At 34.2% G+C, this 138547-nt stretch overlaps 6 protein-coding genes across 13 annotated transcripts; 5 read left to right on the top strand and 1 right to left on the bottom strand.

Annotated features, from left to right (window-relative positions):
• The first annotated feature begins 15454 nt into the window (after positions 1–15454).
• Positions 15455–24671, top strand: LOC138324919 (tripartite motif-containing protein 2-like). The gene is made up of 2 exons (XM_069270167.1): positions 15455–15574; positions 18760–24671. Exon 2 carries the CDS (start codon positions 18770–18772, stop codon positions 20789–20791), a length of 2022 nt encoding a protein of 673 aa, XP_069126268.1. The 5' UTR covers positions 15455–15574; positions 18760–18769; the 3' UTR covers positions 20792–24671.
• Positions 24672–33375: 8704 nt separating this feature from the next.
• Positions 33376–71262, top strand: LOC138324917 (3'-5' exoribonuclease HELZ2-like). 7 transcript variants are annotated; one of them, XM_069270159.1, is made up of 24 exons: positions 33376–33506; positions 36087–36172; positions 44335–44383; positions 44778–45106; positions 45345–45410; positions 45526–45609; positions 46032–46364; positions 46761–47117; positions 47413–47478; positions 47594–47677; positions 48106–48438; positions 48850–49060; positions 51087–51223; positions 51514–51579; positions 54776–54824; positions 56776–60397; positions 60836–60921; positions 61299–61436; positions 62326–62463; positions 63615–64255; positions 64702–64956; positions 65906–66065; positions 66259–66426; positions 66970–71262. In XM_069270159.1, exons 1-24 carry the CDS (start codon positions 33461–33463, stop codon positions 67143–67145), a joined length of 7680 nt encoding a protein of 2559 aa, XP_069126260.1. In that variant the 5' UTR covers positions 33376–33460; the 3' UTR covers positions 67146–71262. The 7 variants fall into 7 exon arrangements, with proteins under 7 accessions (XP_069126260.1, XP_069126259.1, XP_069126261.1 ...); XM_069270158.1 differs by having other exon boundaries at positions 44335–44416; XM_069270160.1 differs by lacking the exon at positions 45345–45410 and having other exon boundaries at positions 44335–44416.
• Positions 71263–72761: 1499 nt separating this feature from the next.
• LOC138324918 (uncharacterized) lies at positions 72762–84335 on the bottom strand. The gene is made up of 4 exons (XM_069270165.1): positions 84177–84335; positions 82822–83280; positions 82257–82292; positions 72762–77498 (listed from the first exon to the last, which is right to left on the bottom strand). The coding sequence occupies exons 1-4, from the start codon at positions 84316–84318 to the stop codon at positions 77074–77076; spliced, it is 1062 nt and encodes a 353-aa protein (XP_069126266.1). The 5' UTR covers positions 84319–84335; the 3' UTR covers positions 72762–77073.
• A 3840-nt stretch (positions 84336–88175) lies between these two features.
• Positions 88176–92045, top strand: LOC138326194 (salivary glue protein Sgs-3-like). The gene is made up of 6 exons (XM_069272321.1): positions 88176–88264; positions 88556–88733; positions 89324–89358; positions 89869–90522; positions 90791–90901; positions 91442–92045. Exons 1-6 carry the CDS (start codon positions 88210–88212, stop codon positions 91597–91599), a joined length of 1191 nt encoding a protein of 396 aa, XP_069128422.1. The 5' UTR covers positions 88176–88209; the 3' UTR covers positions 91600–92045.
• Positions 92046–117127: 25082 nt separating this feature from the next.
• Positions 117128–122143, top strand: LOC138326261 (uncharacterized). Of its 2 annotated transcripts, none has more exons than XM_069272381.1 (4): positions 117128–117176; positions 119492–119563; positions 120726–120833; positions 121363–122143. In XM_069272381.1, the coding sequence occupies exons 1-4, from the start codon at positions 117152–117154 to the stop codon at positions 121530–121532; spliced, it is 375 nt and encodes a 124-aa protein (XP_069128482.1). In that variant the 5' UTR covers positions 117128–117151; the 3' UTR covers positions 121533–122143. The 2 variants fall into 2 exon arrangements, with proteins under 2 accessions (XP_069128482.1, XP_069128481.1); XM_069272380.1 differs by lacking the exon at positions 117128–117176 and adding an exon at positions 117643–118293.
• Positions 122144–127439: 5296 nt separating this feature from the next.
• On the top strand, positions 127440–136730 carry LOC138324916 (cytochrome P450 10-like). The gene is made up of 11 exons (XM_069270156.1): positions 127440–127568; positions 128394–128597; positions 128889–129085; positions 129898–130088; positions 130865–131085; positions 131527–131667; positions 132307–132473; positions 133046–133124; positions 134701–134863; positions 135149–135192; positions 135655–136730. The coding sequence occupies exons 1-11, from the start codon at positions 127440–127442 to the stop codon at positions 135775–135777; spliced, it is 1659 nt and encodes a 552-aa protein (XP_069126257.1). The 3' UTR covers positions 135778–136730.
• The last annotated feature ends 1817 nt before the right edge of the window (positions 136731–138547 follow it).

Below are 138547 nucleotides of genomic sequence, written 5' to 3'. Positions count from 1 at the left end.
AATTTATACCGAGAGTATCCACAAAATAGAATATGACGTCTTGTGAGCGTACCGGTAGATAATTTAAATGTAGCTTATGTTTGTTTTAGGATAACAACCATAGTGTTAATGCTTTATACGCATAAAATAAATCGGAAACCTACAAACAAAGTATAGAAAATTGTGCCAGAGTGATTTTCGGAGGGCGCTGCACCACGACGAACACATAGGGACCAATTCGTACCCGGCCGAGAAAGGTATTAGTAGGCCCGGTTACGTATAATCGTTCTAATGGACAATATATAGCATTACCAATTACTAAAATATGGAAAATTAATTTGAAAATGAACAATACTTTATACCGAACTACTATCATAGCTTTTATTTACATCTACAAAAATACCAACATTTTTTTCTAATGGAAAAAAGAACATCGTTCGTTCAATAATTGTATATTACTAATACCTATAAAGCCAACCCAAACTTTAGGAAAACTTGGTATTACCAAAAAACACACTGTGGGATAAATTTAATACTAAAATTATATATTATTTCTTCGAGTTTACAAATACCCACAAGATATTGAAAATCATCCCCGAAATTTTCATTGCCATAAAAGGCATAATCGTTTCATCGTTTTCTGTAACAGTTACCGCCATCTTCAAGTCTCAATGGAATATTTTAAATTAGCTGTCCGGAATTTAGTGAAGTATACTCTAATCAAATTCCTAAAATTTTATAAGATAAATTTTCAAATCCAAATTCTGTATTATATATATCAGATATAGTCAGTCCTCTTGAGTGAATTATCCACACCAGGAGAAACCATGTTTTGTATAAACTGAGATCTTGAAGGCGCTGTTTCATAAAACTTTATAAAAACTGTTTAATTATATTTTATTTCATTGAGGAAGATAATTTGACTGCGACCAGATTCCGTCAAAAATATTTTTACATAAAGATAACCCTTAACATGTGTATATTCCTTGGCGAAAATTAACTACTATATTAGTTTATAATAATGCTAAATAATTATGATTCCCAATATCTATAAAGCCCACCCATCTTATTTGATACTGGGATTCTATAAAAATACTGTGGGATATATTTAATACGTATATTTTTTTTTTTCTTTTCTTCGTGTTTTACATACAAAAAGATAGTGAAATTCATCCCCGATATTTTCATTGCATAAATGGCATATTCTTTCACGTTTCTCAACATTACGCCATCTTCCAGTCTCAATTGGATTTTTTAATTTGATGTACGGGAATTTAGTTATGTATAACTCTAATTCATACAATCCGATAATATTTTAATCTAATTTTCAAATCCAAATCGTTTTTTTGTATATATTAATAAGTCAAGGACTCTTGAGGAAACCACACCTGTAAACCATTTTTGTATAAACTGATTTGAAGGCGGCGCTGTTTATAAAACTTTTTAAAAAACGTTATCATTTGTATTTCTTGAGGAAGATATTACATTGACTGACCAGATTCGATAAAAAATATTTTTAATGAAAGATATCCATTAAAAGTGTATATTCCTTCGAAATGGCTAAAAACTTTATAATCAGAAACATTTTTTTTATTTTGAAATATTACTGCACGCCTTAGGTCTTTATTTTCATTTTAAATTATCAAACTTCGGGAATATTCAATTTTCACTATGTAATGAAAAGTTTAAATTCTCAATGTTTGATATTTACTTCCATTTGAATATGTTTCCTGTATAAATAAAAAGTTCACTGCTATGAATTTCAAGAACCAACATAACAAAAAAGAAAATGTGTTGAATGTATTTATAGTTCAATACACGTAGCCATCATAGACATTAAATTGGGGAGTAAAAACAATAAAACACAAAACTTGAGAGTTTGATGATTAAATTCATTTATAGCTATAACGTGTGTTCTCTTCTCTTTTATCTATGTCGACATGTGTTTATTTAAACAATCGTTCAACAGTAACATTTATTGATCATATTCCAGATTATTATTTTTGGTATCATAATAATTGATCGATATTGAACCAAAATTCAAAAGAATTGACATCCTGAAATCTATAACTATCAGATGTAATCAAAATTCTGACCTGTGGCATTGTATTTGCATGTAGATCTTTCTCTAACAATAACATGATGGCCTATCGCTAACTCACCTGTGAACTGATATTTTGACACGTGACGTGTGCTAATCAACTAAGCGTGGCAGGTCACTAACACCTTTCTTACGTAATCCCCTCATTAGCCAGGGTTGATCACGCGCTTTAGTTACTGCAGTATAGAGATTAACGCGGCACGACATTGAAAGTATTCTGATTTTGAAACTTGATATCTGATATTTGGAAAAGACATAGACATCTTCAGTTCGTATAACCCGTGCATGATTTATTGTTCTAGTAAAGACACTAATGAATGAATTTGAGCGAAATATCAACAAGTCGTCGGATGTACCGTATTACGTGTATATGAAAGATGAATGTATTTCGTCAAAAAAAAAAAAAAAAACAATTAGATCGGAATATGTGTTACGGTTCTCAAAACTTAGTATATAGAATGAAATCCACCAACTCACAGTAGAATTAAATGACGAACTTATTTACTGGTAATTAGACAATGGTATTAAATGTGTATTAAGTCACACGATCGATTTCAGACAAAACACAATTAGTAGATGCATTTGCACATATGCAAAAAAAATCTGTTTAGAATCATACCTTAAGTCGTATGGGCAGGTTTTTATGAAAAAGTCGGAATTTTGTAAAGTGGGTTCAAGGATTTATTTGACCAGTTGACATTAGACGACCCGAGTTGGGTTTTGGGTACCATAATCAAGAACATATACATTCTTGATATAATATTCATGTATATGTGGTCCCAAACACCGCGGATATACAACGTACATGGATTATTATGTACATTTTATTGTGTATAATTATGCAGTAATCGCGCAGAGATGTTCATTTATCTACGACAGGTACATCAATATATGTATGGTATAAATCCCTATTTCCATGCATATTCCAAACTCATATCTGTGATTGAGGATAATATTAAATAGGTATCGGACATGTACACAGGTATTTGTGTCTTCAAAATCGATTTTAACAAACGGATTTTTCACATTAGATGGCAGACACCGAATATCGCCACTCTAACTTATGCGAGTAGAGTCGATCCCGTTGTCCTCGTGACGTCACAGGTCAGGGGTCCTGAATCGGGGTCAGTGGCTTGGGGCTTCAGGTGTGTTCCAGAGAAACGGCGCATTATCTCTAATACCGTAATCGCTCTGAAACTCGTACTTTCGGTATTCTAAATTTTATCCAATGACGCTTTTATCAAGCCTTATATACCAAACCATTCCGTGTACACTTTATTTTATCTAATTCTTATCGGAACACATCGTCGTACCTAAATGAATAGTCAAGGACTCCAAAACCCAAAACTGTAACTAGATAGAAAGTTTCTTTTTAATCTGTTAAAATCGTTCGTATATCTGGGTTTAGTGTAGTAAACAAAGACGTGCGTGTCCTGAAAAGTTGTATATTAGAACGTGAAACTTTTTTTTATTTTGAAATATTACCATATAGTCTTTATATAAAATATCTCATAATACGTTGACTTGTATTTTGAAATGAAAAGTTGTTAAATTCTGTTGGTAACTCGATTTGGTCCGCAGTCACTGAAATAAAACACACCATATTACAGTTTACGCGTGGTTGAACACGTGATGACCAGGTACTGATAAAATTGACAGGAACAGAAAGGTCGTCATGGTTCACGCTGGGTGGATAGTTATTTCATGACGGGGAGGGGTGTGCGGTCTGTATACATGGGGCGGTGGCGTTTGTGTGACATGAGTGAGTCGAGGATGCAGACATTTCTTCGATATTTTTAGAAATTGATACTGATTAATACGTTCATAAAAATCACCAGAACTCGACTGTATGTAGTAAACAAATCTTTGTATTATTACTCAATGATATGTCGAGCATTTAATTACGCCCCTAACTGTTTTCTAAAAGGTATTGTTCATAGACGGCACTGATTAAGATATAGTACACTTAATTCATTAATATTAAAATATGATACTTATACATAATAGTTGTATATATGTTATCTGTAATTTGATGGATAAGCAGTAATAAAATGCAAAGTTTGCAGAGGTATCACTATTTTAATTACTGATCAAATTAGGAAACATAGTCTAAACCAGACTGACAGATGTTATAATGGATTTGATGATCAGATATGGGTCTGATGAAATCCATTGTTAATCGTTGGAAGTTTCGAGTGGGATTGGCATTCGGGTGTCGACAGATCGGTGAGGGGTTGAAAGTTACCTGTGACCACATCAATGGAACTCTGTGATTGGTGTTACAAAACGCCATTTATAGGTAATATATATCAAAGTTTTTCAGGGATGTAAAAAAAATCTACACGATCAATTTTATTGTCCTCTTCAGCTTTTCAACAGTTAACACAAGTGATGACGTCAGTTTGGTATTTCCTTCGATCTTCTCTTGTTCTACACTATGATATCTGAAACGAGAACCTCAGGTACATTTGTATACTATATTAATTGAATACCAATGATCTAGAACTACAGAAACGTCTTCAATCGCAGATCAAAGCCATGTATACAAGGTGTGTAGACAAGCTTTACAAATTGGAAATTGGTAAAAATTAACACGTGAACTTATGTCGTATAATTTCATTTATTTCAAGATTAATCCTCTTCACCTGATAAGTTTTGCATCATAACGTCAGCCTGGTATTTTCTTCGATCTTCTTCTCTGGTCTTACGATATCTGAAACGAGAACCTTGAACAGCATTTAGTATCAACACAATTCACATCAGTACAAACAGTAATTCATATTTTACCGCTCGTATCGGAACTCTCCCGAAAAAAGGTTGAAAATGCATGTTTCGCCAGGTAGCAAGAATGACGAGAGTAAAACAAGTAACTGTATATTTAGAAAAAAAAAATAAAGTAGTTTTAGTGCATGCATGACGTGAACATAAATATCACACGGGTAGTCTACAATCAGATAGCTTGGCCCGTTCCACAAACCTAACGTTTACCTGTGCAAGCCGTGTGTACTCGGCCGTCACGGCTCGGCGCGTCCGCTCGATAATTACCAACGTATGTCAGAAAATCTGTTAATCTTCGCGCAGAAAGCATTAATATAACCGACGACATATTTAATTCTATCGCCGAATGTGTTAATTTCACTGTCGCATCGGAAAAGTTTGACCCCGACTATGTAGCAATAGATAGCCGTGCATGTAAACAAAGGTGGGTACTTGTAACTGATAGCCTCTGATGGTTTGTTAGTCGGCCGTCACAGCGGCGACAGCGGACAGAAAAATACTTAATTTTACGGCAGAATACTTAATTTTTCTTATCGAATTGGAATTCTAAGGAAAAGTCCTAATATTAAGGGTTAACACTGAATAAAAATGCACATAAGCTAATCCTGCCGAAACTTGTTGAAAATTTAAGTATTCTGCCGTTATTCTAACAAATTCTGAATATTAGTGCTGGAAAACAAATCTTTCTTTGACAAATAATCGGATAAAAATGTCAATTTATCATAAACCAATACATTTGTTCATGTTTCTGTTGTTATACATACATAAATAAAGCATCGACTTGTTTTCATGTATATATGATAATATCACAGGGAACCGAAAATATGGACCCACCAGAGACCATTTATAGACGTTTAAGAGGTTTAGATCAAAAATCAGAAACCTCTAAAATTGGTCTTAGGGCCCTCTGTTGGATCCGTATAAAACTGTATTTATCAACAAAAGGATCGAATGTCTTACGTCCTACAAAGTATGTACTTTATCTTCAAATTCCGCCGTCAGCTGTCAACATAAAACTTGTTCGATGTCATACTTATAAATGATGGCAATTAGTACTTAAGGTTCCACTTGAAGTTTGGATCGATTCAAAGCTCACGAGGAAAGATCATCACAATGTCTCCCGGGAAATATCGCGGCCTGTTTATTTATTAGTTTAAACAATACTTTTTACTCAAGTAAACTTCTTATAAGCATACACATACAAATGGATTCAACGATTACAGAAATTTCCCAAGATGTTCTCAATGGGATGCAGAACCTGGAATGGAAATATTAATATCTGATCAAAATCGTGATTTTTATTCATTCCTATAATTCATGTACATAGTTGTGTTTCTTAAACCGTTCTGGAATTCAAAATAAATAAAAAGAAGTAATTATTGTGTTTGTAATGCACTAAAACAGATTTACAATTAAAATGTTTCTGACAACATGAATTTTGACACGTGTAGTTCCACAAAATTTAAATGTTATAATTATCTGCAGTTTTTTGCGTGATTTCAATGTAGATCTAATGTCGATACGCATAAACCCCCACCCCCATATACAACATATGAATCAAAATTTATGATAGAATATTACATGTCTACTAAATTACAGTAAATCTATTAAGTCTCTGGTTTAAATACTTGTAGATGACTTCTGTGCACATTCTGAAGATTACTATACATAACGTAACCATCCGCCCAGCTAATCCCGTACTTCGCTAAGATTTCAACCAATTTGCAACTCATAAAGAGAAATTTTTACGTCTACTAGCAACTTTCAATGTTAATGTTCCCTTTCAATATCTTTGTCTATAAAAATGTATACAATTATTGTCGGCCATTTTCTCGCTTCGTGCTCCTACTAGTGCCGCCTTAATATTTAAAGCGCCCCGTAAGTCGAGCCTCGTTAGTCAGGGCGCATCACGATTCCGTTAACCTTCTCCACCGTGTATAGGTCTAGTGTGAATTCCTGTCTAAACAGGATAATCACACTAGCAGACATGGCGAGAACCTATAAGTGCTATGACATGTCACTCAAAGAGGGAGGCAGAGAAAGAAAGAAAGAGAGAGGGAGAATTAAATATGTAGAAAAATGTTAATCGCTAAGATGAATACAAGTATGTGTTACTTTTTACTACAGTCTTTAGAAAGAATGCATAAATCATTGAAAAAAAAGTAAGAAATCTGCACGAAAGTTTTACCCTCATTAAATATACATAATTATCCACCAGCCTTCGCATCCAGGTGAAATTGTACAGGGTTACGTTGTTCATCGCGGTTCTCACAATTACGCTTTCGTCCCGCATTGCGTAACATTTTATGAGAAAACGAAAGTTCATGACAATGCTATTTAATAATAAAAAAAAAATCAGAGAAACGTAGCAACAATCCCCAATCGCTGAAAAGACGTTTTTGAAAATCACAGGTAGGTGTGTCGAGCGCCGTATGCAAGCATTGATAGTGATGAGCTGCACTGTCTCGCAAAGGGTCGATTACGTCACGCACCCCTAATATGTCACGAATTTTTAATAAGTTTATACAGTGAATGCAAACTTTGGAGAAAAAGAACTGTAAATATAGTAACTGAAAACTATATATATTCCATGCTCAGTTGCACAGCACTTGCGATACGGTAGCGATACAGTGACAGCGATACCGCCAGTCGACTATATAATTGGGAGCCGTGCTCTCGTTATGGGTGAGTGGTCAACACACACTAGCGAAGCTCGCCCGCCGGTGTAACGTTGAAAATGGACCTCCGTTGAAAATTGACCTCGGGTCAGTTTTCAACGTTGAAAACGGACCCCGGATGCCGTTGAAAATTTAACATGCCGTTGAAAATTGACGGTGTCTAGGGTCAATTCTCAACGGCAGGTCTGTTGAAAAATGACCGTTGAAAAATGACCTTGGCAAACTATCAACGGATGTCTGTTGAAATATGACCCTAGTACATTCACATATATAACTGTTGCACAAACCAGAAACATATATACATAGAGATTGGCAACTTCGCCAATTTTACGATAGGCAGATGTACCTCTCTATGTCCCTAGGGGCTTTTAGATAAACTCTTAAATAGTTAAATACAGCAGAATAACTTTGATTTATTATAAAAGTTAAGTAATTTTCAGATGGTTTGAGTACGATTTTGGAAATAAAAAATAATATTTTAACTTATATATTAATAAAACAAAATGCACTTCCGGTTTTAAATGCCTGATTTTCGAATAACCAGGTAAAATTGCTCATTTTCATACTTTCAAAAATCATATTAAATAACATCAATTGGGAAAACTGATCACATCAAACCATGATATAATGTTTAAACTTTGTGTTGATGCAAAAGTATCATGTTTAAAAGAATACACTTAAATGTAGTTAGCCAAGGGAAAATGCCTATAAACTGGAGGTCCCTCTGCCTGTCAACATAGACAAAGAAGGAGTTTCCAATCTCCATGTATATATGTTTCTGCCCAAACATAATTCTCGAATTCTGTTATCGCCATTCCTAATATAAGCGACCCTTCTGTGCTGGTATTTAAATTACATAATCGCATCGATTTGAATTGAAATTTGGTATTGTTATCATCGTACCAAATACCTCATTTAAATATTTTGTATGTTTATTATGGAGAATACAAAACTTTCATTTTTTCTATGGTTATTTTGTTCGCCCGTGTAGATAATGTTAATTTAATTGTTCTCAGATTGAGGAATTGCTATATGACACTGAGGTAACGTAGTAAATAAAAAGGAATTGTTATGTGGTGTTCACTTCCGAGTACCAGTGGATAGTGTTACAAAACTATAATTATGGGATATATTATTAATTTGTTTCTTAATGATTTTTTATGATTATGTTTTCGACGATTTTACGTTTGTCAGATATTCCCTGCAATACAAGAATGCATGTTTTATATATCTGCGTATGGATCACTTATATTGTGTTCTGCGTATGGTTGTGTTTTGTTGTTTTGTGGTTGTGTGTTTTTGTGTTGTGTGTTGTTTGTTTGTGGTGTTGTTGTGTGTTGTTTTGTTGTTGTGTGATGTTGTGTTGTTATGTTATGTGGTGTTGTGTTGTTGTGTGTTGTGTTGTGTTGTTATGTGTGGTTGTGTCATGTTATTGTGTTGTGTGTCATTGGTGTGTTGCTGTGTGATGTGTGGCTGTGTTTTGTGTTGTGTTGTTGTGCGTTGTGTTGTTGTTCCGTGTTTGTGTAAAGTTGTGTTGTCAGGTGTTGTTGTATTGTTGTTGTATGTTGTATTGTGGTTGTATTGTGTGTTGTGTTGTTGTATGATGTTTTGTTGTGTGATTTTGTGTTGTGTTATGTTGTGTGATGTTGTGTTGTGTGATGTTGTGTGTTATTGTGTTGTTTATGGGTGGTGTTGTATTGTTGTTGCGTGGTTGTGTGTTGTGGTTGTGTTGTGTGTTGTGTTATGTGTTGTTGTGTGATGTTTTGTTGTTATGTTGTGATGTGTTGTGAGGTGTGTTGTGTTTTTGTGGTGTTGTGTGTTGTTGTTGGGTATTGTTGTGTTGCTGTTGCGTGTTTGCGTGATGTGTATTTGTGTTATGTTGTGTGATGTGCTGTTGTGTGATGTTGTGTTGTGTGATGTTGTGTTGTGTGATGCTGTGTTGTGTGATGTTGTGTTGTGTAGTGTTGTTGTTGGATGTTGTTGTATTGTTGTTGCATGGTTGTGTGTTGTGGTGTTGTTGTGTTGTGTGTTCTGTGATGTTTTGTTGTGATGTTGTGTCGTATTGTTGTGTAATGCTGTCTTGTGTTGTGTTGTGTGTTTTGTTTGTGATGTTGTGTTTAGTGTGATGCGTTGTTGTGTTGTGTGATGTTATGTTGTTTGATGTTTTGTTGTGTGATGTTGTGTTATTTTGTTGTGTTTTGATGTGTGATGTGATGTGTTGTTGTGTGGTGTTGTGTTGTGTAGTGTTGTTGTGTTTTGTAGTGTTGATGTGTTGTTGGTGTGTTGCTGTGCTGTGTGATGCTGTGTGGTTTCGTGGTGTTGTGGTGTCGTGTTGTGTTGTGTAAAAACGAGTTCTTATGGGGTCACTTTTCAACGGGGTCTATTTTCAACGGGTCGGTGTAAAAAGTGCGCTGAAAGTTCAGTTTTCAACGGTTTTCGGGGTCATTTTTCAACGTTGAAAAATGACCCGAGGTCAGTTTTCAACGGGGGTCCATTTTCAACGTTACACCGGCTCACTGCGCTGTCGCCGTAGGGGGTCAATGAGAACAATAGGCAGTGGTATTTCCACGAAAAAAAAATAACGCTTTCAAAAAAAAATAACGTTTCCAACGATACTCGTAACGTGGTCACGTAAATAATCACAAGTTCTGTTGATGCTAACAGAGTTTCACATAAAAATCACGTAACATTCTGGCAATAACATGGGAAACAAAATCATTAACAATCATTGCTGACACTAACACGTGAAATGAAATGAATAACAATGCAAAATAAATAATAACATCAGCCACTAAATCTAACATCATTTAAAAAAGACAAACGCATGCAAAGATAGAGATAACACAGCAGCAAAAATATAACGTGTGCTAGAACATAATAACATGCTTTTAGTTAAAGATAACTAAAATTTTGATAATAACAGTAAAACAGATATAACCAACATAAATATTTAAAAACTCACGAATATGGTTAAAATAACAGTTTAAGAACGAAAATTAACAGAACAGGGCTACCAGTGATTGTATTTACTGTTTAACAGGTAGTTGCTTATTCAAAGTATCATACAACAGAATTTTGGCTCTCAATTTAGGCACTATATTTTATGGCGAAAAGATATCACTACACAATGTAGGTGGTAAGTTTCCCTAAATGAAGACTAGAAAATGGTCACCACTGTATAAATATAGAGCTAAGTTTATGGGATAAATAAGTTCCCCAACGCGTGATTGTTGCTTATCATGTTCATCTAAACTCTCGTTAGTTAATTTTCAAATTTTTAAAAGACACTCGCTAAAGCTCGTGTCTTTTAAAAGATTGAAAATTAACTAACTCGAGTTTGATAAACATGATCAACAACAGTCACTTGTTGTGGAACCTCTATTTATCAACTCGAGAGGGTTAATAACACACCGTATCCACCTGTAAACATGCCAATTATTATATAGTATGTCATCAGCATTGAGCAGCATTTGTGAAGGTGTAGAGACAGCATCTTGCTGGTTATGGCACCGTCGGGGCGACTTGGAATGGAAGTCAGGACCGATCGTATAGTAGATTGGCCACCACTGCTGACCCATCAACTGGAGGATGTCGTGGTTTAGGGTTGAAACATCTGAGGATAATTGGCACCGAGGGGCAGTAAACCATGCATTTGAACTACAGGGACGCCAGGAGGAAGTTGATACATTATTACATGTATATATATCAGCTGTGAGTGTAATATAATATTGTATCAATCAGGTGATAAAAAAATACACAGCCATATAATAATCCTTAATACCATGATAAGAAAAACTAAATAAACAAACGTTTAATCGTTCCTTTACTAGCATAACGAACTGATACAATACATAATACATCAAAGATATTATCCATATTGTTTCTCGATGATATGTCATTGTTCTTTCTTGGAATATCCTTTGTCAAATAGTTTTGTTTAAAACAACTTCTCTGACAGGTTACAATATATCAATATGAATGATACCTGGGAGATTTTTTTTTCAATTAAGAAACAAAACTTGCCGTGCTATGCCAATGAATCTTTCCCTGATAAAAGCACGGTGATCTAATGACCAGTTTATATTTGGACCCATCAGAGTGTCCATATACCATCATCAAATAAAGTAGATTGTGTAATAACACAGTTCAAATGCATTTTTATTTCGGAAAGAGGGCAAATAGTCTTCCTCTTTTGCTCTGACAATACATTTGCCATAATATTATTTTCTTACCAAATCTAAAATCAACTCCCAATTTTTTTGTATGTAATGCACCGTTTTCTTCCTAAATACATGTTGTTTTTACTTGTTTTTCTGTATTGTTCCATTTACAGTTATGCTCCAAATTTTATAGTTACATCCTAATTGAACACACAATCGAATATTCCCATCAAAAAAACTATTGAAGCGTTCTTACTTCAATAACTTTTAACTCTGTTATTCGGACAATCCAGTATTTGTTACTGGTAAGTCTTTCCGTGTGGCCATTAACATAAAGTTTAAACATCAAATTATAGTCGGATATGACTGAGTTTTTTTCCAGATTAAGTACTTTGTCCAACAATCCAGTATTTGTCCTGGTAAGTCTTCCCATGTGGCCATTAACATAAAGTTTAAAACATCAAACTATAGTTTGATATGTGAAACTGTTTTTTTTTTTCAGATTAAGTTACTTAAATATGAATTTAATAAAAAAAAATAATATAATTTAAAAACATTTTTTCTCAAACCATTATAACATATACAATCAAAGTTATCCTCCTTTAGGACATACATGGTACATCTGCATATGCAATCGTAATAATGCAAATAAAGGGAGGTAACTGTGATAAAACCTAATCTAGATTCGTATCACAACAGATATTTTGAGACACTAATTCCATACGTAAAATTTTAATCGTATTAAAGCCTTTCGCTTGATGAACTCAGAGATACATGTATATATATATCGTTTGGTAATTTAATAAATGTTTCTCGGTCTCTTTGTGGCCGTTTGTTTCAGGCGACAAAAGTTCAGTTTTTCAATATTTCTAAATCTTTGCCAATACATGTACTTAAAATTTGAGATTTGTGTGAATGTCTGATAGTTCAGAAAGCGCCAGAGTAGTAAGTCCATGTCTTACGTGTACATAAACATAATGATAATAAAAACTTTATTTCACGAGGGTTACATATTTAGTACAGTATTAATCTTACATATGGCCCTCACATCAATACGACGAAAACAAGAACAAACATGCAATACATTCATATTGACAGGAATAAACATTATTATATTGTAAACTTTCAGTCAATTTTTTTCCCGCTCAAATTTACATTTATTCAAACACAGATTTTGTTTTTAAACAAATAAACTCGTGTTGATTAATACCAAACATACCCAGTATTTCCATTGCATTGAAACATAAAAATGATTTATCAATCATTTACAAAAACACAAACACGATATTGTATCTACCAGCTATATATATAGGGAGACAGCAGCCTATGTGGTGTTAATATATACATGTATATAGATAAAAATTACATGTAACACGAGAGTGCAAAGACATTTCAGTTTGATAAATACATTGTTAAAAATAAGTTTTAACATTCTTTTTGAAGGCAAATAGTGATGGCACAGTTTTTAAACTCGCCGGTAAATTATTCCAAAGCTTAACTTCTTTGCAATGGAGGGATTTTTTTTTAACAATTCAGAGTGCGCTCTAGGTAGGATTAATTTATTTTGTGTCGTTGATCTTAATTAACCCGTATTGAAACATTTCATTGCAAGAAATAAAACAAGTTTTTAAAGATTCCGGTGCCAGATCATTTAATAACCTATAAACTAGTACACATGTATGATACATAATTCTATATTCGATAAGAAGAGAATCAGTATCTTTAAACAGCTCTTTGCTTGGAGTCAAAGTTGATTTGTTCAAAATAAATCTAAGTGCTCGTTTTTGAATTTTAGTAATTACAGTTTTGTGTTCCTGGGTCAAGCCATTTCCCCATACAACAGCAGCATAGTCCATTATTGGGAGAATATATGCATTTTAATAAATTTTTGGCATCGACATTCAAATATCTAGACATTCTACGCAGTAAAGCAACTGCCGTGGCTAGTTTTATAAAACTTGTTTTACTTGTTCTACCGACCCAAGTGAGGTTTTTATTGATGTGTTCATCCAAAGCTTTTGACATGATGTAGAATGTATTTCCTCATTTCTGCATACAATACCATGGGCATATGATCACCCGACTTTTGTTTACTGGAAATTAACATAGATTTGGTCTTCCATTGATTTAGTTTCATGTTATTATTTGTACACATTTTACAATTTGATTCAAGTTTTCTTGGAGTTGACATGTAACACTAGTATAATCAATACCCTTTACATGCATAGTACTGTCATCTGCATACATATTTATTTGACAATTTTTCACATATAGCGGCAGATCATTTACAAAAATTATAAACAATAAAGGATCCAGTATTGATCCTTGTGGAACTCCCGATTTTATGAATTCAGGTGATGAGGAGCTATTTCTATACTGAACTTTTTTTTAACTCTGTCACATAAGTATGAAGCTAACCAACTAATACCTGACGGTGAAATATTTAAACATTTTAACTTGTGAAGAAGTATATTATGATCTACTAAGTCAAAAGCCTTCCTAAAATCTACAAATATTGCTCCTACCATTTCGTTTTTATCTATGCAATCAATCCATCTATCGATGAAATAGGCTAGAGCTGTCTGACATGAATGTTTAGCCCTAAAACCTGACTGTACAGCATGTAAAAGTTTGTATTTTACAAGATGTTTATAAAGATAATTTATAACATGTTTTTTCAAATATTTTTGAAAAAGTTGGTAATATAGATATAGGTCTGTAATGATCAAGATTGTCTTTTTCGCCACCCTTTTGTAATGGTGTCATTCTTGCCTCTTTAAGAGACGATGGAAAACGAGACTTTGATAAACTTAAATTTATAATGTAAGTCAAATAGGGAGTAACAATAACGTTACATAATTTTATAACCCTTGGGCCTATTCCATCAATACCAGTTGATTTTGTTTCATCAAGCTTTTTAATGTATGGCTCAACTTCCTCTAATTTTAAGTAAGGAATGCAGAAATGCATACATGAATACATGTACATTGATATGCGAAATAAAACTGTAATCTATAAAATGTCTATATAAAAGAGGCATCTATATTGAAGCGAAATTAAAAAGCCTATTGATATGTTAGTTTTTTATCATAATATTACCGACATAAAAAGTACTATTTAAATCTCTGCTAAATATCTACATGTAACTGGTGGAATTTGCGCGAAAATGAAGGGGAAAGTGAAATAATATTCTTACATTGTATTATCACTTTTGGGTTCTAATTGATATACATTTACATTATGTACATGTATGTAATCAGTCAATCAGGTAAAAGCGTTTCTTTAATTTGACATTAATCCCATCAAAGCGTACACGTATAGATGTACATACATGTACGTATGTAGATCCACTGTGTACATGCACAAATTAATGTACTTTTACATTAATCCAGAAAAATATTTCCACTTTGCCGAAAATAATTCGCTTCGCCAATTATTGAAATGAAAATAATTTCATCATATATCTGTTTCCGTGGTTTTTTTTTTCACAATGAGCAATTAGTAGTTTTTCCAACATACAAATATATATACTGTACAAGGGTCTACATTGTTCATGTACATGTACATGAAAATACACGTGCAATGTACACCATGGCCGGATTTCCCCTCTCCCCTTCCTCATAGCATGCCTAGACCTCTTTAGAAATCCGCGTTTGAGTGATCGCTACTTTTAGTAATCAGTATAAGGTTTTTTTTCTAGCTTTTCCTTCAACCAGAAAACCGGAAAATTCTGGATATAGAAAAACTTTGGTTCCGAAAGTTAGTATACCACATCCGGTTAAATGTCAGTGAAATCGAAACGAGGAATGTTAGACAGCGAGTAAATGTTAAATGCATTTCTTCATTAATGAGAACTTCGCAGGACTGTGCACGTATAGGTACGTACATAAACGGAATACAAGAGAAAGAATATTCTCATTCATTCTAAAATGAATACAGAAATAGTCGCAAAATAATCTAATATAGGACTTCCGGTTTCGGTCAAAACATTTATTCAGAAACATGTTGGTTTATTAGACGGATTCGTATCTGTCTGTAGTATGTGTAAACATTAAACTGTAGCAATTTACATAATTTTCACCAGAAAGTCATAATGTATTTTGATGAAATTCCTCTTGATCGTCAACGTTTGCATGGGTTTCACTGTTTCAAAACGAACAGTACATTGAACATACAAATTAAAATGGGGATATGAAAACCAAATGTACATGTAAACTGTACCAGGGCTGCAACAAGGGAACTTTATCGAATTTTCGCTAGTAAATCTTGTAAGTTGCATTTGTCTTTAGTCTTTTATGAAATATAAGGACAAAATTATACAAAAATGCCAGATGACCCTTCCATGGACTCGTGTATTTTTAGCTGATCAATTAGAGGTAATTGCAGTAAAATTTGTCGAGAGAATTTTGATAATAACTTATCCGTAAGAAAATGTTTCTCAATATTTTTTTTAATTTTTTTTTGCTCGCATCTCATCGGCGTCAGCGTTGGAAATCCCAGGTTAAGGTTTTGGTGCAAGAGTAGAAAAATTGTTATCTGTAACAACTGACATAAATTTCTTAATCAATATCAGGGGCGTAGGAAGCGGGGGATAATTGCCCTCCTCCCCCTGTTCCCAAGGACGGGGGGGGGAGGGGCAAACATGTCTTTTTGTCCCCCCCTCCCCATTTTTGCCAAGTGAAATGTTCTAAAATGCACATTCTTCATTTTAGAAAATTTTCCGCTGCGCAGCGCGTTTCCTAAAACATCCATGGTATATAAGCACATTATGTTTAAACCTTCAATTATGAAAATTCAATACACACGAACTAGAATAAAAATGTCCATCAAGGGATTCTACTATTTCAAAAATTGTTTCTTAAAAGATTAATTTCTTTATATGTCTTAGCAAGACAATTGATTCATTATTATTCTGAGTTACACAACAATGTGCTGATGGTGTGAATTCAGTATGTTCAGATCAAGCAGGGTTGCATAATAGTGAAATATATATGACAGCATTCACAGATATCATTTCTAAAAGCAGATAACCTAAAATCGAAAAATTACCATGTTAAGAACGCTTTAAAATCATCAAAATACATTGTAAAACTCATCTCAGCCATTCTAAATCGTAATTTTTTTCCCGGTGGAGACCTCCGGACCCTGCTAAAATATTAATTAATTTCCTGATAGCAACGCCACTGTCTATAGATGTGTACAAGGATTATATGTAATGATATATGGAAAAAGAATATAAAGTGTATCATATGTGCAGGGCGCTCGTGGGGGGGGGGGTTTACAAAATATTGGGGACCTTTGCCCCCTCCATTACGTTTCATCTTCCTATGCCAGTTAATTTTGGATTATAATTATCTATTATGGCACCTTTTCATTTTCTTCAATATTTTAAACGCCCTGGGCGCTTATTGGGTCGAATAAGGTAAACAAAATTAAATGTCAGAAATAATAAAAATGTTTTTGGCATGGAAAATACCATTAAAATATTTTTTGTAAGGGATGATTTATAGGTGGAAAGGGGAAACAAACAATATTTTAATTTAAGCCCAATCTAGGTCTGTTACTCACATACTTACATACAATCTTTACATGTAATATACAGGTATAATGGATATCACAGTCAGATTTTCACAGAAAATAGTATTAAAAATTAAAATGGCACTCATAAAGCTCTTGGGACATAAATATATGTAAAAATTAAAAACACATCTTAATGAATAAGTGTCTAATATACATATATGCCAATATGATAAAAGAATAAAAAATGACAGATTATATGCTATTATAGCATGTATTTTAAAAATTGATTTTGTTTGATTTATAAACGATAGTTTACTAAAAAGATAAAAGAATAAAAAGTGCTGGGTTTACTAAAATAGATATATTAAGAAGCAAATGAAACAGTAATTATTGAGATACATGTAGATAATGTACCATATATAGTTAAAGATGCTCCACCGCCGACAGAGCATAAATGATATTCATCATTTGAACAATAATTGGTGTTTAATCGTGTATAAGTTTGTCTAATTAACACAAAAAATAATATAAAATAATGTGTTTTGCCTTTGGAGCATGCGCAATCAGTACTTCATTCTATATATGATATAGTGCCACGGATTTTTTTCGGGATGCAATTAATCATTTTTTCATATTTTTAACTTGAAGTAAAATTAAAAGCTCAAACTTTTCAATGGTGGTAATGGTGTAAAGTAAGTAACTTTTGTAATTGAAGAAAAATACTAAATCGTCTACTCCTATTTTTGATAAAGAAAAATTACCAATTGTCAGCGGTAAAGCATCTTTAAAATAAATGTTTGCTATAATATTTTCCTCCCTTGATGACTGTAGCTACAGCTACATTAAAAATTAATAATTCATATCAGATTATATACATTTATACCATTAATTGATTTTTCTTTGTTTTCATACTAATTCTTGCAGTGTTATATTGACCGATTCTTTTTAAAAAATTGAGAATGGCGCAAAATCCCGATGTTATCATGACATCACAATTGTAGAAACATTGACTTTGAATATTGATTTGGAAAAATAATCTCTTGAAAAATCAATGGAATCGTACGTGTAAATGCATTTTGTTTTATCAAGTAATCTGGAAAATTGATTATAAGCATTGATATAACTTTATTTTCTAATTTCATCAGGTTATGAAATAACATGGATTCACACAGTTTGCAAAAATTTCTTTCATACCCCAGTGAAATAAAAAATAGTGACATCAATGTTTGTAAACAAACATGTAAATGATTATCACTGTTACTTGAATAAATTGTCTTTAATATGTAAAAAAAATATCTGATAAATATTCTCTACATTTTGTATGAAATTCATAATTTTCATGAAAATGTTTTTAGAAGAAGCTTAAGTTAATTCTAAGTGAATGTAAAACTTAAAAATAAAATTGACATTATAATTTTGTTTTAAAACTAGACACTTATAATTAAATAAAATGATTTCTAACTGTTTGTCACTTACAAATACTGAACACGTAGTGCAAACCTCTTGAAATTTTTTTCTCACCTTTATCCATTTTTTATTGCAGAAAATGAAGAATGGCTACCTCAGACTTCCAAGAGAATTTCTTTCACTGTCCTATATGCACAGAGAAGTTTAGACATCCCAAGGTTCTTCCTTGTCAGCATACATTTTGTAAAAGCTGCATTCAGGCCTATATCAAACAAGAAGTTTCAAAAACACCCGGGAGACACGGATTTCCGTGTCCTATTTGCCGAACCTTCACTCAGATTAGAAATCCAAGTATTCCGTACGAAAAATGGTCTGATTCTCTGATAACTAACTTTAACCTTATCAACATGATGGAAGCAGTAGAGGGAGGAAAAGAGATGAAATGTTCAATTCATAGTAAAACAATGGAATACTTCTGTAAGGGACACGAGAAAAACATCTGTTCTGATTGTGCCGTCTTTGACCATAGAAGCTGTGAGGTAACAGCTCTCGCTGCAACAAAAAAGCATGAGAAACTTCTTGGAAGTGTTTCGGAATTCCTGCTAGAAGCTTCACAAATGGAAAAGAAAAACTTAGAATCGATCAGTGCTCTGACAGAAAGCAAGAACGCTATGGAGAGGAAAATTATAGAACATTTTGCACAGATGAAAGAGAGAATTGACACTGCAGAGAAGGATCAGATCAATATGCTGCAGTGCAAGTATGATTGTGAGTTAGGTGGCTTAAAGGAAAACCAAGAAAAATGCCAAAACTTGAGTGAAAACTTACAAGCAGCAATGGAAGAACTGCGACAACGAAAGGGAGATTCTTCAACAGATATTGAGAATTGTGAAGAAAACATTTTGGACTTGAAAAGACAATTAGAGAAAACTTTAAAATCAATCAGGGGCAAAGGAGCAATTCATATATCCCTCAGATCTGACATTGATTTGGAAAACCGAATGGAGAAGCTGTCTACTTTGGTGGGAGAGGTAATGGTGAATATTTCAACTGAAGACAATCAACCCATTGGGGCCTCCGGGGGTAAGGGCCCACAACAGCTGCTGGGATTTGGGAACAGATTTCTGGACCAGAATGGCACTATGGAAAATGGTGGTCTGCCACCATCCTATGCTATTGCTGTACAGCAGTTTGGTGGTCCTATGTTAAATATAAACCCTCCTCCTGGAGCACCGGGAGTCGTCCACATGGCTCATCCTGGTTCTGTACCTTCAGCTGCCACGCCACAAATCCTACCCCTGGGGCCATTTGGACCGACATCAAATGCTCCTAAATCACTTATCCAAGTGGCATCGTTCAATGCTAAGAGGCCCAGTGATAAAACCCATTGTTGGCTGACTGGTGCAGCTTTTCTGTCCAATGATAACATTGTTATGGCAGATCGAAATAACAAAAAGGTGAAGCTTTTCTCCAATACATTTTACTGTATTGCTGAGATGGCCATGCAAACCTATCCGTTTGACGTGGCTGAGACATGTACAGGAGAAATTGCAGTGTCTTTGCCGAAACAGAACCGAGTTGGATTCTTCCATCTGGAGACGCTGACACCATGTTCTCATTATATCGACACAGAGCAACCATGTTTGGGAATTACGTCTGGTCATGAGAGACTTTACGTCTGCTGCGACACAACCTGGTCCAAAGTTGGGTGTATACGTGTCTATGACAAGTTCAACCAACTGCTGATTAAAATTGAGAAGGATGACAGGGGCAAAGATATGGTGAGTGTAACGGATTATCTGACAGTGTGTCCGCTCTCCGGAAATCTCTTCTTCAAGCGCGGGGGACTAAGTAAGGAATGTATCCACTGCACTACCAACCAGGGAACCATTCTATGGAAGGCCAAGGTTCCTTCGTGGATGGATGTTCCTGCTGGACTGGCGGTCCTCAACGATGGACTGATAGTTTCTATAGGCAGTCTCAAGTGGATCTCTCCTGGAGGCCAGAAATGGGAGAAACTCATTGACTCGAGTGATGTCGGGGGGCCGTGTGCATTATCTGTCAGCCATGACAAAACAAGGCTTCTTGTTACACAAGCAGACGCAATCTCCAATTGTAAAGAAAATGATGAAGTTCGGATCTTCAACATCCTGTACCAGATTGGTTAACAGGGAAATAGATGATTTTTCACTGATAGGGTTGGATATCGTTACTTGATACCAATATAGTATTGATACTTGTTTTAAAAAATACTGGTACATACCCGTGTTAAAAAGGTACCAATATAGTCTTATCGGTATTTGCAAAAATTTAACACATCATTTATAATTCAAAGTCTGCACAACAACCTGTGCATTAGCAATGTTAAGTCAAATGCAATCTATATGTATATATATATATATACATGTAGTACAACGTTAGGCTACCATTATATTTCTTCAAAAATGTCAGTATATGTATCGTTAAAATACTGGTATCATTGATACTTGTATTGTGTCTTGAAATGCAGCTTCGTTCTATTAAATGGTATCCAACCCTACTCACTGAAGTGTTCTGTTGAAACAAAGATATATAGAACCTTATTCTCATATTTCTCGAGAAATTGATGTGTTTTAGTTGATATTAGAAGATTATGTGTGAAATGAAATTCAAATTTTGATATTATATACTGAATTGTGCAATTAATGAATAACATTTGTTTTGGACAATAGTTGATGAATCTGTTTATCTTTCTGCAATTTATTTCTGGTGACAATTTTGAATGAAATTGTAAAATGTTTAGTACATTTTCATGAAAATCCATCTGCATACATGTATGTAGTGTACATCTATAGTACCGTAAACAGTGCAAGCTATCAATAAAATGGCTTGTAGGGAAACAAACTGTTTTAGGTACTCCACAGTTAATGGCTGCATGGCTTTCGGTGGGATGCAGTGATTTTTTTACTTCTGGTCTATAATTAGGTATAGTAGTTTCTAGCGAGTGTGAAAATATTTAATCCTGACTAGTATTGCTGACATAATTGATATTTCTATTTTAGAAAAGCATGCAATTTAATGTAAATATATAACTATAACCACTAATGTAGTTATCATGGTGTAATTCTATAGTTTAGTAAAATATCATCATTTCCGCATTTGCATATATTAAAGAGTTATAATATTATCAGCCTTAGCTTGCGGGTAGGTATTGATTGTGATTTCATGTGTTTGCGAGGGTTAATGTCATGACGTGAGGTTCACCGACTTCACAATAAATGGATACCTACTCAAAGGGAGGTAACTTTAATTCGTAAAGACGGAATAAGTTTTGTCTACCATTTAAAGGAGTTGGAAAATCTAGACAAAGATTCTAAATTCTCAGGTAGAAATGTCAATATTAAAGCTGATATACATCTGAAAAATATCCTTGATACTCCAGAGCTCGACTGGATTTGCGCTCTTCTTAGAAGAGCTTCCAGAAGCAGAAAAGCTACAAATCGAGTGTCAGGAAGTTATATTCTAGAAGTAGAAGAGCTGGGCAAATCGAGTTAGGCTCTGGGATTACTATAACTAATTACAGACATTATATTCAACCCTGGACTAAATCATTGTAAAGCTGAAAGCAGTTCAAGAAAAAAAATCTGACAAATCTCAGGACTGCAAATTATAAAAGACTTCCTTTGAAGACTACTGAGAGAGCGACGCCCAACTTCAAAGCCACACAGTCAACCACAGTGTACTGTTATATGATTTTTTTGATGTACATCAAAGGACTAAATTGTGTTTTCTGTTCTCTTGCCTCCAGTTTTGCTATGAGATAGTCTATGGGAAGGTTATAACGTCAGTAATAGTAACTCCTGGAGTATTGAGGATGCTGTCAGGGTTGGTGAATTAATACCAAAATGTGTAAGAATATTATTTACTCAATAAGTTTTTAGTATTCAAACTATTATACACCCAATGGACATAGATTTTATAATTTAATATGATATATTCATTTAAATATATATTTTTTTTTCCATATTACAAATACATGTTTTACAACAATTTTCAACTTTATATATCATTTCAGTAGGATGGAAAGGCCTATAATCTTTTTATATTTAAGGATTTACAGGGTGTACAGATGAACATGTATGATAGCTAGATATACACAAATTAATTCTTTACTATACTGAGCATGATAATCTGAAGTTTGATATGCGTGTGGATGTGTGCGATTGCAATTTTGCGATAGAAGTGCTAGAAGTAAAAAAGTATAGTGTGTCACTAACTTTTGGTGTTGTAGTTATCGACTAAAAATGATAATCTATCATCAGTTGGTTATAATCAGGTGACTGATCTGATAACCAGTTTAGATAATCCAGCAATTTATGTAGGATTTTTAAGGCGAGTCCAGAAGACTAATTTTCAAATTTTCATGAGTCCCAGTACAAAGAAATATAGAGGGTTCATAATATTTTTTGGAGTCCCACTGGAAAATCTTAATTCCAGGACGTTTAAAGGTCAGAGTCCCGTAAATCAATTGTAATCATTGGATTTTTATGATCTACTCATTTTACCTGTTATGAAAATATATGAAAACATTACCAATGCAAGGTTTTCCTCCTACCATATTATATTGAGGGAAGGATTAAATTAGGATATGAGTTATTAAATCAGACTATATTTTACCTTTTTTGGGGAGATTTTTTTAATTCAAAATAAGTACCAGGTAATTAATAGAATCGACCGATTAATTGATAATGAAAGTTCTGAATCAATGATTGGATGATTAAGTTCATCTAGTGGTTAATGATTTATGCTGGTCATCAGTACAATATTTAAATATTGCGATATTTACACGTTTTTATTACTTTTTTATGTGCTTTATTAAGTCAAATTCTGATAGTTTTTTTTATTGTGCTCATTAAATAAAAGTAGCTTAATTAGTTTCAGCTCTTATCTCTGCAATATTATACAGATCTTGTTTGAAGTATTCTGTCTTAGCATATTACAGGGTGATCATGAGTAATCTACCCTTGCTGTAAGCCATCAATTTATATTGTGTCAGATTTCAGATTTCAGATTTTATTAATACACTCTGGGCACACCTTTGTGTGCCACAAGAGGTCAATTTATACAAAACATACATGACAAAGCGATAATTATGTCCTTTTCTCTGAAAATATGAAGTTACATTGGCAATTCAAGCATATGGTGTAACAATCAGTACTACATTTTAAGTCCAGATAACTCTGAAATACGCAAATGCAGAATTCTTTCTATTTTACCTAGCTGGCATCTGCTAGTGACTTAGGTTTGTTTCGAGAAATCAGGATAAGTCTCTGCTTGTGAACATTGATTTGTTTCATTCATTTGTTGTGATATTTGCATTTAACTTTTTTCCTTTGACAAGTTTGTACATGCATATGTATATATGTATTGAGGATACTTATCAATAGAATTTGTAAAAATAAGTTACAAACTACGTAATTGTTGTATATCATCCTATTTAACTTGTCTGTGTGATACTGTTTCTGTGATGAACCTGAGAAATCTGTTACCCTATTAAAAATTCCTGTCATTACAGGAGATGTAACAATTTATTTTGTACCAAGATCTAACAATACTTTTTAGATGCCATTTTGTGTTGATTTGAAGGATAACTTTTTAAGTTAATTTTTTGTCGTGTTTTTGATTTTTTTTTTTTTTTGTGGAAATGTTTGATTTTGTAAATATTGCTTGTTTTGTTTTGTTTTGTTTTAATTTTTTTTTAGTTCTTTATACAAAGGTTCTTTAAAATTAAGTTATCTGAAGTAGTGCTGAATTCAACTTGTTATACAGGTACATTTGTACATGTAATTAACTAAATAATTATATATATTCTGTCTTTATATATTATAGACTTACCTCCCTTGTGAGTAGAAAGGTATTCCATTGTGAAGTCATTATTTTGTGAGTGAAATTCATGTCGTTTTCTCTGAAAAGTATGAGGTTATGTTCACAAACACATGACGTCAAAATCAATACCTACACGCAAGTACAGATAACTCTGTAATATGCAAATACAGAATAGTATATAAATTGTATGGATATAGTTTAATATTGATGAGATTGTGTGCCAATTTAATGCTGTTTTCTGACCAAATATGGTGTTTATTTGTAGAATAGAATTGTTTATACTAAATTATATAGCCCTTGAACTATAGGTGGGGCCATATACATGATAAACCTTGTATAAATTCTGTCTTGATGACAGCCTTAGCTATAGATGAGGGCCATTTTATCCTATCTATAAACGTAAGTCATCAGGTGGGCCATTAAAATAAAACTAGCCTAGCTAATAGATCCTAGCCATATACACGAAGGTGATCTGTTATAACAAATAGTCATGTAGCTAGCTATAGATGGGGGCCATAAACATGATAAACTACCCTAGCTATAGGTGGGGCCATATACATGAATAAACTAGCCTAGCGATAGGTGGGACATATACATGAAATATATAGGTGGGCCATGCCATATACATGATAAACCTAGCCTAGCTATAGGTGGGGGGCCATATACATGATAAACTAGCCTAGCTATAGGTGGGGCCATATACATGATAAACTAGCCTAGCTATAGGTGGGGCCATATACATGATAAACTAGCCTAGCTAATAGGTGGGGCCATATACATGATAAACTAGCCTAGCTATAGGTGGGGCCATATACATGATAAACTAGCCTAGCTATAGGTGGGGCCATATACATGATATACTAGCCTAGCTATAGGTGGGGCCATATACATGATAAACTAGCCTAGCTATAGGTGGGGCCATATACATGATATACTAGCCTAGCTATAGGTGGGGCCATATACATGATATATTAGCCTAGCTATAGGTGGGGCCATATACATGATAAACTAGCCTAGCTATAGGTGGGGCCATATACATGATATAAAAGTCTAGCTATAGGTGGGGCCATATACATGATAAACTAGCCTAGCTATAGGTGGGGCCATATACATGATAAACTAGCCTAGCTATAGGTGGGGCCATATAATGTACATGATATAAAAGCCTAGCTATAGGTGGGGCCATATACATGATAAACTAGCCTAGCTATAGGTGGGGCCATATACATGATAAACTAGCCTAGCTAGGTGGGGCCATATACATGATAAACTAGCCTAGCTATAGGTGGGGCCATATACATGATAAACTAGCCTAGCTATAGGTGGGGCCATATACATGATATACTAGCCTAGCTATAGGTGGGGCCATATACATGATAAACTAGCCTAGCTATAGGTGGGGCCATATACATGATATAAAAGCCTAGCTATAGGTGGGGCCATATACATGATATACTAGCCTAGCTATAGGTGGGGCCATATACATGATAAACTAGCCTAGCTATAGGTGGGGCCATATACATGATATACTAGCCTGCTATAGGTGGGGCCATATACATGATAAACTAGCCTAGCTATAGGTGGGGCCATATACATGATAAACTAGCCTAGCTATAGGTGGGGCCATATACCTGATAAAAGTCCTAGCTATAGGTGGGGCCATATACATGATATACTAGCCTAGCTATAGGTGGGGCCATATACATGATATACTAGCCTAGCTATAGGTGGGGCCATATACATGATAAACTAGCCTAGCTATAGGTGGGGCCATATACATGATAAACTAGCCTACTCTATAGATAGGTGGGGCCATATAACATGATATAAAGCCTAGCTATAGGTGGGGCCATATACATGATAAACTAGCCTAGCTATAGGTGGGGCCATATACATGATAAACTAGCCTAGCTATAGGTGGGGCCATATACATGATAAACTAGCCTAGCTATAGGTGGGGCCATATACATGATAAACTAGCCTAGCTATAGGTGGGGCCATATACATGATATACTAGCCTAGCTATAGGTGGGGCCATATACATGATAAACTAGCCTAGCTATAGGTGGGGCCATATACATGATAAACTAGCCTAGCTATAGGTGGGGCCATATACATGATAAACTAGCCTAGCTATAGGTGGGGCCATATACATGATATACTAGCCTAGCTATAGGTGGGGCCATATACATGATAAACTAGCCTAGCTATAGGTGGGGCCATATACATGATATAAGCCTAGCTATAGGTGGGGCCATATACATGATAAACTAGCCTAGCTATAGGTGGGGCCATATAATACATGATATACTAGCCTAGCTATAGGTGGGGCCATATACATGATAAACTAGCCTAGCTATAGGTGGGGGCCATATACATGATATACTAGCCTAGCTATAGGTGGGGCCATATACATGATAAACTAGCCTAGCTATAGGTGGGGCCATATACATGATAAACTAGCCTAGCTATAGTGGGGCCATGCATATACATGATATACTAGCCTAGCAATATAGGTGGGGCCATATACATGATATAAAAGCCTAGCTATAGGTGGGGCCATATACATGATAAACTAGCCTAGCTATAGGTGGGGCCATAATACATGATAAACTAGCCTAGCTATAGGTGGGGCCATATAATACATGATATACAAGCCTAGCTATAGGTGGGGCCATATACCATGATAAATACATAGCCTAGCTATAGGTGGGGCCATATACTGATATAAAAGCCTAGCTATAGGTGGGGCCATATACTGATATACCAGCCTAGCAATAGGTTGTGTACTATACATGATTACAGCCTAGCTATAGGTGGGGCTATACATGATATATAGCCTAGCTAATAGGTTGTACATCATAGTGTCTACAGCCTAGCAATAGGTTGTGTACTTAGGTGGTCTACCAGCCTAGTAATAGGTTGTGTACTGTAGTGGTCTACCAGCCTCTAATAGGTTGTGTACTGTAGATGGTCTACCAGCCTAGTAATAGGTTGTGTACTGTAGAATGGTCTACCAGCCTAGCAATAGGTTGTGTACTGTAGATGGTCTACCAGCCTAGAAATAGGTTGTGTACTGTAGATGGTCTACCAGCCTAGCAATAGGTTGTGTACTGTAGATGGTCTACCAGCCTAGTAATAGGTTGTGTACTGTAGATGGTCTACCAGCCTAGAAATAGGTTGTGTACTGTAGATGGTCTACCACAGCTTAATAATAGGTTGTTGTACTGTAGATGGTCTACCAGCCTAGTAATAAGTTTTGTACTGTCGATGGTCTACCAGCCTAGAAATAGGTTTTTTACTGTAGATGGTCTACCAGCATAGTAATAGGTTGTACTGTAGATGGTCTACCAGCCTAGTAATAGGTTTTGTACTGTAGGTGGTCTACCAGCCTAGCAATAGGTTTTGTACTGTAGGTGGTCAACCAGCCTAGTAATAGGTTGTGTACTGTAGGTGGTCTACCAGCCTAGCAATAGGTTTTGTACTGTAGATGGTCTACCAGCCTCGTAATAGGTTTTGTACTGTAGGTGGTCTACCAGCCTAGCAATAGGTTTTGTACTGTAGGTGGTCAACCAGCCTTGTAGTAGGTTTTGTACTGTAGGTGGTCTACCAGCCTAGCAATAAGTTTTGTACTGTAGGTGGTCTACCAGTCTTAGCAATAGGTTTTGTACTGTAGGTGGTCTACCAGCATAGCAATAGGTTTTGTACTGTAGGTGGTCTACCAGCCTAGTAATAGGTTTTGTACTGTAGGTGGTCTACCAGCCTAGCAATAGGTTTTGTACTGTAGGTGGTCTACCAGCCTTGTAATAGGAGCTATACAGGGGAAAACAAGCCTAGCAATATGGATTCATGTAAGTGATAAACTAATTATGAAGTAACTGATGGCAGGTCTGCTACGCAACATGTTTTCAATGAAAATGTTTTAACAAAAGCATATCCATCTGGCATGGAATTATTTATTTGTACTAATTTTACAGATATTAACTTGTTATTGTTACTTATTATCAAAAAACCACAAAGAATGAACTACATATGTCAGCTTATAATTGACATTAGGAGACCCATAAATTAAAGTTACGGCCTGGGATAGTAGTGTAGAGTTTAGATACTGTTTATTAAAATTGTATCAATGCACATACATTACACCATATATAATAAACATGATTAACAAAATGGAAAATGATTTCATTGGTTATCATTTCGGTGACAGATCTTTTCAAGTCATAGCAGATGTGACCTTGACCTTCTCCGATAACCTTACAACTCGACCTTGTCCAAGATTTTACTATACATGTGCAAAGTTTGATGATACATGGAAGTGCTAGCAATCTTTTTTTTCTGATGAGAATCCATGAAAACTTGCATCCGTGAGTGCTGACATCGTTTATCTAAAAATTGTAACCGTGACACTTTAATTCAATATTTTTTAAAGGTATTCATATGTGACGTTTCTGTAATAATACATGAAGAAGTGAAAGTGCTGACCATATTTTCTAAAAATGGTCTTGACCTTGACCTGATAACCCTGGAAATCGAAACTGTCCTAATTATTTTGATTCTATTTACATGTACATTATACTTATGAAAGTTTTAGTAAGAATCCATGACGAAATGAAGTCATGAGAGCGCTGACAATCTTTTCCAAAAATAGTATCAGTGTCCTAGGATAGATTTTATACCGAATTTCAAAGATAGTATCAATGTCCTAGGATAGATTTTAACCGAACAAGGATGTTACAATGTACAATGTAATCAATCAATCAATCTTGTCCTAGATACTTTGATTCTCGAAGTTTGATGGAACTGACAAAGTAAAAAAAATATTATCAGTGACCTTGAACTTGACTTAATATTCCTAAAAATTCAAACCTGTCCAAGATATAGCTGTAACTATACATGTGCTTATGGGAATGGCCCGAAGGACCGGTGAGCTTATGTCATGGCGCGGCATCCGTCGTCTGTCCGTCAACATTTCCTTTAAATCGCTACTAGTCATAGAGTTCTGCATGGATTGTAACCAAAGAGTTCTGCATGGATTGTAAACAAAGATCCTTGGGGGAAAGGGAACAGAACTTGTATAAATTTTGGCTCCGACCCACCAGGGGCAGGAGGGGCGGGGCCCAATAGGTGAAATAAAGGTAAATCCTATAAATCGCTATTTGGCCTAGAGTTCTGCATGGATTGTAACCAAATTTGGCCAGAAACATCCTTGGGGGAAGAGGAACAGAACTTGTATAAATTTTGGCTCTGACCCCCCGGGGGTAGGAGGGACGTGGCCCAATAGGGAAATAGAGGTAAATCCTATAAATCGCTACTTGTCCTAGAGTTCTGCATGGATTGTAACCAAATTTGGCCACAAACATCCTTGGAGAAAGGGAAACATAACTTGTGTACATTTTGGTTCTGACCCCACGGGGCAGGAGGGGCGGGTCCAATAGGGGAATTAGAGGTAAATCCTATAAATCGCTACTTGTCCTAGAGTTTTGCATGGAATGTAACCAAATTTGGCCAGAAACATCCTTGGGGGAAGGGAAACATAACTTGTATAAATTTGGCTTTGACCCCCGGGGGCAGGAGGGGCGGGGCCCAATAGGGGAAATAGAGGTAAGTCCTATAAATCGCTACTTGTCCTAGAGTTCTGCATGGATTGAAACCAAATTTTACCACAAACATCCTTGGGGGAAGGGGAATAGAGTTTGTAGAAATTTTGGCTCTGACACCCGGGGGCAGAAGGGACAGGGCCCAATATTGGAAATAGCGGTAAATCCTATAAATCGCTACAAGTCATATAGTTCTGTTTGGATTTTAACCAAATTTAGCCCAGAAACATCCTTGGGGTTAACAGAATTCGTATAAATTTTGGCTTTGACCCCCTGGAGCAGATCGAAAGAGTGGGGCCCAATAGGGGAATTAGAGGTAAATATTCAAATTCCTTCAGAATAGAAACAATGAACCTGTATTCAGAACATTACTAGGCATTACAAACCAGGTGAGCGATACAGGTCCCCTGGGCCTCTTGTCTACTGTGAGGCAGAGGAGTGAGAGGAATTTCAATAATGTGATTTATAATTTGGAACACTAGTGAAAGTAGGAAAGATACAGCGCCGAAGGTGTTCTGTTCTCAGGTTTAATAGGGAGGATTAAGTTGATGAGAGGCGGCAAAGACCAGTATTTATCTCAATATGAAATAGGAAAAATGATATTTCCCGTCATATATCGTGCTATACCTAACGGATTGAAAATGAGATAAGTGATATATATACAATGCTGATTAACAAAATGAAAAGTAGAAATTTGAACTTTCATAGCGTGTAGGTGTAATATTTTATGCCATTTTATCGTTTTACTTCTTAAAGATGTTCCACCGCTGACAAATGGTATCTTTTCTCTATCAAAAACATGAGCAAAGGAATTTGTATTTTTCTTCAGTTACAAAAGTTACTTAATTTACACAATTACCACCATTGAAAAGTTTGAGCTTCTAATTTTACTTCAAAATTAATTAATTGCATCCCGAAAAAATTCCCTGGCGCTATGTCCTATATGGAATAAAGCACTAATTGTACTTTGACCCAAAGCAAAATAAATTGTCTTATATTATTTTTTGTGTTAATTAGACATATATATATACACGATTAAACACCAAGTATTGTTCGAATGATGAGTATCATTTATGCTCTGTCGATGGTGGAGCATCTTTAATGTATATCTAGAGAAATGTTGAAGAGAAATTGATATAAAAAATATCTTTTATAATTAAATGAGTGCTGTTAGTAACATTATTGAAATAATATATTTGTAGCATAGTTCCCTATAAGGGATCAACCAACTTAATAAAAAAAAGACCTTCGAAATGGCCCCTGTGTATACAAGATTGAGCCCAGGATAGAATTTTAACCCGGCCACTGATTGGCTGGCTAATTATGAATTTCAAACGTAAAAATGTTTTCTGACAGGTAATTATTCCTAGATAACCATGATATCAATTTGGAAATCCATATTCAGATTTAGGTTCAAAATATCAATTTTGATAATGAATAGGTAAAAACATTAGAATTTCATGATTTTTTAGTGCAAAATGCGCCTGATTTCAATAAAGCTACCCTGGTTGGAGTTTGAGCAGAAGGACCCAAACTTTTTTTCTATCTAGTGTTATATGAGAACCTAGACTTTAATTATAGAACACAATACTTAACTAATATTTCTTTGTTTTAATAATACAGTACAAAACTTTAACAAAGTTTAACACTGTGGTCTATGTAAAATTATTTAGTTGGTTGCTCTCTATAATTGAACATATTACAATCAGAGAAGAGAAAGTTTGTATCCTTACCACCAGAGTCTCCTGTAACGATTGAATACACATGAATGACTCGTTGGTTTTATTGTCTAAGACTCCAAGCTCTACGGTAAGTGCGATGTTGGTTGATAACATATGAAATGCAAACATGCATTGTAAAAAACATCCTATTTGACGTACTTTAATTTATAGTGGAACATTTAAAGGATAGTACTTACCGTAGGATGTTTGTAATACATTTGACATTGGGCTTTCAACATCTCATTGCAAAGTTTAAAAAATAACAACTTTTATAATGTCATAGAAACAGTATAATACTTATTTTGTTTCTGTTTAAAATCAACGATGTTTATACTTACATGCTGGATAGTCTTCAAAACACTGAATACTGCTATAAAACAATGTGCTGCTGTGCGGACATGAACCCAGGCAAATTAATTACAACGATTTTATCGGCTTTAAGGTATCCAATTAATTCCGGTGACCGTGAGAAAGCAAAACTGAAATAGGATACTCGTATACTCCTATAAATTCCATACCCCTTCATTGAGTAAAAAATGGCATGACACTTTTTGACTGAAAAGTGTCATTACAGATTTTTTTTTATTAAAAAAAAATTTGCCCGACACTTTCTGAAAAAATAATTCTTAATAAATTTTTATAAAAAATAATGGCAGGCCGCTCTAGGTCATCTTACTAAAGTGTATCTAAGTGCCTAAATATTCTCAGTAAATATGAAGCTGTTGAAGATATTGCGTTCTATTTGGTTTTAGACTGAAACTATTCACATGTTTGGCAAAAATGACAAAAAAAAAATAATTAACTTAATTTATGCATATTTCGGATAGTTACAATGGCAACAAAAGATCCAAAATTAGAAAACTTACATTACAATTAAATCAGGGATGTACTACTAATTATTTCAAATATATACAATTTACTTTCTTATCACTTGGTTAAAAAAATCGATGGATTAGGGGGCCAAAAAGCTCAAAACATCGTTGTTTCTACATTTACATGTAAAGGACAAAACTGTATCTCAAACAATACTGAAAAATGGTCTTATTATGATAACTCAACTCTAATTAACACCTTTAATCAAGATTTAAACAATTATACAAATGTTCATGCACATGCGCATATGGTATCTAAATGTTTCAAGCGTAATACAATACAGAAATCAATGATTCAAACAATGGAACTTCACCGATTTCGATTGCCAATAGATATATTAGACATTAGTTTAATTTACAAACTGAATGAAGATATTAACATTATTTTTGCTTAGTCAGACTATAACTATTAGCTTATCACTAACATTTTAACAAAAATATACGATAAAAGATAATACGGTTTTGTACTACGCTTTTATTCATTTTATTGTTTATTTTTCTGCATTTCATACAATCCATTTTGTCTTATGCTATTTACAATTGTAAATTAGTATAAATATTATCTATAATTACCGAATGACAACATGTGTACGGGTATTTTCTGAAATCCTAATTGACGTAATATTATATATTTAGAATTTCCAGGTATAAGAAGTATTTGTTAGATAATAATGTTTTCGATTAGTGGTTATATAGGTAGCCCTCATAAATTCAACAGAGGGTTGAACGCTGATGGCATACCGCTCTGAATCTCATGGTGCGCTTCGCAAATATCGACGATGTATAACTGTACCTGGAGTCGTCTGAAATACGGAACAATAGCACTAGGTGAGTTGGGTATTGTGTTTTAATCTAACTACTTGACAATGGCTAGTCAACTTCATCTGCTATATAGGTAATACATATGTACATTTGTAACTATCTGATACTTATTACATTATCTTCTGTATACAAATACAATTCTATCAACATTAGAGAGAGAATGGACCGCTATAATGAGTCAAGGACGTATATGAAAGGATAAGTCACACTGGGGTTTATGGGGTAGTACAAGGCAGGAAGGCTTTTTGTGTTTATGCAGTGACCGTGACGGTTGGTCGACGGCTGATTTTCCTTTGATTATCCGCCGGCGCAGCCTTGTCATGTAGCATGCGGGTGCGAGGGTTACCGGTCTTACTTTCTGAAGCGGGCTGTCATTTCATGAGCCGTCATATTTTTTTAACGAAAAATTTAGACATATCCTCTAAATCTTCTGTCCTTCAATCAAGTTATAAACGTTTGTGATATTTTAATAAACTTTACATTAGTGTTTCGTTTTGACTCGATAAGACAAGTATTTGTTGAGAAAAACGGTTTTTATTCTCGGTTCATTAGGCGTCTCGCGTGTGTTTAGTAATGAAAAGAGACAGTCACGAATCCTCCTCACTTATAAATCCTTGAATGAAGTGCAGATTTTGGAGAACAATAATTTACCACTTAGGTGGACGCAAAGAGAAAGTGAAAGTAGTAACGTTTAGATCTTCCAGGTAGCGGTAGTTGTTTATAATTACGGATGACGTACATACACTGTTAGTATATTGATAAAGTAGTCCGTAGACTGCTGGATCTCTATAACACATAGACACGCGAACAAAGGCGTGTGTTCCAATATACAAAATTCTTTTACAGGTAGGAGGATTTATTGATTGAAATCTATATGATAAAAGATTAAAAACATCATAATAATGATTTCCGTTACATGGCCCCTACAGTATTATTAAATAAATGTTTCTTGGAATTAGGTCAAAGTCTTGATGTCATGAGTTTGTTTCCAACAGATATCAAATTAAAATGAACGATTACTTTAAATAAATTCTTTGCAGATGTGCATTATATTTAACCAATATTCTTTCACAGTGTGACTATATTTTAGTATCAATTACAGTTCAAAATTATCTCAAGCCTTAAAATATAAAAAAAATGAATTAATATATAGTATACACATATGAATAAGTCAATTTCTATTTCTCAGAAAGTACTAAAGAGATTTATCTCAAATTTCACATGTTGGTTCCCCAAGGGCCGAGTTGTGCATATTGTATTTTGGAACCGATCGGTATACAAGATGGCCGACCAGCCACTATCTACCATTTTGATAGTTGAAGGTTACTATTTCTCAGAAAATACTGAAGGTCTTATTCTCAAATTTCATACGTATATGGTCCAAATAGGGGATCTGTCTCAAGTTTCATGTGCAGGTTTCCCTATACGTCTAGTTGTGCAAATTGTATTTTCAGACCGATCGGTGAAAAAAATTGCTGACAGGCAGCCATCTTGGATTTTGATAGTTGAAGTTTGTTACCGCTATTTTTCAGAAAGTACTGAAGCAATCCGTCTCAAATTATATGTGTAGGTTTCCCTAGGGCCGTAGTTGTGCATATTACAATTTAGGACTGATCGATGAACAAGATGGCCGATAGGCCTCAATCTTGGATTTTGATAATGGGAATAATTCACGTACCACGTGATATCCGATAACGTTTGTGCGGGACTATCTATTGGTGATGGAATGACGTTGTACGATGACGTCCTGAGCTAACGTTGTTTCAACGCGAAGATAACAAAGAGTTACGTTCCATCGCCATTGGAGATACTAGTACCGCACAAAAGTTATCGCGTATCAGGTGGTACGTGAATTATTCCCATTGAAGTTTGTTACCGCTATTTTTCAGAAAGTACTGACGGATCTGTCTCAAATTCAAATTTTCGGACCGTTAGGTGAACAAGATGGCGGATATTTTGAATTTTGATAACTGAAGTTTGTTTCTGCTATATCTCAGAAAGTACTGAAGCGATTTGTCTCAAATTTTGTATGTAGGATGTAGTAAAAGTTTGAAAAGCAGAGAAAAGATCCATTTTTCCATGGTCAGATGTAGATCATACTTTGGGCGGCGCCAAGATCCCTCTGGGATCTCTTGTTTAAAATGAATATTTTGGGGGTTTCAGAAAGGAAAATGTGAAATGTTTGTATCGAATTTTTAAAACAAAGGAACTTTATTGTTAACTTATTAAATTGTAACCAAATTCTAACAGGACCTGAACTTGTATATATTTTGTAAATAATTAGTGGCTGTTTGCTTAGTGCTTTAATGTTAAATGGCATTCTTTAAAAAACAACAAAAAAAACTCTGAGATAAATATCCGCATTACCTTAACTATTGACACGGTTCATAGCTGTTGGAGTGTTGTTTTATTTCAATAAGACTGATGGCCGTCAAAGATATTAGACAGTTCGTTATAATTGTAATATGCTTTCATCTATTACGGTACTAAGTGTACCTGGATTCCTTCGATTATTATATATTACTTGTATATTACTAGTACTAACTCTAACTGGATTTCTGCGACGTTGCTTTGTATTGTTATAGGAAATAACCCCAGATACTAGTATAGCTACCCACGTGATGGAAGAGCTTGGTGAAGGGGAACAGAAGGCTGAGGAGGACAAACAGGTAAATAATAATAAATAACAGGTAAACTTGATACACAATAGCAATGTAAGATTAACCTTAAAAATAACTTAAATGTACACATAACATCAAACACACATTTTAAACATAATCAATGTATCGAAAATTGTAGACGTAAAACCGAAATCACGTACATCACAAAACAATACAATTAAAATAACAAATCCTAAGTTACATACCAGAGGAAAGAAAATATTCAACATTTTAAAATAAGCACGAGATTTGAGAATTAATATCTATGAATTATAGATCTTAAAACAACATCACTATCAGTCCTAATCAAAACACCATGGAAATCTATGTCAGGAAAATAGCGTCATCATAACAGAACAATAATAAAACATCATATCATAAGAAAGTAAAATACCGTCATCATAACAGAAAAATACCATAACATCATATCATAAATAAGTAAAATACCATCATCATAACAGAACAATAACATAACATAATATCATAAGTAAGTAAAATAGCGTCATCACGACAGAACAATAACATAACATCGTAACCTATGTCAGTAAAATACCGTCATCATAACAGAACAATAACATAACTTTGTAACATAAGTAAGTAAAATACCGTCATCAAACAGAACAATAACATAACATCATATCGTAAGTAAGTAAAATACCGTCATCAAACAGAACAATAACATGCGTCATCATTCCCCCGGATACGAGATGCAACCCACGGCAAACAGGTTGGCTCAAATTGGAGCTACTGTGAAAGCCTTCAGCTACACTGATATCAAGCAGACGCACATCACACCCCCAAAAGTGGTGTGCATCCGCATGAGAGCAGTGCACCCAGTCTCGGGACGTGGACCCAGCTTTCATGGAGACCAAACATAAGTAAGTAAAATACCGTCATCATAACAGAACAATAACATAACATCATATCATAAGAAAGTAAAATACCGTCATCATAACAACATCATATCATAAGTAAGTAAAATATCGTCATCATAACAGAAAAATAACATAACATTATATCATAAGTAAGTAAAATAGCGTCATCATAACAGAACAATAACATAACATCGTATCATAAGAAAGTAAAATACCGTCATCATAACAACATCATATCATAAGTAAGTAAAATATCGTCATCATAACAAAAAAATAACATAACATTATATCATAAGTAAGTAAAATAGCGTCATCATAACAGAAAAATAACATAACATTATATCATAAGTAAGTAAAATAGCGTCATCATAACAGAACAATAACATAACATCGTATCATAAGAAAGTAAAATACCGTCATCATAACAACATCATATCATAAGTAAGTAAAATATCGTCATCATAACAAAAAAATAACATAACATTATATCATAAGTAAGTAAAATAGCGTCATCATAACAGAACAATAACATAACATGAAACATAAGTAAGTAAAATAGCGTCATCATAACAGAACAATAACATAACATTATGGTAATCCAAGCATCAGTAAAATAGCGTCATCATAACAGAACAATAACATAAAATCATAACATAAGTAAGTAAAATACAGCTATCATAACAGAAAAATAACATTACATCATATCATAAGTAAGTAAAATACCGTCATCATAACAGAACAATAACATAACATCATACCATCAGTAAGTAAAATAGCGTCATCATAACAGAAAAATAACATTACATCATAGCATAAGTAAGTAAAATACCGTCATCATAACAGAACAATAACATAACATCATATCATAAGTAAGTAAAATACCGTCATCAAACAGAACAATAACATAACATCGTAACCTATGTCAGTAAAATAGCGTCATCATAACAGAACAATAACATAACTTTGTAACATAAGTAAGTAAAATACCGTCATCAAACAGAACAATAACATAACATCATATCGTAAGTAAGTAAAATACCGTCATCAAACAGAACAATAACATGCGTCATCATTCCCCCGGATACGAGATGCAACCCACGGCAAACAGGTTGGCTCAAATTGGAGCTACTGTGAAAGCCTTCAGCTACACTGATATCAAGCAGACGCACATCACCCCCCCAAAAGTGGTGTGCATCCGCATGAGAGCAGTGCACCCAGTCTCGGGACGTGGACCCAGCTTTCATGGAGACCAAACATAAGTAAGTAAAATACCGTCATCATAACAGAACAATAACATAACATCGTATCATAAGAAAGTAAAATACCGTCATCATAACAACATCATATCATAAGTAAGTAAAATATCGTCATCATAACAGAAAAATAACATAACATTATATCATAAGTAAGTAAAATAGCGTCATCATAACAGAACAATAACATAACATCGTATCATAAGAAAGTAAAATACCGTCATCATAACAACATCATATCATAAGTAAGTAAAATATCGTCATCATAACAAAAAAAAATAACATAACATTATATCATAAGTAAGTAAAATAGCGTCATCATAACAGAACAATAACATAACATTATGGTAATCCAAGTCAGTAAAATACCGTCATCATAACAGAACAATAACATAAAATCATAACATAAGTAAGTAAAATACCGCCATCATAACAGAACAATAACATAACATCGTAACCCATATCAGTAAAATAGCGTCATCATAACAGAACAATAACATAACATCATATCATAAGTAAGTAAAATACCGTCATCAAACAGAACAATAACATAACATCGTAACCCATATCAGTAAAATACCGTCATCATAACAGAACAATAACATAACATCATATCGTAAGTAAGTAAAATACCGTCATCAAACAGAACAATAACATAACATCGTAACCCATATCAGTAAAATAGCGTCATCATAACAGAACAATAACATAACATCATATCGTAAGTAAGTAAAATACCGTCATCAAACAGAACAATAACATAACATCGTATCATAAGTAAGTAGAATAGCGTCATCATAACGGAACAATAACATAACATCATATCGTAAGTAAGTAAAATACCGTCATCAAACAGAACAATAACATAGCATCGTATCATAAGTAAGTAGAATAGCGTCATCATAACGGAACAATAACATAACATCGTAACCTATGTCAGTAAAATACCGTCATCATAACAGAACAATAACATAACATCATATCGTAAGTAAGTAAAATACCGTCATCAAACAGAACAATAACATAGCATCGTATCATAAGTAAGTAGAATAGCGTCATCATAACGGAACAATAACATAACATCGTAACCTAAGTAAGTAAAATACCGTCATCATAACAGAACAATAACATAACATCATATCATAAGTAAGTAAAATACCGTCATCATAACAGAACAATAACATAACATCATATCATAAGTAAGTAAAATACCGTCATCAAACAGAACAATAACATAACATCGTAACCCATATCAGTAAAATACCGTCATCATAACAGAACAATAACATAACATCATATCGTAAGTAAGTAAAATACCGTCAACAAACAGAAACAATAACATAACATCGTAACCTATGTCAGTAAAATACCGTCATCATAACAGAACAATAACATAACATCATATCATAAGTAAGTAAAATACCGTCATCATAACAGAACAATAACATAACATCATATCATAAGTAAGTAAAATACCTTCATCAAACAGAACAATAACATAACATCGTAACCCATATCAGTAAAATACCGTCATCATAACAGAACAATAACATAACATCATATCGTAAGTAAGTAAAATACCGTCATCAAACAGAACAATAACATAACATCGTAACCTATGTCAGTAAAATACCGTCATCATAACAGAACAATAACATAACATCATATCATAAGAAAGTAAAATAGCGTCATCATAACAGAACAATAACATAACATTATATCATAAGTAAGTAAAATACCGTCATCATAACAGAACAATAACTTAACATCATACCATAAGTAAGTAAAATACCGTCATCATAACAGAACAATAACATAATATCATATCATAAGTAAGTAAAATACCGTCATCATAACAACATCATATCATAAGTAAGTAAAATAGCGTCATCAAACAGAACAATAACATAACATTATATCATAAGTAAGTAAAATACCGACATCATAACAGAACAGTAACAGAAACATCGTATCATAAGTAAGTAAAATAGCGTCATCATAACAGAACAATAACATAACATCATATCATAAGAAAGTAAAATAGCGTCATCATAACAGAACAATAACATAACATCATATCATAAGTAAGTAAAATAGCGTCATCATAACAGAACAATAACATAACATCATATCATAAGTAAGTAAAATACAGCCATCATAACAGAACAATAACATAACATCATATCATAAGTAAGTAAAATAGCGTCATCATAACAACATCATATCATAAGTAAGTAAAATAGCGTCATCATAACAGAACAATAACATAACATCGTAACCTATGTCAGTAAAATACAGCCATCATAACAGAACAATAACATAACATCGTTTCATAAGTAAGTAAAATATCGTCATCATAACAGAACAATAACATAACATCATATCATAAGTAAGTAAAATACCGTCATCATAACAGAACAATAACATAACATCATATCATAAGTAAGTAAAATACCGTCATCATAACAGAACAATAACATAACATCATATCATAAGTAAGTAAAATACCGTCATCATAACAGAACAATAACATAACATCATATCATAAGTAAGTAAAATACCGTCATCATAACAGAACAATAACATAACATCATATCATAAGTAAGTAAAATACCGTCATCATAACAGAACAATAACATAACATCGTATCATAAGTAAGTAAAATACCGTCATCATAACAGAACAATAACATAACATCGTATCATAAGTAAGTAAAATAGCGTCATCATAACAGAACAATAACATAACATCGTATCATAAGTAAGTAAAATACCGTCATCATAACAGAACAATAACATAACATCATATCATAAGTAAGTAAAATACCGTCATCATAACAGAACAATAACATAACATCATATCATAAGTAAGTAAAATAGCGTCATCATAACAAAACAATAACATAACATTATATCATAAGTAAGTAAAATAGCGTCATCATAACAGAACAATAACATAACATCGTATCATAAGTAAGTAAAATACCGTCATCATAACAGAACAATAACATAATATCATATCATAAGTAAGTAAAATAGCGTCATCATAACAGAACAATAACATAATATCATATTAATAAGTAAGTAAAATAGCGTCATCATAACAGAACAATAACATAACATCGTATCATAAGTAAGTAAAATACCGTCATCATAACAGAACAATAACATAACATCATATCATAAGTAAGTAAAATACCGTCATCATAACAGAACAATAACATAACATCATATCATAAGTAAGTAAAATAGCGTCATCATAACAGAACAATAACATAATATCAATATCATAAGTAAGTAAAATACCGTCATCAAACAGAACAATAACATAACATTATATTATAAGTAAGTAAAATACCGTCAACATAACAGAACAATAACATAATAATCATATCATAAGTAAGTAAAATACCGTCATCATATCAGAACAATAACATAGCATCGTATCATAAGTAAGTAAAATAGCGTCATCATAACAGAACAATAACATAACATCATATCATAAGTAAGTAAAATACAGCTATCATAACAGAAAAATAACATTACATCATATCATAAGTAAGTAAAATACCGTCATCATATCAGAACAATAACATAGCATCGTATCATATGTAAGTAAAATAGCGTCATCATAACAGAACAATAACATAACATCATATCATAAGTAAGTAAAATACCGTCATCATAACAGAACAATAACATAACATCATATCATAAGTAAGTAAAATACCGTCATCATAACAAAACATTAACATAACATCGTTTCATAAGTAAGTAAAATAGCGTCATCATAACGGAACAATAACATAACATCGTTTCATAAGTAAGTTAAAACCGTCATCATAACAGAACAATAACATAACATGAAACATAAGTAAGTAGAATGCCGTCATAATAACAGTAAAAATAACATAACATCGTATCATAAGTAAGTAAAATACCGCCATCATAACAGAACAATAAAATAACATCATATCATAAGTAAGTAAAATACCGCCATCATAACAGAACAATAAAATAACATCATATCATAAGTAAGTAAAACAGGGTCATCATAACAGAACAATAACATAACATTATAACATAAGTAAGTAAAATAGCGTCATCATAACAGAACAATAACATAACATGAAACATAAGTAAGTAGAATGCCGTCATAATAACAGTAAAAATAACATAACATCGTATCATAAGAAAGTAAAATACCGTCACCATAACAGAACAATAACATAACATCATATCATTAGAAAGTAAAATACCGTCACCATAACAGAACAATAACATTACATTATGGTAATCCAAGTCAGTAAAATAGCGTCATCATAACAGAACAATAACATAACATCATATCATAAGTAAGTAAAATACCGTCATCATAACAGAACAATAACATAACATCATATCATAAGTAAGTAAAATACCGTCATCATAACAGAACAATAACATAACATCATATCATAAGTAAGTAAAATAGCGTCATCATAACAGAACAATAACATAACATCGTAACCTATGTCAGTAAAATACCGTCATCATAACAGAACAATAACATAACATCATATCATAAGTAAGTAAAATACCGTCATCATAACAGAACAATAACATAACATCGTATCATAAGTAAGTAAAATACCGTCATCATAACAGAACAATAACATAACATCATATCATAAGTAAGTAAAATAGCGTCATCATAACAGAACAATAACATAACATCATATCATAAGTAAGTAAAATACCGTCATCATAACAGAACAATAACATAAAATCATATTATAAGTAAGTAAAATACCGTCATCATAACATAACAATAACATAAATCATGTTCCATAATACCCACATAGCCTAAAATAGCTTTAAGGCGGAACTTTTCTCATACTCCAAAAAACTGCCATAGATCAATATTCTTCACTCTTTTAAAGTAACCATGTTTGTCTTGTTTCTCCTTTCAAAGTTTCGAGAAAAAGGAACCTATCTTTTTGTTTTCTAAAGTGATAGGGCATTGAAATTAGTAGATTTTTCTTTTAATTAAAAACATGTTCTGTTAATGAAAAATAAACTGATATTTGTATTAGGTAATCCGCCCCGTAAATATAAAATATTCGATGATATCATATAGGTGTACATATCTTTTGTTTAACAGATGTAATATATATATAAATATATGCATGCTTTTTCAAGAAAAATACAGGTATTTTAAAAAAAATCAGAAAGTAACATTCAGTATGATTAAAATAAAGTAATTACACGCTGAATTATTTCTTTTAAAGTTACATGTGCCGTATTTTCCATACTCACGAATCAAGATGAGCTTTTAATATGTTATTCATCACCAAAAATTACCAACGTTTTGAAAATTACAGTGCTTTCAATGCATAGGTTTTAATTTTACGTGTACAAACAAGAGCTGAAAATGATTTTTGGCAGTATTGCCAAAAATCATTGATTTGCATCAATAGTGAAGTGAAATGAGTACATACGGTGAGACCATAAAGCCAATTTGTGGTCTACAATTTCATTACACATTTTTACAATGTTTTTATTAATTATAAAGTGACTTCTGCAGGTATGTTTTCATTTAAACATATTTAAGGCATAAAAACAACAATTTTTCAGTACAAAATTTCTGTGTTATAACTAATGTTTATAAGTCATCTGAAGCCATTTGAATGGTTTTTACAGCTTTATTCATCAAACCTTATGGTTTTTAATAAATAAATGATGAAACAATAGCATGCCAAAATTAATGCCCAGTTACGGCACATATAACTTTAAAGAACGTGTCTGTCATTTCAAAACACAAAAAGAAATCGAAAAAAATGAAAGAGAGAGCAGTTTTGGAGCAAAATGCGGAGTCACCGGTATGGTATTTCTATAGCACCTAAATGTACTTCAAATATTTATATAAAATCCAGCTTTTTGTAAGTATATATCAGCGATTTGGGTCTGAAAAAGTAAAATAAATGAAATAAGATAAAAATGTGTTGCCACAAAATTTAGAAATTATGATATTTTTGAGAACACCACGTTTGATTCCATGCTAGGTGATGAGTTTTGCTGACTGTGTGAAGACAGGGAAGAGAAATACCCAAGGTAAATCTACAAAACATCGACACTTTTCTGAAAGTAATTATAGAATTATTACTAAACTAGACGACAAGCTTAGAATTTTTAAGCAAGCTATGACGGTCTGTTAATGGAGAAATGTGAAGATGAAGTAAAAGGCTTTCCAAATATTTATAGTTTTGCACTAATTGCGAGAATTATTACGCAATGTATGTTAGTATGAACATTTTGTTCCATATTTAGGCGAAACGGAGAAGTGAGTATGGATATCATATGGATTTTTTACACTGATGGGGATGTACTATCGAATAATGGAACATAAGTGATATTTAAACTTTTCAGTAAAACAAAGCTTTATTTTGAAAATATGCTTGGAAGATTTATCACAAAATAATCTTGAAAAGACATCGTTTTCCTACAGCTAGCAAGACAACATCCAAAAGGATTGCTACTGAAGCCGTACCGATGTTGCTCTGTCAGAACGATGATAACTCGCAGAAACCTGTCGAGACATCATTTGAATCGCTTGTAACTGGAGCCAGGCCTAAAGAGTATTGTAAAGTCTTACCAAAGGTTCCCAGTAAGGACGATGTGGACTTGCAGAAGCATGTTAGGACATCATCTCAAGGGTTTGCTACTGACGCTGAGCCGACGGTTCCCTGTCAGAAAGACAAGGGGAAATCCTATATAGGACATACTACTGAAGATACGCCAATGGAATCAGATATAGCAGAGGCGTTACAGTCACAGGTAATTGGCACAATGTGAATAAACTGATTTCAGGTTTGGTTACTAATATTGACTATGAAAAGAAGTTTTGTTTGAATGACTTTATACTGGCAAACTTAGACACATTAATCACAAAGAGAAGAAAAACATTGATGAAAATAATTCAAGTGGACAATGTATGAATGTGTATCTTGTCTTGTCTTCTTTTAGTACCTTGCATCGTGTTAAAACATTTGAATCGTGACTAACCTTTGTTTAGGAGACGGCGTTGATGGCTGACGATACCAAATGTAGTAAAGAAGAACAACAGAAGACTGGCGAACCTGTAAGTACACGTTAATCTGGCGGATATTTGTATCGCAGTTAGTCTTATAGATACTCTTATTGTAGTTAGTCTGGTGAATACTTGTATCATAATTGAAGCATGATTTATTTTCTAGGATGAACCTGATATTAAACACAAGAAAAAGAAATCAAAAAGAAAGAAAAAGAAAGCAAAGGTAGTGCCAAAGACTGAACCACAGGTAAGATACATAATTACCCTGTATTTCAATGATGTAGAACTAAAGATTGAATCACAGGTATGATGCATAATTTCCCTGTAAGTCAATGGTGTAGAACTAAAGATGGAGTCACGAATAAGATTTAGCACTTCTATGTACTTCAATGGTGTAGATCTAAAGACAGGGTAATGGATATGATAATCACTTATCTGTACTTCAGTGATGTAAAGCTAAGACGGACGCATGGGTAAAATAGATCTTGTGGTGTTATAATGTTTCTTCATTGCTTTGAATGTACATTTGTGCACAATTTCAGACACTGAAATTCATTATTGTCATGGAATATGGAATTAGGTTTTGTTCTTTTAGTTTATTTCTAATGTATCCATACAGTGGACACTACAGTGTGGTAAATATTCCATGTCTTGTTTCCTTTCAAAAAGGATATGTGGTCTACTCCAGTGTCTGACACTATCGCCAAGGATCTTTGTAAAATCGATGTGGACTTGAAGAAGTCTGTCGGGGCATCATCCGAAGGGATTGTTACTGAAGCCGTACCGATGGTGCCGAGTCAGGACGATCTGGACCCGGAGAAACCTGTCGGGGCATCATCTGAAGGGTTTGTTACTGGTGGCAAGCCTAAAGAGGATTGTAAAGTCTTACCAAAGGTTTCCATTCAGGAGGTTGTGGGGACATCTGATGGTGCACTAGTTGAAGGACATGCTACTGAAGATAGGTCAAAGGAATCAGATATAGCAGAGGCGTTACAGTCACAGGTAATTAGCACAGGGTGAATACACCGATGTCAAAATTACATTAGCTGCTTGTATTGACAATGAAAAAGTTAAGTCATAAAACGTTATTTAAATGACTACAAACGGTCAAACTGAGACACATAAAACAGTAAATGTTTATTTTAGATAAAAGAAATGATCAAACAATTAAATAAATTTTTTTTACTGATTTTGTTAGCAGATCTTTAAAGATGATTACTGCTGTTTTTATTACTAGTTATTTGTGTTGTCCGACATATTTCTCAAACATCACTGCACGTATCTTTCTAAAACTTTACAAACTTTAATTATCATGGCCCAGAGGTGCACATGGCCCTTAATTTTCTGACTCGTGAACTAACATGGCCGACATTCAATGTCCTATTTCCATTCGAAAAGCCTACGGGGTCTACTCTAGCATCTGACGTCATCCCTAAGGATCTATGTGAAGTCAAGCCGATGGTTCCTTGTCAGGACGACGTGGACTTGGAGAAACCTGTCGGGGTATCATCCGAAGAGAGTGCCACTGAAGCTGTACCGATGATTCCCAGTCAGGACGATGTGGACTTGGAGAAGCCTATTGCGACATCATCTGAACGGCTGGGAACAGGTGCCATGCCTAAAGGGGATTGTAAAGTCTTACCAAAGGTTCACAGCCAGGAGGATGTGGGGACATCTGATGGTACACTAGCTGAAGGACATGCTACTGAAGATAGGTCAAAGGAATCAGATATAGCGGAGGCGTTACAGTCACAGGTAATTAGAGCAGGCTGAATAAACCGATATCAAAATGACATTAGTAACATATATTGACAATGAAGAAGTTAATTATTACAACTTTGTTTGAATGGCTATATACGGACACATTCAACACAGAATGAAAAAAAAGAGATGAAATGAAATCAAGTGGCGTTTGCAGTTCTGGATTCATATAGATCTATCTATAAAGAATAATATATTCCTGGTTTGTTTATGTGTGTATGTTGTCTAGTCCTCTTTTAATACCTAGTATCGTGTTAAAACATTTGAATCGTGACTAACCTTTGTTTAGGAGACGGCGTTGATGGCTGACGATACCAAATGTAGTAAAGAAGAACAACAGAAGACTGGCAGACCAGTAAGTACACGTTAATCTGGCGGATATTTGTATCGCAGTTAGTCTTATAGATACTTGTATTGTAGTTAGTCTGGTGAATACTTGTATCATAATTGAAGCATGATTTATTTTCTAGGATGAACCTGGTATTAAACACAAGAAAAAGAAATCAAAAAGAAAGAAAAGGAAAGCAAAGGTAGTGCCAAAGACTGAACCACAGGTAAGATACATAATTACCCTGTATTTCAATGATGTAGAACTAAAGATTGAATCACAGGTATGATGCATAATTTCCCTGTAAGTCAATGGTGTAGAACTAAAGATGGAGTCACGTCACGAATAAGATTTAGCACTTCTATGTACTTCAATGGTGTAGAACTAAAGACAGGGTAATGGATATGATAATCACTTATCTGTACTTCAGTGATGTAAAGCTAAGACGGACGCATGGGTAAAATAGATCTTGTGGTGTTATAATGTTTCTTCATTGCTTTGAATGTACATTTGTTCACAATTTCAGACGCTGAAATTCATTATTGTCATGGAATATGGAATCAGGTTTTGTTCTTTTAGTTTATTTCTAATGTATCCATACAGTGGACACTACAGTGTGGTAAATATTCCATGTCTTGTTTCCTTTCAAAAAAGGATATGTCGTCTACTCCAGTGTCTGACACTATCCCCAAGGATCTTTGTAAAATCGATGTGGACTTGAAGAAGTCTGTCGGGGCATCATCCGAAGGGATTGTTACTGAAGCCGTACCGATGGTACCGAGTCAGGACGATATGGACCCGGAGAAACCTGTCGGGGCATCATCTGAAGGGTTTGTTACTGGTGGCAAGCCTAAAGAGGATTGTAAAGTCTTACCAAAGGTTTCCATTCAGGAGGTTGTGGGGACATCTGATGGTGCACTAGTTGAAGGACATGCTACTGAAGATAGGTCAAAGGAATCAGATATAGCGGAGGCGTTACAGTCACAGGTAATTAGAACAGGGTGAATACACAGATGTCAAAATAACAATAGCTGCTTGTATTGACAATGAAAAAGTTAAGTAATAAAACGTTATTTAAATGACTACAAACGGTCAAACTGAGACACATTAAACAGTAAATGTTTATTTTAGATAAAAGAAATGATCAAACAATTAAATAAAGTTTTTTTTCTGATTTTGTTAGCAGATCTTTAAAGATGATGACTGATGTTTTAATTACTGTTAATTGAAAGGGTACCATTAATTGTTGTCCGACATATTTCTCAAACATCATTGCACGGATCTTTCAAAAACTTTACAAACTGTATTAATCACGGCCCAGAGGTGCACATGGTTCTTAATTTTCTGACTCGTGAACTAACATGGCCGACATTCAATGTCCTATTTCCATTCGAAAAGCCTACAGGGTCTACTCTATCATCTGACGCTATCCATAAGGATCTATGTGAAGTCAAGCCGATGGTTCCTTGTCAGGACGACGTGGACTTTGAGAAACCTGTCGGGGTATCATCCGAGGAGAATGCCACTGAAGCCGCACCGATGATTCCCAGTCAGGACGATGTGGACTTGGAGAAGCCTATTGCAACATCATCTGAACGGCTGGGAACAGGTGCCATGCCTAAAGGGGATTGTAAAGTCTTACCAAAGGTTCACAGCCAGGAGGATGTGGGGACATCTGATGGTACACTAGCTGAGGGACATGCTATTGAAGATAGGTCAAAGGAATCAGATATAGCGGAGGCGTTACAGTCACAGGTAATTAGAGCAGGCTGAATAAACCGATATCAAAATGACATTAGTAACATATATTGACAATGAAGAAGTTAATTATTACAACTTTGTTTGAATGGCTATATACGGACACATTCAACACAGAATGAAAAAAAAGAGATGAAATGAAATCAAGTGGCGTTTGCAGTTCTGGATTCATATAGATCTATCTATAAAGAATAATATATTCCTGGTTTGTTTATGTGTGTATGTTGTCTAGTCCTCTTTTAATACCTAGTATCGTGTTAAAACATTTGAATCGTGACTAACCTTTGTTTAGGAGACGGCGTTGATGGCTGACGATACCAAATGTAGTAAAGAAGAACAACAGAAGACTGGCGAACCTGTAAGTACACGTTAATTTGGCGGATATTTGTATCGCAGTTAGTCTTATAGATACTTGTATTGTAGTTAGTCTGGTGAATACTTGTATCATAATTGAAGCATGATTTATTTTCTAGGATGAACCTGGTATTAAACACAAGAAAAAGAAATCAAAAAGAAAGAAAAAGAAAGCAAAGGTAGTGCCAAAGACTGAACCACAGGTAAGATACATAATTTCCCTGTATTTCAATGGTGTAGAACTAAAGATTGAATCACAGGTATGATGCATAATTTCCCTGTAAGTCAATGGTGTAGAACTAAAGATGGAGTTACGGATAAGATTTAGCACTTCTATGTACTTCAATGGTGTAGAACTAAAGACAGGGTAATGGATATGATAATCACTTATCTGTACTTCAGTGATGTAAAGCTAAGACGGACGTATGGGTAAAATAGATCTTGTGGTGTTATAATGTTTCTTCATTGCTTTGAATGTACATTTGTGCACAATTTCAGACACTGAAATTCATTATTGTCATGGAATATGGAATTAGGTTTTGTTCTTTTAGTTTATTTCTAATGTATCCATACAGTGGACACTACAGTGTGGTAAATATTCCATGTCTTGTTTCCTTTCAAAAAGGATATGTGGTCTACTCCAGTGTCTGACACTATCGCCAAGGATCTTTGTAAAATCGATGTGGACTTGAAGAAGTCTGTCGGGGCATCATCCGAAGGGATTGTTACTGAAGCCGTACCGATGGTGCCGAGTCAGGACGATATGGACCACGAGAAAACCTGTCGGGGCATCATCTGAAGGAGTTTGTTACTGGTGGCAAGCCTAAAGAGGATTGTAAAGTCTTACCAAAGGTTTCCATTCAGGAGGTTGTGGGGACATCTGATGGTTCACTAGTTGAAGGACATGCTACTGAAGATAGGTCAAAGGAATCAGATATAGCGGAGGCGTTACAGTCACAGGTAATTAGAACAGGGTGAATACACCGATGTCAAAATAACAATAGCTGCTTGTATTGACAATGAAAAAGTTAAGTCATAAAACGTTATTTAAATGACTACAAACGGTCAAACTGAGACACATAAAACAGTAAATGTTTATTTTAGATAAAAGAAATGATCAAACAATTAAATAAAAGTTTTTTTCTGATTTTGTTAGCAGATCTTTAAAGATGATTACTGCTGTTTTTATTACTAGTTATTTGTGTTGTCCGACATATTTCTCAAACATCATTGCACGGATCTTTCTAAAACTTTAGAAACTGTATTAATCATGGCCCAGAGGTGCACATGGTCCATAATTTTCTGATTCGTGAACTAACATGGCCGACATGCAATGTCCTATTTCCATTCGAAAAGCCAACGGGGTCTACTCTAGCATCTGACGTCATCCCTAAGGATCTATGTGAAGTCAAGCCGATGGTTCCTTGTCAGGACGATGTGGACTTGGAGAAACCTGTCGGGGCATCATCCGAAGAGAGTGCCACTGAAGCTGTACCGAGGATTCCCAGTCAGGACGATGTCAGGTGTCATGCCTAAAGGGGATTGTAAAGTCTTACCAAAGGTTCCCAGTCAGGAGGATGTCGAAAGACCTAAAGGGACACTATTTAAAGGGCATGCTGGTGTAGATAGATCAGACAAAGCGGAGGCGTTACAGTCCCAGGTAATTAACGCAGGGTAAATAAACCGATAACTAAATTGTATGAATAGCTTATATTGACAATGAAAAAAAAGTAATGCAACTTTGTTTGAATGATTATATACGGGCACTTTAAACAAAAACAGAAGATAAATATGATGAAAATAAATTCATGTGGTATCTGCAGTTCTGGATTCATATAGATCTATATACAATGCATATTTTAATACTGGTACATATAAGTGTATGTTGTCTTGTCCTATAATACCTAGTATCGTTTTAAAGCATTTTACTTATTACTAACCTTTGTTTAGGAGACGGCGTTGATGGCTGATGACACCAAATGTAGTAAAGAAGAACAACAGAAGACTGACAAACCAGTAAGTACACGTTAATCTGGCGGATGTTTGTATCGCAGTTAGTCTGGTAGATACTTGTAATGTAGTTAGTTTGGTGGATACTTGTATTGTAGTTAGCCTGGTGGATACTTGTATTATAGTTTGTCTGGTGGATACTTGTAATGTAGTTAGTCTGGTGGATACTTGTAATGTAGTTAGTCTGGTGGATACTTGTATTCTGTTAGTCTGGTGAATACTTGTAATGTAGTTAGTTTGGTGGACACTTGTATTATAGTTATTCTGGTGGATACTTGTATTGTAGTTAGTCTGGTGGATATTTGTATTCTGTTAGTTTGGTGGATACTTGTATTATAGTTAGTTTGGTGGATACTTGTATTATAGTTATTCTGGTGGATACTTGTATTGTAGTTAGTCTAGTGGATACTTGTATTCTGTTAGTCTGGTGGATACTTGTATTCTGTTAGTTTGGTGGATACTTGTAATGTAGTTAGTCTGGTGGATACTTGTATTCTGTTAGTTTGGTGGATACTTGTAATGTAGTTAGTCTGGTGGATACTTGTATTATAGTTAGTCTGGTGGATACTTGTATTTTAGTTAGTCTGGTGGATACTTGTATTATGTTATTTTGGTGGATACTTGTAATGTAGTTAGTCTGGTGGATATTTGTATTCTGATATTTTGGTGGATACTTGTAATGTAGTTAGTCTGGTGGATACTTGTATTGTAGTTAGTCTGGTGGATACTTGTATTCTGTTAGTCTGGTGGATACTTGTAATGTAGTTAGTTTGGTGGACACTTGTATTCTGTTAGTTTGGTGGATACTTGTATTGTAGTTAGTCTGGTGGATATTTGTATTCTGTTAGTTTGGTGGATACTTGTATTAAAGTTAGTTTGGTGGATACTTGTAATGTAGTTAGTCTGGTGGATACTTGTATTCTGTTAGTTTGGTGGATACTTGTAATGTAGTTAGTCTGGTGGATACTTGTATTGTAGTTAGTCTGGTGGATACTTGTATTCTGATATTTTGGTGGATACTTGTAATGTAGTTAGTCTGGTGGATACTTGTATTGTAGTTAGTCTGGTGGATACTTGTATTCTCTTAGCCTGGTGGATACATGTAATGTAGTAAGTCTGGTGGATACTTGTATTATAGTTAGTTTGGTTGATACTTGTATTCTGTTAGTTTGATGGATACTTGTATTATAGTTAGTCTGGTGGATACTTGTATTATAGTTAGTCTGGTGGATACTTGTATTAAAGTTAGTCTGGTGGATGCTTGTAATGTTGTTAGTCTGGTGGATACTTGAATTATAGTTAGTCTTGTGGATACTTGTATTCTGTTAGCCTGGTAGATACTTGTATTCTGTTAGCCTGGTGGATACTTGTAATGCAGTTAGTCTAGTGGATACTTGTATTATAGTTAGTTTGGTGGATACTTGTATTATAGTTAGTCTGGTGGATACTTGTATTCTGTTAGTTTGGTGGATACTTATAATGTAGTTAGTCTGGTGGATACTTGTATTATAATTAGTCTGGTGGAAACTTGTATTCTGTTAGTTTGGTGGATACTTGTATTCTGTTAGCCTGGTAGATACTTGTATTCTGTTAGCCTGGTGGATATTTGTAATGCAGTTAGTCTATTGGATACTTGTATTATAGTTAGTTTGGTGGATACTTGTATTATAGTTAGTTTGGTGGATACTTGTATTATAGTTAATCTGGTGGATACTTGTATTCTGTTAGTTTGGTGGATACTTATAATGTAGTTAGTCTGGTGGATACTTGTATTATAATTAGTCTGGTGGATACTTGTATTCTGTTAGTTTGGTGGATACTTGTAATATAGTTAGTCTGGTGGATACTTGTATTATAGTTAGTCTGGTGGATACTTGTTTTGTAGTTAGTGCGGTGAATACTTGTATTGTAGTTAGTCTGGTTGATACTTGTATTCTGTTAGTTTGGTGGATACTTGTAATGTAGTTAGTCTGGTGGATACTTGTATTATAGTTAGTCTGGTGGATACTTGTTTTGTAGTTAGTGCGGTGAATACTTGTATTGTAATTAGTCTGGTGGATACTTGTATTCTGTTAGTTTGGTGGATACTTGTAATGTAGTTAGTCTGGTGGATACTTGTATTGTAATTAGTTTGGTGGATACTTGTATTATAGTTAGCCTGGTGGATACTTGTATTCTGTTAGTTTGGTGGATACTTGTAATGTAGTTAGTCTTGTGGATACTTGTATTATAGTTAGTCTGGTGGATACTTTTATTGTAGTTAGTCTGGTGGATACTTGTATTATAGTTAGTTACTTTAGAGACGTACCCTATTTTGTTGATGTGTGTATTAGAAAAAGAAATGATCAAAGAGTTGAAAGAAAGTTTTGTTCTGGATTTGTTAGATAAAATGTTAAGATGAATACTGCTGTTTTTATCATTAATTATTGGTTTAGTCAGACATATTCCTGAACAATTATTGCACTGATCTTACTAAAGCTTTACACACATTCATCATGGCCCAGGGGTGCTCGTGACTCTTAATCTTCCGAATCGTCAACTAACATGGTCGTCCTTCCCTAGAATCAAAATAGAGATATTGTCTTGTTTTGGTTAAACCAAACTTCTGATTGGTTGAAATTTATATATCCTTCAATAAAAATGAGATATAAATTAATATGAAAGTGTTTTTGAGGTTTGCTGAATAAATCGAAAACATTTGATGTCATGGTTACAGAATAGCGGCTTCTTAGTCGAACTTTAGCTATTATCACATTTTGGTGAATATTGATATATAGATGTTTCGTGGGACATTTCCCTAGGAAGTATGTAAGATCATGTTAAATGACGTCTGAAGGTATTCCTTAACTTACGATTCCCATAAAAAACATTACAGAAGTCAAGGAAACTTCCTTAACTTAGTATTGTTCATTAACCTCTGTAATGCTTTCCTATGGATAATAATAAATTAAGGAATTTCTTAGATTTAAGAAATGTTTATGAAACTGGCCCGGTAGCAATTACTAAGAATACTGAATAACAGCCATTGTCTGTAAATTTAGTTTTGAAGTAAAATAATGTTCAACCATAAACTAAAAAGCAAAATTCAAAAGGCGATATGCTTAACCGCCGGTATATGTTTTGTTTATCAATCGTGTTTTCTAATTGTTATGACTTAGTATATCATCCTTGTAAGAGAACACCCCGTTTGATTCCATGTTAGGTGATGAGTTACGCTGACTGTGTGAAGACGGGCAAGACAATCACCCAAGGTAAATCTTAAACCGGTTTGAGTATAGTTATTTACAAAACATATCCCAAGCTATACGCTCCATAAAATTAACGCCCCATTATGTTTCTTAAAAGCAAAAACAAAAAAATCATTCTACAAAGTAAACATCAATATTACTTATGAAGTTATTTTGTTTCTACATGTTGTACATCCCCACATAATAACGTCAATCTGACTGACAGGAGAGGGTTATTCTGAATAAATTCCAGTGAATGAATATTTTGACAATATTCACCCTTATGAAACATATATGACATTTGAAATAAAAAATGAATTACACAATTTTTTTTTATTCATTCCGACGACCATGAACACACATTTGTATCCATACAATTGATAAGTTTAAAGACAACCCTTTTTCTTATACTTCTAAAACGAGCTCGTGACTCGCTTCACTTGTGTAGTTGCATTGAATGGTCTCGTCTCGTGCAAAAATGTGTGCTTAAACCTTATTCGAATACCGTAAAGTTGGTTGTTTTAGCGAGTCGATTTCACGATTTGATATAAAACGCCAAAATCTTGCTTTGATCGGGCTTTAGAAGAATAATGATTTAACCATTTCTTAATATTTACAGTTTTCACTGACAAGGTCAATAACCATGCTTTCTAGTATTATCATTATCAGTGTATAATGATAGTACAACACGTGCGGCGATTTTATTGTAACGGGAATAGTCGCTGGCGTAGCAACGTGGGGTCATGACCCCACTTTTGGTGGGAACGTATGAATGATTTGATAACAATCAGCTGAACAATCGTATTCGTTGACGATGACGGTAGAGAAAAAATATGGCTATTTAAAAAAAAATACAACTGTAGCGAAAATTAATAATATTAATTTGTGTAAAAAACTGTAAATATAAGGAATATCTTTTTATTTTGTTGAAGTTATGAGGGTATAATGCTAATGGAACACGTCTAAATTATGTAACACCGGCGAACCCAGGCTATATAAAATGTACACGGGGTCCATTATCATTATACCCTCATAACCTCAACAAAATAAAAAAATCAATTCCTTAAATATTTCGCGGATCAAATATCCCCGATTACAGCAATCTCGCAAAATCGCGAAAATATTGTCCAAGCGAAAATAACCGGCTGTACGGTAATTGGTTTTAAACGGTAACTCGCTTACCGTTTTCATTTGACAAATTTAAGATACATATAAGGTTATGATTTGAATTTAAAGATTTGACTAATTGCTACAAAGACTCTTCAAAAAAGTCAATAAAACAAGGATGATTTTGCACCTGTCAATATGTATAGGTTGGCAGACATGTCTGAGGTCAAATGTTGCACAAAGCGATCCTCGTGTATGGTTTTATACATGCGTGGAGTATTTCCCTCACCTTTATAACACACAGAAATACCTTCTGTATTGGTCCATAACTAATATCGTCATTAGGTTTTCAACTCAATTATTTGGCACAATTTGGTATTATTTTGAAAATAAAAATATTACAAAAAACAAAATTGGACTTTAAATGTTGGTCTGTAAATCCGGAAATGTGAGAGATATTTATTGTTTGTCACCTATTACAAGAATTGGAAGTATTATGTAATATATGTTAGTATGCACAGTTGTAAAATAAGACGAAATAATGAAGAAAATACCAACAATGAAAAATATTTCCTTTTGAAATAAGTTACCAAAGCAAATTATATTCTTTCAAAGAAAATACATGATTAATTTTTTAATGAATTGAATTAAAAATATTGTAAACTGGCAATGAATATCAATCATGGCGATGCGAGACAATGTAACAAATATAAAAATAAATTATACTGCACAATAAAGCCGAATTTTTTAAAACTGAAATTGAGAGATTAATGAATTTATCGATGCTTTATTGTGATCCTAATCTTGATAAAAAGTACTAAGATGATCGATTTTAGACACATTTTAAAAACGTCTTTTTCCCTCACAGCTTACAAGACTAATTGTCGAAGATATAGTTCTCAGCGTCATTCGGAGGAATGGAAGTTATTTTCTTTGGCAACAGAGTCTGATGCAGCTTCGATTTCCTCGTTCCGATTCGATGAGGAGGAAGACGATGTCGTGGACTCTGATCTGGAGGTGGAAGAAGAAGGAAATATTGAAATTGAAGATGACACTGAGACGTGGTTTGAAAGAAGTTGCAACAAGTATGACTTCGAGGACAGCAACTCTCTACATTCTGATAAAGATATATTTGATACGAATATTCTGACTGACGGCGTTGAATTATCGGATGAATACATGGATAAATTTATAAAGGCTTCTGACTCACTCAAGAGAGCAAATTTTTATACTTTAGATTCTGTACCGAAATGTGTGGAATTATGCAAAGCTAATCCTAGCACGTACGTTATTTGTAAACTTAATATACAGTCGGCACATCGCGCAGTGGCAACCCTTCTGAACCCAAGAAAAAACCTGGAAACGATAGAAATTCTAGGTAGATCTAAATGCGGACAGGCCTTTACAGAGGACAAGGTCATCGTTGAGATACTTAAACGTAAGAATAGAAAAGACGGAACGTCTGATCGCATGACAGAAAAACAAGAAGCGGATGCCTATGGGAAAGTGGTAGGGATTTATGAACGTGTGAGACATAGAGATGTTGAACATCCTGTTTTCATAGCAACACCGGATCCACACCAGGGCAACTTGATGCTACCGGTATGCAAGACGATACCGAAAATAAGCGTTCTAAACACTAATATAAAAAAGAAATTTCCTAGACAGATGATGTACAAAGTAGAAGTTTATAAGTATATGGAATCTAGAGGAAAACTGCAATTTACATATATACAGGATATCAGACCAGAAGAGAGGCATCAATACCGGTTTATTGTGTGTTACCTGACCTGGGGAGAGAAATATGTATATCCGCGTGGGGCAGTCATAGGTGTGATCCGCACAGATGATATAGGGACAGGATTGAAACTTATTGGTATCCAGAACCAAGTGCCTACGCTTTATAAAGAGTCTACTGTCAGAGAGGTACAGGGCATTATTAAAAACGGATCACGCGAAGTTCCAAGTAGTTCACGGGAAGACCTAACATGCAAAGTCTATGCGTTCACTATAGACCCACCGAATTCCAGAGATTTGGACGATGCCCTTAGTGTGGAGAAGATAAGGGAGGATACATTCTCAGTTGGAGTTCACATTTCTGATGTATCAGCAACTATTCCTCTGGACAGCGATATCGATAGAGAGGCGCGATCTAGGTGCTCCACCTATTACTCGATTCCAATGGCAAGAAGCCTTCATATGTTTCCAGAACCACTCAGTCAGGATAGGCTAAGTCTACTTCCAAATCAAAAACGCGCTGCCATCTCGATATTTTTTACTATGAAAGCAAATGGTATAATAGAAGGAACACCAAAAATTTGCCGTACTTTGATACAGACTAAACACCGCTTTACCTACAAAGAAGTCCAGGATATCATTAACAGCACCTGTCCTGATCGTTCTCCAGCTCGCCTTTATCGAGACATAAAATATTTGAACATGCTAGCTCGGCACAGACGTATTGACCGCCTAAAAGGTGCATTAAATTCATATCCGGTAGAATTTGACTATGCACTCGATGCAAACGATATCGTACAGAATATCGACGCCCACAATTTAGTAGAAGAGTTTATGATCATGGCCAACCATGGTGTTGGTCAATTTCTCGAGAAGGAATGCAGTGGTGTCGTTCCTTTGAGATGTCAAGATAATCCTTGCGAAGAAACCCTCGCATCCTGGCTGAATAAAAATACCTATTTAGCAGATATCATCGTTGCTTTGCAAGATTTGAAATTAAGCACTGCTTCCGGCCCGAGAACGATGACCATTGCAAACGTTCCAAATGCCAGATGGACTCGTTTGATACCAGTTCAAACTTGGGTATGGAAGGCCGTTGTCGATGCTGCGAAAAATGGTAAAATTGAACGTGTCAGGCAACTGATGGGATGTGACGACCTTCACCCTCAGCAGAGCTTTGCGCTGCAGGAGTGGATATCTTTTCAAGAGACTGCTTGCTACCAACGTGCCAGATCTGAAAATGTAACAAAAGTAAACGGAGGTCACTTTTCACTTGGTATGGAAAACTATGTCCATTTCACTTCTCCTATCCGAAGGTATGTTGACATTGTAATCCACCGGCTTCTTCATGCAGTTTTAGATGGGGAGGAGAATCTACCTTACACTGAAGAAGAAATAGACGATATTTGCAACAACATGAATCAGGTACGCCAGCGGACAAAAACTTATCAGAAGCAAAGTAAGCTGTTACTGTTATCAACAAAGCTTAAAAGTCGTCCGCAAAAGTTGGTAGGATTTGTCGAAGATATGTCTGATGAAGGGGTGATATTGCATTTTCCTGGAATACAACATGTTCCAAAGCAAAACCGCATGCTGAAATTCAGACTTCTAGAAGTGTGTTCACAGCCACAACAGAGTGAGGATTTAGATATCATCCAGAATACAAAAGAAAAGAGAGATCTTACTTCTGTTATGTGGCAAAGACGAATATTTCTTCACAAAGGTCTACGGATAAAGAATCGGAGTACCGAAAATAAAGAAACTGATGATTCGGCTGAAGAGAGCATTGACCCACATCAGAGGAGCACTTTCCTTAAATATACGGCATGGGTAGAAATGTTAACTCAGCTTCTAAACAGAGAGGACAACGACGGACTCCTTCAAACCATCGAAGAAACTGAAAACGATATAATGTTCGGCGCAACTCGCAAATACGTGAAATCATGTCTGAATGCAGTACAAGATGTAAGCTGCGAGAACGAATCTAGTGTGTATGTTAATCCAAGGTGCAAGTTCAAGCTTCCATTTCACCTTAACCAAACGGTTGCTGTTCAAATGACATCAAACTTCGACAGAGGGACACTATGTCCAAATATACAACTGTTTCACATGACACCGAATCTGTCGTTCTGTTTGCAGCACACATCCAACCCTGTCAAGTTCCTTGCACGACATTCAACTGTACCATCCAAACCGACATACAAAAACGTTAATTCCTATATCGAATCATGGATGCCCATCATTGAGATGGAATCTGCAACGAATTCTGTGAGGAATGAAGAATCGGCAACTGTTTGTGGCATACCATTAAAGTTTGAAGGTCGTAATGGTACATTCTTTCTAAATATTCATTACTGCAGAATGAGAGAAATAGAATTCGGGAACACAGAACTGGAGCTTTTTAAAGAAGGCAGAGAAGAAAGTTCAGATGATAGAAGTATCAGAGATGTAAAAAAGACAGAAGAATTTAAGGATATAGTGTGTTCGAATTATTTTTGCATTCGCTGTCCTGTTCGTAGAAGAGTAAATGTGCCGACATGTCAGTCTATTCAAGGCCGAATTGCTGATGAAAATAGGATATGGATTGGCCATGGCGAATTTACACATATGAGAAAAAGAAAAGTGGACAAACTAGGACACTGCTTTGAAGTTCGTTTTAGGGTAAGAGACGACAATGAATCAGCACCAATGAAACTTACTGATATCTCGGACCGATGCACTTTGGAGATCCTGGGGAAATCTAAAGTTGACAGGTATAGTATACTGGTTATTTAAAAAAACAACTTATAAATATACATGTATATCTTTTTGATTTTTTAAACCTCTTTTTGTTGGATGAAAAGCGAATCAATCGATGGCTTAGATTATTATGGTATCAGCTCAAAACGTTAAATAGGACGTCGCATTTTATTGGTTGATACAGCAACGTATTACGTTCTAAAAGAAAAGTGGAGTTACTGGTAAAATTGTTAAATAAAAAGGATTAAGTTATATTTTTTATGTCATGAAGACATAGCACCAACATTTGAGTATACTCTCATCATGAACCACTTTGTGGTTTATGTTAGAGTACTCTCAGATTTTTGTGTTCTATCTCCATAATATACAAATATATTCAAGTTTCATTTAAATATATTTTATATATATTAATGTTTTATCCTTACATAAAAAAATATCATTTTTTACCTAAGACGAACAGAAAATATGATGAAGCTTCTACCAGGCGCGACTGCTTTGGCTCAAGCCATCGCACTCGCAAAACGGATCCCAGATTTGGGTATGTATTACCTTTAATAGATGTAGTGTTTCTTGTTTCGATATGATTTTCATATAATAGCAAATTATGTTGCACATTACGTCTATTCCCTTGGAATGAACAATACTTTACAAAATCTCACATTGACCAATCTCTTCTTCCTGTTTTGTCAAATAAAGCAGTTCTTACATATAATCTACTTTTTACTACATAACGTGGTCGGCAGTCCTTATCTGTCACTAAGCGACCGTAAACATATAATCCTTCTGGTGTAATTATAAAATGCCATAGACATGTACATATATAGCTATTTGAATATCTGTGATGTTACATAAAAGAATTGTCCATGAGTTGTCTGAAAAGACCTACATATTTGTATCTTTCTTGTTTCATTCAAGATGAACTCCATGACGAAATCGCAAAGGAAGTTCCTAGGGATATAGAAATAAAACATTTGCCAAAAAACAATCACCAACAACAGAATGCTATAGAGAATGCGCTAACGTCTCGTTTCAGTTTGATTCAAGGTCCTCCAGGTAGTATTTCAATATACAGTTATAATTAAGTTTTCCTTGTAACGAGTATTTTCATTGGCTTAAAATTAATTAGTCAGCCCACAAAGGAAAAAATGACCTGTTTGTAACGTCACATTTGCTTGGCTGATATAACGGGTTAAACGATATTATAGAAAAATCCAAACTGTTTTATTATTTTTTTTATTTTTGAAAAGATTCTCTTTGACATATAAAATTATAAGAATGATTTTTAATAGATTTTTTTTGGTTATCGCAATGTAACACAATACTCTGATTGTACTGATTGTATAATTATTCAAAGTAAACTCGAAATTTTGTTTTATATAAATATTTAAAAAAAAGTTCAATGTTACTTTATAAGACGGAAAATTTACGAGAACTGAAGTATTTCTTTAAAACATTTATCTAGGTAAACTAAGATTTAATTTATTGCAATACACATTTAGTACCTTTCACAATTAAGTCGAAAAATCACCCAAACATGTTATTTATTGATTAACTTTTCAAATATCGAGTTCATCCTTGATACAATAGGTATGATTTATCATTGCAGCTGTAATTTCTATGCTAACCATATGCATATATTACGAGTTTTTCATTTACAAACTAGAGTGCATCCTAGAACCAACTTTATATTTCACCTAAAAATTAGATTCCTTGCTAGTGATCATCACTATTAAGGTACATGAATGTAACTGTATCTCTATGTCACTAAAGTGTTGTTATGCTAATTCAATTTATGTAAAGAAAACATCGGCACATTAATACCATGCGGAAAGTCCGCCTTTCCCTATCTCAATGAAAAAAGAAAGTCTTATCACCAATGATAAACCTAGTTAATATTTCACTTATTGATATACACATTATGACTCTTTGTAATGTAATACAGGTACCGGGAAAACATTCACAGGGCTCAAACTCATTTACCTGTTCAACATTTTCAACCGGAAGTATTACGAGAAGACGCAGGAAAGGCGCCAGCTCGTGTTTTGTGGCCCCTCAAACAAATCTGTTGACCTCGTAGCAAGTAAGTGTTCACTGTATGGACTAAGGCAAGGGCTATACACCGATGTTGGGTTTCTTTAGCTGCAATATTGAAGCTCAAAAGACAGGTAGTGATGTCGTCTACCATTGGTGCCTATTCCGAATTTGTATATTACAGAGTTATATGCACTTGCGGGTAGGTATTGATTGTGACGTCATGTGTTTGCGAGCGTAACGTCATACGTTTCGGAGAAAACGACGTGAATTGCGCTCACAAAATAATGACGTAACAATCGATACCTACCCACAAGGGAGCTAACTCAGTAATATGCAAAGACGGAATTACTGCTAGTGGAGCAAATAGTTATTTTGGAAAAGACTCTTTACACCTTTGTTTGCATGTTGTTGAACCAATTTTATATCTCTTACCTACTAGGCAATGTATACAATCTTTAACTTACAGTCAAATGTTATTTGCGTTACATATAAATATGGCGGTCTTTTCAGAGGAAAGTGTACAGCGATTGTGAAATTAACCTCCTTTAAGTGGTAGGATAGATATGTTTAATGATTGCTAGATTGATTTTATGGCAAAATATATATATACATACATCTATAAGCATGGACAGATTTTAAAAACCTATGATAACCCAGAAAGTTTGCCGAAGTAATTCACGGCGGCAGTGTCCCACTAGCACACATGGGGACCAATTCGTGTCCGGACGGAAAACATATTAGGCCGGGTACGTACGTATATGTAATGGAAGTAGGGTTTTTAAATAATATATATATACACACACCCCTCCAAAAAAAATAAAAATAAAAATAAAATAAAATAAAAATCAAGAAAACATGTTAACTAATCACAAACATACATCACTCTTACTTCATCAAACATATATTCAGCATTTGCACTTTTATCAAGTCAGTCATTCACATACATTTAAAATAAATAATTATTTACTTACTTTACTTAGTTTCAACATATCGATATTTTGGAAAAGACTCTTTACACCTATGTATAATAGAGGAAACAACTCTTATATAAAAACAATCAGAAAGCACACTTTTGTCTGGTAAAATTGGTATATTCATTAATATTTATAGATATTAATGTATGTTGGTTGAAACAGTGATTTAACAAATATTATTTTTGGTTGAGCAGTGTAAAAATGATGTACTTTACTTTTGAAGGACAGGTTATTGAAAGACTCATCAGTCATGATGCCCCGAAACTAATCCGGATGTACGGTCAGGCGTACGAGTACCTTGATTATCCTGTTCCCGGCAAGATCAGTTCATCCCATCGGTCGATACGGGACTCCAAACCTGACGAGTATCTCATAGACAAAAATGTGGTGCTCCACCATGTTATACGCGAGCCTGGGAAACCTTACGCCGCTGAGTTAAAGGAGTTTGATAAAAAATTTCATGACAATTCTCGCGCAGCATCCATTGAAGACATTGACAAATACCAAGAAATTCTAAGCAAAGCAACACGAGAAGAAATAAAGAATTACGATGTGATCTTGTGTACCACCTCAATGGCCGGGAATCCGAAGTTGCTGAAGGCTACAAAGGATAGAGTGTACCAATGCATCATTGACGAGTGTGGAATGTGTACAGAGCCAGAATGTATGGTCCCACCGATAGCAACTAGGGCCGAGCAGGTAGTACTGATAGGGGACCACAAACAACTACAACCAATCATTCTGTGTAGGGAAGCAGCCGATTTGGGACTGGAGACCTCGTTGTTTGAAAGATATGCTAAACTGGGAAAGAAGAAGCAGAACCTGAACATGAAATATACGATGCTCGTATGGCAATATAGAATGGTAAGTGTGTTGCACAGATACTGTGATGTACATTACGTACATGGGTGGTATTGTGTTGTCCAAATATACAGTATGTACTAGGGATGGTATGGTACAGATACTGTAATATACAATATGTACTGGGATATGTAGAATTATGTGCTCATGATAATGTGAGAAATGGTTGTATATATGTAAACATGAAACAAGGCGCAGAATTTTCTTTACAATTTAATCCCTACCTCTGTTAGGGATCGCATTGGAGATATCTGATTTACTAGTCAAACTCTTAGCCGATCGAAAAGTTCTCTCTAGCCAAGTGTGCCGCTAGTATTCACCATAATTATACATACAAAATACTTAAATAAAATATTCATTACTTGTTTACAATACACTTCCATTTTCTAATTACCAGTTATGTCGAAGTTTTATTAGAATTTTGATTCTAAGTTGAAATTGAACTTCAGAATCCAAAGATATGTGAGTTTCCGTCAGAGACATTTTACGACGGCAAACTGAAAACAGCTCAATCAAAATACTGGATGGTGGACAGACCTTTACGCATCTGGAAGAAGACAAGTATTAGCGATCATAAGGCCGACCCTAACGGTCACATTCCTCTGGCATTCTGCCACATAGAGGGCTCCGAGGAGGCACTGACTGTGTCCACAGAGGAAGGCAATGAGAGATCAATGAAAAATAGGGAAGAAGCCGAGCATGTCGTATGTCCATAACAAAATTTCTTTAAATTATATATAATATTAAGTAGGCTAATATGCATTTACTTGTGTATCGATTTATGTTTTGCAGTTTAAGATTAAATTTGCCATTTCAATAAACTTTTAATTAAAGTTACATATGCCGTATTTTTCATACTCACGAATCAAGAAGAGCTTTACAAATGATATTCACAAGATTTTGAGAATTACACTATTACAATGCATAGGTTTTAAATTTACAAAAAATGTTGAAGTACAAATTAGAGCTAAATAATAGTCATTCTAATCACATTTACAGTGCTGTAAAATGAGTATATACGATCAGATCATAAACTAAGTTTTGACAGTTTCTTAGTAATTTTGATTTCGACAGCTACGTTTCCATTTAAAGTTATATGCGCCGTAACTGGGTGAACATTTTTGCAAGTTAATTTTTCTTAATAACCTATGGAAAATCAAAAGATTTGATGAATTTAGACGTGCAAATCATTTAAATGGCTTCAGATTCCTTATAAACGTTAGTTACAACACAGAAATTATAAACCATGTTTTTATGCCTTGTGTTTATTTAGAAGGAAACTGTCCTGCAGAAATCTATATGATTACGAATTACACTGTAAAAATGTGGAATGAAATTGAAGACCACAATTTGGCTTCATGGTCTGACCTTAGGTGCTCATTTCGCTTCTGTGCTGTTACTTATGATTATAAGGCATCGTACATCTTTGTCCATTTGAACGGTTTTCACAGCTTAACAAATTATCAACCTTATGGTTTTAAATAATTTACCGAAGAAAAAAATAACATGTCAAAATTCTCACCTAGTTATGGCCTTGTTTACGGACCAATGACACAAATATACCGGATAGAATTCTGAACACAGTGTCACTCGTGATATTTTGAAAATGAGTTTTATACCATAACGCTCTAAGTGCATTCTTTCTTTTTGCAGGCGAAAGTTTTGAAATATTTGATTGAGGTCGAAAAGGTCAAGATTTCACACATTCAGATCATCACTCAGTACAACTCCCAGCGGCATGCTATAAAGGAAGCTTTGACGGAAGGCCATGGTATAATTAATGCCAAGATCAGCACAGTGGTCAAGAGTCAAGGTAGACTAAACGGACGTTCGCAGCACAGCCAGTTATTGTGCACTTTTATTCATTTAAATTTTTTATTTTTGTTTCGGTTTTATTGGAACTCTACAAAAATGAATGTGTTCTCTTCAACTAAGCAATGACGTCTGTTGCGTATATGGTAAAATGTAATGTTTTTGAATGGTATTTAATGTTTGTGTTTTGTCAGGAAGTGAATATGACTATGTCATATTCAGCACAGTTCGGTCTTTGCCGAGGTACCTTATAGAGAATAACCCTACCCTTGGCTGGTGTCGGAAGAATCTCGGCTTCATTACCGACCAGCACCAGATCAACGTCGCACTGACTCGGGCAAGGAGAGGCCTTATCATCATCGGTGAGTCTACACAACAAAATGGCGTTTGAAGTCAATTTACATGTATAAGTACATAATGTACATAATTAAATATGCTCAAATATACAAGGATATACAGGATAGTTTCATTAAGAAGAGCAATCTGGTGTATCATATTTATTGCCAACATTGTTAGTATGTTACATTTATGTAAATTATTTTATAATTTTATGGAGCTATAACATACCAATTAGAGTGTGTTCTACAGTAATGTAAATGATCAGTACAAAAAGAAAGGGCACTCGTATCACTGCGCGGTAATCCAATAACATAGCAATATATATCCCCTAAGTTACATCTTGTGATTCAATTTTTAACGCATGAAATGTCAAACCTTTTGAAGGAGACTTCCTAAAACAATTACTATGCCGTGGTATCACCCAATAAAATACAACATTACTGCGGCATTATTGTTATTATGTATTTTCGTGTATTTTCACACGAATTAAAATGCTTGTTAAACGAAATATTTAACCATTAATTTATAATTTGTTGAAAAAAGTATAGTTGGAATGTTGTTTTTAGGGAACAAACACCTGTTGCGTTGTGACGAAGTGTGGAGAAAATTGATCACTAAGTATGAGAACGAAAAATTAGTGTACACACCCCAACAGTTCCCGCCATCTCGTCAACCATTCCCATCATCCTCTCGGGGTCGAGGTGGTCGACCGACACGGCCGCCAAGATTAGCTAATAAGTGATTTGCTGACAGCTCTAGTGGTACAGTCTCTGTGTACACAACTCATCATCGTTATCTGTTGAAAATCCAGTATTACAACTGCAGTGTACCGCTTGGTCATGGCAAAAAAACACTAAAATTAAATAATGTGAAAAAAATGGTGAATATTAATCTAGAATTTTACATTTTTGCATCAACTATATTGCTTTTTTCGTCGTAAATCTGGTTACACTGTTTAAGGTTATCAGCGGTAACAATAATATTCCCTGATGACTCGACATGGAGAAGGCGATATTTACAAGAAATGAAAATGACCTACATTTCTGCATTGTTCATGGTATTCCATCATTGCTATTTTGTTCACAACTCAAAATTGCCAACTGGATCATGAAGATCTAATGCTTCAAATCGAAGTTGTTGTTGTCCAGTTTGCATTTATTCAACGTCCCATTTCTCTAGCTGAAAATCGTTCCATTCATATATTTTAATATTTTGGTTTAACACCGTATCGGTCCATACTTATATTTTGATATTATAATTTAACCCTGCATCGTTCCATTCTTATATTTTGATATTATGATTTAACACCATATCGTTCCATTCTTATATTTTGATATTATGATTTAACACCATATCGTTCCAGTGTTATCTTTTGATACACATGTATCATAATTTAACCCCGTATCGTTCCATTCTTAAATTTAAATATCATAATTAAACCCCGTGCATGTAACAGAATTAAGAAGTACACATGCACTTGAATCAGCTTCTCTGCCTGCTTGTCCATAAAAAATATAAATTCCAAGACATCTGGCAGCAATGTGCGGGACCATAAGTAGATATGCATGCAATGTGTTACCAAAATTGATTACAATTATAGCCAGGTCACTTTTATACATGTTTTGTAAAATGGCCAATAGCTCAGTTGCGGTTTGGGCATAGTTGTAAATAATGTTGATTCTTAGCTACATTAAGCTTATTGTTAAATGCTATTTAAAACGGGCCTATAGACAAAAACATATGTTTCTCTCTCATATAGATTGTACTGTTTTATTATCATTATGCGGTTAAACATATTATTTTTGTCACATGAATGAATCATATTTTCACATTGCATTTTTTTCTGAAATGTTTACGATATTGTTGAATGCTTAGCTATATAAAGTGTCTTTTTTTTCCATTTACTAATATTTATCCTTAAACCGATATGCGGTTTTCTCTCGTCAAAAATGCACATTCCCATTTTTGTTATGTGGTTTGAAAAAGTGTATTGTCATATGAATAAATAAAACTTGACAGCGATGTAAAGGACCATGTGTAGATTTGCATGCAGGATTGTTTCGCTAAACGTTTGGTTGCCATGATAATCAAGTCGCTATACACATGTTTTGTAAAATTTCCAACAACGTTTAGCAGTTTAATAGATGTTGTTCAAACACGGTCAATTTGTGTAACCTATGGATGTCTATAAGTAAACACATTCTATTATACAAAAATGGTAGCCATGGAAACAAAATGAATGGATGTTGGTTGCCATGTTTGAAATAAGTGTTAAGAAGGGCATGGGTGTGAGGGTGTTATAAGTTAACCGTTGGCCCTTAACTCAAGGGTTTGCAGCAATCAATTTTTATTTCAATCTATTTCAATAATTGACATTATTTATATTGCTTTTAAATATACTATTATTTTTGATATGTTGTAAATAATAATGATTTTAACTAAAGCAATTGCAGCAATTAATTGTTATTGGTAACTATTACATTGTACCGCTATAATTGACATTGTATAATTATGTGTTTTTTTGTGTGTTTTTTTGTTTGTTTATTTTTTAAATTTATTGTTATTTTTAAAATGTTGTAAATAATGTTGATTCTTATCAGTAACAAGCGTAAGGTTAAATGCTATTTAAAATGGGCTTATATCCAAAAATATGTTTCCGTCTCATATATATTTCATTATATGATTAATGTTATGTGGTTAAATATTTTTTTTTCACACGTAGGCCATATTTCCACATTGCACCAATGGTATTTTCTGAAATGATTGTTTTTTTTTAATTTACAAATATTTACAATATGCGGTTTTCTCTCTCATATGTATAAAGTCCCATTTTTGTATTATGGTTTAAATTGATGTGTCGTTTTAAGTTAATATGTTTGTTAGAGGTGAACATTAGTATTTTAACGACATACTCGATTTATCTAGTACCGCTGATAATGAATGTTTTTGATCTGATTATACCTCTACATTTTTATCTTATAACCTCGAAGTACAGAAGTATACGCAATTGCGCGGCGTCCATTGTCCACTGTCCGTCCATCCATCCACCGTAAACTATGTCATCTAAACAACTCCAAATATCAGGATGGCATATTTGTATAGATACATGACAGAAACTTCCATATAGAATCACAAATTTCGAAGTTCTAGGTATAAGTCTTAAAACGTGGCTAAAATATTAAATGTTTAATATTGGTCATGTTTGGCTAAATTCAAGTGTTCGAGCATTCCACATGATAGAAGTTTAATTTCAAGAGCAAGAGGCCATGTGATTAGCATATGGCTCGAACTGTTTGTATGTTTCAGTAGCAATCCACACACAATTTAATCATGGTACTTTTAACGTTCACAGATATCAGATCACGATAGATTAATAAACATCTCACAAATTATATTCATGACGCATGTATATATATGTTTGAAATCAGTTAAAAGAAAGAAAAGATATTTTCTATTATTGTGAGAGCGATCTGCATAAGATATTAACATTGTTCCAAGAGAATTTCAAATAACATTTTTTTGCGCATATTGATCTCAATCTTGCTGATATTGAAATATCTTCAAACTTTCTATAAGTTTTAAAGTAAATTAATATATCTTTTGTATAACATACAGATAACCATTATAAAACATTGAAGTGTATACGTACAGTTCTATTGAGATAATTATTTGTATGCTTTTATTCTTGTATTTCAAAATTTATTTAATTATTTTTTAAAAATAACTTTTCATTTATTATAACTTTTAAAAGTCTAGACCAAATAGAACTAGTTTAGGAAATTAAAAATTCATTTGTTTGCTACCTAAATGTATTCATAATATAGTTTTATAAAACGCTGTTCAGGCCAAAGAGCATCTTTAAAGTATTAGTTCCGCTTTCTGTGGGTGATGAGGAACTGTGCGTGACACATTTAACGTTTTGTACGAAGGCTCATCATGTGATCGTAGACAACGACTACCATTCACTGATCATCCTCGATAATCAAGGGGTTATTATCACTTTGGTTATGTCCACTCTTGGATCATCGACGATGATCTAGGGGTTACTATCACTATGGTTATGATCTAGGGGTTACTATCACTATGGTTATATCCACCATTGGATCATCTTCAATTATCCCGTGATACTATCACTTTGGGTATATCCATCTCTGGATCATCCTCGATAATCCAGGGGTTGCTATCGCTGTTATTATACCACCCTTAAACTATCTCATAGTACAGCTGAAGGCAGTTCAGGAGAAGAAACTGATCAATCAAAGCACAGCAAAAAACTTTCGGCATTAAATTACAGATAATGACGCCCAACTTCAAAAGCCACTAACTCAACCGCAATATACCGTTATTCAATTCTTTAGATGTACAGCAAAGGAACAAATTAACTGCTCATCCGTTTTCGCAAACGATGCCTTCAGGCTGGTATGACAGTGTCTAGGGGTGGATATAACCCAGTCATCTTTCATAACAACATTTTAATATTAGAAATTTATAATAATAATAATATCATAACAATATTTGATAATTGTTCAGGATACAAATGCATGTGTATTTTACTAAATTCAGGATCAAATTATATTTATGTTAAATGGTTATACCGCTTTTAGAAAGAGTGTGTGTATAGTTTTTATATTATTTATTAAATACATGTAAACATATGATAGTGATAAGCGATAGTGTATAACGTATAACGATGTTGATGAGCAGCCGCAAATTGTTTCTTATCATTTAAAATTTATTTAAGTGACTCTGTTACATCGAAATGAAATCGTTTATAAATGTGAAAAAAATATCAATTTTGTTGTAGAGATTATGGAATGGTCTTAATATTTGTTTTAATTAAACTGAACAAAAGGAGGAAACGAGTTTGTTTTTGTCATGATATTCCGAGACGAATAGAAATTTTGTATATTATAGAAATACAAATGACAGGATGTGACAGAAAAGATATGGACTCCAGGAAGGAAGATTGAAATTGCGTTTTAATCCTAGTGTGATGACCTTGTGTTCTCGTATGTTTCTTTTTCTTTCATTTTTTTCTCCTCTTTTTACGAAAATTATTTTAAGTTACATTTTCACATGAATTTCACGTGAAAAAAATTCATGTGATTTTTTTTTGTGTGTTTGAATTTGATTTGGATTTCATATATAATTCACTTTTTTGCCACGGTTCACGTAAAATTCACGTTAAGCGATATTGCTTGTGTATAAACATATAGTTCTTTATTGTGCATTTTCACATGACATAATTAGAGGTTATTATATGACAATTTTGATATCGCACCCTTTATCAGCCCGAGACCGCCATATCAGCCCAAGGGCCGCAGGCCCGAGGGCTGATATCAGGTCAAGGGCTGATAAAGGGTGCGATATCAAAATTGACATATCATAACCTTTTTATCACACATTTTGAAAAAAAAAAAGAGAAAAAAATTTTAACAATTTAAAAACATGTATTAAAATGTATTGATCGACCGATATTCCACTGGTCATAATAGGCCAATTTAATATTGAAACAGTGGAAAAACTTCATTACATGTACATGTGTATGTTTTTAACAAATACATAATCCCCGGTTAAATGAACGAAGTGAAACATATATTTTAAGCAAAATTAACAAGATCCTATTGAAGGCTAACTATCACTTAAAAAATGATAATGTTCAACAAATTCCGGCAAAGCGGGTTCATTTCAGAATTATCAGTTTTACAACGGACATGAATTATGAATTCGACGGGAAAATTAAACTACACTTATCAAACTGTCTAATTTAATCCTGTGTCTCTTCTTCTTGACAAACGCATGTCGTTGATTTCATTTATACCGAATACATTCTTTTCGTGTTATAATTATGTGAATTGCGATGCTTAGTTTTCGGCACTGTGGACAAAACTCATTTCAACCTGATCTTACTTAAGACAATATCTCCAGTAAAATCATCATGAAACAGACTATTTCTGATTTCTGATATCTTTCTCAATACGTTTATCCGAGAACTATTTTGAAATTGAAAATTGTATCCGTTATTCAACTTATCGTCTGTAGGAAACTGAATCAAAGCGGCAACTCTAAAATCCGGAGTGAAAACCCCGGATGACGTGATATCAGCCCGGGCCGATAACTGATATCAGCCCGGGCCGATAACTGATATCAGCCCGGGCTGATAACTGATATTAACTGATATCAGCCCACTGATATCAGCCCGGGCTGATATCAAATTATGACGTCATAATGTGATATCAGCCCGGGCGCTGATATGACGGCACGGACAACACTAATATCGCATGGGCAAAACGTTCATTATCAAAGACAAAAGTGTGATAATGATTAATATGAGATAAATATGAAACTATTTCAGAGTTTTAGCTCTGTGGCAACCATGCTGTAAGAATAAATAAAAGAAAGATGTTGAGCGACTTTGGTGGAAAAAAATCGAACCTTCACTTCAGAGTCACGCAATTTATTTACATCAATTTAACAAGAATACAAAACAAAACAAAATTCTTGAATACACATTTAAGGTAGTTAACACTGTTAAATAAAATATCCAGTATTTAGAAATAAAAAATAAAATATCTAATAGCTTAATAAGTTTACTTTTATTTCTCTTGCTCTGATTGACAGATTGGTCGATTTTGATGAATAGATATGCTTATTCCCCCTATATAAACGGGCATGGGGTATTTTCTCTCTCGTTCATTTTTCTTCTAAACTTTACATCAACCTCATTGACTTACATCCGGTCCTCCATACTGTATAATGTCCTTCACTGTTAGATAACAGTTATGAAACAATCTTCAGCCGTCATAAACTGTTTTGAATTTTGACTTTTTGACCTTTTGACAACCGAAGATAATTTTGAAAATTTTGACGTCATTTTATTAGCTAAGAAATCACTGAGGTGCATTACAGCTTCAAGGCCCTGATTGGTCAATAAAGGCTCCAATGACCTACTTTTAGCCTGATCCTCACTAACACTAATTGGCTGATTACAGCTACACTCTTTATACAACACTACAATCACATAGCACTCTGATAAATATATCTCAACATATGTAAAGTCTTATATGTGGGTCAAATCCCTACTGCAATGTGAAAAACAAATATAAGCTAAAGATTCAAGCATTGGTTTTTATAACTTAATATATTTTTTTTAGAAACATATTATAGAAAATACAAATATTTTCTATTTATAGAAGCAATATCCTTATGACGTTATCAGTTAGAAATACATACAATAATGAATTAGCCTTGTAATCATGACGGAGAAAAAGTACAGGGGAAATGCCGAACTACTGTGACACACTTCTATAAATGAAAAGTATTGTGATCTAAGATAATGATTTTTTGAAGACTGATAAAAACAAAAAATCTTAAAAAGGTTTTGAACAATCGCTGCGTTGATATTGAAAGCGAAAAGCACGTAATGCTAGGTTAACACTATGTTCCCGGCGGCGGCCACGGCAGCCCCGTTTCAGGCCACCGTGGACAAAACGTGGTGACAACGTGAGACAACGCAGAAGGACGTGATAGACAAACGTGAGCGGTCGTGATTACTATAGATGCCGTGCAAAATTTTTAAACTGTCAAAAAATTTGCCATGGCAGTCACGGTATAGATGATGAACGCCGCAGGAGGTAATAAAACGGGATTGACTTAACAAAACGTAACAGCGCGTTCGAGGCCATAACAAAACTTCCAGACGGTCTGTGGTGGAACGGGCAGCAAGCATGTTCCCCGGAATCTCGCGGTGATTTCAAGTTTTGTGACGTTCTGTTACGTTTTTTCCGCGTTTTATCACGGTTGATGCTGATTGGCTGTACGTTTTGTGGCGTTTGGTCCAGGTTTGTCAAGGTTTTGACGGCAAGCCAAGGTGGATGATAACCGTTTTGATGCGTTCTGTCAAGGCACACCACGGCTTGTAGCGGTTGAAAGCCTGACGTGATACGGCGTGTTACGTCTTAATACGGTCTTACGTTGCAAGCAATATAAGATCATTGCCTGGCCTGGTAAATATTTGCTACTTCATGGAATTATATTTTTTTTTATAAATAAATAGAAATAATCATTATCAAACACATTTAAACCATCAAATTATACCAAAGCTATTATTGCAAAAGGCAGATTAAGTGAGAACCATTACAGAAAAAGAAAATATTTGCGTAGAAAATTGGCTATAATAATTATATATTTATACCAAATAAAGTTAAGATTTTCTATTTCTTTAAACACATTTTATAATTAAAACGTGTTTGAAAGACATTTTCGGCAATAAATATTGTTTCATTTGCTCAAAAAACGGCCTCAGAATTTCATCCCTAGTAAGACTTGGCGGACCGTGAAAAACGTATTGAAGCTTGATCAAAACGTGTTATATGTAGAAGACCTCATCAGATCGTAACAAGCCTAGAGAGAACGTAGTGGTATCCGTGATAGACCGTGCTAAAGCCGTAGTGTACCTTTTACCTCCAAGAACAGCACTTTCCCCTATATCCACGGTCCACCACGTAATCCGTAAAAGACCGTGGCAAAACTTCTTAAGACCTAGTTCAACTTGAATACAGAGACAAAAATAGCCAAAATTCCACGGCGCACCACGTTTCGGGCAAACGGGGCTACCGTGGTCGCCGGGAACATAGTGTAAACCTAGAATAAGCTCATTTAGATGGTCCTTTGTGTGGGCTTTTTTAGGTTATATTAATACAATGTATATAACAAGAGGCCCAAGGGCCTTAACGGTCATCTGACAACCTTGGCAAAAGCCGTATAGGAAATTAATAATATGTTGTTGTCATATGGTGGATAGCTTGGATTTCGGAACAACCCCAAAAATAATAGCACTTTGTTGAGATCACATCAAGATAATTTCAGGCACGTTTCAGTTAAATTGCACTGGTAGAACCTGAAAAGACGTTCAAAATGTGTTTTCAAGATGGCGGATGTGGCGACCATCTTGGATATCGAATACACTCGGAAAATATGAAAACTTGTCGGAATCATACTAGGATCATTTCAGACAAATTTCATTTGATTTGGTCTAAAAGATCTTAAGAAGAATTTCAAATTGTTTACGAACGGCACACGGCGAACGACGACGGATGAAACAAGATGACTATAGAGCATTCCGATCCTTCAGGTCAGATGACGTAAAAACAATCGGTATATTTTACTTTTGTATTACAAAATAAGCAATATATCATATCCGTGCAAAACAATGTGTTCATAGACAAAACTTATTTTTTATTATCTGCCTAAGAATCAAAGAACACATAGATCCATCTTCACATGTCAAGGCAAGATAATCCATTACACTCCTTACAGCTCTGACAGAATCCTCCGCTTTTACGGTGCTTTACTACTGCTGCCATCTGGTGGCAAAAATATTCACTCCAGTTCCGTTACTGGTCGATGACGTAAATTCTGACCAAATTGAGCGCTCGTTTCTTTCTTGAAGGTCGCTACTTTCGTTTTCAGACAGCCCAGCTGTTGATTTGTAACGAGTGCTCTGATTGTGCTGTCGACTCTCACTGCAGCCAATCAGCGCGCGGGTTTCCCAGGCATCGGAAAAGCGGGTCAAGAGGCCAAGTGATCATCGACGTACATAATGTATGTCGGTATGATCACTTGGTAGGCGAAGGCACGTTTACCCCGTTACTATATAGATTTGTTTGACGGCTTTAACGTTCGAACAGAAAGTCACCGGGTCACTTGATAATCTCTTAACTTTATTTGCTCAATGATATATACTGTTCATCAACTTTCCTTCGCGTACGCTTTAATTTCCTGAATTTCACGATCCAAGAAAATCCAGGAATGTTTTTTCTCTGTCAATTTATATCATCATCATCTATATGGAAATTCAAATTCAATTTTTAAATAGAAAAAGTTAATCTTCACGAAATTGAAAACAAATCGTGATCACGAATGGCAGAAGTCGCGAAAGAATGATGGTTCACAGAAGGGTGGTTATGTGAGAAGTGAATTTAACATTACCTGTTATCAATTTAGGATTTAGTTAAAATGAATAAATCAATTACATTTTATCAAACAAACGTCGATGATACCTGCGGATTTTAATTAACCAAAAATGATTTGAATCATTACTTCATCATTTGTTTTAGACAATTGATGTCAGTCACCAGCGAGGTCTTCAAAATATTAAAGGATTATGCATTACGAGAATCACTTTAATGCCGATTATGATTGAGCAATGGTTGTACGACTTGGTTTAACTCTGTCTATTTACCCCTGCAAATGCAGTATGCAGTGGAGACAAAATAATTTGTGCTACTAACATTCCTTATACATTTCCTTTCATAGGTAAAGCCGAATCTCTCACCTAAGCATAGAAGGCATACATTTTTGTGGATACCAATAAAATGTTTACAGCAACAAGCCTTTAATGTACATTAGAGAATTTTTCCTTTCGAATTGTGAAATCAAAACACGTAAGAAAACAACCGAATTCTAAAAATCAGAATTTCAAAATAAAGTTCTAGATTTGCTTTAACTTGCACTTCTGAATCTTGAAATCAGAACACTCGAGAAAAAGCTATACATAGATTAACTTGTGCAACCGAATGTTGAATCAGAACACCTGAAAAAGTGGTGTGATTAAATCAACTAGTACTAGTACCGAATGTTGAATTCAAATCGACAGAGAAAGGTCTATACTAAGATGAACTTGTACTACCGAAAGCTGAAATCAGAACGCCTGAAAAAGTACTATAATGTGCACCATTGGCGACAGTCCCCGGATCACCTGACATATGACGCACCCAAACCATATCGCCGACGTCAAGAGAAAGAACTATTACTCTCGATCCTTCGTTTAAACTCTTGGTTGCATAAATCTGACCAACATTCGCGCCATTTTTTACTAATTCTAACAACATGTCGTCTGGTGTTGTTCCCGCACTGAGTACTGTGGCAGATAACAGGTACAACCCGGCCACTGGGGCCCGAAAATGGCCGTCACTGGGCTCATAACCCTGTCCAAGATTTGTGTAGACATGGTCAAACTTGACATCTTCCTGGTCACCTAGGGATACATCCGGGGCTAACGCGGCATAGAAACCTACAGCATTGGAAGCAGACCCTGTAACATAAAATCGCACCGACAGGATTTATTAATTATATCACCATATACCCAAGCTGTGATAACTATAAAAGATAGGATTTATCAACATTGTAACACATACTATCAGTAAAAGAACTACTTAAAGAGAGGGTTTTATCAATGATATTGTAACACAACCTAGCTGTAATAGAAATTCTAAAAGAGAGGATTTGTCAATGACATTACAACACATCCTAGCTGTAATAGAAATAATAAAAGAGAGGATTTATCAATGGCATTGTAACACCCCCTGGTTGTAATAGAAATAATAAAAGAGATGATTTATCAACGACATTGTAACGTACCTAGCTGTAATAGAATTACTACAACAGAGGATTTATCAACGAGATTGTAACGTACCTAGCTGTAATAGAATTACTAAAAGAGAGGATTTATCAATGACATTATAAGACACCCTAGCTGTAATAGAATTACTACAAGAGAGGATTTATCAATGACATTGTAACATAACCTAGCAATAATAGAACTACTAAAAGACAGGATTGATCAATGATATTGTAACACACCCTAGCTGTAATAGAACTACTACAAGAGAGGATTTATCATTGACATTATAAGACACCCTAGCTGTAATAGAAATACTAAAAGAGAGGATTTATCATGGATTGTAACACACCCTAGCAGTAATAGAACAACTACAAGAGAGGATTTATCAATGACATTGTAACACACCCTAGCTGTAATAGAACAACTACAAGAGAGTATTTATCAATGACATTGTAAGACACCCTAGCTGTAATAGAAATACTAAAAGAGAGGATTTATCAATGACATTGTAACACACCCTAGCTGTAATAGAAATACTTAAAGACAGGATTTATCAACGACATTTTATCACACCCTAGCTGTAATAGAACTACTACTAGAGAGGATTTATCAATGAAATTGCAAGACATCCTAGCTGTAATAGAAACACTGAAAGAGAGGATTTATCAACGACATTGTAACATACCTAGCTGTAATAGAACTACTAAAAGAGAAGATTTATCAATGACATTAATATATACCCTAGCTGTAATAGAACTACTGAAAGAGAAAATTTATCAATGACATTGTAACACACCCTAGCAGTAATAAGACTACTAAAAGAGAGGATTTATCATGGTTTATAACACACCCTAGCAGTAATAGAACAACTACAAGAGAGGATTTATCAATGACCCTTTAAGACATCCTAGCTGTAATAGAAATACTGAAAAAGAGGATTTATCAATAACAATGTAACACACCCTAGCTGTAATAGAACTACTTAAAGACAGGATTTATCAACGACATTGTAACATACCTAGTTGTAATATAATTACTACAAGAGAGGATGTATCAATGATATTGCAAGACATCCTAGCTGTAATAGAAATACTGAAAGAGAGGATTTATCAATGACATTGTAAGACACCTTAGCTGTAATAGAAATACTGAAAGAGAGGATTTATCAACGACATTGTAACACATCCTAGCTGTAATAAAACTACTATCAGACAGGATTTATCAACGACATTGTAACATACCTAGCTGTAATAGAATTACTACAAGAGAGGATTTATCAATGTCATTGCAAGACATCCTAGCTGCTATAGAAATACTGAAAGAGAGGATTTATCAATGACATTGTAACACACCCTAGTTTGAAATAGAAATACTAAAAGAGAGGATTTATCAATGACATTGTAACACACCCTAGCTGTAATAGAACTACTAAAAGACAGGATTTATCAACGACATTGTAACATACCTAGCTGTAATAGAACAACTACAAGAGAGGATTTATCAATGTCATTGCAAGACATCCTAGCTGCTATAGAAATACTGAAAGAGAGGATTTATCAATGACATTTTAACATACCCTAGCTGTAATAGAAATACTAAAAGAGAGGATTTATCAATGACATTGTAACACACCCTAGTTTGAAATAGAAATACTAAAAGAGAGGATTTATCAACGACATTGTAACATACCTAGGTGTAATAGAACAACTATAAGAGAGGATTTGTCAATGACATTACATCACACCATAGCTGTAATAGAAATACTAAAAGCAGGATTTCTCAACGACATTGTAACATACCTAGCTGTAATAGAACTACTATAAGAGAGGATTTATCAATGACATTGTAACACACCCTAGCTGTAATAGAAATACTAAAAGAGAGGATTTATCAATGACATTGTAACACACCCTAGTTGTAATAGAAATACTAAAAGAGAGGATTTATCATCGACATTGTAACATACCTAGCTGTAATAGAACTACTATAACAGAGGATTTATCAATGGCAAGGTGACTTACCCTAGCTGTAATAGAAATACTAAAAGAAAGGATTTATCAATGACATTTTAACACAACCTAGCTGTAATAGAACTACTAAAAGAGAAGATTTATCAATGGCATTGTAACACACCCTAGCAGTAATAGAACTACTTAAAGAGAGGATTTATCAATGACATTGTAACACACCCTAGCTGTAATAGAAATACTAAAAGAGAGGATTTATCAATGACATTGTAACACACCCTAGCAGTAATAGAACTACTAAAAGAGAGGATTTATCAATGACATTGTAACACACCCTAGCAGTAATAGAAATACTAAAAGAGAGGATTCATCAATGACATTGTAACACACCCTAGCAGTAATAGAACTACTAAAAGAGAGGATTCATCAATGACATTGTAACACACCCTAAGAGTAATAGAACTACTAAAAGAGAGGATTTGTCAATGACATTACAACACACCTTAGCTTAAATAGAAATAGTAAAAGAGAGGATTTATCAATGACATTGTAACACAACCTACCTGTAATAGAAATTATAAAAGAGAGGATTTGTCAATGACATTACAACACACCCTAGCTGTAATAGAAATACTAAAAGAGAGGATTTATCAATGACATCGTAACACACCCTAGTTGAAATAGAACTACTTAAAGAGAGGATTTATCAACGACATTGTAGCATATCTAGGTGTAATAGAATTACTACAAGAGAGGATTTATCAACGACATTGTAACATACCCTAGCTTAATAGAACTACTACAAGAGAGAATTTATCAATGACATTGTAACACACCCTAGCTTTAATATAAATACAATAAAATAAACATTTCTGAACGAAAACTGACATAGATCTGGTTAATGAAAGCAATAAAAACAAAGAAGTATTTGGTAAAGGTGTCATATTAGATTTATTCAGCTATCCATTAATTGTCAAATCATGATGTCGTAAATGAACCTATTCTGTATTTGCATATTACAGAGTTATCTGTCCTTGCATTAAGGTATTGATTATGACGTCATGCGTTTGCAAGCGAAACGTCATACTTTTCTTCAATCTCTCCCAGCTTTCATTGTGGTATATTTACATTTCCGTTTTCACCTTCCTATATAACCTTACTAACCGGGCAATCGTTTACACTTGCGTAAACGCAGAGGGGCTGCTGCGCAAGAACACAAACCGAAACACTGACTTCCGCCCTTATGTGAATGCGCATCCGGTTAGGCCAAAATATATGCCATGACAAACGTTTGATATCAACATCAGTTTGAATGCAATGGAAAGCATTGTGTTAATATTAAAAAAAAAGAAGAAAAAACATATTAAATAAATGGATTAAAAACGATAAAGTTATTGTGGAAATATATTTCATTTACTCTCGGAACTTGACACATTTTCCCGCCAAATTGGAGCCAACTGTTTCGTGATTCCATCAATTACTTAGCTCTTTCATCAATCGTATAACGTTGAAAAAACGAAGGTTCATTTCACCGGAACACTAAATTTAAATGAAATGGTCGGTCGAAATGTAAATATAAGGAATGTTTTTAATTTTTTGTTGTTTACTGGTGTGTAAACTGCATTTTTGTACAGATATTTCAACATGACGCACTGACGCGCGTCATTTAAAATATCTGTACAAAAAATGCAGTTTACACCCCAGTAAACAACAAAATATAAAAATCATTCCTTAACCCAACATTCACTGAAATTGTGGGGACAGCATTGCACTCTGGATGAGATTGACTTTTCTGAGAAAAACTACCTGATTTGCGCTCACAAATTAATGACGTAACAATTGATACCTACACATAAGGGAGCTAACTCTGTAATATGCAAAGATATAATTTGCTTGCCTTCTCTTATAATGTGGCATTGGTTGGCCCATAACAAATTAACCTATTTCCTTGCTTCTTATATAATATGGCATTGGTTGGTCCATGATAATCATCTGAGCATTTCCTTTCATCAACCTGTATCTTATAAAGACTCGTTAGTAAATACCGGGGTCTGACACTCTTTGATGGTTATAAATTTCCTGAAACATCAAATTATTGGGATGAACCTTCTCATTAGTTTGTTAATTAAACAGAACATTTTTTATAACTGAATGTTCACAAATAAATAAATTAACAAGAACTTTCAAGTTATAAACAAGATCATAAGTATCAAATATTTTATGTTCGGGTATGTCTTTTGGTTACAGATGTTACCACATGTTATATGTAATGAATAAAAAATAGATATTATAATAACTATATTTCATAATATTCAAATACTAAATCGTATCGTCAGCTAAAGTTATACATTATATTTCCCATGCTTTTATCACCAATAGTATTAAAGATAGCAACATGTCCGAGATTACCTAAGAGGCATAGCTGTTTACATAATTACAAATAAATCTTTTAAAAATGGTTTAATGTAACTTAAATACTTACCTACACGTTTGATCAGCTTCTTGCTTTTGGAACATCCTGTGAATTCGAAAACAATTAAGCATTGATGTCATTTTCAAAAAAAAAAAAAAAAAAAAAAATCGGGGTTTAAAAAAAAATGCAAACTTTGTGTATTCGTGTAGCGGATTGTCACAAATGTTTGCAAAGCATTTTTATCATAAACCAAAAAATAAGAAAATAGTGACATCAATGCTTGTAATTAATTTTTATAAAAAAAATTATCCGATAAAATAAAGTATGTTTAAATGTACCTTTCATGTGATTTTTCAAGGGATTCTTTTTCGGAATGAATACGCAACGCCAAGGTATCTATTGTGACGTCACGAAACCGTCGGAATTTCGCGCCATTCTCGGATATGTTTTCCTAGTGGTATGCAAAAAACGTATTGGCTAATCAGAAAGCCAGATTTAGTATGAAAACAAAGAAAAACCATTTTTATATTTATAAAATAAAGTATTTTTTCCCGATCGATAAATAAATAACTTACTATAGCAATTATCTGGTGGTGTTATCCTACAATGATAAAAAAGTGGCATTTGTCCCCACCTGTTTCTCCGGCTTTTGAGTCAGTAACACTGCGTTCTTTTGTTGGTGTTAAGAAATGACTTTCACTTTGACGAATCATTGATTGATGTATATCCGTTATGGTGTCGATAGTTCTGATTGGCTGTTGGGTGTCCAATTCTGTATCGATACACCTTATTCGTTGTTCAGTGTTCATTCCTGATTCAGATCGAGTAGTTTCCTGGTAAGATTCCTCTTCTAATTCTGTTGACGATGCCACTTCGTGAGTTTGTAATAGTTCGTTTGATGATAATGGAATGTCGTTGAATTTTGTATGAAACATACCAGCTGTAGTATCCCTAATAGAGTTTGTCAGTGAAGACTTTTCATTTTCTCGAAACGCTTCCTCAAACCTTGACAGTTTATCCAGCATGACCCTGTTCTCGCTTTCGAGAACAACCATTCGTTGTTGGATAGCTTTGTTCTCCCGTACGATATAATCTGTAATGTAGGATATATATAATAGAAGTATTTATGATGAAATAAAACTATGAATTAGTTTTAGCTAGTCTAAGGAACTATTAACAACTGTTCTTAAAGGCGCGAACTATTTAATGTGTATATACCGAGTTTCATTTATTAACTTAATTATAGACAAAGCATTCAAACGATACTTTAAAACATTCGGATTCTACGGCGTTAGCAAAATAACTGTTTTCCTGTATTAGTCCATGAGCCAGCTGAAACATGTCACGCAAGAGGGAATTTTATAAACCGTGCTCAGTTTAAAGTACAAAACCTGTTGAACATTTCAAGCTTGTACTCTGTAAGTTGGGGCGTTTTGACGTAACGTAGGTCAGCTAAGTTAAATTTTACAGGTTTTATATATGCAATATATGGTCAACTATTACACCTAGATATGTTAAATTGGTTTCAAATCAAAGGGCAATAATGGCCATTTGATTTTTGATTATTTTCATAAATCATGAATATTAATGTTTTTTCGTAAATACATATGGAAAATAAAATATTTTCTTTCTTGGTCACGTCTTAACTATGTGATAGTGGATTAAACCCCTGAAAAGAAAATATCTCAAAGCATATTTGAAATTAATTAAGATTATGTATTTGTACCCTCAAATGCCCCCTTGGATGCTCAAGGTCTGTACATGTATTGTTATACGCAGGGGCTGATTGTTAGGTGAATATAAGGTACACTTGAAACAAATACAGCCATGGAATAATATAAAGGTTCTGCCACAGATTGAGCCATTATTCAATTAATTATTTGTAAAAAATTATTTTGAAAACTCCAGATATTTGAAATCAAAATGTAACACAGATATAATCTTATGTGTTTTGAATTCAGAAAACATAAGATATGTTAAACAGCTTACCAATGTTGTGTTGGCATGTTTTGATCTGGTTTAACTGCTCCTGACGAATCAGTTGTATTTCTCTCATCAGAGAATATGTTTCATAATGCGAGAGGGTTACAGACAAACCGACTAAAGTTGTAAACAACAAAATGGAATACATGTTACACAGTGTCACTCTTTCACTTATATTATTTGCTAATGTAATCTTATCGGATCAGTCGAGTTACATATACCTGTGAACTTAGTCATAACGGCGTAGTACAATGACCTGTAAGTCAGCTGAACATAGCATAGCCTTATCAGTATATGGAGACTACAACAGCGTAAAGCATGCCAGTCATAATATACCGTTCTACAATACTTGAGTCGGGTTTTATCAGCTTAACGTCTCATGAACAGCCAGGGTCATGCATCGGCGTGCCAGGTTTGTTTTTGGAAGAAAGCTGGAGTACCCGGAGAAAGGCCACCGACAGTGGTCAGTACATGGCTTCTGACCCATTTAGGATTTGAACTCGCGACTCAAAGGTGGAGGGGTTGTGGCGATATGTCGAGACATCTTAACCACTCGACCACCAGGGTCTACAATACATTGACGTCACAATAATTTTGGAAAAGACGGAAAACTATTGATAAATAAATATCTATTATTTTTCTTGGTTTTTCCGACAATCTCATTGGACGTCGGTACCCTACGTGACCCCTTTATAAAACATTGATCGACTGATAAAAGTTGATTGAAAAGAGTTGATTAACCGATCTGTTTATAAATAGACAGGGATTTCCCAATCCAGTGTATCAGATTCAAAGTGATTTAAGCGTTTGAATGCAACATGCATGATAAATAATGCGTGTCTAAGATGCCGATTATGTTGGTACATTATCACAAAACACAGCGAATGATAAACAGACGGGTTTGCTTCTCTACCGGTAGTCTTGATGAGAAATGAAACATTCTAAACAACGTCGGACCAACAAATATAAAGATGTAATTATGATACATGTAACAGCGGTGCTTTTATTTAGACAGTAATACAAACGTCGTTTATCGAACGTTGAAAACTATATGAAAACTGAAGTATGATGTTGTATTCGCCATCTTGTATTGTACATGTACATGTATCTGGAAATCCTGAAATACAAATGCAGATGTACAATGTATACACTTTTGAATGCGGTCGATGCATGTTTTTTTTTGACCAAAGAAGAATTAACTACGTCCTCGGTCGATAATTTTCTTTGGTCAATAAAAGCATGTATCTACCTCATCAAAATACTATAATTGTATGATACATAGATAGTATTTCGATCGATTTAAACATAGAGTTAGATGTTTGCATGAAAAATTCTAGCCTACAAAGGTTTGGCATTCTCATTTATGTTTCGATTTATGTGATCAGAAACTGATAAATAAATCATTTTAAACCTTTCTCTTCCCCTTGACTGGCCGATAGCTAGTCTCAGAAAATGTGTAAATAATTTGTGCAATGGGGAAATGGGGAAAATGCATGAATTCTATGTTTGGTAAAGGGCTGTCTGGGGCATTTCTTTAATTATGTAACCTATGTTTAAAAGAAGCATTGGTTTTGACTAAATCTGTTTCAAGAAATCAGGGTAGGAACTAGTAGAAGGTAAAAGAAAAACATTTTAAAACAAAAACCAAGCTTCAGTCAAAATAGAAAACTGACCTATATAAGGTGTTTAGTACGGTGGCTGGGAGCGGACATGGAATAAATAAAATTATTGCGTGGGAACGAAATATTATTGCGTTCGAACGAAATATTACTGCGTTCGAACGAAATATTATTGCGTGGGAACGAAATATTATTGCATTCGAACGAAATATTATTGCGTGGAAACGAAATATTATTGCGTGGAAACGAAATATTATTGCGTGGGAACGAAATATTATTGCGTTCGAACGAAATAATTATTTCGTGGGAACGAAATAATTATTGCGTGGGAACGAAATATCAACGGTTTACCTTTGGCTATTTCAAATGTGGCAGTCTGCAATTTTATATCAATATTCTTTGTAATTGGTCATTCAAAGTGGTTTTGTGTAAACCTTCTTAATAAAGTATATTTTATTTAGTATCTTTTGCTTCGAAACCATTAATTTAAAGTTTATTGCATGTATTATTTGGATTTGTATTCTATTTCAGTATTTGCCTTCAATGATTTGCATTAAAATTGTAGAAAAAGTCATGGAAATTCATTGTTTTACTTTTTAAAATTAGTTGACTAAGTATTGATACAAAATAATTTGTGTTCGTTGTAACACAATTTGCACACATTCAAATGGAAATATTGAAACATAATAACCCGATGTATTAAAGTTATATATACAGTAATATAAAAGCACATATAATGCTTTTATTTACGGCAGCGTATAAGGACCAATACATAATTTTATTTATCATGTCCGTACAACTTATTATCATGTACGTATAACTTAGTATTTTATTAGTATCTATTGTTACAGTATCGTGTACGTTTGTACGTATACGTATGTACGTACATCGTTGTATCATGTACGTGCAACATAGTATCTTGTACGTACAAATTATTATCTTGTACGTTTGCACGTACAACGTAGTATCATGTACGTACAACTTAGCATCGTGTACGTACAGGTAAGTTGTTCATACAAAGATAGCATACAATTATATATATTTCATTGAATATATCAAGTATTATACAATAAGTAAAACTTTAAATCGTTGAAAATAAGGAAACATCTTTTTTAGATAAGGTGCCGTTTCATAAGTTGTAGACCATATCATATTACTACGGTGGCATGATTACTGTAATATCATCCATGTATGATAATGAGCTTGATAATTATTTCGTTCGAACGCAATAACTATTTCGTTCCCACACAATAATTATTTCGTTCGAACGCAATAATATTTCGTTCCCACGCAATAGTATTTCGTTCGAACGCAATAGTATTTCGTTCGAACGCAATAATATTTCGTTCCCACGCAATAATATTTCGTTCCCACGCAGTAATATTTCGTTCGCACGCAATAGTATTTCGTTCGAACGCAATGATATTTCGTGCCCACGCAATAATATTTCGTTCCCACGCAATAACAATTCGTTCGAACGCAATAATTTTATTTATTTCATGTCCGCTCCCAGCCACCGTAGTTTTGAATGAAGTTTGTTCTTTTTCTCAAAAAAAACACCTGGTGCTATATAGTCTTATATGTCTATATATATTTGTACGTATCCCAAACACATCGTATTCCAATAGATATAAGTTTACCGATATATTTTCATTATGAATATTAAGTAATGTTACAAATCTAACCAGTCTAATTCTAAATATGCGTTATTGAGTTGAAAATTTTATAAATAAGTCGGAAATTAATTAAGTTTAACATATATTTTTTTTCAAATTATGCCCAAAGAAATCCCTTCGAATCATAAATAGTGAATCAGGGGACAGTAATAATTACGGGGTATTGGTAATCTAATATTAATATTTCAATTTATTGGAAATTATTGATTTCTTTTGACGGTTAGAAAGCACTTATAAAAACTGAAATATTTTCCTGCTTTTCTTATCTCTACTATGGTACATATTGCTCCCGTTAACCATTTAGAGTCGAAATTGATTTGTTCCCCAATAAGTATATCAATAGTTACCGTTAGGAATGGTATATATTGAAATTAACATTAATAGTCATTATGTTTTGGTAACATGACCTAAATAAGGTGCGCCTCTAATATACGACTAATTGGTTGTTTATTACTTAGTCCACTAGCTGTGGCGACAAGCCAACAAACAGTCGGTGTAGTAGAATAAACTTTAAGTATATTCCCCTACCTGAAACAGGTCTGAAATTTGCCATGTACTGTACCGATGATCACGTGACTTCATAATACTGTGTTTCATTGGTAAACTTATTTAGTCTTTAGGTGTTTTATAGATTTTCTGGATTGACCATAAGTTATGATAAAACTGACATGCATAGGAAAGTAGTAATTATTTCAGAAAAGTTGCTCGAATATCCTGATATGACATGACCTACATTCAAGACACATGATGTTTTTTTGGTTGGTAAACCTTACCATACTGTTCTTACATCAAACAACTGGTAAGCAATTGCCTATTCTCATGTATTCGGGATATGTTTATATGTTTTCTTTAACAAAATCCAAACACATTTTTTTTCAATTTTATGTTTGCCTACATGTATGTCAATGTCTTTATCAAATGTCCGTGCTTCAATATAATAGTTTGGTGGCAATTGTAATTGTTTTAATTCTTTATTTGTTTGTTATAAATTAATTTTCATGTGGAAAATTTGTTATTAATTGGATATTCTATTTTTCAAAACCAATATTGTGTAGGATTTATAATGCATTAAGGATTTTTGTCCATCTAGCATGTCATCCTGCTGCTTGGATTCTCGCTGGACACAATCTTTGTTTCTGGGTAACGCCGGTGGCGTTAGATACCGAGGATAGTGATCTCCTCTGTAAACAAGACAATGGTCACCTGGCTGTGATCCCTAGCGAAGAAGTTAACACGGATCTTTTTGCTTTGCATGGGAATGCTATAGGGTAAGGATGACATGTTTTTAACATATTTATTTTATTACCGAATGTGCATAATTCTTGTCCACGTAGACAAAATTTGGTTTGATTTGGTTTGATGTTATGTTCCGTTCATAGCTACAATATATAACGATTTATTTTCTGAAGGCGTGCAATGACTTAACGGTGGAAAAAAGCAATAGCTTCTTTAGTTAATCCTTTGTCCTCTCATTCTTAACAGCTGTGAGCAACATAACTATTGTTATACAGGGATGTACACTAAACTATTTGTCACTAATCTAATGAGACGGCCGTGCAGTTAGGGCGTTAGAATTTATACCTGCTGCACCTATTAACTGATCCTAAAAATAGATTTTACATTTTTAATGAATAAAGAACTCAGTATCGTCAAAGACAGAACAGCTATTTGAACAGCAATCTTCCGTGATCGCTCGCACGGCGATTATGATGGCAGTTCATAATTATACTAAAAATTGCCAACTGCGCTTAGTTAGGTTACATAGCAGCAATGAAACTTTAAATATAGAGGTATGATGAATTAGAAAGTCAGATTTAGTATGAAAAGGTTTTCTTTGTGGGTGTATGATTTTAAACAGTCACGGCCTTAAAGCCCTTTGTTCGGCTAGTACGTGTAAGTGGGATGAACACATAAGTATAATATTGTCTAACAAACATACATTTATCGTACAATAATACGTATGTCTACCAAAACCAAAACAAAAAATGAGGCGATTGAATCTCTAGCCGTCGAAGAGTATTAAATTATCACTAAAATTGAGTAATTTCAGTTTATACAATATATCTCACAAAGGATAAATGATTGGCTAGACTGCCATTTGACCTCGACCACGTGGTTACTTCAAAACTTTAAACATTAAACAGCTGGTTTACGGCCATTTTTATCATTCATTGGTTTACGATGCATTCAGCATTTTGTGAATTACAGTGAAAACGATGGATTTTGTATGTGGTATCTCATTATATCCTCATTAGTTGTGCGTCAATAAGTAATCAAGGGTGTATTTTTGTAACTAAAAATACCTACACTGAGTACATAGTGTGCTTACAGCACTAGAGTCATAATTGTAAAAGGTTACGCTTCAAATATATATATCCTGTATATATTTAATTTAATGAAAAGTAACAACAACTACAACTCCTGAAACAACGACAACAGTCCCACAAACAACGACCACAACACAACAAACAACGACTTCAACTCCTGAAACAACGACTACAACTCCTGAAACAACGACAACAGTCCCACAAACAACGACAACAGTCCCACAAACAACGACAACAGTCCCACAAACAACGACCACAACTCCTGAAACAACGACAACAGTCCCACAAACAACGACAACAGTCCCACAAACAACGACAACAGTCCCACAAACAACGACCACAACTCCTGAAACAACGACAACGGTCCCACATACAACGACCACGACACAACAAACAACGACTACAACTCCTGAGACAACCACAACAGTCACACAAACAACCACAACAGTCCCACAAACAACGACCACGACACAACAAACAACGACTTCAACTCCTGAAACAACGACAACAGTCCCACAAACAACGACAACAACTTCTGAGACAACGACAACAGTCCAACAAACAACGACCACGACACAACAAACAACGACTACAACTCCTGAAACAACGACAACAGTCCCACAAACAACGACTTCAACTCCTGAAACAACGTCTTCTTCTTCACCTCAAACAACGTCCCAAAATGAGGAATCAACAGACACAACATCGCCAACAACATCTGAAAATTCGGGTAAGTCAATATTCAAATGCATTAACAGATTGCTGAGGTAAAGGGGTGATGAAGTGGTTAAATACCTTTCATCTAGCTGATCGGGGTTCGATTCACTGCACAAGCGTGAAAATGACAGGTGTCACCTGCCATATGATGTGAATGTTCTCCTGGTACTTGGATTTCCTACAACTCCAAGACCCATTGAAAGTGATTTTTGTAAGTTATATAACTTGTTTTGCAATCGATAAAATAAATGTTTTTAGTATTTATGATATTTGGGCTATAGGTGTCTGCAGCTGTTCTGGAAATAACGTTGCAGGAAATTACACGGGACATTCGGATACCCAGCTTGAAACGATGAGGAATGCCCTGCTTATTGACGTAAAGGAAACTTCTGGTAGGTTCCGAACGAAAGATTTAAAATAATTTAAAAGTTGATTTGACTAAAAAAAAGAAACATGAAACAGCTTTTTAGTCCGTGTATAACTCATAGTCACCATGATTAATACGTAAACAACTCCAGTTTTAGTTACAAAATATAATCAAAGTTATAATCGAGGGTTTTTTTTCGCTTGTAAAATTATTATAAAGCAAGAAATAAAAACTACGAAAGCTGTGTGTGTTAATGGCCTTGTACTTTGACACTTGAATCGGGGAGGTTAATAGTGGAGTCGATAACACGGAAAAATATATTTTTAAATACTAGACGTAGTAAACTGGACATCGGCAGTCCGGAAAAATAAGAATAAGGACGTTCTGCTTGAAGGCGCAAGTGTTCGGATTTCGAATTATCGATGGTATACTATATGCGAAAATAGAAGGACAACTATCGCCAATAAATATTTTTGAATGAAATATATTTGTATAAATCTAAAGTATATACATTAGAAATTAAATGATAATACTTTATAAAATGAATTATGTTTTATTTATGAAGCATACAAGCGGACTTTGACGAGTGCATCTGACCCCCGTCCGTCTGCCAAAGCTATGGGACTGACTGCCGTAGCTATGATGGTTACCCCTTTCGCACTGATCATCATGCCCGATGTCTTCAACACTATCCGGTCTATGTTTTACTGTATCAAAGGGTGAGCGACTGACACCATACGACCGGTCACCAGTCTGTGGCCCAATATACATAAACAATACATAAATAATGTACACATATTTTGAACAAATAATCAATTATCAATACTGGATGTTTATTTGATGTAGGAAATTTCTGACGTTTTTATTGACCACAGGCTGAATAACTGCTTAGTCAATAATTGCTATCGATTATTTTGTTTCAAATTATCTAAGCATAACGCGTAACGATTGTTAGAAAATGTATTGTATTTGTATAAACATTTCAACTTTCTACTTCATAAATAGTGTTTATATGATATTTACTGCTCAATGAAATAATTTATTGGACACAAAACACACACATTTGATCGAATTCGTAATATTTATTTTTCAAGTTGAGCATTGTACAGCATTGAAAGTCTCTATTGATTTTGACCAAAAAAAAAAAAAAAAATACATGAAAACAACAACACTTAGATGATTGAAATACCGTTAGAGATCTTTTACTCTAACACTTATATGTTCGATAAATACTATGTTAACAGTTCATAACACGTGCACATTCATTAATCAGCAGTTCTTTAAAGATACTAATATTATTACCACTGATCATTATGTATATAAAGAGCCCATGCTAGGAACCGTTATGCGTGAGGGAACCATTAAGATTTAGGTGGAAATAAGTCAAAATATAATCTCGTCCAAAAATCCTAAAACATTGGCATAACTTCATGAAACATATTTGAATTAAAATTGGCCAATTTTAGTTTCGATGCCAAATACAATATTTTCCTCTCATTGCATCATTTAAAAATAATTTAAAAATCATATAAATTTAACGGGAAAATATGCAAACAGAAATTTTCACATTTATTTCTCAATATTGTTATAAGGAATTATTTATTTAACATCTGTATCGTTTTGTTAATTAGTTCTATTGGTTGCTATGTCAGCTGAAAATGACAACATTTCATAATGGGGGATATCTTGTAAAAATATTTTATTAAAGTAGATTACTTTGAAACGCAATCATACTTGTAAGTGAACATCATATCAATGTTCGGACATGTATCTGTGCTAAAAATCCATGAAATAAAAATCGGTAGTCAGGCATCATTTTTTTATTATTATCGATCGCATCATGATGGTTTTATATTTTTGCACAAGGATTTAGCATTAGATGGCTAATTTACAAAATCTTTTGTATATAGATGATAGCCCCAATTCAGGAGATTTATCAAGAAAAAGGACAAAATTACACCTCCTTAGAATCTGATTTTATACTCTAGCAACCGAAAACCAACCTTTCATTCGACCTCAAAACACAGGTTTTTCAAAAGTTTACATGGAAAAGCAACCATACTTGGTGTTGAACATACAATGTAATAACAATGTTATGACATATGTACATGTATGTGATAAACACTCCTGAAAAAAATCGATAGTCGGGCATCCTTTTTCTTTTTTAATATCAATCGAAATCTGCTGCTTTTTATAACATATATAAAAAATGTTTAAATTACAATCCATGTCTACTGTTTAATAAAGCTGGTCCCAAATTCTCAAAACAAAAACACCGCTTTAAGTCAAAACTGTTTTTTTCCTTTAATGTCACTTATAAAGAACAGTTTGTCTTAAATAAGATATTGACTTAAGGTTGTTTCGAAACATCGGGGTCCGATAACAGTGTTGCGTGTTTGTAATATTAAAATACAGGATTGGTTTCTTCTTCTCAACAAACATTAATTATCACATTCTTTTATATATTCTGCATGATTTCTTTTTCTTTGAATTTTAGGATCGAATTATAACGTATTGTCATTTCGCATGCATCATAGATGACTATAACATTTCTATCCAATTTACTTTGCTTTCACTAATTAATAGCATCATGGTATCAAAACGTCTCGTAATATACATTCACTCTTACACTTACTCTCTAGTCAGTATGGTGCACACCATACAACAATACTTTCGTTAATATATTTAAATTAACGGTAATGACATTTTAGCGATTTTTACGAAAGATATTTTGCACTAAAATATGATTGGGATAAACGCTTTTGATGTGTCGTTGAAATAGCAATAACTAGATATGCGTGAATAGATCACTGCGCTAACGTTTTGAAATTTGGTTTTGCGCAAAAAATGTGATTGCGTCGGAATAAATTCAGTACATTTACAGAACACCGTTATTCAAGTTTTAGTAATTATGTATAGGCAAGTAATTAATATAAAGGATTCATTCAGTAGCTTTACAAAAAATCGTTCCTTTCAAAAAGCAATTATCAAAAATAGATAAATAAATAAATAAATAAAAAAATCTATAAAAAATATAAAAAAACTTCAATAACGATAATAATAGCAAAAGAAAAAAAAAGATAAAAAAAAATTGAAAAAATAACAATAATAAAAATATTGATAAATAAAAACGAAATAAACTTACAAAAACGAAAGTGATCATCATTTTCTATAACACCTTTCTTTTATATATAATGGATCAAAAGTCTCTTCGTATAGGTGCGGTCTTTTATAATAACACTGACTATACTTTCTAGTTAGTGTGTCCGTTCTTCATAGGGTTAAAAAGCGAACATTTCAGTTTTATTACTGCTGAAATGTACGGCGGCACAGAAGCCGTCTGGCGCCACACCAAAAAATATATTTATTGTGTTCCCTCACAATAATATTGTGAGGCCACACAATACTATTGTGAGGGAACACAATCTTATTGTGAGGCCACACAATAATTATTGTGAGGGAACACAATCTTATTGTGAGGCCACACAATACTTGTGAGGGAAACATATTTGAGGGAACACAATATTATTGTGAGGCCACACAATACTATTGTGAGGAACACAATAAGTATTGTGAGGGAACACAATCTTATTGTGAGCCACACAATCTTATTGTGAGGGAACACAATATTATTGTGAGGGAACAGAATAATTATTGTGAGGCCACACAAATTGTGGGGAAACAATATGATTGTGAGGGAACACAATATGATTGTGAGGCCACACAATGTTATTGTGAGGGAACATAATATTATTGTGAGGGAACAAAATATTATTGTTAGGGAACCTCACAATTATATTGTTTTCACAATAACTATTGTGTGCCACAATAATGATTGTGTTCCCTCACAATAATATTTTAATGTAGGGCAAAAAAAAACGTTTTATGTAGGGTGAAAAATATTGTTATCTTTTACGTGCTCACGTAAAACTTATTACGTGAGCACGTAAAATAATTTGTGTATGACAAGAAATATTTTTTATGTATGGTGAAAAATATTTTTTTTTATGTAGGACGAAAAATGTTTTTTTTTGGTTTTTTATGTAAGACGACAAATATTTTTTATGTATGGTGAAATATATTTTTTTCTTTTACGTGCTCACGTAATACTTATTACGTGCTCACGTAATACTTATTACGTGAGCACGTAAAAGAAAAAAAAAATTCACCATACATAAAAAAAATATTTGTCGTCTTACGTAAAAAAACATATTTTTGATCCTACAGTAAAAAATATTTCTTGTATTACACAAAATGTTTTACGTGAGCACGTAAAAGAAAAAATATATTTCACTTTACATAATTTTTGTTTTTGTTAGCAACTCTAACAATAAAGGCAAATTCAAAGGAAAATATTTTACAACAACGTATTTGATCCCTGTAACTTTGCGGAAATATCGCTGGTGAATATCTCCGCCATTCTTTTCCATCTAGTAAAATATTGCGCCAGATTGACTTATTGAACAGTTGACTAAGTGGAAATAGACAGGTGTTAAAATCGAGAGATATTGGTGAAGTGTTTGTTGAGCAGTTCAGCTTGGTGAATGGTGCGGTGTATTAATTGGTTACCTGATTGAAGTGGTGCGACGGAGGAGAATGAAAGAGAAATTTTTGTATGTATGCATCTGGTATTTGTGTATCTACACGCCGTTAAAGATTCATTATACTGTGCTTCTAGATTGGCTAACAGTCTTTAGAATATTAAAAAATCATCAATCAATATTTATATTAATTATTTTTATCTCTGAGTCGGTGGTGTATCGTTGAGGTGGGTGTATAGCGATGGACAAAGAGGTGTTTCCTCGGTTACAAAGCTTGGCTTGTATTTATGTATTATGTTAGGTATAGTTTACGTATGTGGGATATGTTTCTGTATTTTAAATGCAATATTTTTGGGAATTTCTGTAAATATCTGAGTTATAAATGGGTCAGTTCTAGTGTTATGTTGTTATGGGATTTCTTGTATTTCTGTTAGCTTAGGCTGGAGTTTTCACAGTTACATTACACAGAGATAATTGAATTAGAGGATTATTTGAAGGAAACTTTAAGAATTCAGAAAAAGAAAGGAATTTATCTAATATTTTGATATTGTAATAGCACATTTAATTAGGAAATAGATCTAGTGTTGTATTTCGTATAATAGGAATTATTCTGCTAGGAATAGGAGTTGACGGTTACTATATTCCAAGTTGAGATTGGTTATCAATAATTTTCTGCATGAAGAATGGGTTTCATTTGTACTTGCTAGTACAAATATATAGTGTCTCAATGTGATGTAGTTATCATTGAGTCCCGATGGTATAAATTATTCATTTATTTATTAGATGAAATCTAGAACTATTTAAAAAATGTCCTTCTTGTTACTAGTTATTACTGAGGAAAGAATTTAATATGTATTACCACAACTGTAAAACTATATACTTGCAGCATATTAGAATGAGCATGAACGAATTAAAGCTATTTCTGTAAAGTTGTTACATTATTACTATGTTTCTTCAATAAATGGCAAAGTTTGCATGTATATTAGAATCCTTGTTGTTCCTTAGAGCATTTTAGAACTATTCAGGTGAAACTATGTTGAACTAAGTCGTCTATGGTTGGAGTAGCTATAGGCAAGAGTCTTTTATTGCTCAGATGCTTATGTGGCGGTAGCCGCGCTAGTTATGGTTATTATCAAGTCAGTTCAGCATACAGAGTCTTTATGCTGAAACTAAAAAAATATTCTTTCACTTCATTTTTCTTTATAGGTTTTGTTACCAGTGAGAGAACTTGCATAGCCATTATCTTTTGTCCAATCCTTTTCCAATTTATTTTAATTGAAATTTTGTTGAAATTGAAATTCTATACATCGTTTGAACCCGTAAGGCCTCGGTAAATTGTATCCCTTATTCCTTAATCCATTACTAATCCGATTCTTTATTTTCCAGATTCCTAAAATACAAGGATATATGTAATTTAAAGTTGTTTCTATATTTTGCTCATTTCATCACGGAACATTGATTTCTGCTTTTGAATTATAAATTTTGAAATCTGTTTCACTAGTAGACGGTCTGTGCAAGTACTTTGCATTTTGTTGGATGTAAATGAGTTGCAATAATAAAAACTGGTAATTATAACGAGTTTATTCCGTATTTGCATATTAAAGAGTTATCTGACCTTGTGGGTAGGTATTGATTGTGACGGGATGTGTTTGCTTGCGTAAGGTCATACTTTTCGGAGAAAACGATGTGAATTGCGGTCACAAAATAATGACGTAACAATCGATACCTACCCGCAAGGGAGCTAACTCTGTAATATGCAAAGACATATCCATGTATGCGATTCGAATACACTTGTATAACAAGTATATCTTGTATTCCCAAAAGCTAAGACGGCTACCATACAGCATTGTTTAATAGGAAGCAATGATAGGAAAGCTTGACAAATTATTCTGTTCACAGTTAGCTGCCATAGTTCTTAAGACAATTCATTTTTGAAGAATGATAATTTAAATGCTTTCTTCATTCAATGTAAAAGATAATCAACTTCGGGATATTCTTGAAAGGACCATTATGCTACCTTTCTGAAACGAAAACAATAAAAGTCTTATTAAAACAATTATAACATAATAAAATTGATAACGATGGCCAAAGACAGAAACTAATATACATAGAGATTGGCAATTCTGGCATTTTTACGATCGGCGGATGTACCTCTGTATCGACTTAGGGGTTTTTAGATAAACTTTTAAATAGTTGAATACAGCAGAATAACTTTGAAATGTTATAAAAGTTCAGTAATTTTCAGATGGTTTGAGTATGATTTTGGAAAAAAAATTTAACTTACATATTAATAAAACAATATGCACTTCCGGGTTTGAATGACTGATTTTCGAAAAACCAGGTAAAATTGCCGATTTTCATGCTTTGAAAAATCATATTAAATAACATCAATTGGAAAAAATGGTCACATCAAACTAGGATAGTATGTTTAAACTTTGTATGAAATCAAAATTCAATCCTACACACTGACAGCTTTAGTTTGCGGCCGCCATTATTTTACCCACTGTAAAAAATCCCATGAGCGTGAATGAGATGCTTTGAAGCTCATTATATAATCAAGCGTTTCAAACGCTTTTATGATCCGACGAACGTAATCTTCATCCGGCAGAAGCTCAGTACTATTGCTCTATGTTTGCAAGCGTTCAAGTGATAGACCACCTTCCAATATAATCAGCTGACCAAAAACGGAATATCTATTACGGAAATATAATTTGTTCCTTCTCTTATGTGGATTTCCTTCTCAAATGGGGTTTTTAGGACAAGGATAGAGTGTGAATATATGAATAAAAAAATAAACAGAAAATTCGACTCCGTTATTTCCATAAATTGAACTTTTTAACAGTGTATTATTAATGGTTACTGAAACATCTGGCTTCGCCCTTAAGGCCTTGCCTTCATTCATATTAATATCCGGATTCTTCGTATTAGAGTGAGTATATTAGAATTATCCTTAAAGCTTACTCCCAGAATCCTTTGTACTTACGGAAGTGGACGCCATTAAAACATGTCGTATTTTCAGCCTGGCTCCGCATCTTACATCTACTAAACTTTTACAAATATTTTACGACAACAATAAGGATATTTACCTGATTTGATAGGATGTATGAGTAGATCAATGGATATAGAAAACAATCCAAGAATTGCTATAAAAGACCTTGAAAAGTCACTCATCACTCTCGAATCATCAGCTACATTTCTTTAATAAAATCTTAATCTTTAAATAGAACGAGAAACCCCCAGAACTAATAACAGAATTAAAAGAAGGAAGCAAATACAAATCTGATTACTCTGTTCGGGGGGAACATCTAGTCTGATATGCAATAGAATGGAAATTCCTTCATATTTCGACGTTTAATTGGAATTCAACAACTATAATATCCCGCCATTTTGAGATAAAATTGAAGAAATCCATGGCTAGAGGTCAATTTTTCATACATGAAAATAACGTGATGATTTCAACAAAAATTCCGTTGTTTGCATCTTTTATAGTAAAACTAGTCAAGTTTGTGAAAAAATGTTAAAATTTTACCGAGGAAATAGAAATTTTGTTGACGCTGTGACGTCACGAGGCTTTATTGAATGGGTAGCCATGCAATACAGCCTCAGGCAGCATGAGTGTATTGCCCTAGATCAGCCAGTATTATACCCGTAGGTATAAAAGAAAACATATTATTGAATTGTTTCATAAGTTCTATATCAATTCCATTTATTTCAGAAAACAGCGGAGAACATGAGAGCCGTTCTTGGGGAATCTCTATATAACGCACGCTTTCTACATATTTTCTACATGAGAGCATTTCTTTTTTTTCGTAAAATTTGTTCTGATAAGGTTATTAGGAGATGACGTACTTGATATTATCAATCATAAGAAAAACAAAATGGCGTTGACATCTGAGAAATCAGATAAGAAAAGAAGTTCCGATAAGATATAGGAATGGTCCAGTTTACAATGGAATGTGGACTACAACAGCTGTAGACGAAGTTGTATCATTCAAGACTTCTGTAGATGTATACCTGTTCGGATTTGGATCGTTTTTCACCAAAGTCGAAGACAGTAGCGTCGATTTAAAAATATATGAGGATGGCGTTTGTCTTGTTGAAGATACAAAACCAAGAGAACGCTTGCAGCCTGACAAATCAAGCATGGGGTATGTTCTGTTTGATACTCCGATCAGGATACAAGCTTGGAAAACTTACACTATTCTAGAACACACATATCATCCTTTGTATCACTATTTTGAATGCGCCATTACTGACGTCACTCACCGAGACGTAACCATTCAATTCATGGTTGGACCATTTGTATTCATTCTACTGCACTGAAGACGTAAATATCATAAGTTTTGGCAGTACTCTTAAAGTTCACTTTGAACTCTTATTTAACGTTGTAAAATTAAACTCTATGCACTGGAGGTTGATTCGTGAATATGAAACTAACGACACATATAACTTGAACTATGTTGCACTCTTTGAGCAAATTGACTGCATATAATATCAGCGTTATTCTAACTTTCACCTTTTTTCAGCACTGTGCGTTCATCCTTGGATGCAAATTGTGATCGTAAACCGTGCGTGCCTCCTTGTCCATCCGTCCATCTATCATTCCATTCAGTCCATTCGTTTGTTCGTGTCTTTGTTTTGTTAACTGTCTCACTTAAAGAAATACATCTGAAAGTCATCGTCGGAGACCCACGGGTGATTGCACTACACTACGCTACAATTATCACCCGTGGGCAAACTCATCGTAAAATATATGCTAATTCACATACTAGAATTGACCAATTAGAATACTCGATATATAGTTCGGAACTCTTCAGAATGAAAGCTGGTTTAGTAGCTTGAAGATAAACCAAAAATGGCGGCGCCCATAAAAATCATGCGAGTTTTGTATAGAAACGATCAAGGACAAATCATATAGATATCTATCTTCCAAAACTATCTCATATGACCACATAGGTCATGGTAGCATGGTGAGGATGGAGGTATGACACCAAGGGTAGAATGGAGTTGTTGACCACGATGAGAGTCAACCAGCTTTGTTTGCATGGTTACAATATGTAGATGAAGACGGTGTTGGCTCCATGACGTTGAGCTACAACATACGTACATGTATGCCCAAGTAGTACATTATACCTAATAACATTAAGACTATTAGTATAAAACACTCATATGACAATACATATTTAAGCCCTAATTAAGCATAATATTATTACAGAAATACCTAATAAAGTCCTATACTGCTATGAAAGAAGCTAACAACGCTTTTGTTCATAGTTTACCTGACCCATACACACACGTGTATACACCGCTCGTGCGCTCACAGTATCGTGTACCCAAACATTCGCCAGGTGCAAGTGTTGGCCATCCTTGTTTCTGCTGCCGTATACTGTATATAACGCTTACTCTGATTGGATGAAATCCCATCGCAAAAACGTACTGGAACCAATCAAATTCTTCATGCATGTAAATTTGCCCACGGGTGATAAGTGTAGCGTAGTGTAGTGCGATCACCCTTGGGTCTCCGACGATGTCTGAAAGTATGCGCGTGCTGTATGCAGTGTCTGTTCTGTCATTCCGTAAGGTCAGACAGATTGACCGTGGTTACATAATTTTTACGTTTTCCATTTTCATTATACCCTCATAACCTCAACAAAATAAAAACTTATTCCTTAAATATGTTGTCGTACAATGTATGTGACATCTGAATAAAATATATATTTATTAGTATTGATATCAGTGGCGTAGGAAGATGAAACGTAATGGAGGGGGGTGGGGGTGGGCAAAGGTCCTCAATATTTCGTTACTAACCCCCCACTCGCGCGCCTCGCACCCACAGGAGATATTTGATATATATTTTTCACATATTATTACTTGTAACCCTTGTACACATCTGTAGACAGTGGCATCGATAACGGGAAATTAATGAATACTCAAATTAGCGTGCGAGATTGGGGGGTCCGGGGTATCCCCTGGAAAAATATTACGATTAAGAATGACTGAAATGAGCTTTACGATGTATTTTGATGATTTTGCGAGCGCCGAAGGCGAGATTTTGGTGTTTGGGGGTCCGGGGGTCTCCTCCGGTAAACATTGTACGATTTAGAATGGCAGAGATGAGTTTTACGATGCATTTTGTTGAATTGCGAGTGCCGAAGGCGCGATATTTTGGTTTACAGGGGGTCTTGGGGTCACCCCGGGAAAAATGTATGATTAGGAATGGATGAGATGATTTTTACCATGTTTTTTGATGATTTTAAAGCGTTGCTAACACGGTTATTTTTCGATTTAAAGTTACGTGCATTTAGAAATGATAATTGTGAGTGTTGATTGTCTTGCTAAGACACATAAACAAATTAATCTTTTAAGAAGCATTTTTTGAAATAGTATAATCCCTTGATGGACATTTTTAGTCTAGTTCGTGTGTATTGAATTTTCATTATTAAAGGTTTGAACATTACGTGCTTGAACGTTGTAGGAAAAGCGCCGCGCAGCAGAAAATTTTCTAAATTGAAGTACAAAAATGTGCAGAAGGACGCTTTTTTCTTTCAAATGTGCGTTTTTAGAACATTTCACTCGGCCGGCGAAAAAAAAGGGGGGGGGAGGGGGGGGGGGGGGACATGTTTGCCCCTTCCGTCCTGGGGAACAGGGAGGGGGGTGTGGGGGGGGGCAAACATGTCTTTTTGCCCCCCCCCCCCCCCCTGCTCCCCCGCCCCTGGATATATCTCATATATCTTCTAGATTTCGTAAAGCACGTGGACTAGACACGTGTCCTTAGCTCTATTCAATTAACGGATACCAGACAATGTACATTTTGACATTGTCTAATAAAACACAATAACACAATAGTTGTACATATAGAAAATGTTTGATTATGTTTAACAAATGTAAACAATCTATCTATTTATGTCATTGCAGTAGTGTCTGAGGCTAAAATGGACCAATTTAATTCAATAGAATAGACAACTCTAGTCTATCTGTTTACTTAGACATTTATTTGCACACATATTTGATCTTAACAGACATGATATCGAAACACTAAATAAACTGAAAGTATATTGAAGGCCCATTATATTTCCGAAATAAAAAATAAAAAGTTAATCTATATCGATAAAAATGTTAAGTTAATTAATATCAAATAAAACGTCAGATCATATATATCATTCGATTTTTAAGATGATATCACACCAGATATATTCCTGTGTATGTTATAATGAAGGCGGAGGGAAACATAAGACGACCCGCTTTATGGAAATGAAAAATAATATAATTGTTCACAATTTTTCATGAAGTGATAGGAAATTGTAAGCTAATAACATTGGGGGACACAATGATCAAACTCGCGTTTACAGTGAAAATAAAATAAAAAACAACAGCTTAATCATTTCCGGAAATGTAGTGCGCCTTTAATTCTATGAGTACAATAAATGTCTTGTTGCCATGGATCAATATTTATATGTTGGGTGCTAGTATTCGTTGTCCTACATATAATTTGAATTCAGGTTACAACAATTAAAGAAAGAAAAATAGAGTTGGACCGTTTCTGGACAAACATTGATCTGAAATTGAACTGCCTGGTTATGACAACCACCAGAAGTGACTAACAAATACACTAATATACTAACACTTTCATAAAAATTACAATTACGTATTACTTATTATATAGGTATTGTGTAGCTGTGCTATTAATGTGTTAGATCCTATTAAATATTTTAAGATTAAAAATATTAATGGAAAAAAATAAATCTAAATTAGACTAGTTGCTTTTTAAAGACTTCTTTGAAGTCTTAAAATATATTTTCTGTACTCAGAATCGACTTGTCACATATCCAACTTCGCTAGCCAAGGGTATTAAGTCCGATTCTCTTCCTACTACCGTTAGTAGAAAGAGAATCGAACTAATACCCTTGGCTAGCGAAGTTGCTACATATCACATGAAAAAAAAAAGATAAAATCATTTTATAACATAAAGTTAAAAACCTTATTCCGGGTATATTCTCAGAAAACAATATGTTTAAGTTTATGAATGTAAATGTAAATGTAGAGATGAAATTGATATATTTATTGAATTCCAGAAATATATGATTAACGTATTTAATTGTATTCAGAGTGTAAGTTACTCCTTCAAAGTTTTCTCCGATACTGTCAACTATATAAGACATAATGCATGTATTAACATGATCACGCCTTAGCTAAGCTTTTTCTTTTTTTAAAACAGCTCAAAGTTTTATAAAAGAGAAGTCGGTTTTCTCTTTTTTACTCAACGTCCTATTATGCTAAATGTTTTAGGACAATGGAACAGCAGTGACTGAGGGAACAACCAACATTAAAGGTCCACAACCTTTCATTTTTTCCAATCTTTAAAACGGGAAAGTAAAACAAGATTGATTATTTTGTAGAATCTCAACAGTAACCGTTAATGCTACACTTATCGTCACATTTTTAATTATTTAATTAATTAAAATAAATTCAATATCAATTTTCATAACGCGGGCCGTCTTACTTATAATTATAGATAGTTATTCTTATTTCGGAAAGGCAGTGGGCCTTTAAGTACAAAGTGAGGAAATTTGTATAAACCAAAATTGACCAATCTAAAATCCGGCGTTTATTACCTAAAATATTTTCAAAATATAAAACTCCTTGCAATGGTCATGTTAGCTAATTGAGGCGATTCACAAGAAAAAAAGTTTTACAATGTAACACTGAAGTGTACGAGGGGTGTTCCAAAATTATTGTTACTTTGGTGATTTCTCTTTAATAGAAGTAATTCTGATCATTTTACTTTGCCCTGTCCCTCGAAGTACTCCCCCTCTGCATTCAACCGATCGATCCACTTTTGGAAACAGTTTTCGTACTCTTGAATTGGTATACTCATAAGATACTGGTAAATGGCAGAGCCAAGGGCATTTCTTGATTTATAATTTGTTCCAAACAGGTGAAATTTTAGTTTGGGGAACAAAAAAAAGTCACAGGGGGCCAAGTCTGGTGAATATGCAGGGTGGGGGAGGACAGTGACCTTTTCTGCCTTCAAAATCTCCGTTACAATGCGCGCCTTGTGTGCTGGCGCATTATCATGTAAGAGCCTGAGGTACTTCAAACCTGTCTGTGGGCGGCGGCGTTTGTAGACTTTCTTAAGTTTTCGAAGTACAACGTCTCTATAATACTTCGCTGTGACAGTTTTGCCTTTTGGAACAGGGATTTGAATGATTGGACCCTTGTTATCAAAGAATTTGACATAAAAAACATTCCTCACGGTGCGTATTCTTTTAGCAATGCTCGCGCGCCTGGCGTTTTTGTTTGCCCAGATTCGATTAGAGCATTTTCTTTTGGGTTCGAAAAAATACACCCATGTTTCATCACCTGTGACCAAATTATCAAAAGCCTTTTTGTTGTATTTTGGGTGTTTCTTCAATAAGGATTTGGCCTTGTCAACCCGGGACCTCTTTTGGTTGTCTGTTAGTAAATGGGGTATCCACCTGGCATTGATCTTGCCCAGCTTAAGCAGTTTCTTTAAAATGCAATGAATAACTATTACGTGCTAAAGACAAGCTTGTCATTTTAGCTAACTGCCGGACAGTGTACCTTGCATCTTTTTTGCCGAATTAGTTCAATGTTATGCTTTGTTGTTGTTGTTGTTGCAGGGCGACCTGTGTGGGCAGCATCTTTAAGCTGCTGGTGTTCCGACTTAAATCGAGCAACCCACCTACAAATAGTCATATATGACATGTGACCCTTCCCATATATATCACACACCTCACGATGAATATCCACCGGCTTTAGGCCAAGTAGAGACCTACCTTGGATATATGCCCTAATTTCAATTACGTTTTCAACTCTCTTGCCAACCATATTTGTATAGAGTGTAACGAGTGCGCTACAAAACAATGTACACAGCACCAAGGTCAGTGTAATTGTGAGCGAGATATTTACCTATATCACGCTTCAGATATCACGCTATCGCCACGAGGTAGTTTTAAGCCCATTTAGCACGATTTCTACGAGATATTGCGCAAGTAACATTAATTTCGGAACACCCCTCGTATTGCAGAGACGCACATAATTAATGTGTATCACTTTAATATATAAGTACATTTGTATTTATATTCAAATTAAGACGTGTTCTACATGTCATTGTGTGAACTGTCACGAATAAAACTTATTTAGTTTGAATTAATCAATCATTGAAACCGACACGTAAAGACTATACTATTAGTTATCTATTTTTGGATCGAGAGACAATATTCAAATAAAACGTCTAGCGTTTCATTTCTGACCATACTCAGCAGAAAGGAAACTTATTCAGGCTCCGAAATGAAATTCTGGGTGTTGGAAATATGTTCTCTGATTTTCTTTTTTCTAAGTGAGTATCATTTTGCAATATATCTATAGCGATAAGTAATTGTGATATTATTTTAATAATGTAATTCTACCTCTTGGATTTGCCTAAAGAACATGGTATTTTAATTTCGCCTTGTACTCTCCATTGTATATACTGTATTCAGGTCTACTGTATATTTCGATACCTCAGTAAAACATTATTTTAAAAATAACGATATGTTTCGACCAACTAACACTACTCGTAAAAAATAATACCTGCCTTCACCAAAGTAGGGCGTTGGTATACTTTTGTAGTATTTTAAATAACCATTTTTAATATCTATAAAATGTTCTGCTTTAAACGAAATATCCCTTTTTTCGTATAAAGGATGATATCAACTCTATGATAGCTTAAAGGATTTAGATTGGGAAAGCACAGTTTAAACATCTGCTTCAATGCAACGTTTTCGGCATATAACTTATAAGAAATGGTCGCTAGAGCATGTTACAAAAATGCTATTCACCGATCAGCTTGTGGGGTAGTTTTGTTAAATTAACCTGGACCCTAGGTTTGTGTTAGATAATATCTGTACTGATTTAAGTTCCCCCTAGCTCTAACTGCTGCAGTCATGTCAGTTATTATCGGAAATAATCCAAGTTCAGCCTGATTAAGTGTTGTTATCTTTCGGTTTGATCCTAATTCTTACATAGATTTTTCCTCCGTTATATCAAAATTTGCTTTCTGAGTATTTTTGTATTTCTCGAATAAAAAAAAAAGATGTAGGTCAAATATTATCTACATACAAGGAATAAAGGTCGGGACATGTTGTTTCAGAAACGGCCGTTAATAAGTGATTGTTTTCTACCCAAACATGTATACCAGAATTACCAGTGTAGTTTACATAGAATCTATGCAAGTCATTTTTTGATATCACTGTACAGTTATGTATACCAGAATTACCAGTGTAGTTTACATAGGATCTATGCAAGTCATTTTTTGATGTCACTGTACAGTTATGATTTTTTTTAATAACACTTGATTTTTCTTTAATCTAAACACTTGATCACTCGATGGATGGAATTTACCTCATATGTATGGGAGCATGCGGGGTCACTTTTGGGTGTTTTAATGGTAAATTCAATGGCACGATTCTAACCCTAGAAAGTTAAGATGTTAAGAAAGCTAACACAATGTTATAAGTTCTGAAATTGGCATTGGTATCTTTGACAAAACTGATATTGTTACTTTCTTTTTCTTCTTCTGGATAGAATACAGTCAAACCCACTTAAAGGTCCATTACCATTCAGGAGCAAAATTTAAAGGTTCCTTCAAAAATATTAATAACATAACAAAATACAAATCGATGGCCTTAGATGAGGTAACAACACCAAATATATGCAAGATTTCCTGCGTAACATATGATAACTGTGGAGATTCATTTCGCTGTTTTGCCGTCATGCACAGTGGTAATCAAGTATCGCGCGGTATTTAGGACGACGGCGGGAAACATAAGACGACCCGACCCGCGTTATGAAAATTAACATTTCATTTCTTCTAATTAATTTTTTCAGAAGATGATGATGAGTTTATCATTAACGGTAAGTTAATAATTTTTGCGACTCTATAAGATTATCGATCTCCTTTTACATTCCGATTTAAAAAATTAAAAGTCGTTTCGGAAAGGTAATACAATACAATACAAACTACGATAACACAAAAACACATTTTATACGAATGAGTTTGAAATCCCCTGCAAATTGTATTAAATATTTTTGTATTTGTTACCCATTAGTACGAAGCGGTTTAACGAAAACGCGGGTAAAACGTAATGATTTCCGAGTCACCTGGGTACATGTACTTTTGTGTTGTTTCAAACCCATATAATGCAAAGTGCCAACACTAAAATTGGCAAATCGTGACACAGGTATGTTTTGATAATCGACCACTGCCGATTTTCGACACATGCACTTCAATTATTCGCAAACAGTGGATATTTCACACACAGTAGTATGTCCCTGTCCAAAAGTCTCATTTTTTCATTTCTGTGTTTCTTGTACAAATGTTATCTCATATTACAAACTAATTTGAAGGATCCCCAGGCATTCGTATTAACAGGACTAAACTGTAGATGTATCTAAGTCTGCATTTGTAGATTTCTTTCCCTGGAGAGTAACGGTGCAATATTTATTCTTATTTTATCTTCAGGACAATATTATGGTTCGGTCTGTCCCGACGGATCTGCGTTCATGCAGGATAGGAAACGGAACTGGTGCATCTGGTTTCTTGAAGGAGCTAAAACTCTCGCAGGAGCACAAGGGAAATGTGCATTAGATGGCGGTCTATTGTTTCCTATCGAGGATGCAATCATTCAGAATTACGTTGAAAACACGCTTTCAGCAAATATGTCGTAAGTAGTTACGTCATTTGCCCTTGTGATGCCATTACTTTGTATGCGAAACTCGTAACTTTATTAAATATGGAATCCTGTGGTTTTTTTTCCTCAGATTTAACCTTTTAATTACTTGTGGGTTTGCCGGAGATAAAAAAAACACAACGTCGATATTTGTTTCATTAAAGCAATAACTTTTCATATTTTTACGATGTCGCTTTAAAAATTGTTAAATTAATTTTATAAAATTAATTTATGTAATCACTTTATGTGAATAATAGGGCATGTTTGATATTACTTAATTTTAAATCGATAAATTGCTATATCGATTTCTGACTAAGTATTAAGATAATATTATTATATAAACATTTTTTATCCCCATCTTTATACAATTAATTTTCTTTATCTTATTGAATACAAATGATAAACAAGTCCATATAATAAGATAGGATTATGCTTGTATTTCCGTTATGTATTATCATCTCAAGAATGTTTTGGTTGTGTTTCCCTTTAATGAAGCAAATAAGAAAATAGACTATGTGAAACCTTAATTCACATAACGCTAAATCGTGTGATTTTACAGTTTGTAAGTAACCATTTTGTTATGTTACATCTCATTTCAAGATTCATTAATTAAGTAATATCACACATACTTTTAATTACAAAAATAACTTTTTTTATTATTATATTGTGTCCTCCTGTCTGAGAGTCTGTTCACCATAGTAACCAGGTAGCAAATCTGTTGTAAATTAACAAATTAGTCTTTGGAAACATTTAGTTTAAAGGTGGTCAGTTAATATATGGCTGCATACCATTCCACTCACCACATGGTTTAATAACGGCTACCATAGAAAGATAATGGATTGATCTGTCTGATTAAACTGACCATTGCTACATATATATAAATGGAGACAAATGCTTATAATTCGGAATACATCAGATGTCATTTGGCTACCACGGTTAACATAATTATGAATGCCATTTGGTTGTCATGATCAGCTGGGCATTGATTTACAATTCTAGTTAAGGCTTTTCAACACATTAATTTTTAAGGCTTTCCAATAAGGGCTTAAAAGACCTATTGTTTTTGTTTTTAAGTTTCCTATAAGGGCTTAAAAGACCTATTGTTTTTGTTTTTAAGTTTCCTATAAGGGCTTAAAAGACCTATTGTTTTTGTTTTTAAGTTTCCTATAAGGGCTTAAAAGACCTATTGTTTTTGTTTTTAAGTTTCCTATAAGGGCTTAAAAGACCTATTGTTTTTGTTTTTAAGTTTCCTATAAGGGCTTAAAAGACCTATTGTTTTTGTTTTTAAGTTTCCTATAAGGGCTTAAAAGACCTATTGTTTTTGTTTTTAAGTTTCCTATAAGGGCTTAAAAGACCTATTGTTTTTGTTTTTAAGTTTCCTATAAGGGCTTAAAAGACCTATTGTTTTTGTTTTTAAGTTTCCTATAAGGGCTTAAAAGACCTATTGTTTTTGTTTTTAAGTTTCCTATAAGGGCTTAAAAGACCTATTGTTTTTGTTTTTAAGTTTCCTTTTAAGGGCTTAAAAGACCTATTGTTTTTGTTTTTAAGTTTCCTATAAGGGCTTAAAAGACCTATTGTTTTTGTTTTTAAGTTTCCTATAAGGGCTTAAAAGACCTATTGTTTTTGTTTTTAAGTTTCCTATAAGGGCTTAAAAGACCTATTGTTTTTGTTTTTAAGTTTCCTTTTAAGGGCTTAAAAGACCTATTGTTTTTGTTTTTAAGTTTCCTATAAGGGCTTAAAAGACCTATTGTTTTTGTTTTTAAGTTTCCTATAAGGGCTTAAAAGACCTATTGTTTTTGTTTTTAAGTTTCCTATAAGGGCTTAAAAGACCTATTGTTTTTGTTTTTAAGTTTCCTATAAGGGCTTAAAAGACCTATTGTTTTTGTTTTTAAGTTTCCTATAAGGACTTAAAAGACCTATTTTTTTGTTAAGTTTCTTCTTATTGCTCTTATTTTTCTTCGTTTTGTTGTGTGGTTTCTGTCAGTTAATAAAGAAAGGTTTAAAGTATTTTAGTAGGTTAAATGGTAGGGTCTGAAAGTGTGATATGAACAAATAGCAGAAGGTCAAACATCCAATTATGGTCGCCATGACCTTACTTCCGGTTTTAAAGTTATGTACATATTCCGTTAAGTGCTTGGCGAATTTCTATCATTTTTGGATATGTTATGTAGAATTAAAATGGAACAAATAACCATGTAACACTTTTCTGTAAACCGTTAACTTCCTGTTGGAAATAAGGGTCAAAGTTCGAAAGTGCAATTTTTCGAGAAAACACCCCAACCTTCTTATCAAGTTCTAGAAGACCTAAAGACCTGTTATTGGGCATGCAAAATGCTGACGTGGATGGCTTTCACGTTTATTAATATGAATGACCTTGACCTACATTCACGATCACAGGGGTCAAAATTACATTATATCTTTATATATTTTCTTGTCAAATTCTGGAAGGTCTAGAGATCTGACATTGGGCTTGTAGCATGCATGCTGATACAATAGGTACTTAGTTTATTAATATGAGTGAGCTTTACCTGCAATCAAGGTCACAAGGGCTAGGTAATCGCAAATCTTTAAAATATTTCTTGTCACGCAACGAAAGGTCAAGATAACTGATTTTAGACCTGCAGCATGTTGAGACGAAGGTATAATTCTGTCAGGCTTGATTAACTTCCATTAAAGATTATTTCGACCGAATACTGACAACACAATTCTAAGAAAATAAGCGTTCGTACGTAAATATTATTTAAAACTATTTTTATCTTCATTTGAAATAATATCTATCAAAAATTGAATTTCAGTGATTTAGGAGTACAATATTTGTGGATAAACTACAACGTTACAAGTGGCAGCACATTCGAGGGGGTACAGCAGAATTACACCAACTCATTACAACAAAATTCCATACATGACTGGGACTGTACCGCCATACCTTTCCCAAATGGGGTCTTTTTCTGGCGAAACGTAGACTGTACAAACATAGCGCATGCGCTGTGTTACATGTCACTCGGTAAGGAGGATGCAACACTGTAGTGTAAATTCGTCATTATCTATTACGATATCTATAATTAGCAATTTATTAATTGCTAAATTGTAATCAATCATATAAAATAATTATTTAGAATTGAATTTGTTTCATAATAGAATATGAAATTATGATCTATTCATTTTTCTGTTTCGATTTTGCAATGTACATCACATCTTTGTTATGATTTATTTATTTCGAAATAATTGTAATTTGTTATGTACTAATGTACCGTATTCAGAACATTCTGTTAGAAATAATGCAACAACACATAGCGATTGACCAGTAATTTTGATAGTAATGTCTATATAATTAAACAATGCTTATAACGAGCATTTCCATTGGCTAAACAGGTGTGTTATCCTTTCGTAACGTAGATGATGACCCTGTTTATAACGAATTCACTGATTGGGTGGTGATAAAGCCGTTATGATTCCGTAAACAAAGGTGTCCATTAAGAAATAAGCAATGTCTAGGATAAGATTAGATAGTAAGGACTAACTTGGACACTTTTTCATGTTGCCGTGAGCCATTACATTAAATCCAGAGTGTATTCTCGCAATAAACCGATAGTGGTGTATTAAGATCACGATTTGACTTAAGTGTTATCTACATACACAAAACTGTAACAGAAATATGCTCAAGTAAATCCTTACATGCTCATCATTTTTCGTTACTGCGATAGTTACCGTAAGTTTTACATGAAGCAAGACAAACTAAGTTCAACGGAACTTTAAAGATGCTCCACCGCCGACAGGCATAATTGATGTTTAATCATGTATATGTGTATATATGTCTAATTTACACAAAAAATAATATAAAACAATTTATTTTGCTTTTGGCGCATGCAAAATCAGTGCTTTTTTCCATAAGGGACATATTGCCACGGATATTTGTTTTGGACGCAATTAATTATTATCAATATTCTTATCTTGAAGTGAAATTAGAAGCTCACACTTTTCAATGGTGGTAATGGTGTAAAGCAAGTAACTTTTGTAACTGGAAAAATACAAATTTGTCTGCTCTTGTTTTTATTTAGAAAAAGTACTATTTGTAAGCGGTGGAGCATCTTTAATGATTGAATTAATTGGTAGAATCGTTTGTTTCCTTTGCTTCATACACTTTAAAGATGCTCCACCGCCGACAGAGCATAAATGATATTCTTCATTTGAACAATAATTGGTGTTAAATCGTGTATATATATGCCTAATTAAAAAAAATATAAAATAATTTATTTCGCCTTTGGTGCATGCGCAATCAGTACTTCATTCCATATAGGATATAGTGCCACGGAATTTTTTCGGGATGCAATTAATTATTTTTCATATTTCTAACTTGAATTAAAATTAGAAGCTTAAACTTTTTAACTGTGGTAATGGTGTAAAGTAAGTAACTTTTGTAACTGAAGAAAAATACTAAATCGTCTCCTCCTGTTTTTGATAGTGAAAAAATACAATTTGTCAGCGGTGGAGCATCTTTAAAAACTCTCTGATCCATTAAACACTTTTCTGAAATCCTAATTAGTACCAAAATGTACCATGTAACAACATTATCCTCCATAATGGATGGTTATGGATTCTATTCTATTCTGTTATACTGTCGTACAACGTCTCTTTAACCATGATATAGACTGCCCTCCAGAGTCGATGTTTGTACTGTCGTATAACGTCTCTTTAACCATGATATAGACTGCCCTCCAGAGTCGATGTTTGTACTGCCGTATAACCTATGTTTCTGGACCACTACGACACGTAAGACAGCTGTGGAGGGTCATGCCGACTGCGTGGCAGACGGAGGTAGCTTGGCTGTGATACCCAACGCCGACGTCGATAATGAACTGAGGACAACATTTCATAGCAGAATCCTGTAAGTTCCTTATTGACTGATTTATTGCCTACACGAATCTGCCTAAAATTCAGTAAGTTTTAATGCTGAAGTAAGTATATTATAAATTTGTATGTCTACTTAAATTTCCACCAATATGACTTTATGATAGCACAATGTCATGACGAAGACCATGCGGGGTGGCTTTAGTCTAACATATTACATTACGAACATATCTACCCTAAAACCCCCAAACATTCAGGCAATTACCATTGGAGATAAAACCGATAGAGTTGACGTTGAAGTGTTTTATTAATTTCCTAACCATAAGTTAATAAATTCTCTAAACTTTAGGGGTTACTATCAATGTCGTTATATTCACCCAAAGGACTATCTCATTGTAAATCTGAAGGCAGTTTAAAAGAAATTTGACCAATCACAGGCCTACAAAGACTTGCTTTGAAGACTGCAAAGGACTAAGTTACATGATCTATTCCTTTGCTTTCAGTCTTACTATGAGATAGTCCAGGGGTCGATATAGCAACAGTAATAGTAACCCCTCGAGGATTAAGTTACTTAAATGATTAAGAACAAATTGATGAATTATCTTTTGAATTGAATTACATGTCATCTTAAAAATAGGAAGGAAACCAAATGTTAAAGTATACTTATACTTATTGTAACAATTTGGAACATGCCATTTCTGTATCATCCCTGTTTCATATGTACAGCGCCATAGCAAAAGTATTCGCGATTAATCAAAATGGTGACTGTGCGCTCCGTGCGATTAAAGGTTGAACTTTTACATGACGTTGCTGATGGCGTTACTAACGACATATGTGAAGTCCAAAGGTCACGCCACAAAATACTAGGAATGAGCAATTATTGTATTGATGTTTAAATAACGTTTTACACCAGCTTTCTAAAATGACATCCGCCATCTTGGAAAATAGCGCATACTTTTGTCATGTTGTTATACATGTATATATCTTGTGGATACATTTGTGTCAGCAACTACTGAAGAGTGAATGAGTGCGTTTTATACATTGTGCTTGAGTGTGCTTCCTTCAATATATGCATATACCTGTACCAAATCAAAAGCTGCGGTGGCCTAGAAGTTTAAGTTGTACTATCATTCACAATATTATTTTAAGTTTTATCATTGAAAAAATATGTTCTACATATCACCAATATCATTTTTACCCAAAGGTTCGAAAGTCGAATCCAGCGTGAGGGCAATGGACTGACCATATGTCGATATTTTTTTCTCCGGGACACTGGCTTCCTTTTCCTAAATACAACATGTCCTGAAATAACTTGGTTGTTAATTAAATATGACATAAAAAATCCCATGCAACATGTCACGCATTTATTTCGATACCAGAAAGGCACATCAAAGCGAAGGACAAAACTCGAACCTTTGGGTCGGAGTGACTGACATGTGTTCCGAGGGTACCTATGTAACATTCCAAGGTGACATAGCTCCATACCTAGCCTGGGAGTCCGAGCAGCCTAATGACGATTCCAACCCCCCACAGGACTGTGTAATAATGCGGATCTCAGATAACCTAGATTGGCATGACAAAAACTGTGACGAACTAAGGATCTCACTGTGTTCTAAGTCACTCAGTAAGTTAACGACAAAGGACCTCACTGTGTTCTAAGTCACTCAGTAAGTAAACAACAAAGGACCTCACTGTGTTCTAAGTCACTCAGTAAGTAAACAACATATGATCTCACTGTGTTCTAAGTTACTCAGTAAGTAAACAACATATGATCTCACTGTGTTCTAAGTTACTCAGTAAGTTAACGACAAAGGACCTCACTGTGTTCTAAGTCACTCAGTAAGTAAACAACATATGATATCACTGTGTTGTAAGTCTCTCGTTAATTAAACAACATATGATCTCACTGTGTTCTAAGTCACTCAGTAAGTAAACAACATATATCTCACTGTGTTCTTAGTCACCCAGCAAGTAAACAACAAATGATCTCACTGTGTTCTAAGTCACTCGTAAGTAAACAACAAAGGATCTCACTGTGTTCAAGTACTCGAAGTAAACAACAAAGGATCTCACTGTGTTCTAAGTCACTCAGTAAGTAAACAACAAAGGACTCACTGTGTTCAAAGTCACTTCGCAAGTAAACAACAAAGATCCCACTGTGTTCTAAGTCACTCAGTAGTAACAACAAAGAACCTCATTGTGTTCTAAGTCACTCTGTAAGTAAACAGCAAAGGATCTCACTGTGTTCTAGGTCACTCAGTAAGTAAACAACAAAGGATCTCACTGTGTTCTATGTCACTCAATAAGTAAACAACATATGATCCCTCTGTGTTTTAAGTCACTCAGTAAGTAAACAACAAAGGATCTCACTGTGTTCTAAGTCACTCAGTAAGTAAACAACAAAGGATCTCGCTGTGTTCTAGGTCTCTCAGTAAGTAAACAACAAAGGATCTCACTGTGTTCTAAGTCACTCATTAAGTAAACAACATATGATCCCACTGTGTTCTAAGTCACTCAGTAAGTAAACAACAAAGGACCTCTTTGTGTTCAAAGTCACTCAGTAAGTAAAACAACAAATGATCTCACTGTGTTCTAAGTCACTGCGCAAGTAAACAACAAAGGACCTCATTGTGTTCTAAGTCACTCAGTAAGTAAACAACAAAGGACCTCGCTGTGTTCAAAGTCACTCAGTAAGTAAACCACAAAGGATATCACTGTGTTCTTAGTCACTCAGTAAGTAAACAACAAAGGATCTCACTGTGTTCTAAGTCACTCAGTAAGTAAACAACAAAGGATCTCACTGTGTTCTAAGTCACTCAGTAAGTAAACAACAAAGGATCTCACTGTGTTCTAAGTCACTCAGTAAGTAAACAACAAAGGATCTCACTGTGTTCTAAGTCACTCAGTAAGTAAACAACATATGATCTCACTGTGTTCTAAGTCACTCAGTAAGTAAACAACAAAGGATCTCACTGTGTTCTAAGTCACTCAGTAAGTAAACAACAAAGGATCTCACTGTGTTCTAAGTCACTCACTCATTAAGTAAACAACATATGATCCCACTGTGTTCTAAGTCACTCAGTAAGTAAACAACAAAGGACCTCGCTGTGTTCAAAGTCACTCAGTAAGTAAACAACAAAGGATCTCACTGTGTTCTAAGTCACTCAGTAAGTAAACAACAAAGGATCTCACTGTGTTCTAAGTCACTCAGTAAGTAAACAACAAAGGATCTCGCTGTGTTCTAGGTCTCTCAGTAAGTAAACAACATATGATCTCACTGTGTTCTTAGTCACTCAGTAAGTAAACAACAAAGGATCTCGCTGTGTAGGTCATAAGTAAAAACAAATCTCACTGTGTTTAACTCATAGTAAAAAGGACAATTAGTCCTAGTAAGTAAAACAAAGATCTCACTGTGTTCTAAGTCACTCATAAGTAAAAAACATAAGATCTCACTGTGTTCTAAGTCACTCAGTAAGTAAACAACAAAGGATCTCACTGTGTTGTAAGTCACTCAGTAAGTAAACAACATATGATCCCACTGTGTTCTAAGTCACTCAGTAAGTAAACAACAAAGGACCTCTTTGTGTTCAAAGTCACTCAGTAAGTAAAGAGCAAAGGATCTCACTGTGTTGTAAGTCACTCAGTAAGTAAACAACATATGATCTCACTGTGTTCTAAGTTACTCAGTAAGTAAACAACAAAGGATCTCACTGTGTTCAAAGTCACTCAGTAAGTAAACAACAAAGGATCTCACTGTGTTCTAAGTCACTCAGTAAGTAAACAACAAATGATCTCACTGTGTTCTAAGTCACTCAGTAAGTAAACAACAAAGGATCTCGCACTGTGTTCTACTTAAGTAAAAAAGATCTCACTTGTAAGTAAGTCAAAGTAAACAACATATGATCTCACTGTGTTCTAAGTCACTCAGTAAGTAAACAACAAAGGGTCTCATTGTGCTCTAGGTCACTCTGTAATTATTGTATATTTATTGTAAATTAGCATTATCTTAGATACAATTCATGTTATTATGACGTACCAATTGGAGATGTATTGTTCATAGACAGAATCATTAGGGCAACACTCACATGTTGATCATTTTGTTGTACAGATGAAACTCAATCTACGGCAATGAGCTTGTCCTGTGTGACCACTACAATGGCTCCTACGACAACACAGCAGGGTAGGTGTATGTAATTTGTTATATGTGTAAACTGTTATCGTTATATGGGTAAACTGTTGTCGTTATATGGTTAGACTGTTTTATCTTTCAACTGTCCCACATAGTACTGACGGATAACTACTGCCGGATAAACTTGTGCTTTATCTGTCAATACGAAATGCTTTATCCGTCAATACAATCACCTGAGCTTGTTTCATATCTGACGGAACCTTTTTCTAAGTTGACCCAGAACTTGAACCTTCCGGTGAATGAAACGTCATTCAATCCCGCTAAAACCTGACGTCACATTCACCGGAATGACGTCATTTTTACGATGTCGAAAATATCCTATGGCAGTGTCGTCTATTTCTTGGCTCATGGTAAAGTTATGTATTGTAAAGTAATTCTTTAATGGGTATTTATTGTTTTTGAGTATTTTCATTTTGTTTCAGTGATATATCACACTGAATAGAATTACGGATACTGGTTGTAAATGCACTTATTTATTTCCAACGGCAGTAAAAAAGGAGTACACTCTCATTCGGTTTACGGAATAAATCTTTACCTCCGCATCAAAGAAGCGTGTCGCTGCGAGCAAAACGAATGGTTGCAGGATAAACAGAATACACGGTTAGTATTTTACAATACAAGTTTTATTTTGATGCTCGACACGCAAAGCCGAGATGTCTCGGCAAAGCCTCGTCATCTCGGCTTTCCTAAGTCTCGCACCAGAATAAACCTTGTATTGTAAGATACTAACCATGTATTCTCTATGTCACTGAACCATCCTGGTGGTAGATCTGTACTTACATACAGAAAAGATCTTCTTAAGGATAAATAAGTAATCATGGGTGTTAAATTTCGGGATATCCTTATTGTTTACGATAGAAGCGCCATCTTGTATTTCAATACCTAAGCGCTTGGGGAGATAACTCTGTAATATGCAAAGACGGAATTCTAAATAAGAAGATCTTGCATTGATAGGTTTTTTAGTACGACGTTACAAAGTCATCTTTATACATGTACTCCTTATGATTTGGTCATCACTGATCATTTTGTTGACAATATGAAACCCAATCTACGACTATGGACGTGTCCTTTATGACCACTACTACGGCTCCTACAACAACACAACAAGGTACAGAGTGTTTAATCTGTTAGATATGTAAACTGTTTTTGTAAGATGGGTTAACTGTTTTTGTTAGATGGGTAAACTATGGTTTTTGTTAGATGGGTTAACTGTTTTTGTTAGATGGGTAAACTATGGTTTTTGTTAGATGGGTTAACTGTTTTTGTTAGATGGGTAAACTATGGTTTTTGTTAGATGGGTTAACTGTTTTTGTTAGATGGGTAAACTGTTGTCGTTAGATAAGTAAACTGTTGTTAGATAGGTAATAAGTTGTCATTGGATGGGTTAACTGTTGTCCAAAAACATTGAACCATTCTGGTGGTAGATATGTGCTTACATAGGAGAAGATCTACTTATAATAAGGATAAATAAATGTCCATGGTTTTACATTTTGCGTTTTAGATGTGCTTACATTTTGTGATATCATTATGGTTTACGATACATGCATCATCTTTTATATCAATACTTACACACTAGAGCACAAATATCTGTAATATGAAAAGACAGAAACCTATTTAGGAAATCTTGCTTTCTTCTGGATTGTTTTTAAGGGACAATTCACTCAGGCTAATTCTTTTACATAACCAAGAAGCAAAATATGACTTAAATGTATTGTTCTACATTTCTTATGAAACATATGACATAAAATATTGACAAATTCCACGTCATTGTTTAGTATTTTAATTAATATCGTTGAAATATCAAATCATTGATCAATACGCTTAAGCAGGTACAATATGGACGCTGTAACCATACCAGAGCCAAAGTAAAGCATGCTAAACAAATAAACTACATAACCACTGAGAAGGTGATAAAATGATTTTTAGGCAAGACAATTCACCTAATAAAGTAAACACACTACTGTCAGAGCGATTTGAGCAGTTCTAGACAAAAGGTGCGTTACTCTACGAGCAAGGGACAGGGTTCGGCATACAAGAAGTTCGACCACAATGTGTAATGGCGGACAGCGAGCGAGTTTGAACATCTACACACATGTCACAGCCATGGGCTTTTCAGGCATATCACAGTAAAACCGACTGATCTAATTTCCATTAGAACTGGTTTTTTCCGATATATTTACAAATTTTAATGCTCTCTTAGACTGAATTGCCCCTTTATTACGACGTTATAAAATACTCTTTATACATGTACTTCATATGATTTGTTCATGAGATGATTACCATTAAGTTATCATTTTGTTGAACAGATGAAACCCAATCTACCACTATGGACGTGTCCTTTATGACCACTACTACGGCTCCTACAACAACACAACAAGGTACAGAGTGTTTAAACTGTTAGATATGTAAACTGTTGTCGTTAGATGGGTAAACTGTTGTCGTTAGATGGGTAAACTGTTGTCGTTAGATGGGTAAACTGTTGTCGTTAGATGGGTAAACTGTTTTCGTTAGATGGGTAAACTGTTGTCAAGTGGTAAACTGTTTTCGTTAGTGGGTAAACTGTTGTCGTTAGATGGGTAAACTGTTGTCGATTAGATGGGTAAACTGTTGTCGTTAGATGGGTAAAACTGTTGTCGTAGATGTAAACTGTTTCGTTAGATGGGTAAACTGTTGTCGTTAGATGGGTAAACTGTTGTCGTTAGATGGGTAAACTGTTGTCGTTAGATGGGTAAACTGTTGTCGTTAGATGGGTAAACTGTTGTCGTTAGATGGGTAAACTGTTGTCGTTAGATTGGTAAACTGTTGTCATTAGATGAGTAATATGTTGTTGTTAGATAGGTAAACTGTTGTCGTTGGATGGGTTAACTGTTGTCGTTTGATGGATAAACTGTTGTGGTATGAAGGAAAAACTATTGTTAAAGATATTCAAATAGGATATACATTCATATTGATCATTTTAAAGAATATTTATTCTCTCAGTGAATTATCACGCAGGTTTGAACCCATTCTTTTTCTCTTTAGCTTTGATGATGGTATTAGTGCGCCTAGCTGAAAATGTTATTGTTGGAAATTAGCATACATAAGGTTTAGTAGCAACAGATAGGTACAGTGCAATTACAATGTAAATATTACAGATTACTAGGTGCCTTAAAATAAAAATAGTTACATCAGTTTTTTCATCACATGATACTGTTGTATGCAGACGCACACGTTTTATTTTCATACAATTTGTTTTACTATTTTTTAATTTTTTTTTTCGTTTTATAACTGGAATGACTAGATAAAAGAAAAGATAAGCAATGGTTGTCATATTTTTGACATGCACTGGCGTGTAACATACATTGGGTGTTCTAGTATATCTACCATATATAGACATGCTAGAAACCCAATGTATGTTACACACAATTGTGAAAGCCAATGATTAAAAGGCCGTAAAACTCTATACATGGGTAATCTGTAAACCATTTGAAAAGTTTTTACATTTCAACACGAATGTTTTGAACTTCAGCTGCTTAATTATTGTTCTCTATTCTTTTATAGGTGTTTGCCTGTGCCCCGTGTACATCGCCCCAAACGACACAGTCACAATTGATAAACTAACAGAGCAGATCAAGAAGGAGATGCTGATCGATACGAAAAACACATCGGGTTTGTATCCATTCCTGTTAGGTTTCCAGCTTTGAACTGAAATTCCTGAAATTCCAGGCAAACAATCGATGCATAATAACCGACTATACGGTAACTAACCTACATTTGTATTGCAACCCTACTATGTACATGGAATATTACCAAATGCCATTGGTTTTCACCAATGCATGAATTGCCATGCGCTTTCTGTGACGTCATTATCATTGTAACGTCATATTTTCGTGTTAGTGATCGCGGCAAATAGCTGTTCAAATGGCTGTTCTGTCATTGACGTTGTTGATCAAAATGCAAAATATCTTTGAACTGTATTCATTTATTAATTATGGGAGTATGAATGCAAACAGGACCGCGGCAAATTTCATATGAAGCTCTAACGCGCTTCATTAAATTTGCCGCTGTAGAGTTGGCATTCATACTCCCATAACTTCCAAATGAAAGCAGTTCAATTCTTAAATGAATGTGCATGTTTATTACGATTTATATAACATCAAATAACGTAACCACCTTTTTATTATTAATGATATTTTAGCTTTCAGACGATCTTTGACCTGTGCAGAAGACCCGAGACCCTCGGCAGCGTACATTGGCGCTGTAGCCGCGACAATGATGACACTGATAGGATGCGTCATTATATTACCAGATTTTCTCACTACCGTCAAGTCGACTTCAATGCTGTGTCGACCAGCAAATCGATGTTGAAATATCTCTGCTGTAAGATTTGTCGTTTTTCTATTACGCTGAAATCACGCTGACTAAAAACATCTTAGAGCATCAATATATTGTTTTCTTATGTTATTTTTTTAATGAAATCTTTATTTTTGTCTCTAAAATACGTTTACTTATTAATAGGGGTACGTACAATAAACGGAACACGTATACACATACGGATACGGAGACGTCTTTGACTGGGATCGATCATTATATGTAATATTTACCATCAATTCTATAAAATCTTTTCCTTTCAATATTTCGAAATTAAATCAACATCAAGATAGCAACTTGGGTCAAAACATCGCATTTGTACATGTGTGAATAAAAGTAAATGCGTGTATAAAAGTATCAAATGTTTCAAATCAAATGCGTGATTTTCGATCGCTCAACAGGCCTTTGGCTCTTTTGCAACACCGTATCAAAAATTAGCCTCAAAAGATGAAATATGCGTATATGTATACCGTTTATTGTAAGTATCCCTATTACCTTGAAAATTGAAAAAATTATGAAAAAAGGAAAAATAACCACTTTGTGTTACCATTAGCTTTGAAACAATAACTATGGATGTGTTTGAGCGTTTCTTCCATAAAGACATAATATTAAAAGTAGATTGTTTTCTTGTGTTATGTACGATTATTGATTTTATTGATATGATTTGTAGTGAATTGTAGTGAATTGTGCCTACAAAACATTCATAATCATATGTAGGCACATCCTCGTTGCGTTGTCCTAACGTATAACCGTCCTTTTTACCTGTATATCAGTAGAAATAGAACAACAGGTTTATATACTTTATACAGAACTTGTTTTAGTTATTGATTTGTAATAAATCGTAATTTTATATTACAAAAAGCCTTTACATTGGTATAATACTTGACCTTGGTGTAAGTGTTTGATCTACCGAAACAAAGTAAAGAGAAACACAACGTATGAATCACATTATCAACAATAAGGATTTCCACCTATAGCGATATCTCTGAAACAGCCACTGGGACACACAATAGCGACTAATATAGACCCTACTATCTCACAAATTTTAAGAACAAATGTAATTGTTTGTTTGAATGTTTGAAAGTAGTTTCTTTAGGACAATAGTATTCACTGTTTAATCATTGTCTGGCATTGATGTTTACTTGTATAACAGAAGGCGCGTACTGAGTAGAGGATAAACAAACAGTTGTTTTATATAATATCGAAAGAATTCACATTACACAATACAAAAGTAATACAAATTAGACTTGTAAATATATATCGATATATCAAAGGGAAATATCAATTGACGTTTAAAATTTTATTTCTTTTATTGGTCATTGATTTTATTTATCCCCAAATTAATTATCAGAGGGTAATGATTAAGCGTCTCTCCACTAGAAGTTAAGTGACAGGCGTAACTGTCTATCTTCGTGATTGTTTGTATGAAGTAGAATATGTTTTTAAAGATGTTACACAGCCGACGAATGGTAGTCTTTATCTATTAAAAAACAGGAGCAGATGAATAAGTGTTTTTCTACAGTAGCAAAATGTTACTTAGTTTACAGCTATTACCATCATTCAAAAGTCTGAGTTTTTAAAAAAATATTTTACTTCGATAAAAAAGTAATAAAAATAAGTATTTGCATCCCAAAAATATCCATGACACTATTCCCTATATGGAATGAAGTACCGATTTCGCAGACAACGAAAGCAAAACAAATTATCATATATATACACGAAATATTATCAATTATGGTTCAAATGATAAATTTTGTTTATGCTCTGTCGGCGGTGGAGCATTTTTAATGATTTTTGTAATTAATTTATCTTTAAAATAAAATTAACAATTTCTTTAATTTGAAGAGTTTTATCTTTAAGTTGTTCTCTCTTAGCCCTGTCCACTGGCTTTGAGGGCGAAGACTGTCTAATTAATAATTTTGAATATGTTTTGACTATGGAAGGTTTCGGCAGAATTTCAATGAATTCTTCAGAGGAAAGGGAATAAAATATTTACAGGGATTAATGACGGCCGATGCAGTGTGTTACTTTTATACTCAAAATGTAGCAGACACATACGTTAAAGGGACAATTCACTCAGGAGGCTAATTCTTTTACATAACCAAGAAGCAAAAATGGCAAAAATGTATTGTTCTACATTTCTTATAAAACATATAACATTGACAAATTCCACGTCATTGTTTAGTATTTTAATTAATATTGTTGAAATAGCAAATCGTTGATCAATACGCTTAAGCAGGTACAATATGGACGCTGTAACCATACCCGAGACAAAGTCATGTACGTTAAACAAATAAACTACTTAACCACTGAGAAGGTGATAAAATGATTTTTAGGCAAGACAATTCACTTATTAAGGTAAACACACTACTGTCAGAGCGATTTGAGCAGTTCTAGACAAAAATGTATTACTCTACGAGCAAGGGACGGGGTTCGGCAAACAAGAAGTTCGACCACAATGTGTAATAGCGGACAGCGAGCGAGTTTGAACATTTACACACATATATCACAACCATGGGCTTTTCAGGCATATCAAAGTAAAACCGACTGATCTTATTTCCATTAGAACTGGGTTTTTTTTCTGATATATGAACATATTTTAAAGTTCTCTTAGACTGAAATGTCCCTTTAAACATGGTTTGTTTTTGATTTTATAATCTACTTTGGGATTATAGAAATAACTCTGACTAGCCTTGACCTGATTAGCCTCATTTTCCAAATAGTTTTATTACAAATAGGAAGACACATTACCAACTATAAAGGTTTAAAATCCTTTCATAAATTGCTTATTAATATGCTTACATGACAGAAAGGAAGATGGTTTATTAATTTCTTATGAAGATTTGAATACCCCATTATTACTTAGTATCATAACTTTTGCACGTGCTCATACAATGTTGCAGGGCAGTACGTGACCTTAGTCTGACACTTGGTAATCCTCGACCTTGTATCACAGAGGTCATGCGGCGCTAATTTACAAGCTTTATGGACTATTGGAAGCTTGATTAGACACTAATGTAAATCGTTGAGCAGTTTATTTTAACGCAAAATTAAATAGAATCACCATATACATATTGGTGTACATAATCTGTTTTATTCTTTGCGTTAGTAAAATATTGTTGTCAGGGATATATATTATAAATTCCCTCTAGTTTTGATTTAAGTACTGTAACCAACGTTCATTTGCGGCTACTAAATTTCATGATTTAAATTTCAAAACAACTTCGCGAAGGTTAGCATTCGTAAATTAAAATAGAAATCGAAATTTCTATCTATGTGAATATTTATACTTATTCGATGAGATAAACTTTCTCGAAATGAATTTAGTACTAGGATCGCAAAACTGAAATCATAGGCGAAAGAAAGCTTGTTTACAGTAGCCCCAAAGTCATAACAAAATCAATCTAAAATCGATTTGAATTTCAGATCTGAATGCCTGCACCTTAATTGTCCTTAAAAACCCAAGAAAATGTAATATAGTTATAAAAAAGTAACAAATACAATGCATACATAAAATCTTCATAACATATTTCACTCTAATTTCTTGGTTTTTATTTACAAAACATACAAAATATAACTTTAAATGCTGACTGATGAAAGATATAGTGTGTTTATAAAAAATAAAAAGGTAATGTGTACTTGCTTGAGATCGAAATTATATAATTTTGTACTGTATAATGTATTTATGTATTTAACGCCATTCCTACTTGTTCACTTAGTGTTTAGGTTAGGGTTAGGTAACATACATGTATGAAAGTCTTAGTCTATTAATCGGAAAACTGGTTTATGAAATATATTCTTTTAATGAATGATTAACATTGTTTCTGTTTCGAAATCAAATCGTTTGTCTTACACAATAAAGTGAATGAAAGACGCAAATAGAACCGTGGGTGTTTATGTATCACCTGGTCCCGCTGTTAGCCGCTTAACAGTTACAAAATATTACTGACCTACAAAAATACAAGTTGAGATGTTAGGATGTATCTCTGTTATAACACATATATGAATCACTAGACCGGTGGGTAGGGAAAACACAATGGACGAAGGGACTTATAGGGGATCGTTTGTCTCTCTCGTTAATGAGTCCTTCTACGTCATATTCTGATTAGTGGGTTTCAAGCTGAACAGTATTAAAAATATTCGTCACTGTATGGTAAGGCATCGCGAAAGATACTGTACTCCATTTTTGGCGTGCAACTAAACTTCGCGCGTTTCACCTTTAAACTAAGCCCTTCTTTACTTATTACAGAGTAAGCTCGTTGTGGGTAGGTATCGACTGTGACGTCTTAATTTTTTAGCGAAATTCATGTCATTTCTCTGAAAAGTATGACGTTACGCTCCCAAAACACATGACGTAACAATTAATACCTACACACAAGGGCAGATAACTCCTGTAATATCCAAATACAGAATAGCAGCAAAATTGTTCTGAGTACAGGTAAAATAGTACCATCAGAACCCGAATTGCGAAATTAAAATGACGTTTGGCAATAAAGACGGGAAAATAATTTACCACGAAAATAAGTAGATTCACAGTATATACAAATAACAATGTTATTTTTTTAAAGGGACTGTATTCTGTAACTCATGGTTCTATGGCTAGAATAGAAATTCATCGTTATAGATTGTCAAATAGCAAAAACAAGCATACATGCTCATATTTCAGGTTTTAAAATGTTAATTGGCCTTCCCAATAGAGTCATATACAGTTTACTATAAAACAATCGAAAATGTTGTTATTAAACATGTTTTGTTTGTTTTAACCTCCTCCTAGCCAAAAACATGTAATAAAATAAAGATAGGTACCAATCTATAGATTGAAAAGGACACTCATCTCACTGAGAAGACATTGGCAACAAACGTACGTGACAACAAATGTATCCCTTGACATTTTATTTGGAACTTTATAAAAATAAGTATTTACCCCAATTATATTCTTCATTCAGTACAAATCGATACTTTGTTACATTTCTATTAAATAACACGTATAAATTCAGAGCCATGCGTTACGAAAGAGTAGGCTTAACCAATAACACCACATGTATAATGTAATTTAGACGGGAATAACTGAATCACACAGGACTTGTTTTACGTTTTTCCTCTTTTCTTTTTTCTGACTTAATTTTGCAAAATTATTGCTTACATGTACGAAGCGCGTTTGACTTGAACTATAACCCTCCAACTAACAGTAACTAAAATATTCTGTATATTAGAACTACTCTTCAATTCAAAAATTTCTTTGTTGGGATACCATCTCGTTAGAAAATCTGAATCATTTGTTTCCATCAATGGAAGTTCAAACCGTTCAGTAGACATCCCGCAGCGACAACACCAAAACATGGCGTGTCGGGGTATAAAAGGCAATTGCGCATTCTAATCTGTGCACAAGTGCCCAAGCGACGTGAACTTACCAGGAGACCAAACAGGTCTGCCATATTTTCGGAACTTTAGAACATCAAAAAATCAAAGGTATGTGACATAAAAGTTGTAATAGTTGATATTTAAGCCAAAAATCAAAGGTATGTTACATAAATGTAAAAATAGTTGATAATTAAGTCAAAAAGCAAAGATATGCTACATAAATGTTGTAATAGTTGATTATTCAGCCAGAATAGTATTCAAAGGATTTGTAATTCTTTTATTATTAATAATATAGTTTGGGTATATTGTGAAGCTTTATCGATGTACATTAAATGGCGACAGATGTTTTGATTTATATATATGTAATTCCTTAGTAAACTCTTGAAAATGTATTAAAGAAAAAAAACCCAGGCATAAATGGGGCCCAGGCAGATAATCTGGAACCTTATTTAGTTTCAACTTAATTTACATTCATGATTTTCTTAAACATTAAGTAATGAAAAATAATCTTGCATTTTGAGTTTTGAATGATTTATACCAGATATGGCATCTACAAGAACAAAAGCTCTTACGAAATTCGTAAAAATCAACACTCCAATCAAAAGAGTCGTTTCAACGTCTACACCCAGTCACCAGGGGGCGCTGGCAGTAGGAGCAGAAATTGCAGGAGCGGTGAGTAGTATCTTACCATAATATTCGAGACACTATAACATATACGGTATATGTTTTTATTATTTTGTTTTTAAAGTTTTTGAATATACACCTCTATTAATCTATAGTGAGGAAAATACATCTATATATACTTTTATCCCAACTGGAAATTAACAGAATTTAAAATACAATATTTTGATGTATCTAAGAAAATACATATATTGTATCGAAAAAGAACTGTGTTAATTGGTTTGTTATTATGGCTATTAAAGGTACTTATTTATATAGCATGTAAATCGAGTTTGACTACTGTGTATTGGGCCTTTAGCCCATAATTAAGCTTCAAATTCAGACAAAATGTAAATAATAACAACGAAAAAGAAGTAAAAACGATAAGTATAACAAAATACTAAAAATTGAAATATTAAAATTATTTCAGCGATAAAAAGAAGAAAATTAAAACCGTTGATAAACATTGTTCAATTAAATATCTTGACCCGATTTCCAGTACACTGTTACCTCTAATGTACCAGCTAATTACAAAACTTTTTTCTAATTTTATTTCAAGATGAAAAATGTTGCAAATAGTTAATTGCGTCCCGAAAAAAAAAATCCGTATTACGGTATCCTATATGAAATGAATTACCGCATCAAAAGCAAAATAATTAGATTTATAATATTTTTTTTGTGTCAATTAGACATATTTTACAAGATTAAACACCAATCATTTTTCAAATAATGAGTATCGTTTAAGCTCTGTCGGCGGTGGGGCATCTTTCAAGATGCTAAACAGATGTGCACAATCAATTCTAGTTCCCTCACGTCATCGGTATGTCTATGTTTCAGTGTCCATTTAGAAGCACTTTTGAAACAATTGACAACATAATAAACAGACCACAACAAGCCCCTGCCATCAAAGTTGAAACCCCCGTAACCGCTAACAAAGTACAGACCTACGACGCTATTCCCGGACCAAAAGGGCTACCTCTCGTTGGTTCACTATTCGATTACTTCAAGAAAGACGGACTCAGATTCAACAAAATGTTTGAGGTTTGTTTGCTTTAAATATTTTTACGATAAGATTTCTGAAAATTAGTTTGTGACTTAAAAGATGACATACATGTACATCGTACTTTGATCGTAAGTAAATTCGATATGAAAAAAAGCAATGACGAATTTAATTTACAAATAATAGACAACATGACTTTTTTACACTCACAAACTATGGAATAATACTTTTAATGAAAGTAAACGTGATATGAAAAAATGCCAATTTCATTTAAAAAATCATGGAGATACAAAAGCAATCTTCTCTTTTCATGCTGATTTTAATTTTGCTAGGCCTACAGAATACGAGCTCTGGAATTCGGACCAATCTACAAGGAGAAAATAGCAACAATTTCAACCGTTATTATCAGCGATCCTACAGAATACAACAAAGTAATCAGAGACGAGGGAAAACACCCAGTTAGACGCGAGATGGAACCTATGGCTTACTACAGGACGAAGAACGGTATCGGACTCGGGCTAGTTAATGCGTAAGTTATAAAAAAATATTCTTTATATTCGTCCTTTAATTCAATTAATTTAATTGTATGTTATGGAACTATAAAAGTATTGCGGTTTATTTATAGTACACTCCGCTGGTTTTTATAGATCTCGCCATTAATTGTTTGCTTCGCAGTTTATTTCGACTGATTTTTGTGTTATATCGCCATAACATATAACATGTTATTCCTTAAAGATGCTCCACCGCTGATAAATGGTATTTTTCTCTATCAAAAACAGGAGCAGACGAATTAGTATTTTTTTTTAGTTATAAAAGTTACTTTACTTCCAGATGAAAATATTTAAAATGATTGATTGCATCCCGAAAAAATCCGTGGCACTATGTCGTTTATGCACCAAAAGCAAAATTGATTATTTTATGTTATTTTTTTTGTTAACTAGACATACATATACACGATTAAACACCAATAATTGTTAAAATGATGAGTATCGTTTATGCTCTGTTGGCGGTGGAGCATCTTTAAATATCAATACAGAACCTTCGATTTATCCTGTAGAAACATAAAACATATACTACATGGCTTCGACCTAATAAAATGATAGCCCAAGCCCAAGTAAATAAATGATTATTGGGAATTAAGAAGATAACAAAGAAAACAACTCAGTGAAATATAAGCAAATAGAAAAACCATCAACTTTTAAGTTTCTGTTATATCGGTTTTAAACCTTTTCGCGGTAAATCCCGATTTCTAAAACCCACGAATTTCGCAAGCGAAATTAATCTGATGCGATGTCAACGGAAACACTTTCCTCAAAGCCTCCATATAACATTGCTGTTTAGTCAAGGAGAGGAGTGGCACAAGTACCGCACAGTAGTGAGTAAGAAGATGTTAAAGATGAAGGAAGTACTGGATTACTGTGGCAGTATGGATACAGTGGCTGAAGATTTCGTCAGTCATCTCAAGGAAAGTAGCACAGAAAATCACGAGGTCCCAGTCCTTGAGAAGGAAATTTTCAAATGGGCCATGGAATGTAAGTTAAAACAAGCTAACTCAAGCAGATTCAGCTTCCTGTAAACAACACTGTTAAGCAGACTATATCAAACGTCATCATTTTCTCCAATAAATAAATGAATAAATTAATTAACAAAACATCAAATAAAAAATACGAAAATAAATAAATAAAAAAAAATATATAAATGAATAATTTTTTTTTTTTAAATGCAAAGTTAATCTTAAATGTTTTGATTGTCAACACTTGAATACAATGAAGACTTTTAATATATTGCACTTTTCCTTTTAAACTACTATGATATGTTTGCATCAATTCTCAATATGTTTAATGGTTGCGTAATATGCTGTAACTTCTCAAATGTATATACATGTATATGAAGCTTCAGTTTGACCATCATTAAATGCTAATTCAAGCCATTTTTGTCACTTAGGTCCTATTGTGAAGAATGCTTAATGGCAATGAAATGTTTGATGATAGCTATTATTTATTCCCATTGTTTGTTGATTGATATTTATATGTTTATATCCTATTGTTTGTTGATTATATCTATTGTTTATTCCCATTGTTTGATATATTGTTTTTTTATATTTTTTTCCATTGTTTATTTAATTGTTATTCCATTGTTTGATATTATTGTTTATTCCTATTGTTGGATGATATTTAATTGTTTATTCCATTGTTTGATATTAATTGTTTATTCCCATTGTTTGATATTATATTGTTTGATTTTATCCCATTGCTTGATATTAATTGTTTATTCCCATTGTTAGATGATATTTATTGTTTACTTACAGCCATTGGCACTTTCCTGTTCGAAGAGAGAATCGGATGCTTTGGCAGCCAATCTTCACTACAGGCACGAGACTTCATTGACAACCTTCAGGGTTTCTTCAAACTCATGCAACCGCTCATGTACAACGTTCCAATTTATAAAATCTTACCGACGAAAATGTGGAACCAATATGAAAAGTACGCAGACAACGTGATGAAAATCGGCCGGTCATTTGTTGATAAAGTAAGATAGCAATTCGTATTTAATACCAAATTAAAAAAAAAATGTTCAAAATGAAAAAAAAATGTTAAAAGATTTTAATTATAGAATTTGAATAATGCCGCAATAGAATGCGTTTAGGGATTTTCTTCATATGCTTCTTCCTCTATTCAATACACAGCAACACTAATGCTCTTTATTTACCAAAGAAATTACCTTTAAGGGGAAATAAACCATGTGTTACTGGCTTATATTTGTATCTACGTATAGTTTGACACAGATTTATTTCCCTTTTTTACTCATTCTAAAATGCCAATATGTCCAATATTTGCACATAATACATCTCGTTTTCAGTGGATGCTCTCATATATGTTTTGGTATAAAGCGTAGGCCGTTGAAGGTACACTTTTTCTGGCCTACATAATAATTAATGCAGTAATGGGATTATATTTTGTTCGTATACAGAAAGCGAAGGCCCTTGAAGGTATTGTCCCCAAAGAGAACGAAAAGGTTTCTTTTCTGACCTACCTGATGTCCCAAGAGTCCCTGACCCCGGAGGACGCCCTCTCCACAGCGGTCGACCTGCTTGTAGGGGCCACGGAAACGGTGAGGTCTATCAATGAGATAAAATGACAATGAAGTAATCCGCATATAAATCAATAATGCCATCTTTATTTATAATCCAATTGTATATTGAAACATCGAGAAGGAACCTGTCGTTAGATCCATGCAGTTACAATTCCGGGTTTGCATATTACAGAGTTATCTGCACTTGCGGGTAGATATTGATTGTGACGTCATGTTTTTGCGAGCGTAACGTCATATTTTCGGAGAAAATGACGTGAATTGCGCTCACAAAATAATGACGTAACAATAGATACCTACCCGCATGGGAGCTAACTCTGTTATATACAAAGACGGAATATAAGATATTAGGAACAATTCTTAAGAAGAACATGATAAATTAAGCTGATGGTGATTCACAAAAGAAGTGATTGGCTCATTTTTTCTGAATCCCAGGGGCCTTCTTTTATCTTCTTTTATTTATCAACACATTTATAAGAACCTGTGTCCATAGGAAAGCATTGAGAATATCAATAGCGTCTTCTTAGCTGAAAATTTCCTCCTTAATTTCTGCTCTCTGGAGTCTATTAATTGTTTTGTGTTTGGTTAAGAATATGTAACCGCTTCAACATGTATCATTTAAACTTAAATGTATTGACATATCGTTTCCCATTAAACCAGACCTCAAACGGCTCCCTATGGGTGATGTACTGCCTTGCAAAGAACCCAGAGGTGCAGGAAAAACTATTCCAAGAAATCCAGACAGTCCTCCCAAACAAGGAAGCCATTACACCTGACACTCTCAACAAACTGCCCTACATCAAAGCTGTCATCAAGGAAACTTTCAGGTAATACTGTATTGAAATATATTCAAAGCTTCAATTCTATGTTCGTCATGACAAATTTATCTTTAAAGTGAATAGTCGGGCAAAGAAATTCAGTCTAAATGCGTTCATTGGCTTTCCAAAAGTTCTCACATATTATTGACGACGGTCAAGTTCTGCTTACGTTTCCCAGTTCTGACCATTGAAATAAAGAAAAGTTGAAAGCATTGAAAGCGAGGCTGCGTGGAAATGTAACCACGGACATAGTCAGCCGGGAGGACGTTTTAGGATTCCTGTACTTTAAATTAATTTCTTCGTACGCAGACAGATTCTGACGAGATATTTTATTTTTCTATTTCATAAGAAATTCTACCGGATACACTCACATCATTTTTACCGACTTTAGCCCTCCTTGCCCGACTGTTCACTTTAATGTCTTTCATACAGCGACTTCGGCTTAAATGTGCAGGTATTCACACAGTATGATATTGCATGTATTACGTTCACTGGTTGGTTGAAGATTTGTGAAAAATAATAGAAAGAAATTCAAAATTGACAAAGCAGAATAAAATCAATATTCTATGTCTTTTCTCCAGATTATATCCAATAACATTCGCCACGAGCAGATTTGTACAAAAGGACATGGAAGTCGGAGGTTATAATCTCCCGGCAGGCGTAAGTGTCCAGTTGTGATGCGTTTTTTATCATAATTTGGTTTGATTATTGACAAGATAATTCACACGTTTTTACATCACGAGAGAAATTATATATAAATGTACCCAGTATATCGCGTTTTTTTCTTCATTAGAATGACATTTACAGGTTACAAATAGGGGTATTATAAAGAAAGTACATTGTAATTAGATCAATGTGTATCATATCTTCTAGCAAAACTTTTTAAACAACTAGATAATATAATGTGTTAAACTATATTGTAATACATGCAGGTTTCTCCATGAGTTAATCTTTATTTTAGACACACGTGCAGGCCAATTTATTATAATTAAAAACGGAATGTTCCGGGGACCCACAGTATTTCCCCGAGCCAGAGGAGTTTCGTCCTGAACGGTGGCTAAGAGAGGCCAATATGGACTCGACTATCAAAGCTCTATCCAAAACCTTGTATGGGGACATGGGGCACGAATGTGCATCGGTAGGTTAATTGAAACACTTCTAATAGTCAGTCCTTAGTGGATTTTCTTAATAGCTGTTTATTTGTGGACAATTGAGTCAATTTAACCGTTTAGAGTAGCGTTTATTATTACGTATACTTCAAACGTTCAGACAAGTGCTATTTTACAAAATATTATTGAAGATTAAATATAATTGGTATTGTCATAGAAATAGAAATTGCCAAAGTAATCATATTATTATGTTTTAATACATATAACGGCAATATGTAAAAGTTTTTTTCATCCTCGTGTTTTTTTACATTAAAGGTCGTCGGTTTGCTGAACAAGAGATGCATATAATGTTGTCAAAGGTCAGTATGAAGTTCATTATAGCTTCAAATAAATTATATGTTTATGATTTCATAATTGCTTTAAGCATTATCTTTGTACGTCTGAGCACAAATCATAAGCCAACTTATCAAAATAGTTGCACTTCGATTAATAGTTTTCGTTTCACTACTGCTATCACTTTTTACTTTTCACAAACTTCTTTTTGGGTGAAAATTATTTTCGCCTGATTCGTATTTGATCAAAATTTATGAAAATGAATCGTCGCGAAAAGAATTCAACTACAAGTACAATTGGAGCTTTTTACCTCCAAATCGGGAATAAAAGTCGCCGTAAAAAATGATGATGGACATAAAAACACGAAATAAAGTTTGTGCGAATATAAGTCAGAATGTTTATTTTCTTTTTATGTTAAATGTCCATGTTAATACGCCATATAAACATATCATTAAAAAAGTGTCGCCTTTCATTTTGTTTTTATCAGATGGTACAGAATTTCAAGATAGAATATCACCACGAAGACATCGAGCCAGTTTTAAACACAGTGATGACCCCGGACAGACCTCTAAAGCTTTCATTCGTGCCGAGATACCGTACCGTATATCGCGTTTTTTTCTTCATTAGAATGACATTTACAGGTTACAAATAGGGTATTTAAAGAAAGTACATTGTAATTAGATCAATGTGTATCATATCTTCTAGCAAAACTTTTTAAACAACTAGATAATATAATGTGTTAAACTATATTGTAATACATGCAGGTTTCTCTCATGAGTTAATCTTTATTTTAGACACACGTGCAGGCCAATTTATACGGAATGTTCCGGGACCCACAGTATTTCCCCGAGCCAGAGGAGTTTCGTCCTGAACGGTGGCTAAGAGAGGCCAATATGGACTCGACTATCAAAGCTCTATCAAACCTTGTATGGGGACATGGGGCACGAATGTGCATCGGTAGGTTAATTGAAACACTTCTAATAGTCAGTCCTTAGTGGATTTTCTTAATAGCTGTTTATTTGTGGACAATTGAGTCAATTTAACCGTTTAGAGTAGCGTTTATTATTACGTATACTTCAAACGTTCAGACAAGTGCTATTTTACAAAATATTATTGAAGATTAAATATAATTGGTATTGTCATAGAAATAGAAATTGCCAAAGTAATCATATTATTATGTTTTAATACATATAACGGCAATATGTAAAAGTTTTTTTCATCCTCGTGTTTTTTACATTAAAGGTCGTCGGTTTGCTGAACAAGAGATGCATATAATGTTGTCAAAGGTCAGTATGAAGTTCATTATAGCTTCAAATAAATTATATGTTTATGATTTCATAATTGCTTTAAGCATTATCTTTGTACGTCTGAGCACAAATCATAAGCCAACTTATCAAAATAGTTGCACTTCGATTAATAGTTTTCGTTTCACTACTGCTATCACTTTTTACTTTTCACAAACTTCTTTTTGGGTGAAATTTATTTTCGCCTGATTCGTATTTGATCAAAATTTATGAAAATGAATCGTCGCGAAAAGAATTCAACTACAAGTACAATTGGAGCTTTTTACCTCCAAATCGGGAATAAAAGTCGCCGTAAAAAATGATGATGGACATAAAAAACACGAAATAAAGTTTGTGCGAATATAAGTCAGAATGTTTATTTTCTTTTTATGTTAAATGTCCATGTTAATACGCCATATAAACATATCATTAAAAAAGTGTCGCCTTTCATTTTGTTTTTATCAGATGGTACAGAATTTCAAGATAGAATATCACCACGAAGACATCGAGCCAGTTTTAAACACAGTGATGACCCCGGACAGACCTCTAAAGCTTTCATTCGTGCCGAGAGAATCCGTAAGTGTGTGAATTACGTTCATACCATTCAGATCTAGCTTTGACTGTGATAATGAATGAAGCACGTGCACGACAATCAGCTGGAACGGTCCTGTAATGCCAGAACACTTAAGTAGGATCAAACATATTTCATAAGAAAGCTGTTTAAACCGGATTTAGCAGCAGGTTATCAGTGATGCTTTATTTCGTACTGAAGCCACTAAGCAGATTTGATATATCTGTCCCGGCTTAGCAATCCAGATGACGTCTAGCGGGAATCTGTATGACGTCATTAACAATAACCTAGCCTTTACTTGTCGTCAAAGGGACCAAAGCAACACTGTACATCGATCGTCAGGGGCAGAGGACGAAAAAGTTGGTTTTCCTTCCTCATGGTTGAGGAAGATAAACTGATTTTATACAACAAAATGTGAAGGGGTACACAGAAAGGCTGATTAAATCTTCATGATTTTATCCTTTATAAATCTTTCGATAACACTTTTTATCAAGGATAAACAATTGTGAATGATATGTTTGGTGCATTTAAAACAAATCAAACCATAATAACACACAACGAGATATAGGATTCTCGTTTTAAATAAGCATTAAAACAAAGGGATTAAACTCAATTCATAATCTTCCGTTTTACATATTTAAACTATCGTTTCATTTAACTCATTCACTCCTGAACTCTTCCAATCCAAGGCTGAAAGTATTCATTACTAATATTCGGCGTGAATAAGTTAAAAAATGCATTTTTCATTCGTCTATTCTGTTACGTTACTAAGATATGTAAAGATGATACATCCTAACAAAGTGATAACACTTACCTTTGAATATCCACAGGTAACTTTACATCAAAAACATACCCTTCTATTTGCATTATCCACATATAATTTGATTTATCTACGTTAACCTAGAATTCCATAGACTTCTTGCAACTCAAAATCATATTTATTATTAGTTACAAAATACAAAAAAGATTAAAAACGCACATTACATAACACTTGAATCTTAAAATTTTGATAAGCATTAACAAATCCGCATTTCAAGACCAACCATAAACATTTGTTCAATAAAAATCTTTCAGAAGCAAATTTTGTTTTTCATTTTTTCATTGTGTTTTCACTTGCACCATTTATCTATATGATATATTTTGTAATGAGACAAAGCAGATAAATCTCAGTATTGAAGCCAAGTCAACCTATACTGCTGTACCTATAATTGGGAGATCTCAAACTAATTGGATTTAATTTACAAGCAGAGGATAATTCTGATTAATTCTTAATCCGTGAAGACAATTGTCTACTCCAATAATATTACATTAAACTTCTGACGTGACGTAATGATCAAAAGTGTCTCGTCGTGCTATTCCGTCTTTGCATATTACAGAGTTAGCTCCCTTGCGGGTAGGTAACTATTGTTACGTCATTATTTCGTAAGCGCAATTCACGTCGTTTTCTCCGAAACGTATGACGTTACGCTCCAAAACACATGACGTCATAATCAATACCTTCCCGCAAGTGAAGATAGCTCTGTAATATGCATATTCGGAATACCTTTACGGGACTGTATTTCTATTTTGGAATCGTGGATAATAAAGCATCTTTTAATATTTTAGTAAGCGTTAACTTGTTGAAAGTGGTGCAAATACCGTGTAAAAGTTTTGAAATAACATCTTCGAACTGTTGATGCAAATATCGTTCTTCTTTTTAGCTTCTCCATTGATATCGCCTCATTGCGGCCTGAGTTAGGAGTTTGTCTCGAGCTCTGTGGTGAAGGTTATGGGTTCTATTCGAATTCCCTGAACGAGGCACACTACTCTAGAAAATGGAAGTCATTGCTGCTGTTAAGCGCTCAACATAAAGGAGTGTAAGGCCTATCGTATGTAACCTGACCGGACCGGGCGGGCTGTTTAGTATTTTCCATTGTACGGTTCACTGATACGGGGTCGAAAAGGTCAGGTTTTCATTGAGATACAATACAAACGTACTACAGTCCCCTAAATAAGGAACCTAGTCACACGTAACCAATAGCACGAAGAGGCTGCCATCCTGAAGTTACCTTAACATTGACTGGGCAGGGGCAATCTTGGCATGGAAAAGAGTTTTATATATTTTTCCAAGACCGTCACTGTGACTTTGTCACACTTCAGTGGTAGTTCAGCTCTATCCCATTGGTGGATCTTGAGAAGTTTGAAATACAAATGTAAGTCTAGTGATCGCACATTTAATTTACAAAATGGCCAAAGCAGTTCTCAGGGTAACCATTTTGTCCGGGTCAAAAATCACACTTTATGGTTGCCCTTTCTATAAACTGCTGCCAAATTTCAGGAGTTTTGAGTGACAAGGAAAATAACATTTGGTAAGGAACGTATCCTATCATTCAAAAAGACTTATCCATTTTTTTTAATTGGAGATCATTACAGAGTTTAGATTTATTTTTCTTCCACCATTCACTGATTTGTCACTGGTTTTAGCCGTGGAAGATTTCTCTGTCAACCCCAGTGTATGACAGATTGCGCGCGCTAACCTTTTGAACCTGAAGACAATTACGTGACGTCATGACTTCATGCGGTGCGACTGTGGCGTGCATTATCGATGACGGCATCAATATTGACGTGCAGACGATGGAATCATGTTCATTTGCAATTGGCGGTGAAAATGCTTCTTTTAAAGCTATTATCTCTTCTTTTTCTTCTGTATATGGGTGAAAAAAGAATCATTCCCTACCTATGAGGGTGTGACAACAAAATCACAACCCTCGCGCGAATTCCTCATGTCCAACCCTTAGCAAGCCTCGG

The sequence above is a fragment of the Argopecten irradians genome, chromosome 6 (genome assembly GCF_041381155.1).
Source record: "Argopecten irradians isolate NY chromosome 6, Ai_NY, whole genome shotgun sequence".
Classification (NCBI taxonomy): domain Eukaryota; kingdom Metazoa; phylum Mollusca; class Bivalvia; order Pectinida; family Pectinidae; genus Argopecten; species Argopecten irradians.
This window is presented reverse-complemented; position numbering and strand designations above follow the sequence as displayed.

What these genes read in the sequence shown, in the direction of transcription:
- LOC138324919 (XM_069270167.1), top strand. Translation starts at nt 18,770, where the DNA reads ATGGCTACCTCAGACTTCCAAGAGAATTTCTTTCACTGTCCTATATGC.
- LOC138326261 (XM_069272380.1), top strand. Translation starts at nt 118,242, where the DNA reads ATGGACGTGTCCTTTATGACCACTACTACGGCTCCTACAACAACACAA. An exon ending in TCCTACAACAACACAACAAG is followed by an intron (nt 118,294 to 119,491) that starts GTACAGAGTGTT and finishes TTTGTTGAACAG; the next exon opens with ATGAAACCCAATCTACCACT. An exon ending in TCCTACAACAACACAACAAG is followed by an intron (nt 119,564 to 120,725) that starts GTACAGAGTGTT and finishes ATTCTTTTATAG; the next exon opens with GTGTTTGCCTGTGCCCCGTG.
- LOC138324918 (XM_069270165.1), bottom strand. Translation starts at nt 84,318, where the DNA reads ATGTATTCCATTTTGTTGTTTACAACTTTAGTCGGTTTGTCTGTAACC. An exon ending in AACATGCCAACACAACATTG is followed by an intron (nt 83,281 to 84,176) that starts GTAAGCTGTTTA and finishes CCTACATTACAG; the next exon opens with ATTATATCGTACGGGAGAAC. An exon ending in CTCAAAAGCCGGAGAAACAG is followed by an intron (nt 82,293 to 82,821) that starts GTGGGGACAAAT and finishes TCGAATTCACAG; the next exon opens with GATGTTCCAAAAGCAAGAAG.
- LOC138326194 (XM_069272321.1), top strand. Translation starts at nt 88,210, where the DNA reads ATGATGTTTTTTTGGTTGGTAAACCTTACCATACTGTTCTTACATCAA. An exon ending in TTGCATGGGAATGCTATAGG is followed by an intron (nt 88,734 to 89,323) that starts GTAAGGATGACA and finishes GATTTTAAACAG; the next exon opens with TCACGGCCTTAAAGCCCTTT. An exon ending in CCTTTGTTCGGCTAGTACGT is followed by an intron (nt 89,359 to 89,868) that starts GTAAGTGGGATG and finishes TTTAATGAAAAG; the next exon opens with TAACAACAACTACAACTCCT.
- LOC138324916 (XM_069270156.1), top strand. Translation starts at nt 127,440, where the DNA reads ATGGCATCTACAAGAACAAAAGCTCTTACGAAATTCGTAAAAATCAAC. An exon ending in GTCATCAAGGAAACTTTCAG is followed by an intron (nt 132,474 to 133,045) that starts GTAATACTGTAT and finishes TCTTTTCTCCAG; the next exon opens with ATTATATCCAATAACATTCG. An exon ending in TGGGGCACGAATGTGCATCG is followed by an intron (nt 134,864 to 135,148) that starts GTAGGTTAATTG and finishes TTTACATTAAAG; the next exon opens with GTCGTCGGTTTGCTGAACAA.
- LOC138324917 (XM_069270158.1), top strand. Translation starts at nt 33,461, where the DNA reads ATGTATAACTGTACCTGGAGTCGTCTGAAATACGGAACAATAGCAC. An exon ending in GAAATACGGAACAATAGCAC is followed by an intron (nt 33,507 to 36,086) that starts TAGGTGAGTTGG and finishes TTGTATTGTTAT; the next exon opens with AGGAAATAACCCCAGATACT. An exon ending in ATCTGTTGACCTCGTAGCAA is followed by an intron (nt 62,464 to 63,614) that starts GTAAGTGTTCAC and finishes TTACTTTTGAAG; the next exon opens with GACAGGTTATTGAAAGACTC.